This window comes from Mesocricetus auratus, unplaced genomic scaffold (assembly GCF_017639785.1).
Source record: "Mesocricetus auratus isolate SY011 unplaced genomic scaffold, BCM_Maur_2.0 Super-Scaffold_4256, whole genome shotgun sequence".
NCBI classification, from domain to species: Eukaryota; Metazoa; Chordata; class Mammalia; order Rodentia; family Cricetidae; genus Mesocricetus; species Mesocricetus auratus.
In genome coordinates, this window is record NW_024429182.1 from 89,097,404 (window position 1) to 89,241,582 (window position 144,179).

General features: G+C 42.2%; 3 protein-coding genes, 1 long non-coding RNA gene, 1 other non-coding gene and 1 pseudogene across 9 annotated transcripts in view; 2 read left to right on the plus strand and 4 right to left on the minus strand.

Annotated features, from left to right (window-relative positions):
• Window positions 1-12,579: 12,579 nt before the first annotated feature.
• On the minus strand, window positions 12,580-48,386 carry Znf143 (zinc finger protein 143). 3 transcript variants are annotated; one of them, XM_040756429.1, is made up of 16 exons: window positions 48,265-48,386; window positions 39,445-39,563; window positions 39,039-39,131; window positions 38,028-38,111; window positions 37,303-37,383; window positions 33,537-33,733; window positions 31,008-31,082; window positions 30,308-30,427; window positions 27,217-27,292; window positions 25,715-25,840; window positions 23,581-23,760; window positions 22,611-22,838; window positions 20,708-20,856; window positions 17,313-17,474; window positions 15,010-15,156; window positions 12,580-13,720 (listed from the first exon to the last, which is right to left on the minus strand). In XM_040756429.1, the coding sequence occupies exons 2-16, from the start codon at window positions 39,554-39,556 to the stop codon at window positions 13,637-13,639; spliced, it is 1,914 nt and encodes a 637-aa protein (XP_040612363.1). In that variant the 5' UTR covers window positions 39,557-39,563; window positions 48,265-48,386; the 3' UTR covers window positions 12,580-13,636. The 3 variants fall into 3 exon arrangements, with proteins under 3 accessions (XP_040612363.1, XP_040612349.1, XP_040612356.1); XM_040756415.1 differs by having other exon boundaries at window positions 37,303-37,386; window positions 48,265-48,385; XM_040756422.1 differs by lacking the exon at window positions 48,265-48,386 and adding an exon at window positions 47,137-48,225 and having other exon boundaries at window positions 37,303-37,386.
• Window positions 48,387-48,493: 107 nt separating this feature from the next.
• Window positions 48,494-49,182, plus strand: LOC121143909. Its single transcript, XR_005881211.1, has 2 exons — window positions 48,494-48,610; window positions 48,730-49,182. It is a non-coding gene; the product is annotated as an uncharacterized LOC121143909 (long non-coding RNA).
• A 3,619-nt stretch (window positions 49,183-52,801) lies between these two features.
• Window positions 52,802-95,313, minus strand: Ipo7 (importin 7). Its single transcript, XM_040756439.1, has 25 exons — window positions 95,077-95,313; window positions 84,646-84,727; window positions 81,773-81,926; window positions 79,755-79,913; window positions 75,189-75,345; window positions 71,969-72,058; window positions 71,741-71,835; window positions 71,547-71,631; window positions 70,199-70,333; window positions 69,124-69,223; window positions 68,038-68,114; window positions 67,780-67,896; window positions 66,972-67,061; window positions 66,399-66,564; window positions 66,078-66,238; window positions 64,733-64,861; window positions 63,721-63,787; window positions 63,513-63,638; window positions 62,876-62,973; window positions 61,917-62,012; window positions 60,874-61,094; window positions 60,575-60,780; window positions 58,725-58,931; window positions 55,568-55,684; window positions 52,802-54,868 (listed from the first exon to the last, which is right to left on the minus strand). The coding sequence occupies exons 1-25, from the start codon at window positions 95,158-95,160 to the stop codon at window positions 54,771-54,773; spliced, it is 3,117 nt and encodes a 1,038-aa protein (XP_040612373.1). The 5' UTR covers window positions 95,161-95,313; the 3' UTR covers window positions 52,802-54,770.
• Window positions 66,654-66,839, minus strand: LOC121135621. The gene has a single exon (XR_005872723.1). It is a non-coding gene; the product is annotated as a small nucleolar RNA SNORA23 (small nucleolar RNA).
• A 12,106-nt stretch (window positions 95,314-107,419) lies between the features above and the next one.
• On the minus strand, window positions 107,420-107,559 carry LOC121135686 (annotated as a pseudogene).
• An 18,859-nt stretch (window positions 107,560-126,418) lies between these two features.
• Window positions 126,419-144,179, plus strand: part of Tmem41b (transmembrane protein 41B) — a 23,714-nt gene continuing 5,953 nt past the window's right edge. The window contains exons 1-5 of one of the 3 annotated variants that reach the window (XR_005881213.1): window positions 126,419-126,795; window positions 133,036-133,153; window positions 133,768-133,896; window positions 140,022-140,122; window positions 141,070-141,087. Coding sequence is in view for 2 of the 3 variants with exons in the window: in XM_005075688.4 (XP_005075745.1) it covers window positions 126,675-126,795; window positions 133,036-133,153; window positions 133,768-133,896; window positions 140,029-140,122; window positions 141,070-141,174 (567 nt within the window). In the remaining variant the exon portion in view is untranslated. Of the gene's footprint in view, window positions 126,796-127,077; window positions 127,163-133,035; window positions 133,154-133,767; window positions 133,897-140,021; window positions 140,123-141,069; window positions 141,175-144,179 lie in introns of those variants that run through there. The other 2 variants (XM_005075688.4, XM_040756451.1) reach the window with 2 other exon arrangements.

The window sequence follows — 144,179 nt, forward strand, 5'->3', positions numbered from 1 at the left end:
GGTCTGAGACGCAGGTGCGAGGAGAAACCGAGCAGAAGCCCACTTGACTAGGGTGCAGCATGGGAGGGCACCAGGGGGCTGACTCGGGTGACTGCAGAGCCAGCGATGCCCGTGCAGATCACAACAGGAAAAGCCCTTAGTGTGGAAAGCTGGTGACCCTCAGTGGTGTGGAGTCATGAGGAGAGTCACGAGGGGAAGTGGCAGTTTTGCACCTATGTGATTTCGCCACATGTTGGGCAACAGATAATTGCAACTTCTTTTACCACTTTATTAAAAAAACAAAAAACAGACTCACAAAGAAAGACTCGAGAGTAAATATTAGGGAATAAACCTGAGAGATCCATGGATCGATGCAGAGACAATCACCCTCCTCACTCCACTTCCAGAATTAAAAGGGCCTTGTTACCCCCTCGGCTCCTCCTTTTCCTCCTCTGTGTGCCCTTCCAGCTCCCTCTGAGTCTGTGGTCCATTTCCAGCTGAATTAGAGGTTGACTCTATTGGTGCTCTAGTCAACACAAGCATATCTCCCCCAACACTAGGGCAAGACAGCAAAGGGGACATTTATTCTAAGTGTTCCTGTTCAAGAACATGGGAGAGAGCAGGGCATAGAGGCACTTCCCTTTGATCTCCACATTTAAGAAGGTGAGGCAGGAAGATTAGAGTTTGACATTGGCTTGGGCTATCTAGCAAGAGTTTGTCTTTTTTAAACAAAAAGATTTATTCATTTATTATGAATACAACATCCTGCCTCCATGTACACATCAGAAGAGGGCACCAGATCTCATTACAGATGTTTGTGAGCCACCACGTGGTTGCTGGGAATTGAACTCAGGATCTCTGGAAGAGCAGTCAGTGAGCCGTCTCTCCAGCCTGCAAGACCTTGTCTTATGAGCTCTCAAGATGATCCCCTAGGTAAATGATTCGGTCATCAGGCCTGATGACCTGAGTTTGATCCCCAGCAAATGGCACACACCTTTAATTTGAGCACTTGGGAGACAAGGTAGGCAGATTTCTGTGAGTTCAAGGTTCCAGGACTACACACAGGGACCCTGTCTCAAAACAAAAACAAAAATACAACTATCAACTACAGACTCAGTTATTGGATTCCCTTTCTTTCTTTCCTTCCTTCTTTCTTTCTTTCCTTCATTCCTTCCTTTCTTTTTGAGACAGGGTTTCTGTATAGCCCTGGCTGTCCTAGAACTCACTTTGTAGACCAGGCTAGCCTTGAACTCACAGAGCTCTGTCCCCCTCTGCCTCCCGAGTGCTGGGATTAAAGGTGTGTGCCACCAACATCAGCTGTTCAATTCCTTTTCTGTCTCTGCAAGAGAATAACACAGATTAGGACATTTATAGAGTCAGACTTGTAACACAAACCTGGAATCTCAGCTCTTGAAGGCAAGACAGGAGGGTCAAGGCAACCTTAGCTACCTTAGATTATTAAATATACATATATATATATGCATGTGTGTGTATGTGCGCACACTGTATATATACACACATTATATATACATGTATATGTGTGTGTATCAACGGGCAGTGCTTGGAAGGCAGAGGCAGGAGAATCTCTGATTTCAAGGTCAACCTGGTCTACAGAGCAAGATCAGGACAGCCAGGACTGCACAGAGAAATCCTTTCTTGAAAAGAAGACAGACAGACAGACAGACAGAAAGATTATTGAGCACAACTTAGTTTACATAATAAGTTACAGACCACCCAGGACTATATAGTGTGACCCTGGTTTTTTAAAAAATCTTGTAGTTCTAGAGACTGGGATGTCCAATTATATGCTAAAGGTCTCATCTCTTTTTAAAAACAATAACAAACAAAAACAAAAATGCCTTTTTACTCTTGTAGCTCAGGATGCTTTCAAATTCATGACCAACTTCCTGCCTAAGTTTCCTGAGTGCTGGGATTACAGGAATGAGCCCTCATGCCCATTTATCCCTTTGTTTCATCAGACTAAATTTTTCCAAAAGGATTTCTATTTATTATTTTTAATTGTGTATACTTGCCTGTGTCTACATCTGCTCTGAAGTGCAGGAGTCTTGGGAAGCCTGAGGCCTCAGATCCCCTGGAGCTGGAGTTACAGGCAGCTGTGAGCCCCTTGATGGGAGTGCTGGGAACTGAACTCAGATCCTCTGGAAGAGCAGTCCATGTTGTTAACTGCTGAACAGTATCTCCAGTCTCCAAACTCCGTGTCTGAACCTTCTGTCTCCAAAAATAGACTCTCTCCCTACCATAGTAAAGCCAGAAAAAAGCACCTCCGTCTCCTCACAGAGCCTCCTATACCCACAGCCTCCGTCTCCTCACAGAGCCTCCGTCTCCTCACAGAGCCTCCTATACCTCACAGAGCCTCCCGTTCCTCACAGAGCCTCACCTCACAGAGCCTCCGGCTCCTCACAGAGCTTCCTATACCTCACAGAGCCTCCCGCACCTCACAGAGCCTCCCGTTCCTCACAGAGCCTCACCTCACAGAGCCTCCGGCTCCTCACAGAGCCTCCCGCACCTCACAGAGCCTCCCCCTCCTCACAGAGCCTCCCCCTCCTCACAGAGCCTCCTGCACCTCACAGAGCCTCCCCCTCCTCACAGAGCTTCCTATACCTCACAGAGCCTCCCCCTCCTCACAGAGCCTGCCGCACCTCACAGAGCCTCCCCCTCCTCACAGAGCCTCCTGCACCTCACAGAGCCTCCCCCTCCTCACAGAGCCTCCTGCACCTCACAGAGCTTCCTATACCTCACAGAGCCTCCCCCTCCTCGCAGAGCCTCCCGCTCCTCACAGAGCCTCCCGCTCCTCACAGAGCCTCCTATACCTCACAGAGCCTCCTATACCCACAGAGCCTCCTATACCTCACAGAGCCTCCCCCTCCTCACAGAGCCTCCTATACCTCACAGAGCCTCCTATACCTCACAGAGCCTCCTATACCTCACAGAGCCTCCTATACCTCACAGAGCCTCCTATACCTCACAGAGCCTCCCGCTCCTCACAGAGCCTCCCGCTCCTCACAGAGCCTCCCGTTCCTCACAGAGCCTCCCGCTCCTCACAGAGCCTCCTATACCTCACAGAGCCTCCTGCTCCTCACAGAGCCTCCCGCTCCTCACAGAGCCTCCTATACCTCACAGAGCCTCCCGCACCTCACAGAGCCTCCCGCTCCTCACAGAGCCTCCTATACCTCACAGAGCCTCCTATACCTCACAGAGCCTCCCGCTCCTCACAGAGCCTCCCGCTCCTCACAGAGCCTCCCGCACCTCACAGAGCTTCCTATACCTCACAGAGCCTCCCCCTCCTCACAGAGCCTCCCGCTCCTCACAGAGCCTCCCGCACCTCACAGAGCCTCCCGCTCCTCACAGAGCCTCCTATACCTCACAGAGCCTCCCGCTCCTCAAAGAGCCTCCTATACCTCACAGAGCTCCCTATACCTCACAGAGCCTCCTATACCTCACAGAGCCTCCTATACCTCACAGAGCCTCCTATACTTCACAGAGCCTCCCGCTCCTCACAGAGCCTCCCGTTCCTCACAGAGCCTCACCTTACAGAGCCTCCTATACCTCACAGTGGTCTTGTACCTCACAGTGGTCTTGTACCTCACAGCACCTCTTGCTCATGACCTGGGGAAGCACCGGCCTGACCTTCCCACCTTTCTTTTTTGCTTTGAAGAGCAAGCACTAGCACCACAACAACAAAGTCCGTTTATGCAGGGGGAAATGTCGTGCCCCCCCCCCCGCTGCTTTATGGTTAAAAACAACACAGAAGCAGTTTTAGGACGTTAGAAAAGCCTGGAGGAAGGGGAAAACCTGTCTGAGCAGTTTAACTGGGTGAGCCTTTATCTCTGTCCTCCTAGGGTTCTAGGGCACAAAAGTTACTGGTGTGGAGCAAAGGTTTCCTATTTTAAATGACAGTTACACACCCCCAGGGCACCGGGACTTTAACTCGTTCCTTTTCCCTTAGAAACTGCAGGGTTTCTGTGGCAGATCCTGGGACTGAGTTTGCAACCCAGAGAGTAAAGCTGTTTCTTGCGGCCTTCTTTAGGGCCTTGGGGCTTTGGGGTAGAGTTCTGTGGGCCCGGGAGTTCTGGGTGAAAAGTTTCTACACACTGACAAGCCTCTCCGCCGATGCAGCAATCAAAATCAGACCATATCAAAGCAAATTAGAAAAAGCCCATGTTTAATGGCTACAACTCTCCCAGGTGGCTTTCCAGCCCTGGAAAAGAGAGACCAGTTTATTTTCTGGGGGACAGTTTAAATACTCTCTGGGGGGAGAGATCATCATTTGGCGGGCTTTCTGAGATGCAGTAGGGTTTGGAGGGAGATGGAGGGTCTTCGGTATAACTTCCACCATAACATGCCAGACTCTTTGGGTATATGGATGCCAGGGGCTGGGGTGAAGCTTCCACCATAACACTGGGATTCTCAGGGAACCTTACAAGAGGTGAGACCAAGCAGGACAAATGTGGGGATTGAAACTAGGGCAATGGTTCTCAACTTTCCTAATGCTGTGACCCTTAAATACATTTCCTCATGTTGTGGTCACCCCAACCACAAAATTATTTTCATTGCCACTTCATAACTGTAGATTTGCCACTTTTACGAATCATAACGTAAGCATTTTTGGAGATAGAAGTTTGCCAAGGGAGTTGCCACCCAGACCCACTGACTGAGGGCCTTGTGGGTGACAGATAAGTGCTGTGCCACTGAATTACACCTCCAGCTCTGAGATGACATTCAAGAGAGATCTTATGTCTGCTTTTGTTTTCTTCACTGGAATGCAGAAAAGAATTTTTTTTTGGTTTTTCGAGACAGGGTTTCTCTGTGGCTTTGGCGGCTGTCCTGGAACTCGCTTGGTAGTCCAGGCTGGTCTCGAACTCACAGAGATCCGCCTGCCTCTGCCTCCCGAGTGCTGGGATTAAAGGCGTGCGCCACCAACGCCCGGCGCAGGAAAGAATTTTTTAAAAAATGCTTTTGTTAGCCAGGCAGTGGTGGCACATGCCTCCCTATAATCCCAGCTCTCAAGAAGCAGAGGCAGATGGATCTCTATGAGTTCGAGAGCCAGCGTGGTCTACAGAGCGAGCTCCAGGACAGGCTCTAAAACAATATAGAGAAACCCTGTCTCAGAAAAAGAAGAAGAAGAAGAAAAAGAAGGAGAAGAAGAAGACCAACTTCCACATAAATGCATAGGGGCACAGGAGCTCGCGCGCGTGCGCGCACACACACACACACACACACACACACACACACACTGAATATGACAAAAAAAAAAACAACCCAAAGATAAATAGATATGTTAAATGAAACAAGAACACAAGGGATACATATTTCCAAAACACAAGTTGCACATTCTCAGCAGGAAGAGAAGGGCTGAGACAAGTGTGCTCCTAGAAAAGCAAGAGGAAAATAGGAGTCCTTTGTCAAAAAAAAGTGCAAGCAGACAAGTATGGTATGATTTGTCTACAGGAGCAGAATTCAGAGAAGCAGAAAATGTGGTTGCCAGCAGCAGCAGAGTCGAGGGAGAAACAGGAGGGAGTGAGGGTGCTGAGCTTTCAGTTTGGCATGATGGTAGTGAGAGAAGGATGAAGGTTGCATACCACATAGACATACGTCATCCTGGAGGGATGGCTCAGTGGTTCAGAGGGAATACTGCTTCTGCAGAGGACCCAAGCTGGATTCCCAGCACTCACATCAGGTGACTAACAACGGCCTGTAACTCCAGCTCCAAGAGATCTGACATTTTTATTATTTTATTATTTATTTTTGATTTTTCAAAATGATGTGTATGTGGCTATGTGAGTGTTGGTGTCCAAGGAGTCCAGAAGAGATCACTGGATCCTCTGGAGCTGGGTCCCAGGCCCTGAATTGGAGGCCTTCCTTTACCTGTTGAGCGCTCTCCCGAGCCTATCCCTCTCATTTCCTTTTCTCCATCTCATTCCTCTTTCCTGGTTGAGCATTCATTGCTGCTGGTCTCCAGGAAGGGAGCAGAATGTGGGTAGCCAACAGCGCCTGTGCCATCATCTCCCGCTTCTGGCCTGACTTCCTTGTCCAGGAGACCTCCAAGTAACCAGGTCCTCACTTTCTTCAAGACAAAAGTCCCGTCCCACCCTCAATCCCCACTGCCCCTCACAACTGATTTGTAACCAGTTTTACTTTGTCAGTCTCCCTTTGAGCTTGCTCTGGCCTGACCAATCCGGTTTGGCCCACGTCTTTTTTTTTTTTTTTTTTTTTTTTTTTTTTGGTTTTTCGAGACAGCTCTGTGGCTTTGGAGGCTGTCCTGGAACTCACTTGGTAGTCCAGGCTGGTCTCGAACTCACAGAGATCCACCTGCCTCTGCCTCCCGAGTGCTGGGATTAAAGGCGTGCGCCACCATCGCCCGGCCACAGCAATTCTTATAAGGAAAACATTTAATTGGGGCTGGCTTATAGTTTCAGAGATTCAGTTCATTATCATCATGACAGGGAGCATGGAGGCATGCAGGCAGACTTGGTGCTGGAGCTGAGAGTGACCAGAAGGCAGCAGGAAGTTGACTGGCTGTCACATTGAAGCTTGAGAAAAGATACCTCAAAGCCCACCCCCACAGTGACTCACTTCCTCCAACAGGGCTACATACATCTCCTAATCATGCCACTCCCTTTGGGGACCATTTTCTGTCAAACCACCACAACCCAAGAATGAAACTGGGCTTCAAGTCTGTGAGCCAGGAGGACCCCTAGTCTCAGGAATCACCCAGTTTAGAGCATGTCATCCATCAAAGTCAGTGTGATAAACCGGTCTTACCCCAGCAACAGCACGTTCTCTGTAGAGAAGTCACTGTGGTAGATGATGAATCTCCAGTAGGGCCTGGTCCTCTCCCTTCTGACTCCCAGGATATGAAACACTGGTCACAATTGAATCCTCAAAGAGAAGTTTCTTTTCTTTTTCTTTTTCTTTTTTTTTTTTGGTTTTTCGAGACAGGGTTTCTCTGTGGCTTTGGAGGCTGTCCTGGAACTCGCTCTGTAGACCAGGCTGGCCTTGAACTCACAGAGATCTGCCTGCCTCTGCCTCCCGAGTGCTGGGATTAAAGGCGTGTGCCACCAACGCCCGGCTAGAAGTTTATTTTCTTTTGAAACACAAATGCCTGGCTAGTGGCATGTGCTTTTGATCCCAACATTTGGAAAGCAGAGGCAGGAGGATCTCTGAGTTCAAGGCCAGTCCAGTCTACAAAATGAGTTCGACTCCCAGCACCCACATGGCAGCTCACAAATGAGTTCCAGGACAGCCAGGGCTACACAGAGAGACCCTGTCCAAAAAACAAAATAATCAAACAAACAAAATGAAGGAAGAAAAGTATGGAACTGGATGGCTCAGGGGTTAAGAGAGCGCTCTTCTGGCTGTTGTTTCGGTTCCGAGTAAAAGTATTGGTCTCTCATGACCCCTGTAACTCCAGCTCCAGGACATCCAATGTCTTCTCCTGGCAGCAGGCACACATGTGTTCTTACCCACTGAGCCATCTTTAGAGCTCCACTCTCAGGGTTCGCTGCTTGCAACCAAAAAGGGACCCAATCCATTTTGAGACATTTATTCTATACCTAATACTCCAGAGAGGCTTCTTCTTTTGAAATTTTGCATTTATTTATTTTACATGTATTGGTATTCTGTCTGCATACATATCTGTGTGAGTCTGAGCCCATGGAACTGTTACAGACAGTTGTGAGCTGCCATGTGGGTGCTGGGAGTCAAACCCAGGTCCTCAGGAAAAGCAGTTAGTGCTCCCAACTCCAGCCCCCAGAAAGGCTTCTGAAACTATCCCTAGACTGAGGCCCTTGAACCCCAGTTGGTATTATCTCAGGTTTATCTGCATTACTGCCGGCATCTATGCCAGCCTGCCACCACAGAAGACCTCCTGATGACACTCCCCGTCTTGTCCAAAGTGCCCCTGCGGCACTCTGCTCTATCACACAGCACAACACCACCACCAAGCAGACTTCCCTTCCTCCAATATTCCTGCTCAGCTCTGAACTAGCTCTAGAAGATGACCTTCGTCCTCTGGGGTGATTTGTCCCTGCTAATCTGTGTGGGGAGTTTAGATGCCATTTTATGGTGGTGCGACTAATCTAAGTGCTGAGCTAATACAACAAGACGGCTTTGGCCTCAGATCATGCTGGGCTCAAGAGTAAGGCTCTGCTGTCTCCACAGGATCAAAAGGAGTTACTCTTTAACAAGGCTGGCTGCAGTCTGTCTTAGGGTACCCTGACACTACTGCAGACTATGCCAGTCTTAAATGAGGAGTTTGACCCCTCAGGACCTTTGCTGCAATGCACAATAAGCCTGCCCCTAGGAGAAACAATTCATACTGTAAAACCCATTCACCAGCAAAACAATGAGGTACTGCCTAGTCATCCAGGCACCACACAGGTTCTCAAAGAACTAAACAACCCTGGACCCCATGACACGGAGACACTGCCGACTGACGACACAGACAGCACCCCTCCAAGCGCCCCCCCCCCAGGAAAAAGAATACTTTTGTGCCATTTCTCTCTGCCGTCTTACCTGCTGGGGCTGCTGGGCAGCAGTACATCTGCTAAAGTTAGTACTTTGTTTTCTTGTCTCGTTGAATTCTTTCACTGCCTGCACCTCACCACTCTGTACTGTATCCCCTGGCACAGCACCAAGTGCATGGAACTTTATAGATAAGTTTGTAAGAACTTCAACGGGCATGTTCTCGCTAGGCATTGGTGGTACACTCCTTTAATCCCAGCACTCAGGAGGCAGAGGCAGGCGGATCTCTGTGAGTTCGAGGCCAGTCTGGTCTACAGAGGGAGTTCCAGGACAGCCTCCAAAACAATACAGAGAAACCTTGTCTTGAAAAACCAAAGGGGGAAAAAAAGAGTAAGTTCCCAGCGCTTGGGGAGAAGAGGCAGGAGGATCTATCTCTGAGTTGGAGGACAGCCTGGTCTACAGAGCAAGTTCTAGAATAGCTAGGGCTACACAAAGAAACCCTAACTTGAAAAAACAAAACAACAAAGCAAAAACCCAAAACGATAGAAAGTGCCAGGATTAAAGGTGTGCACCACCACCTCCCCAAAGTATAAGTTTTTCCTTGGCAACAGCTTCCACTGTGCCCACTTCTGCTCTGATCCACTCCCGGATCACTGTTAAACAGTTGCTGACAGGCAACAATTTGGTGTTTCTGACTGTGTGACTGCACACCACATGCATGAAGAATCCTTAAAGTACACAAGGTGGTACCAGATACCCTGACGCTGGAGTAACAGGCCATTGTGGGTCACCTACATTGCTACTAGGAACTGAACTTTGGTTCTCTGCAAGTGCTTTTTTTTTGTTTGTTTGTTTTTTTGTTTTGTTTTTCGAGACAGGGTTTCTCTGTATCGCTTTGGAGGCTGTCCTGGACTTGCTCTCGTAGATCAGGCTGGTCTCAAACTCACAGAGATCCGCCTGCCTCTGCCTCCCAAGTGCTGGGATTAAAGTGTGCGCCCCCAAGGCCCAGCTTGAGCTTTTATTTTCTATTTTTTTATTTTAAAACAAGCTTTCCTCATTTTATATACCAAACCCAGTTCCCACTCCCACCCCTCCTCAAGTTCCCCCCACCCATCCCCCCACCACTCCTCAGAGAGGGTAAGGCTTCCATGGGGGAGCCAATAAGTCTGGCACATACTTTGAGGCAGGGCCAAGACCCACACCCCCTTTACCTAGGCTGAGCAAGGTGTCCCTCCAAAGAGAATGGGCTCCAAAAAGTCAATTTAAGCACAAGGGATAAATCCTGGTCCAACTGCCAGTGGCTCCACAGACTGCCCAGCCACACAACTGACATCCACATTTGTAGGGCCTACTTTGGTCCTATGCAGGTTCCCCCAGCTGCCAGCCGGAGTCACTGAGCTCCCACTATCTCAGGTCTTTGTTTCTGTGCTCTTAACCGCTGAGCCATCTTTCCAGGCCCTGCCCACAATCTTAACTGAAACCAGGGAGTACTGGATGGCGAGTTCCTCAGGCTGAAAAAGTGGAATCCAGTTTCAGCACTAACTGCAGTTTTCAGACTGCTTATGAGCTCCATTAGTTTGATCTTAAGGGATGGGAGATGGATGTGGAAGAAAAAGACTAAGCCCTCTAAGCTGCTTGTGGAGGCCAGAGGAAGTCATCTGGAGCACACACTGCGGGCAATGTGTTTCCTCTTTCTTTTTTCTTTTTTCTTTTTTCCGAGACAGGGTTTCTCTGTATTGTTTTGGAGGCTGTCCTGGAATGGATTTGTTAAGGGCTGGAGAGGTGGCTTAGCAGTTAAGAGAACTGACTGCTCTTCCAGAGAAGTTGGAAGAGCAAGCACCCACATGGCAGCTCACAATGGTCTGTCTGGAAATCCAGTTACAGAGGATCCATATGCCCTCTTCTGGCCTCTATGGGCACCAAGCACACATGCAGTACAGACATATGTAGGGAAAACACCCATGTACATAAAACAACAAAACAATCACAAATTGTGTGTGTGTGTGTGAGAGAGAGAGAGAGAGAGAGAGAGAGAGAGAGAGAGAGAGAGAGAGAGAGAGAGAGAGAGAGAGAGAGAGAGAGAAATTTGATTCGCATGGTCAGTTCTCTCTAGCCTCCAGTGTCTGTGAGATTGAGGTCAGGTTTCAAAGTAAGCACTTTTACCCTCAGGGCTGTTGTCTTCCTGGGCTTGCAACAGGTTTGGTTGGGGCCTCAAGTCACTTCGGGGTAGAGCTGGCTGTTTCCCCACCGGGATCTTATCACACAGACTGATATTCAACCTGCTGTTTGTTGGGCTTGTTTTCAAGTGCCTTTGGAGGATTTATTTTTGGGAGGACTCCTTTCCACTGCTTTTGCTGAGATCACAGCAGTTCTAGTATACTTTGAGGTAGCAAGCTACTTTGCTAGACACTAGATGCATTAGGGACAAAGAACAACACCCTATGTCCCATTTTCTCTGGGTGCCAGTGGGAAGGCTTTTCAGCTGTAAATAATAGGGCTTATTAGAACTGTTTAGCTAAGAAGTGCTGCTCAGTCCCCTGGCACGGGCCTGGGTTGGAGTGAAGCACTCGAGAGTCTGAGTGTAGTTGAGGTGTTCATGCTGAAAGAGTAAGCCCACCTGGGCCACTCTGAGACCTGCCATATTCTCAGGTCTGCCCACCCTGCTTCAGATGGGTGCTCTATGATGTGTACACATCATTATCATGAATGAAGGCAGGGCCTGGATGACTTGCACACTGGCACGTACCTAGGGTCTCACGAGCTAGGTAATCAATCAGCCCTGAAGGGCTTCTCTAAATGACTAGTCATGACCCTGGAGCTCCGACTCTGATCAAAGGAAACATTTGTGTCAACTGAAACAGAGCATTTCCCTTTGTGTTATACTGCTTGACACAAAAAAGAGGACATGGCAGGGCTCTGACACCCCAAGTTGGCGGCTGAAGAACACCCTTTGGCCTTCTCTTTTTGAAGCCCCAAAGGGTCCACTGCTAAACTCTGGACATTAGACAATGGTGTGGTGGATCTTGCCTGTAATTCCAGTTCCATGTTAGGCAGAGCTATAGATTAGACCCTGTCTCAAAATCACACACACACACACACACACACACACACACACACACACACACACACACACACACACACACACACCAGAACAAACAGTAAAACCAAGAGGCTGGAGAGATGGTTTCTCTGTTAAGAGCACCAGCCACTCTTGCAGAGGATCTGAGTTCAGCTCCCAGCACCCACATGTCAGTTCACAACTGTCTGTAACTCCAGTTCCCAAGGGACCTGATGCCCTCTTAGGATCTCCATGGGTACTGCACAATATGGCACATAAACAACCATGTAAACACAATACCCATACACATAAAATGAACACTCTTATTTTTATTTTTTCGAGACAGGGTTTCTCTGTGGCTTTGGAGGCTGTCCTGGAACTCACTCTGTAGACCAGGCTGGTCTCGAACTCACAGAGATCCACCTGCCTCGGCTTCCCGAGTGCTGAGATTAAGGGCGTGCACCACCAACGCCCAGCTAAAATAAACACTCTTTAAACATTTACTTATTGTTGTTTTGCCTATATATATGTCTGTGTGAGGGTGTCAAAAGTCCTGGAACTTATAGTTGTGAGCTGCCATGTGGGTGCTGGGAATTAAACCCAAGTCCTCTGGAAAAGCAGCCAGTGCTCTCAATTGCTGAGCAATCTTTTCAGCCCCTCAAAATAAATCTTTAAAAAATAGGGCTTTCAATTCTTGCTATTAAGCAAGCAGAAGGTATCAAACCAAAATCATCTTGATATTCCCTGCTATAGTGACTTAACATTCCAGACTACTGAGGTATAGTATAAAACCCATACTGGACACGGAGGTAGAAAGCCAGGGCTATCCAATCTTGGCCTGCCCTACCTTTTAGAATTGCCAGGCCTAGGTAAGTTGGAGACATAAATCATAAGTTTTCCCAAGACTGTTGAGTACACAGTAATATATAGAGAAGTGTATTTTCTTTACCTATCCAGGACATGCTCTTGGCCTGTCTATAGGGTTATGCTGTTACAGTGTAGATCCTTGTGCAACGCTCCCCAACACCAGACCAATTTAATGAAACAAACAAAAAATATTGTTTTAAAAACGGCTGTATTCAAAATTAATAATAAACTTTAAGGTAAATAAGCTTTAAAACAAAAGCTTAAGAGCAAAAATAAATAATTTACACAACTCACTAACCCAGATTTTAGAGTAAATCCATTTCCAACCATAGGACTATAAGCCTAAACTGGACCTCTGGGAAATTCTCATAGTTGATTATCATAAAAAAACAGTAGCAAAAAATCAGAAGGTTGAGTAGAATTTTTAACAACCCAAACACTGGATATTCTTTTGTTTTTTGAGGAAGTATTTACTCTGTAGTCAGGAATGACCTGGAATTCACTACACAGTGAAGGCCAGTCTCAGTTATGGTACTCCCTCTCCCTCAGCTTCCTCAACACAGGGATTACAGGCACAGGCTACCATGCCTCACCAGGCTGCAAACACTGAATTTAGTGTTTTACTTTAAAATAACCAAACTTTCAAATTTTATACACAATCCAATGTAATGCTAAAATAGTAGGCATTTTAGTTTGAAGACATGTTATATAACAGGGATGGGACACTACAAATGAGGTCTTCAATCCTTGAAATACAAATAACAATGGGTGTGTAGTGGGACAAAAACTCCAGACACTTAACTTGAGGGACACCTGAAGGCTTGCATCCTTTATTTTCTGTGATGGCTTTGAAGTTATGACTGTTTGACATGGAGAGCCGTCGGCACGTTAGAGACAGCCTTTACTTTGTTTTTCACAGTAAGTTAAAATCTCATCTTGACTCTGTATAGACTGGGATAGTCCTGTGGGTGGATTCCAGAAGTCGGCTGTGTGATAGAGTAGCATGAAGAATTGCTGTAGTGCCCTAATTTCATACTTCCTTGTACACAATGAATCACTTTGGGAATTTATTCCAGGGGCTATGCACACAAAAGTGTCAAGAAGAAAGTGTTCTCCACTCTTGCATAAAAACGTGTACAGTGCTTCAGGAATGGAACTTCTGCTCTGCAGGGCAGGGCCTCAGGGATTTCTGCAGTCAGAAGATGAAAGGCTCCTTCCTCCTGTTTTATTGCTCTGTGGTTCTGAGCATTAATCATCCAACCCTGGTGTTTCTCCTTGTTGGATCCTAGATGCTATCCTGATAGCTTCTTCCAGAGATGGCTGCTCTCCAAGCTGAAACCAGAGGACACACATTAAGAATCCAAAGCCCTAATCTGGGGTTTTGTTTAGTGGAAGAAGTACAATTTCTCTAATTCTGATGGTTGGGATTTCTAAAATATTTGTTAATTTGTCACAGTATAAAATCAAAACTTCTACATATGAGAACAATGGAGATAATTTTAAGTTCTTCAAATGCTAAGTTACCACAGCCAATGAGCATTTCCTCAGGAGTTAGCTTCTGCATCCATGAACTAAAGAAAACTAACCAATGGCTGGCATTTTCCTGTTTATCAAGTAAACAGAGGAGAAACCACTCCCCCATACAGAAGCTATCTGCACCTGCATGTAGGTTTATACTCTCTGCGGGAACAGGGACTTGTCCACGTCTTCTGACTGACACGCCTCACTCTGGGGCTACATGGGCACTCTTGGAGGAATCACTGAGGGTCCATTCACAGCAGGTTCACTTCCAAGGAGTAGCTCCCATGTGCTTTATAAAACCTGCCTCCTTAGACTGCATCTTGACAGTGAAGATGGCTGCTTGGGTACACACAAGGACACACACCTGACAATTTTTCTCTTGCTGTAAGTTCCCCAGGAATATGCAAAGCAAAGGCAGTAAAGAACACTGCTAGTTTATGTTTGATTAAGGCCTCATATAACTTAGGCCAATGACCTTCATTCAACTTCTGATCTTCCTGCCTCCACTTTTTGAGTGCTCAGATTATAGGCCTGAGCTACTAGGCCTGGTTATGTGGTCTTAGGGATAGACTCCAGGGTTTCAAGCATGCCAAACAAGGATTCTACCAACTGAGCCATACCCCCAGCCTTGGTCTGTTTTTGGGTGGGGAGGGGTTTTAAGAAAGGGCCTCTCTACATAGCTCTGGCTGTCCTGGAACTCACTGTATAAACCAGGCTGGTCTTGAGCTCACACAGATATGCTTGCCTGTGCCTCCTGGGTGCTGGGATTAAAGGCACATGCCACCATTGCCTGGCTTCTGGTCATTTTGAGATCACTTCCATTATATTAATTGTCTTCAAGTTAGACACCCAGATGTGCATGGCATAAACACAGAAGTTACACATAAGAATGCCAGGTTGAAGCCGGGCGGTGGTGGCGCACGCCTTTAATCCCAGCACTCGGGAGGCAGAGGCAGGCGGATTTCTGTGAGTTCGAGGCTGGGCTGGACTGATAGCCTCTAAAACAATACAGAGAAACCCTGTCTCGAAAAACCAAAAAAAAAAAAAAAAGAATGCCAGGTTGAGAACTATGTATTACTGTCTACTTAACCTGTACTCACCTGAACTGCAATCTGGGTGCCATTGGATGTTGCCACTAAGGTCAGAGGTCTGGTTTCTGTAGTTACTAAATGATGGCTATGTTGTTGGTGTCCCATTTCCGAAGAGGCTGTGTGGAATGCTGCCAGGTCTTGAGCCACAATTGCAACCTTAAGTGAAACAAAATGAATAAAACACACATGAAAAATTGTATCTATGACTCAAACAGGTTAAGGTCTACTTTGTGAGGGATCAGAGATGAGTAGGCACTTACTGCTGAAACAAACCTTATGTATTGTCTAGGCTGGACTCTTTTTTTTTTTTGTTTTTTTGGTTTTTTGAGTCAGGGTTTCTCTGTGGCTTTGGAGGCTGTCCTGGAAGTAGCTCTTGTGGACCAGGCTGGCCTCGAACTCACAGAGCTCCGGCTGCCTCTGCCTCCCGAGTGCTGGGATTAAAGGCGTGCGCCACCAACACCCGGCTCGGTTGGACTCTTTCATTTGAGGAAGTTAAGGCTTCTCCTCAGATGGGCTTTACCTATGATCATGAAGTAAGTTGATGGCAAAACAGGTAAAGGGTACTGGAGAAATGGATCTGCCATGTCTGACTTCACTAGCTTGGGAGATGAGGTTCTGCTACCCTAAATGGATGCTGAAGAAGTCATAAATGTTGACTAGCTCACACCGCAGAGTGGACTGGACTATTTTCTCCACTTAACTGGGAACCTGGAAGGTCTGGTGACAACTGACAAACAGCAATACCTCCTTAGATACATTCCCCACCTTAGACTTGTGGATCTTTGCCTCTTGCTACAGTTACAGATTAAAATTGATTTATATGCAATGGGTGTTTGGCTGGCATGTATATCTGTGTACTACTTGTGAGCCAGGTGCTGGAAGAGGCCACACGATCCCTGGGACTGGAGTTACAGAAGCTTAGGAGCTGCCATGTGGGTGCTGGGACTTGAAACAGGTCCTCGAAGAGCAGCTATGCTCTTAACCATTGAGCCATCTCTCTAGCTTTGTTCTGGTGGTGGTTTTGTTTGTTTATTTGCTTGCTTGTTAGTTTTTGAGACAAGATCTTACTAAGTATCCCTGGTTGGCCTGGAAATTGCTCTGTACACTAGGCTAGACTCAAACTCAAAAGATCTGCTTGCTTCTGGCTCCCAAGTACTAAGACTAAAGGCATGCACCTGTATGTATGCCTACTTGTATTTCTTTCCTTCCTGGTTTTTTTTTTTTTTTTTTTTTTTTTTGGTTTATCGAGATAGGGTTTTTCTGTGTAGCTTCAGAGCCTGTCCTAGAATTTGCTCTGTAGACCAGGCTGGCCTCAATCTCACAGAGCTCCATCTGCCTCTATCTCCCAAGTATTGGGATTAAAGGTGTGTACCACATAGTTGTGTTTCTAAAATTTAATTTTAATGTGTTTATGACTATGGAAGTATATGCTATGTGTGTGTGGGTACCCTTGGATGTCAGCTGTTACAGGCAGTTGTAAGATATGGCTGCGCATGGTGGACATGCCCTCAATCCCAGCATTCTGGAAGCAGAGACCAGCCTGGTTTACAAAGCTGGTTCTAGGACAGCCAGGGCTACACAGACAAAGCTTGTCTGAAAAAAAGAAAAAAAAGAAAAGAAAAGAAATAAAAGGAGCCTAACATGGGTGCTGGAAGAACAGCAAGAGTTCTTTCTTTTTTTTTTTTTTTAAAGATTTATTTATTATGTATACAGCATTCTCCTTGCATATATGCCTGCAGGTCAGACAGGGTACCAGATCTCATTATAGATGGTTGTGAGCCACCATGTGGTTGCTGGGAATTGAACTCAGGACCTCTGGAAGAGCAGTCAGTGCTCTTAACCTCTGAGCCATCTCTCCAGCCCGAGTTCTTTCTTTCTTAACCCTGAGGTGTCTCGCTAATCCCTCATTTCTTTCATCCTACCATGAACTTTATGGTGATGATGTAACTATCACTCCTATTTTACAGATAGAGAAAAAAATAGCACTGAGGACTAACTGGCTAAAGAAGTTATAAAACTGGGAGTCAGGCTGGCCATTCCTGGCACTCGCCTTTAATCCCAGCACTTGGGAAGTAAAGGTAGGAAGATCTCTATGAGTTGGAGGCCAGCCTGGTCTACAGAGCAAGTGCCAGGATAAACTCCAAAGACACAGAGAAACCCTATCTAGAAAAGTCAAAAAACAAACAAACAAACAAACAAAAAAACTAGGAGTCAGCCTGAAGTGCACACACCTACGTAGGAAAGTACAACACAGCTTCTATGGAAGTTGACAGTGATGTATGTATTGACTAAGAGTGAACAAAAGTAGTTACCTGCTGTCCTTCTGTGCCCTCAGCGGTGACCATAGCAACAGAGTGTGCTCCTGCTGAGGAGATGACTGCATCATGAGTGGGGACCGTGATGGGTGTGCCATCCTGTGTTACCATGGTGATGGTGTTGCCAATGGCCTGCATGTCAGCTTGAGATATGTTGACCTGCATACACAGTGCATTTTACAAATCAGTCAATATTTCTAGTTACATTTGCCAATCTTAACTAAGGACAGAGCCTAATCCTCGTATAAGTTTACTTTGTGGGCGCAAACAAACTTTTTACAGTGTAATATACTCTTTAACTCATCAAACAAGTCAACGTCTCCCCTCCCCCAAACAGGTCTTGTTCTAACCCACTATGGAAAGGAACACTGCAGTAATCCTCCTGCCTCAGCTTCCTGCTTACTGTGGTTACAGTTGTGAGCCACTATACCCAGCTTAGACCCTTACTTCTGCCATAATCTATTATCTATACAGGTATTGGGCCTAACTCTTTCCATCTCTACCTCAACACCTTGCATCCTTCTCCAACCTCTGTTCCCTACCATCTAGACTTCCTTTCAACTTCTTTTTGTTTGTTTGTTTGTTTATTATTTCATTTGCAGTATTTTGTCTGCATGTACATCTGTAAGAGAGTGCTGCAGGGCTGGAGAGATGACTCAGAGGTTATGCACACTGGCTGCTCTTTCAGAGATCCTGAGTTCAATTCCTAGCAACCACATGGTGGCTCATAGCCATCCGTAATGAGATCTGGTGCCCTCTTCTGGCCTGCAAGTATACATGCAGGCAGAACACTGTAAATAAAACAAATAAATCTTAAAAAAACAAAACAAAACAAAAAACCTGGAGTACAGACAGTTGTGAGCTGCCATGTGGGTGCTGGGAATTGAACCCTGGGTCCTCTGGAAGAGCATTCAGAGCTCTTAACCGCTGAGCCATCTCTCCATTTGCACCTTTCTTTCTTTCTTTCTTTTTTTTAAAGATTTATTTATTTATTATATATACAGTATTCTGTCTGCATGTATGTCCACAGGCCAGAAGAGGGCACTAGATCTCATTACAGATGGTTGTGAGCCACCATGTGGTTGCTAGGAATTGAACTCAGGACCTCTGGAAGAGCAGTCAGTGCTCTTAACCTCTGAACCATCTCTCCAGCCCCAGTTGCACCTTTCAACTTCTTTACAAACCTCCAAAACCCCACCTTTTATCACATCAAATCTGCATCTGACACCTCAGCCACTACTAACCATCTGCCGCCCCCAGAAGGGTCACACTTTGTCACCTTCTGATGGCTATGCCTGGCAAACTCATGAAAATCCTTAAATTCCCACTGAATGACCTTCTCATAGAAGGTCTCGGATTTCTGAGGACCAATCATTTATTCTGTCTCTCAGGCTGCCAAAGTAGTTCATATACCCTCCAAGTATATACCCCTGATCATGAGAAATTATCACGTGGCTATATTAGAAATGTTCCTCCTTCTAGACTGTGATACCACCCTTTTGCACTAGCCAAACTATCTTTAAAAAAAGTCTTCAAGGAATGGAAAGTCAAAAACTATCTAAATGGCTAAAAAAATGAAATAAAATTCATGAAAGAAGCCGGGCGTTGGTGGCGCACGCCTTTAATCCCAGCACTCGGGAGGCAGAGGCAGGCGGATCTCTGTGAGTTCGAGGCCAACCTGGTCTACAGAGCGAGTTCCAGGACAGCCTCCAAAGCCACAGAGAAACCCTGTCTCGAAAAACCAAAAAAAAAAAAAAAAAAAAAAAAAATTCATGAAAGAAATGGAGAGACTAAGTTTAGAGAGAACACAACATTGAGATGAGGATGAAAGTTTTGGGAGAATTAGCCTTACTCTGTAGGGTCTAAGAGAGCCATGAATGAATGGTACAGAGGTGGGTTCTCTATAAACTCTAGAGATACTCAACACTGCTACTGGCTGCTCCAAAGAGAAACTATTAGGTCATTAAATCTCATTAGAGGTTGTTTGGAGTTGCTGCAGAAGAAATTGCTCCAGAAAAGAGGAAAGCTAGATCAAACAACATCAGACAGATTCTGTATGCAATTAATTATCTGATTTAGAAAAAGTGTCTGGGGCTGGAGAGATGGCTCAGCAGTTAAGAGCACTAACTGGTTTTCCAGAGGTCCTGAGTTCAATTCCCAGCAACCACATGGTGGCTCACGGCTCACATCCACCTTGAATGAAATCTGGTGCCCTTTGCTGGCATGCAGGCAGAAGACTGTATACACAATAAATAAATAAAATATAAAAAAAAGTGTCTGGACAGAGGATGAACAAATACTAGGTTAAGCAAATACAGACTCTGCTGTGGAACCACATGACAAAGCTAGGGGCTATGGCATGAATGCTTTGGTATTTCTCAATCCTGAGTGCTCTGCCTCCTAGCCAGTATCAGCATGTTAACAGTTATAAGACCAGGACAGGAGTGGTGGAACATAACTGTAATCTCAGCACTTGAAAGATGGAAGCAGGAGGATTGGGAGATCAAAGTCAGCCTTAGCTACATAGACAATTCCAGGCCAACCTGAGCTAAATGAAACCCTGTTTTAAAAACAAAGGTTATCAAAACAAAGAAAGTGGGTATGGTGACACACAACTGTAACCTCAGACCTTAGGGGGTGAGGCAGGAGAATTTCTGTAAATTCAAGTCCTGGTCTACACAGAGTTCTAAGCCAGCCAGGGCTGCATTTGTGTACTTATATATTTGAGTTTTTGTCTGTACACCAGCAGATGGCATCAGACTCCATTACAGGCAGTTGTAAGCCACTGTGTCAGTTCTGGGAACTGAATTTAGGACCCCTGGAAGAAAAGCCAGTGCCCCTAACTGTTGAGCCAGTTCTCCAGCTCAGATGTATTGAAGCTCACAGTCTCCTTGTGGTTATGATCTTTGTTCCTTCACCTTTGAACCACAGCAGCCAACACTATTTGGATCCTATGGATACAAATATCCTCTACTATTATTACTTCATACTATCTTTCTCAGCAGACTATGGAAAACTCTGGGAGATCTATCACTGCCTAGAGCAATGTTTCCATTCTGTGGGTCACTAGTCCTGGGGCAGTTAAACAACCCTTTCACAGGGGTTGCCCAAGACCACTGGAAAACACAGATATTTGCTATGATTCAAAATAGTGGAAAGTTACAGATATGAAGTAACAATGAAAATAACTGTTGTGGTTGGGGGTAACTACAACATGAGGAGCTGTATTAAAGGTTGCAGCATTAAAAAGGTTGAAAACCACTGGTCTACATGCCAAAGCCCAAACTTCATGATTTGCTACTCAAGGGTTTCCTCCATGGGGGCTCAGCCCATCTTTCAATCCCAGGTGCAAAGAAATATTTAACTTCCTCGGCTTTTTAACAGATACTTACATGTTGAGTCCCATCCTGGGATATAAGTGTAACTTGCTGACTCAACCCAGACTGGGTCACTGTGGCTACTTGTGTAGATACAATGTCCTCTCCTTCTACACCTGTAACATATGTGATCTGGGACCCTTTAAGAACATCATCACCTTGACCTGTTTAAAACAAATGAGAACTTATTTGATCAACTAACCAATCTATTTGCGCAACATTAGAGATTTTAAATATGAAAAGAAAGCGGACTTGAGAGCTGGGCATGGTAGTGCATGCCTGTCATTCTAGCATTTAGGAAGTGGAGGTAGTTCAACCTTGGTTCAAGGCCAATCTGGATTGTACAAAACCTTGTCTCAAAAAACAAACAAAAAGAAAACAAAAGCAGATTTTTATATTCTAAATCATGGATATAGTTTTCAGGACCTCTTTTTTTTTTTTTCAGGACCTCTTATTAATTCTTCTAAATTCACTTATGCTAAGCCAAGTAAGTCCAATCGAACCCTATCCATCCACTTTGGGTGCCCTGATTTCATAAGAGCTCTCCTTTACTCTCAGATGGAATGATTATGTGCTACTGTGCACATACATACTGGGGACATGAAGGGAGGAATTACACACAAACACAGACATGCCCTACTGGGAGGGGCAAGTCTGTACCAAGTTCCTGAAGTCATTAAGATTCATGAAGGTAATAAAAGAGTCTCTATAAACATTAACCACAAAACCAGAATGGCTTGTACACACAATCTATTAATTTACTCAGTCTTTCCCACACGTGATTGACAGCAAGCTATTGGTACACAATGACATCACTGTGTAAATACTATGCAATGGCACGTTATCTGGGCTGAGGCAGTTGCCTGTCTCAGCAACTGTCCCCCCCCCCAAAACCCTCAAAAATAGGATCAGAAAGTGAATGATGAGTTCAACATCCAGCACTGCTAGACTGAGCAACCAGAAAGATTACTGATCTCTCTCTTCTCTCAACATTTAACAGCTTCCATGGAGCACAAAAAAAAGTCCTTCTTCAAAGAGAAACTCAATACTCTAAGTACTAATCTAAGAATACTAGCATATAAAGGATTTTAGTGTACAAATCTAGTGTTCAGATAGCAACAGTCACTGAGGTGTAATGCTCTTACATATCACTTTACGCCTTTTCTTTCCATTTGTTTATATACCATTATTCCAAGTGTTACAAACCCAGGGGATCCTGTGAGAACAGAGCATAATTCTGTTTTTTTAAGAAAAGCAATCATAGCTGGGTTGTTTGTTTGTTTTGAAACAGGGTTTCTCTGTGTAGCCCTGACTGTCCTGGAGCTCATTCTGTAGATCAGGCTGGCCTCGAACTCACAGACATCTATCTGCCTCTATCTCCAGTGTTAGGATTAAAGGCGTAGCCACCACTCGCCCAGATTTCAACAACATTTTTAATGTAAATGTTTCTGAACATTTCACTCAGGTGTTGAAGATGAGAAAAGAAGTCCCTGCTTTTCCCAGGCAGAACTGCCACATTGGCCAGGCTTCCTCCAAAGGCTCCAATTCGCTTTCCTCTTACCAAGCACTTAACCTTTTCCATTTGTCCAGCCCTCCATCTATCTGTAAATCCCCAAGCCTTTGATCTGATCTCTTCCTTCCCCCAAGCCTTACTGCTTCGCCTCCTTAATCCCTTTCCACCCTCATAATCTTTCCAAGAACATTTCTTCAGGAAGCTTTCTCAGCCCTCACAGATTCTAAGTCCCCTCTTCCACAACCCAGAGCATCTGTATCCTTCTACAGCACTTGCCAGCTGTAAATCAGGTTTGTGTGAGTATGCAAATGAAACGGAAGGATTTAAGAAAAGAGCATGGACCATATGTTCATGATCATAACTGATTCTCAAACTCAAAGCAGACATAATTGTCAAAGCTCTCACCTGGGGGAGGCTCGAAGAAGGCTTCCTGCTCCTCCTCAATGGGCTCTGTGTCGTTATGAGCCGTCCGCTTGTGCATAGCCAGTGTGGAGATCTGTTTGTATGTCTTCCCACAGTGGTTACAGTTGTATGGTTTAGAGTGAGTATGAACCACATGGTGTTTATACAAACTGGAATATTCTGTAAACCTTTTGTCACAACCAGGAACTGTACAGACATATGGCTTTTCTCCTAAGGAAAGAAGATGACACACATAGATAGACATAATTAATCTACAACTGGAAAGTGGAACTTCTAAAAATAAACAGCAGAGCCAGAACCAAATCCCAGACTTGGGAGGCAGAGGCAGCCAAATCTCTGTGAGTTTGAAGCCAGTCTGGTCTACAGAGTGAGTTCCAGGACAGCCTCCAAAGCCACACAGAGAAACCCTGTCTCAAGTACCCCCCACCAAGAAAATGGGAACAGACTTGACTGCAAACTATTTTTTGGGGGGATCCTTTATAAGTGTCCATGTATCTTAGGCTAGCATCATGCTCATTGTATAGCCAAAGATGACCCTGAACTTCTGATCCTGTTCACTCCACCTGTCAAGTGCTGGGATTATGGGTGAGCACCAGCATTCCTCCTCCCTCACAAAATTTTGAGCTCCTATTGTTGGCTATGCTAACTCACCTGATCAGCTTCACATAAATGCACTGAGTTTTACATTCTGAATCTTTCCCTCATCTGTCTGTCTACTTTCTTCCTTTATTTGTGTAGGGCCAGGATCAAGGACAGACCCTTACACCTGTAAGCAAGCATTCAAGCGTTGAGGCACTGCCTTCCCAGTGCTGGGATAAAAGGCATGCTCCACCACATATGTTGGCTCATCAAAGAAAATTTGAAGCTGCTTAACCTCTTCTCACCACGTGAACTGGGAGGAAGACTAGTTGGAAGCCTTGAAAGACAGGGCCAAGACATTAGCAATCATTACCTGTGTGTATCCTCACATGGTTTTTATAATTAGTTGCGCTGGCAAATGCCCTCCCACATCCTGGTTCTGTGCAGTAGTAAGGTCTTTCTCCTGTGTGTGTCCTAATGTGCACTTTTCTGATATTCGATGTTGTAAAGGACCGACCACAGCCTTCAATAGGACACTTAAAGGGCCTTTCTCCTGAAGATACAAAAGGGAATAAATTAAACGGCGTAAGAAATAAAATACACAGAGAACGGGACTGTCTCATCACTTGGCTCTGCCAGGGGCTTACCCTAGTCTGCAGCCTGCCTGCCATGAACTTCCCTTCTAAGCACTGTGTCTTTGGAGAATGCATCTTTCACTCCAAATTTGGATCAATAAAGAAACCTGAACAGCATTCAACACTCATAAATGACTGTTACTTTCCAAGTTAGAATCAAGTGGGCATACTAAAAACTGAGCTTAGGCCGGGCGGTGATGGTGCACGCCTTTAATCCCAGCACTCAGGAGGCAGAGGCAGGCAGATCTCTATGAGTTCGAGGCCGGGCTGGACCGATAGCCTCCAAAACAATACAGAGATACCCTGACTCGTAAAACCAAAAAAAAAAAAAAAAAAAAAAAAAAAACTGAGTTGAGAAAAGCATAGACCAAAAGTCAGAGAAAAGATAAAAGAAAAATAGGTTCAGGAATAAAGTTTAAGATTTAGCAAGATGGCTCTGTGTGTATAAATGCTTGCTGCCAAAACAAACTGCCTGAGTTGCATCCCTGGAACCTAAAGGATAAAAGAAGAATCAACTGAAAACTGTTCTCAGCTCCCATCATGTGGGCACACATATGCATACACATACAAAATAAGTGTAATAAATTTTCATTTTTTTAAAAAAAGGGATTAAGTTTGAACTATAGAATTTCTTAGGGTTTATTTTTTTATTTTATTCTATAATACCACAAAGAAAAATAATTTCTGGGGTCAGTGAGATGGCTCATTAGGTGGCAGGTTAAAGCACTTGTTACCAACTCTATTAACAGCTTGAGTTCTACCTGTGGGAACTACATGGTAGGTGGTAAGAACCCACTTCTGTAAGCTGTCCTCATGCCTCCATTCACATAGCGTAGTGTATGCATCCATAATAATTAATAAATGCAATAAAAAGAAAACAACCTGCTATTTCTTTTTTTGGAGCGGGATTTTTTTTTTTTTTTTTTTTTTTTGGTTTAACGAGTCAGGGTATCTCTGTATTGTTTTGGAGGCTGTCGGTCCAGCCCAGCCTCGATCTCACAGAGACCCGCCTGCCTCTGCCTCCCGAGTGCTGGGATTAAAGGCATGTGCCACCAGCGCCTGACCTCAATTTGCTATTTCTTTAATGTAGTACTTCCCACAGAACACATCAAAATATCTGCTGAACATATACATATATATGTGTATATATATATTTATTTATAATATTTATTGGAGACAGAATCTTTTTTTTTTTAAACAGGGTTTCTCTGAGTAGCCCTGGCTGTCCCAGAACTAGCTCTGTAGAACAGACTGTTCTGTAACTCAGAGATCTGCCTGCCTTTGCCTCCAAGCGCTGGGACTACCTACCATACTTGACCTCAGATAATTCCTTTAGCAGCAGGAGAGGAATCCTGTACCTTAGGGTCTGTTCTCAATTTGGCTACTTATTAAATGTGTAATCCTAGGAAAATAAGCTTGTTGTTCAGGTAATTTTTGAAAACTGAGATGATTGGTGATCTAGGACTACTGTCCATGTTTCTGGGGCTTCTCCTTGGAAAGAAGTGCACATGGGCCGGGCGTTGGTGGCGCACGCCTTTAATCCCAGCACTTGGGAGGCAGAGGCAGGTGGATCCCTGTGAGTTTGAGGCCAACCTGGTCTACAGAGTAAGCTCCAGGACAGGCTCCAAAACAATACAGAGAAACACGGTCTCAAAAAACAAAACAAAAAAGATAAAGCCCTGGTAATGATTCCCTTCAGTGTTTTCAGAGCCTCCACCTCCACCCCGCAGGCTAAGAATCCCTGACAGCAATAGTTTGCAGTCCCAGAACTGGAGAAGCTGATGCAGAAGCATTGCAAATCCAACCTCAGCCTGTGCTACAGTCAAAACAGTGATTCCTGGTCTAGATGTGCTACTCTGCTTGTACTGGTACCTGTATGGGTTCTGATGTGCTTCTGTAGATCTCCTGAAGTTTTGAAAGATTTTGTACAATTATCTTCTGAACACCGATATGGCTTTTCTCCAGTATGAGTTCTGAAATGACTTTTTAGTCCATAACCTTTAAGAAAATCATAAAAGAAATTTAACACCAGGCACTAGTGGTGCACACCTTTAACCCCAGCACCTGAAAGGCAAAGGCAGCCAGATCTCTCTTGAGTTTGACTCCAGCCTGGTCTACAGATCAAGTTCTAGAACACCCAGCGTTACACAGAGAAACTCTGTCTCAAAAAAACAAACAAACAAAAAAACAAACAAACAACAACAAAAACAACAACAACAACAACAAAGAAATTTAGCAATACAATACTCCTCTAAACAAGTATTTGGAGATTAACATAGGAAATACACAGCAAATAACCAGGATAAAATACTAGGCATATATAATAGGATTACCATTCAAAAAAACGTATGAGGCAAACTAGGTGTGGTGGCTCATGCCTGTAATCCAAGTATATGGCATCTGAAGTAAGAGCACTGTCATCAATTTGAGGACAGCCTGGAATACAGCGTGAGACAATGCCTCAAAAAACAAAAAAACTAAACAGAAAAAGCCAAATGTTAAAATAGGGTGGGGCTTGAAAGGTGGCTCAGCGATTCTGGGTACTTGTTGCTCTTGTAGAGGATCTATGTTGAATTCCTAGTACCCCCATGACAGATGACTCAATTCTCTGTGGCTCTCTAGGCCTTTATTAATTATATTTTAAGTCAACATGGGGGCAGGGCAGTTTTGGCTGCCTCAAACTCATAGAGGTCTACCTGCCTCTGACTCCTCTGCTGGGATTAAAACTGTTCACTGCCATGCCTGGTTTTTAATTTTCTTGGTAGAAGAAAATAGAGGATGGAATAAAGAAGAGCAAATATGTAGGCAGAGCTAGATCTCTGGAGAAAAATGGTACCACAGAGGGAGGTCCAGAGCAAGCAGGACAAGAGGCAGTTAGGAAAGAGACTGAAGGAGTTGGCTTAGATGGCTTAGCAGTTCAGACTATACATTGCTGTAGCAGAGGACATAGGTTTGGGTTCCCAGCACCCACATCACGTGGCTCATAACTGCCTCTAACTCCAGTTCCAGGGGCTCTAATCACCTCTTTTGGGCTATAGGGGCACCTGCATATACATGGTATACATAAATTCATGAAGGCACAATATTAAAAAAAAAAGCACAAGACTAAAAAACTGATCGGTGCTTCTATGGTCTCAGAAAACAGAAGGGATCCTGCTTCTGGCTTGCCCTGGGCAATCCCCCACTGAACTACGAAGCACAGAAAATTTATTTTTTGGCTGGAGAGATGGCTCAGCAGTTAAGAGCACGGAGTTCAATTCCCAGCACCCACATGGCAGCTCACAATTGTCTGCCAACACACATGGCAAAACACCAATGCACATAAAATAAAAATAAATAAATTTTAAAAAATGAAAGAAAATTTCTTTTCTTACCTGTGGCAAATGCTTTCCCACACCCTGAATGTTCACACTGATAAGGCCGGTCTCCTGTGTGCGAGCGCTCATGGACCTGTATGTAATTAAAATACAAGCAGGATTCTGTTTCCTTTACATGTTTTGTGAGTAAGATGTTCTCAAGGTAAAACTAAATTTTCCTCTACTAGTAAATGGCTGTTTTATGTCCGTCCCCCTTTTCTTTTACAGTACTGGGAATTGAACTTTTACAGTACTGGGCCTCAGATATGAGATGCAATAGCTATCACTGAGTTATATCACTGTCCTGTAGATCCTCCTGAGTACTGGGATCACAGGTGTGCACCACCACACCCACTTTATGGGATGCTAGAAATAGATTATTCATGCTGGTCAAGCACTCTTCTGTTGCAGAATATTTGTTTTACTATGCAAAAATGTGTTACAATTGTTATGTTGCAGAATATTTGTTTAATTATGTAAAGATGTATTACATTTGTTTATAGTGTGGAATATTTGCTTAACTATGTAAAGATGTGTTGCATTTGTTTAATTATATAAAGATGTGTTGCTGTTTCACCTTGCCTGCCTAAGGCAAGATTGGTCTACTAATAAAAAACTGAATGGCCAATAGCAAGGGAGGAAATACAGACAGAACTATTTAATTATGTAAAGATGTGTTGTTATTTTACCTTGCCTGCCAAAAGCATCTGACTGGGCTAATTAAAAGCTGAATGGCCGGGCGGTGGTGGCGCACGCCTTTAATCCCAGCACTCGGGAGGCAAAGGCAGGTGGATGGATCTCTGTGAGTTCGAGGCCAGGCTAGACCGACAGCCTCCAAAACAATACAGAGAAACCCTGTCTGGTAAAAACCAAAAAAAAAAAAAAAAAAAAAGCTGAATGGCCGGCTGGGCGTTGGTGGCGCACACCTTTAATCCCAGCACTCAGGAGGCAGAGGCAGGCGGATCTCTGTGAGTTCGAGGCCAGCCTGGTCTACAGAGCGAGTTCCAGGACAGTCTCCAAAAACAATACAGAGAAACCCTGTCTCGAAAAACCAAAAAAACTTCCCTGCATGGAAGTTCTATCTATATCTCCTCCCTCACTATTGGCCATTCAGTTTTTTTGTTTTTTGTTTTTGTTGTTGTGAATTGAGGCTTGAGGAAGAAAGGAAGCAGGGAGATGCCAGGGGCCACCAAACCAGATACAGAGGAAGCAGGAAAGCAGGACGTACAGAATGAAAGAAAGGTAAAAAGTCCTGAGGCAAAACAAAGATGAATAGAAACCGGTTAAGTTGAAAGAACTAATGGGACAAGCCTAAGCTAAGGCCAAGCATTCATAATTAATAAGTCTCTGTGTCTTTATTTGGGAGCTGGTTGGCAGCCCAAAGAAAATTCCAACTACACTCTGCAGAGCTACATCTCCACTCAGTCTGCCTTTCTAAGCCTTAAGGTCCTCTCTATAAAGTGAGGTAAAATAGCAGCCACTGTTGAAGGCTGCTATGACATACGAGTACTCATGTCAATGTCCAACATTCACTCACTGAACCTTTCATGGGTTCATTCCTTTTAGTAATTGATTTGTTTATTTATTTTTTTCTTTTTTTGGTTTTTCGAGACAGGGTTTCTCTGTAACTTTGGAGGCTGTCCTGGAACTCACCCTGCAGACCAAGCTGGCCTTGAACTCAGAGTTCCACCTGCTTCTACATCCCAAGTGCTGGGATTAAAGTCTTGCACCACCACTGCTCAGCTCTTTCTAGTAATTTATATAAACAGTATTATCTTATTTAATTTTCACACCCTCTCTGCAAGGGAGTCTCATGTATCCTGGCCTGGCTTCTGCCTCCACCCCTTGATCATGTGCCACCATGACAAGTTTATGTGGGGGTGGAGAATGAACCCAGGACCAGCCATGTACTTTACGTACTCTACCGAGTGAGTGACATTCCAACCTGAGATAACCAGTTTTTGTTTTGTTTGCTCAAGACAGGATTCTGGCTGTTGTGGAACTCTATAGACCAGGCAGGCTTGAACTCATAGAAATCTGCCTGGCTCTGTCTTCTGAGTGCTGGGATTAAAGCAAATTTACATAATTTTATGAGAGTTGTGTTTCACCACTACAGTACTGAATTGAGTAAGTATCTACCAGAGAATATGCAGGATTAAGGGATATAGATGAAGGGACCAGACCCTCACTCAGCACCCTGCTTTAGCAGCCATGACAGGCTACAGAAAAGACACATAGGCCTCTGACTCAGCACATGACATAAAGAAACTCCAGATTGCCAAGTCTCCTAGATACTTGGTTCCTGGGAACTGTTTGGCCACAAAAGAAACTCCAGAGGAGACCAAAAACCTCCCCTGTAGTCTCCAGGATATAGTTCTAAAAACTATTGGTATCTATGTACAACAGGCCACCTACAAGCAACAAGACAAAGCCATAGAAACCACAGAATGTTCCCTCTCAGCACTGACCAATGAGAATAATTGGTACACAGGTTTCATGCCAAAATAAGACTGAGAAATTCTTCTAATTGTTCCCAAATGTCAACCAATCAGAAACCAACCTGTACCTACTGATGTAATCCTGTAACTTTGGTCTTTAAAAGCTAGCAGTAAACCAGGCGTTGATGGTGCACGCTTTTAATCCCAGCACTCAGGAGGCAGAGGCAGGTGGCTCTCTGAGTTCGAGGCCAGCCTGGTCTACAAAGGACAGCCTCCAAAACAATACAGAGAAACCCTGTCTCAGAAAACCAAAAAAAACAAAAACCTAGCAGTAGACAGGGAATTTCACTCCTTCTGTAGGCTGACAGCTAGCCAGATGGGGTCCCTGTCATGGTTGGATGAACAATAAAACCTTGCTTTTGCAGTTTGGCAGGTCTGTCTCCCTGGTGGTCTCTGGGGATCTTCGAAACTTGGGCACAACACAGAGATAAATCATCTATGCTCTTAGAGAGCAGACAGTTGCTGAGTCTGTCCAGGTTCTTGTGTGTCTTGGTGTGAATATGTGTCAGTATCTTTTGAATGTGAGTGAACAGGGATGTCAAGGCGTGACCATGCTAGCAGTCAGTGCCTGCCATAGTATATTTGTGACTAGCTACCTCTCTCTTATGTACCTTAAGATGATGAGCTGTTGTATAGAGTTTTCCACATCCGTCATATTTACACCGAAATGCCTTCTCTCCACTCTGCTGAGACTTAGGAGTTACTCTTGTAGCATGTCCTTGTAAGACAATCTAGAAAAAATAAAATAAAACTTGAGGTACTTCTACAGAAATAAAATAGATGAAATTACTGTTTTTACAATAAATACAGAGAAACTTGGAGGAAGAATCTAGATGCATGGATTTGCCAGGGAGACACGGATATGAAACAGGAGATTTGAGATGGAAGAAAGGTTAACATCACATGCTAGAGTGTAGATTAATATAAACATATGTATATGTAAATTATATTAAATAATATAATTTAAGTTATAAGAGCTAGTTGAGAAGAAGCCGAAGCTAAGGATAAGCTTTCATAATTAATCAGTCTCCATGTCCTTATTTGTGAGCTGGCAGCCTAAAGAAAAATCCAACTACAAAACACATAAAACCGATGGGCAGTGGTGCACACACCTTTCATCCCAAAACTCGGGAGGCAGAGGCAAGCAGCTCTCAGTGAGTTCAAGGCCAGCCTGGTCTACCGAGTGAGTGCCAGGACAGGCTCCAAAGCTACAGAGAAACCCTGTCTTGAAAACACACACACACACACACACACACACACACACACACACACACACACACACACACACACACATCACTCAGGTTTACCTACCTGCATCTTTTTCTCTTGCTCATTTTCTCCAATCAATCCTGTACTTGTTACACTTTCACTCCCATCAATGGACACCTAAAAAAATAAAAGAAAGCTTTAAAAGGTTTAACTAATTTATTTGCAGTGCTGGGGACTAAGCCTAAGACCTCACACACATTATACAAGCATTTTACAAAGGAGCTATACCTCTAGCCCCAGGTCTCATATTTTGATAATGGTTTAGGCTAGGTGCAGATTTATTATTGGCTATCATTGTATATTTTTAAAAATCTCCCAGGCAGGCAATGGTGGTGCATACCTTTAATCCTAGCACTTGGGAAGCAGATGTAGATGAACCTCTGAGTTTGAGGCCAGCATGGTCTACAGAGCAAGTTCTAGGACAGCCAGGGCTACATAGAGAAAGCCTGTCTCGACTCCCTCCCCCCAAAAAACAAACAAACAAAAACCCCACAAAAACCAAAAACAACAACAACAAAATCCCTCTCAAATTAAAAAGTAAGCAACTACTATTTGCCTGCTATCAGGGTGCTGGGGATTGAACCCAAGGCCCCATGTACCTTGTACTCTACCATTGAATATACCATTAGCTCCTCCAAATTGGGGTAAGTAGGTGAGATAGTTTCAAGTGGTCCACTCTGGTTTTGAACTCATTATACAGTCAAGGCTGAACCTGAATTCCTGATCTTTCTGCCTCTACATCCCTGATGCTGGGATTATAGCCATATCTCCACGCCTCCCTCCCACAATGTCCAAAAATTTTTAATTATTTGAGAAAAACTTTAAGAACCTTCCCTCACCCCCCTCTTTCTCCCTCCCTCCCTCCCTCCCTCCCTCCCTCCCTCCCTCCCTCCCTCCCTCCCTCCCTCCCTCCCTCCCTCTCAAGACACATTTTTTTGTCGTTGTTTTTTTGTTTTTTCAGGACAGGGTTTCTGTGTAGCTCTGGCTGTCCTGGATCTTATTCTGTAGATCAGTCTGGTGTTGAACTCACTGAGATCAACTTGCCGCCTAATGTTGGGGTTAAAGGTGTGTTCCACCACCGCCCAGCTCTTTCTTTCTCCTTTATTAGAGGTTTTATTATATTGTATCAGTGTGTCATGATGTCCTAGACTTGAGAGATCCTCATTCAACCTAAGCATGCACTCTCGTGACTGGCTCAAAAACTAGTCTTTTTATATAAAATTCAAAGCTTTCCTCAACCTTTCCTTCTCTTTCCTTTAAACTTTATTTATTTTTATTTTATGTGCATTGGTGTTTTGCCATGGGTGTCAGGTCTTCTGGAACTGGAATTACAGATGGCTGTGAGCTACCATGTGTGCGCTGAGAATAGAACGTGGGTCCTCTAAAGAGCAGTCAGTGATCTTAGCTGTTGAGCCATCTCTCCAGGCCCTCCTTCATTTTTTTCTAATCTCTAACTTCATTTCTGATTTCTACTCTATTATATCCTTTATGGAACTCATCCTTGACTTCCTTTCTGTAAATTATCAACTATTTATTTTTTAAAGTGTTTTTCATTCTGTTATTCTTCCCCAATTATTTCTTTTTAAATTTCTTTTTAAATTTTATCTTATGGGTATGTTGCCTTTATGTATGTCAGTATACAAACTGAATTGCAGTGCATGGTACTTATGGAGGTCAGAAGAGGGTTTTTGGGTCCCCTGGAACTGGAGTTTTAGGTGGATTCTAGGAGTCAGCCCTGAGTCCTATGCAAGAGCAACAAGTGTTCTTTGTTGTTTTGAAACAAAGTTTCTCTGTGTAACCCTGGCTGTCCTGGAACCAACTCTGGCCTTGAACTCACCTGTCTCTTGCTCTCAATTGCTGGGATTAAAGAGGAGCGCACACGACCACTGCCCAGCAAGAATGTTCTTAACCGAGCCATCTCTCCTGCCCTCTTTCTGCATTTCTCTAACTGTTGTTGAGACAGGATCTCACTATGTAACACAAGTTTGTCTTTAAACCTATGATCATCTATAAGCATGCACTACATTCCCAGCATTCAATTATTTGAAAATAAATGCTAAATTCTTTAGTAATGACTCATATTTTTTTATTTTAAATTGCTAGCTGCTGCTTGTCACTTCTCTTTAAAAATGATTTATTTTTATTTTATGTGCCTGCATGAATGTCTGTGTGAGGGTGTCAGATCTTGGAGTTAAAAGTTAGCTGACATGTGGGTGATAGGAATTGAACCTGGGTCATCTAGAACAGCAGTCTGTGCTCTTAACTGCTGAGCCATCTCCCCCAGCCCTACTGCTGCTTCTTTTTGGTGGTTTTTTTTGTTTGCTTCGTCTTTGAGTCAGGATCTCATGTGTCCCAGGCTGGCTGTCAACTTATTAGGTAGTTAAGGATGAAAATCAACTCCTGACCCTCCTGCTCTCTCCAAAGTGCTGGAACTACAGGTATGTGCTACCACGTTTGGTTTATGTGGTGCTACTACTGACTCTAGAGCTTCGTGCATGTCACAATAAACACTCCAACAACTGAACTATACACCCTGGTCCAAAGACAGTATTGAAGTGCAAAGTGCCATACCTTTGCTGCATACTGCTCCAAAGCACTAATGGTATCTGGATCAATTGTGGCATCCCCAGTGTGCAGTCCTGCCACTGTCCCATCAGCCTGAATTGCCAAGATGGTATCAGACTGAGGGACTTGCACTGCATGGTGAATGTAAGCTGTTGTGCCATCTTCCAATTGTACTGCCTGAAGTGAGCTCTGGTCATAACTATCTGAGAGAATGGAAAAGAAAGGCATTACATTAAAAGTATCACATTAGTCCAACAACCATCTCAGCTTTTCCTTATAGCTCATCTCCATTCCTTTGTGTCAGTCACTAATCCAGACAAATACTTTCTACCATGGACACACAGTGGCCAACACTGGGTTGAGATGCAGGTAGGTGATTTTACTGTCCTTCCTGTCCCCCTTTCTTATCTCACCAGACTTACTCTTCCTCCTACTGCAGAACAACTACAGGAGTCCCTCCTCCCTACCCATCTCCCCTTTCTGGAGGCTCTGCCTCTTAGTGCAGATCCAGGGTCTCCCTGGCTCTTTCATTCCTCTGTCTTAAGACTTACCCTTTTTCCTACCTGTAGGAGCCCTTCCTCCCACCCAACCTTTACACCCTAGGGACTCTGCCTCTTGATGCAGGCCCTAGGCCCCTAGCTCTTCCCATGACCTATATCAGCTTTTCCTCCTAACCCATCTCCATTCCTTTGGGTCACTGGTCCACCCACAGAAGCACTCTCTACCAAGGACCCCAAAGCTACCATACTTGCCTAGGACCCAGAGAGGGCAACATCTACCAAAGAATGAACACACACCCAACAAAGACAAGAATAAAAACACCTCAAATATCATAACTCCAGATGCCTGGATCCAGCACAAAAATACAAACATGAACAGTCAAGACAGTGTACCTCTTCCAGAATCCAGTAATACCTACTGCAACAGACCCCGAGAAATGCAATTTAGCTGAAGCACAAAACAAAGACTTTAAGATAGCAATTATGGAGCCGGGAGTTGGTGGTGCACGCCTTTAATCCCAGCATTTGGGAGGCAGAGGCAGGCGAATCTCTGTGAATTCGAGGCCAGGCTAGACCGACAGCCTCCAAAACAGAGAAACCCTGTCTCGTAAAAAACCAAAAAAAAAAAAAAAAAAAAAAAAAGATAGCAATTATGAATATACTCAAGGGCCTTAAAGAGGATATGAATAAATGCCTTAATGAAGACTGTGAACACACAGTTGAATGAAATAATGAAAACAGTTCAAGACATGAAAATACAAATAAAATTTATTTTTAATAAAATCATGGAATAGGGCTGGAGAGATGGCTCAGAGGTTAAGAGCACTGCATGTTCTTCCAGAGGTCCTGAGTTCAAGACCCAGAAACCACATGGTGGCTCACAACCACCTGTAATGAGACTGGTCTTGAACTCAGAGATTCACCTGCTTCTGCCTCCCAAGTGCTGAGATTAAAGGTGTTAGCCACCACTGCTCAGCTCTATGATTTTTTAAATTATTTATTTATTATGCATACAGTTTTTTATCTGTGCACATGCATGTACCCCAGGAGAAGGCATCAGCCAAACAGACTTAACAGAACATTCTACCCAAACACTTAAGAATATACTTTCTCAGCCGGGCGTTGGTGGCGCACGCCTTTAATCCCAGCACTCCGGAGGCAGAGGCAGGCGGATCTCTGTGAGTTCGAGGCCAGCCTGGTCTACAAGAGTTAGTTCCAGGACAGCCTCTAAAGCCACAGAGAAACCCTGTCTCGAAAAACCAAAAAAAAAATATATATATATGTATACTTTCTCAGGAACCATGGGACTTTCTCCAAAATTGATCACATACTTGGACACAAAGCAAGTCTCAAAAGATATAAGAAAACTGAAATAAAACTTTGCATTCTGACAATCATGGATCAAAGTTGATATCAACAATAGAAGCAGCAGAAACTACACAAATTCATGAAAACTGAACAACTCACTACTGAATGAAAACTGGTTCAAGACATATCAAGAAGAAAATGAGAGCCGGGCGTTGGTGGCGCACGCCTTTAATCCCAGCACTTGGGAGGCAGAGGCAGGCGGATCTCTGTGAGTTCCAGGCCAGCCTGGTCTACAGAGTGAGTTCCAGGACAGCCTCCAAAGCCACAGAGAAACCCTGTCTCGAAAAACCAAAAAAAAAAAAAAAAAAAAAAAGAAGAAGAAAATGAGAAACTCTTCAGAATTGAATGAGAGGCCGGGTGTTGGTGGCACATACCTTTAATCCCAGCACTTGGGAGACAGAGACAGGTGGATCTTTTTGAGTTTGAGGCCAGCCAGCCTGGTCTACAGAGCGAGTTCCAGGACAGCCTCCAAAACAATCCAGAGAAACCCTGTCTCGAAACCACCCCCCCAAAAATTGAATGAGAATGAAAACACAACATATTCAAATTTATGGGACACAATGAAGGCAATTCTAAGAAGCATGTCCGCAACACTAAGAGCCTATTAGAATTAGAAGAACTGGAGAACTCAATTCTTCAGAAGGAAATGTGGTTTACAAAGGGGCAATGGAGGAAAGCTGAAGTAAGAGTATTAAAACCAAGGGACTAGTCTGTGACACACACACAGACACAAAAGCATCATCTTATGTTTAAAGGGAAAGAGAAATGGACTTTTTTCTTGAGTAGTTACTATGAGCATTTTATTATGCAATTTTCTTTTTGTTTTGCCTGTAGTCATACTGTCCTGGTATCCACTATGGAAGCAAGGCTATCTTTAAAGCTGTAGTGATCTTGTTACTGCCCTCCCATGTGCTAGGATTACAGGCATAGGCCCACAATTCTAGCACTGGCTATATGTTTTCTATTCATTTAATATGTACAAAAATACTCTAGGGCTGGAGAGATGGCTCAGGGGTTAAGAACACTGCCTGTTCTTCCAGAGGTCCTGAGTTCAATTCCCAGCAACCACATGGTGGCTCAAAACCATCTGTTTTGAGATCTGGTGCCCTCTTCTGGCATGCAGACATACATGGAGGCAGAACGCTGTATACGTAATAAATAAAATCCTTAAAAAATACCCTGAGGCAGAATTCACCACCTCTATAGGAACATAATAAAAAGGCTCAATATTCAATGTAACTTTTTTTTTTGGTTTTACGAGACAGGGTTTCTCTGTATTGTTTTGGAGGCTGTCGGTCCAGCCTGGCCTCGAACTCACAGAGATCTGCCTGCCTCTGCTGGGATTAAAGGCGTGCGCCACCACCGCCCGGCCTCAATGTAACATTTAACCTAAAAGATTAACATACTCCTTTTTTTTTTTGTGGGTTGTGGGGTGTGGGGGGACAGGGTGGAGGGGTGGGGGATTGAGGGAGGAGTTGTTGAGACATGGTTTATCTGTGCAGCTTTGGAGTCTGACCTGGAACTAGCTCTGTAGACCAGGTTGGCCTGGAACTCAGAGATCTGCCTGTGTCTGCTTCCTGCGATCTGGGGTTAAAGGCGTGCATCACACCACCCACCTAACATACTCATTTTTGAGTACAAGTAGAGAAACCATAATTTGCACTTGTGTCAGTTCCTGGTATTCAAATGCCTGGCTCAAAAGTCTGTGCTGTTTGTTGTGATAAACTGTTCCTAGACAGCTCAAGCTATCAGTTTTTCCTTAAATAATGTCCCAACCTGCTGCTTTGTACTTCAAGGAATAAGCAACTGTTATTCCATGACAACATTCCAGCAGCCAAAGACAGTTCTTTTCCCCACACTCCCACCTTTCTCTTGTGTTACTCATATTCACAGAATTATTGTACCTTTAGAAGCGTGGTGAATAAACGCAGTGGTTCCATCTTCTAGCTGCACTGCTTGCCCATCCTCCAACCGCAAACTGTCCCCTGCTCAAGAGCAATGCTTACATTTAGATACCCTGTCTCTAGCATGTTCCAGCTAACTCACATAGCAACAGAGTCAGATTACACACACCTGCTTTAGGAGCCACTGGACATCTAAATAATCTCAGGGACATTGCTTTGAGAAACTCTTTCAAGGAAAAGGGAAGCCTGAGACTTGTTTTAAGAATATATTCCAAGGATGAGGAGAACTGAATGAAGAAAAGAGAGTGAGTGACGTGGGATTTGGCTCCAAAACAGCCACATTTCCTTAGGATGGCTGTGTACTAATCTCATGGGCTCAGCCCAGCAATGTCTTTTCTATTATCTGTTAGAGGAGTCTTGGTTAAGTTTGATCCTCTGTCTGGTGTCTCTTGACCCTTCTTCAGAGAAAGACTAGAAATCAGACTAAATTAGGTAGCAGGGACAAGCTGGAGGTAGCAAATTATAAGGTCTGAAAATCAGGGGAGTTTCTTGCATACTGTCTTTTTTTGTTTATTATGATTAACGAAATGGTCTCATTGTGTAATCCTGGCTACCCTGCACTATATAGACCAAGATGGCCTCAATTACACAGAGATCTGCCTTCTCTGAGTGCTGGGATTAAAAGCATGTGCTACCATGATGGCTGTTGCGTCTTAAATACTTACTACTTTTAGGTATGGGGACATGTTGAACATAGGCAGCAGAACCATCTTCCAACTGAATGACTTGGCCATCAATGAGTCTGCCATCTGGAACAAAATATCCAAGCCAATAAATTAGCAGCAAAAATTTTAAAACTTTATATACAATTTCAAAATGATATCAACTATAAAAACATACACTACTTAAGCTCATGTTCATCTTGGTTCTTCCCTCAATGTTCTGAGGCAATTCAATATCATATCCAGTGATCCTATAGAAAGCAGAAAATCCTCCCTCAGCCATCCTTCCTCCCTCCAGTTTTCAATCAGATAAATTCAAGAGGAAGAGTGGCTCATCACAGTAAGCTACATGCATTGAACCTCTGTGTACTGCTCAGAACTACTTAGTACCAATGACCCTGAGAACAGGGAAGCTGAACAGTCATGTATGTGTATGTGAATCCAGTTCATACTCTCACCTCTGGGAACTATGTCCACATACACATGGCAGTTTTCCATACTAAAAAGGAGTTTTAGAACTGGGTTATTTCTTTCTTTTTTTTTTTTTGAGACAGAGTTTCTCTGTGGCTTTGGAGGCTGTCCTGGAACTAGCTCTTGTAGACCAGGCTGGTCTCAAACTCCGCAGAAATCCTCCTGCCTCTGCCTCCAGAATGCTGGGATTAAAGGCATGCGCTACCAACGCCCGGCAAACTAGGCTATTTCTTGAAGCAAACTAAACATCAATTCAGAGATGATGTCATTTTAAGAAAACCAAACATGTTCTTTACATATTTGTAAACACCTTCAATCACAATCTGGAGCTAAAAAGCAATGTCTTACTTTCTCCCCCCTTTAACTACCCCAGAATATCTTTCAGCAATCTCAAAGGGTAGCCCAAAATTATCAAGGCAAAACTTAAGTTAACTAAACCAACTTCAAGTATCATATGCCATCTTTAGGAGGTTGGGATGGAGGTGTCTAGTTATGGCTCTGAGTTATTGGCATTAACTAGCTGGCCACACATGATGCACATACCTTTAGAATTGTGCTGTATGTAAGCAGTAGAACCATCTGCAAGGGTTACAGCTTGCAAACTTACACCTTCCATATTTTCTAAATTGTCACCATCTATGATAAAACAAATTTATTTTTTAGATAGCAATATATGTGCCTGCTAATAACATTAAATTATTTTTATAAAATGAAAACTAGGCAAAACGCAAGTTGCTTAACTCTTTAAGAGACTAAAATAGAATCTTTTTTTTTTTTAGAATTTACTAAAATATTATGTAGCCAAATTGAAAATGAAAGAGTGGGAGGGTTCTAGATATCATCAAGACACACTGAATACATGTATGGGATTCTTTTAAAAAGTTTTTTTTTAAAGTTCTTTAATTGCGACTTCTATACTTCCATGATCCTTTGGAGCACAACGGCTTACCTGCCACGGTTACTGCCTCTGTCAGGCATAGAGTAACATGCTGAGCCTCCATTCCTCCTCCAGGAAATTCTGTCATTCCCTGAGAATCCCGATTTATTTGGGCTAACAACATTTTCTACCTTGAAGAAAAATATGAGCACTTGAGAACAAGGAATGATACACATGAAATAAAAGCTAAGATGGTTCACAGGTAAAGACACTTACTTTCAAGTTTGATGACCTACCTGAGTATTGTCCCCAGAATTCCCTTAGAGGAAAAAAAGAACTGGCTTCTACAAATCATCTACACACGCACACCAGTGAGCACACTAAATACACAAATGTAAAATCTTGGCCGGGCATGGTGACACATGTCCTTAATCCCAGCACTCAGGAGGCAGAGCAGCCTGGTCTACATCGTGAATTCTAGAACAGTTAGAGCTACATAGTGAGACCCTATCTCAAACAAAACAAAACAAACAAACAAAAAGCTGCAAATAACACATGTGAATCACAAAAAAAAATAGTTAAAGATGTGAATGATGCTTAACAGAAGATGAAATTTCACTTAATATGCAGGGTAGGGTTACTAAACCAACAAACATCTTTTAAAACTCCAGCAAGACATACTACTGACATAGCTAAAGGGCACATCTACACAGCACAGTTTGACAAATATGCCCAGGTTTGCTTTCTGTACGACTAAGAAACTTATTGCTAGAGTGTCTAGTACACGCCTTTTACCCCAGCACTCCAGAGGTAGGATCTCTGTGAATCTGAGGCTAGTCTAACCTATACAGTTCTTGGCCACCCAGGGCTACACTGTGAGACCCTATCTCAAAACAATGACAACATAGACCACACCACCTCAAAATTACAGGGCCAGATTGCACTTAATTTCTCCCATTTTCTACATTTGTTAAGTTCTCTTCCTTAGGATAGCTCAGGGGCCTTGTGTAAATGATACAACTACCCCAGTTCCTCAGTATCAGCATGCATCCATTTATCTATCCATGAAAAAGCATAAAGCAAGCAAAATACCACATATCTCAGCTATTACTCTTTCCTTGTCACAACTATTTTTTGTTTTCAAGCTGCTGCTAAGAATATTTCCTGAGGACTGAGGGTGTAATTCGCTGTTCAAGACCCAACACACACACACACACACACACACCGGGGGGGTGGGTGGAATTAAATTTAATGACTTCTCACTGTTAGTATGTAATTTTTTGTAAATCCTCTATAGATACACTGATCTTTAAGAGGAAACTCTAGAACTTAACCCCAAAGAAATAAAAGCTATCTACCGACTCTCCCCACCCCCCAGATAGGATTTCTCTGTGGCTTTGGAGGCTGTTCTGGAACTAGCTCTTGTAGACCAGGCTGGCCTCGAACTCAGAGATTTGCCTGCCTCTGCCTCCTGTGTGCCACCAACACCCAACATGACTTTTTTTTTTAAAGGATTTATTTACTTACTTATTTCATGTGCATCGGTGTTTTGCCTGCATGTATGTGAGGGTATTGAACTGGAGTTTTAGACAGTTGTGAGCTACTATGTGGGTGCTGAGAATTGAACCTGTGTTCTCTGGAAGAGCAGTCAGAGTTCTTAACTGCTGAGCCAACTCCCCAGTCCCCCCAAAAGACTTCTATAAGAATATTTATATGTGGTTGGGATTTAGCTTAGTGGTAGAGCGCTTGCCTCCACTACTCGTCACCTTTAGGAAGGAAAACAAAAGAATATTTATGAGGTTTGCTGGTAACTCTGAACTACAATGAATTTAAATGTCCATCCATAAAAGGGAGGGTAAACAAGAGGTAACGAATCCATAATAGAATATTACCTACATAGCAACAGAGGAAGACCTACTATATATGCAAAGTCATTGATGAATCTGTGGTGGACCATGCCTGCAATCAAGGGAAGGGAGGCAGATCACTGAAAGCTAAAGAACAGCCTGGACTACATAATGAGACTCTGCCTCTAGAGGTGGCTGCTATCTCTTACTCCATATTTTGGATTAATTCTGATGAAGCCCAAGATGAAATTTATCCAGCACCAGTCAGATCCATAGGCCAAAATTAAGCACAGCTGTCAAAAACCCAGAGGCTACTGACAGAAGCATGCGGTGAAGATTCAAGGCCCGGACCCTGATGCTCCTCAATGGTTTGGGGAGCCTGGAGCACACAAATGCATGCTGGTTCCTGACACACAATGGACTTTACTGTGCTGAGATCTCTTACACTGTCTCCTCCTTGAAGCCATCCTAGAAAGAGTGGCCTGGCAGGCCATTAGGGTCACCAGTTTCAACAGGCTGAACAGCAAAAGAAATGAATAGACAGTTCACATGCATGCTTTCTTCACGCTTACTTACAACCACAAAAAGGGGGGGATCAAACAAATTAGGAATATCCCGTATCTTTTTTTTTTTTTTCTCTCCAGAAAGGGTTTCTCTATTGTTTTGGAGGCTGTAGTTTCTTTCTTTTTTTTGGAAACAGTTTCTCTATATAGCCCTGGAACTCAGTATGTTCATAAGGCAAGCCCTGAACTCACAGAATTCTGCCTACCTCTACTCCCAAATGCTGGCATTAAAGGAGTATGCCACCATGCCCAACATTACTTTGTTTTCTACACTATTACATTTTTCTTGTAATCTCTGAGTTTGAGGTCAGCTTGGTTACAGAGCGAGTTCTAGGATGGCAAGAGCTACAGAGAAACCCTGTCTCAAAGAAAGAAATAAAGAAAAATGATTCTCAATAGCTTAACAAATCTAACCTCTTTTATTCTCTACTGCTTGCTATCTATTTCCGTACTTACATTTTCGTGGTATAATTAGAGATAACACTGTATCCACTTGTTTTCTTTCCTAATAAACTATATCAGGGTATCTTTGGTGTGTATGTGAAGATTTTCCATGGTCTTTGGCATGTTAAGACAACTACTCTTCCATTGAGCTATACTCCCTAGCCTAATTTTTTTCTTTCTTTTTGGTTTTTTGAGACAGGGAGAATTTATCTGTGTAGCCCTGGCTGTCCTAGAACTCACTTTATAGACTATCCTGACCTTGAACTCAGATATCCACCTTCCTCTGTTGCCTGAGTACTGTTATTAAAGGTGTGGGCCACCAATACCCGGCACCTGGTCCAATTTCTAATAAACTACAGAAAAGATCTCTAAATTATATTCTACAGCACTTTTCACTTTTGTAAATTTTTATTAGGCCAACATTTATTCATAATGATCATTCTTCATTCACATAAAAATTTTGAGGGGTGGGTTTTTACTGTTTTAGCACATTAAGAGCCGAGAATCCGAAGTTCACATGCCTAAATGCATAATATGCATTCATCCTGTGAAGATGGAGGTTTTTGTCCTGCCAGGTCCCGCTGCCCTTCAGTCCCAAATAACACATGGACACTATATTAATTATAAAACTGTTGGCTGATGGCTTAGGCTTCTCATTGGCTAGCTCTGGAAGTAATTATTAACCCATTTCTATGAACCTATGTATTGCCACGAAGCTGTGGCTTACCCATAATACAGCATGTTACTCCAGCAGCATGGCGACTCTTTTCTGCCTCAATTCCTAAGCTCCAAACAAGACATCTTTCCCTTACAAGCTGTTTATCATTTTTCTTTTTATGCAGTAGGCACACATTTTCATTTAGGCTAGTTAGCAGTGGTGGCACATGCTTTTTTTTTTTTTAATTTTCAAGACAAGGTTTCTCTGTGGTTTTGGAGGCTGACCTGGAACTAGGTCTTGTAGACCAGGCTGGTCTAGAACTCACAGAGATCTGCCTCTGCCTCCTGAATGCTGGGATTAAAGGTGTGTACCACTACCGCCTGGTGGCACATGCCTTTAATTCCTTCACTCAGGAGGCAGAGGCAGGTGGATCTCTATAAGTTCAAGGCCAGCCTAGTCTACAGAGTACCAGGACAGCCACAGCTGTTACACAGAGAAACTTGTCCCAAAACACAAAAACAAAACAAACAAAATCATTAGGTACCATTTTGATGGCTTACTGGGTACCTCCCATCAAACAGCTTTAGTTTAATTCCTGATACCCATATTATAGAAGGAGAGAACCAATTCCACTGACCTTCGCATAAGTGCTATTGCACCTCTCTCTCTCTCTCTCTCTCTCTCTCTCTCTCTCTCTCTCTCTCTCTCTCTCTCTCTCTCTCTCTCTCTCACACACACACACACACACACACTCACTCTGCCTCAGAAAAATTAATTAATTAAAAGCTGCCAGGATTAAAACTGTTGGACAAAAAAGTACAACTTTTTATAGCTATGCGATGCTGTCAGAATTAATCCCAATTGAGCAGAAATTCAATCTGTCTCCTACATAACTTTATAATTTCATTGGTACATTCTCCTTAAGATCTTTACCATTGGCAAGCTACTTAAAAATGTGTATACAATGTCTATAAACATAAATACACACCTAACTGCTAAGTGCATACTATCATAGAAATAGAGAATTAAGCTGGGTGTGGTGGTGCACTGCCTTTAATTCCAGTGCTCGGAGGCAGAGGCAGGCAGATCTTTGTGAGTTGGAGGCCAACTTAGCCTACAGAGCTAGTTCTAGGTCAGCCAAGGCTACACAAGGAAACCCTGTCTCAAAAAGAAACAAAAGAAAACACAGTGTGGAGGTTTTAAAAAAAAATTCACACTGTAACTGAATAACTTGGTACCAATGATTAAAAAGACAACTGAGGGCCAGAGAGAAGGCTCAGTCATTAAGTGTACCAACTGTTCTTGCAAAGGATGTAAGCTCAATTGCCAGCTCACAACTGCTGTAATTACAGCTCCAGAGGATCTGATACCTCAGGCTTCCATAGGCATTCATGAATAACACTCATATATAGAACCATCAACACACATAATTAAAAAAATAAATCTTTTTGTTTCAGTTTTTTGAGACACAGTCTCACTATGCAAACCTAGCTGGCCTAAACTCAAATATCTGCCTCCCTCTGTCTCTCAAGTGCTGGAATTAAAGGCAGGTACTATCATGTTCGTCCATAAAATAAACACAAAGATGTCCAACCACATGGTTGTTAGTATTTTTAAACACTCCTGAGGGTCTAAGAGGTGGCTTAGCAGATGTCCCTAATGACTTGACTCTGATCCCCAGGAGCCACAGAGGGGAAGGAGAGAGACTCCCTCCCTCAAGTTGTCCTCTGACCTCCACACAGGTACTGCAGAAAGTGTATGCCCTCCCTCAAATAAATTTTAAAAAACACTTGTATAAGTGTATACAGGTTAATGAAATGTTATTTGCAATAGCAGTAAGTCATCAACAACATAAAAGTCCATCAAAAAGACATGTTAAATATGCTACCAATAAAAGAAGCATGCGACAGCAAAAAGAAATCACCTCTCTAGGCACAGCTCTACTCTAGAGCTACCATCTGCAAGACTGTGGGTTTGATCTCTAGGCAGCAGTAAAAAGAGATAGCTATATAAAATGGTGAGAAATGTGTCCAAAGATATATAGTAAGGGGAAAAAAAGTAAGCAGCAGAAGAGTATGCCATAGAGAGAAGAGACTTTCAATATTCCATCCTACTACAGAAGATTCAATCCAGATAAGTGCTCTCTACCTCTGAGCTATAGCCAAGCCTAGCAACCTGAGTTCAATTCCAGATCTCACCAGGTGGAAAGAGAAACCTGATTTTCACAACTTGTCCTTTGACATACATGAGTACCCAAGCTCACAGTGTCATCTACTCTTCACCACCACCCCCCACACAAATAGGTAAGTATAATTATAAAAAAAGTACATAGCCCAGCTTTATAACTCACCACCTCACCACATAATCTAACTTTTTGGTTGTGAGCCTTAGCCTTTAAATGCCAAGTCATTTCTCCAGCTCTAATCCAACTTTCAAATAGGTGAAGGATACAGACATTTCTCCAAAGATAGACAAAAGGTCAATAAACAAATGAATAACAAATGTTCAACTTCACTAGCAATGAAAGAAATGCAAACCAAACCCACAAAAGATAGCACTGCTTCACACTAAATAGGAAGGCTATAATAAAATAAAAAGAGCCACTGTGTGTGTGTGGTGGCACAGCTGGTCAGGCAGGATGCTAAATTTAATTCAAGTCTGGATTACATAGCATGAACCTGTCTCAAACAGAATGGAACAAAACAAACCAAAAGACTGATAGTAACAAGAATTGGCAAAGAAGGCTGGCTATAATTCCAGCACTTGGGAGGCCAAAGCAGGATCCCTGTGAATTCAAGCTCTGCCTGATCTACAAAGCAGGAGAGCTAGGACTAAATGGAGATATCCTGTCTCAAAAACAAACAAGGAAACAAAAAAAAAGCTGCAAAGGTGGATAAATTAGAATCCCTATACTTGCTGTTAACAGGGTAATTGTGCAAATGGTACATGCAATCTCATTCCTATTCTCTTTCTTTTTTTTTTCTTTTCTGGAGGCAGGGTCTTTCTCTGTAGCCCTGCTAGCTAGCCTGAAACTCATTATGAAGCCCAGGCTGGCCTTGAACCTGCAGCAATCATCCTTCTGCTGTCCACTTGCTAGGATTACAGACTGGTGGCACCCGGCTATGAATACAGTTCCATTACTAGGCTATTACACCTGAGACATAAAACCGTGTCTACAGGGCCATACAATGACTTATGAGGAAGGTGCCTGCTGCCAAGCATGACAAGAGTAACTCCCTGGTACCCACATGATGGAGGGGGAGAATAGACTCCATCAAGATGTCTTCTCACCTCCACATGTACACTGTGGCACACAGACATACACAGAGAAAACAAACAAAGATGTGAATTTAGGGAGCTGGAAGATAGACCTGTGGCTAAGAGGCTAAGATCACTGGCTGTTACTCCAGAAGACCTGGGTTTGGTTCCCAGCATTCACATAAAGGCTCACGATCATTATAACTACAGTTTCAGGGGATCTGGCACCTTCTGGCCTCTTTGGGCACCAGGCCAGTCAAGTATTTATACTAATTTTTTTTTTTTTTTTTTTTTTTTTGCTTTTCGAGACAGGGTTTCTCTGTGGCTTTGAAGGCTGTCCTGGAACTAGCTCTTGTAGACCAGGCTGGTCTCGAACTCACAGAGATCCTCCTGCCTCTGCCTTCCAAGACTGGGATTAAAGGCGTGCACCACCAACTCACGGCTTTTTTTTTTTTTTTAATATTTTTCTTTTTAAGACAGGGTCTCGCTGTGTAGCCCTGACTATGAACAAGAGATCTATCTGCCTCCTGAGTGCTGCTGGGAATAAAGGTGTGCACTTTTTTGTTTTTGTTTCCTGAGACAAGCTGCTCCTGGCTAGACTTGAACTCAATATATAGCCAAGAATGACCTCAAACTCCTGACCCTCCTATTTCTACTCCCACATATTAGGATCATAAGTATGCATCGGCAAGGTGAGTTCATTTGTCTTAGGGACCACATTTAAGGCGAGGCAGGTAAACACTCTGCCATCATGCGGCTTCCCAACCTATTTCTTATTTTTTTGAAATAGGGTCTCACTTCCAGGTTGGTCTTACACTAAATCTGTAGTCAAGTCAAGGCCTTGAATTTGTAGCTTCTCCTATCACAGTATTGGAAGTTCAACTACTAGGCCTAGTTTTGATTGTTTTAGAAAGTGAATTTGAAGGTATATGAATTTTGTTAAAAACCTTGCTAATCATTTACTTATTCTGAGATAATAGCTCACAGTATGTACCTGGCTATAACTATGCGATAAAGTGTAGTCTTGAACTCAGGGTACTCCTCCAGCCTCAGACTTTCTGAATGTTAGAATTATAGAGAGCCACCAAGCCCAGATAAAAACTATTCAAAATAAAAGGGAAGAGAATATTTGCAGAGTTGGTTAAATCTCCAAAAAGTCAAAATGTCAAGATTAAATTTATGCTTCTTACTGATGTTTCATAATCTCAACACTTCACAACGAATTTAACATATACTTAGAATGAAGAAATTGTCAGTTTTTCGCCAACTACAGCAGAACATGTCTTTCCTAGAAAAATTAAGAACTAAACTAAAACGCAATTTGAAATTTGTTATTTCTAACTATTTCAACCGACTATGCCAGCTGATTTGGATATTTCAAAAGTGAAGGCAAAGCTTGATTCTAAACAAATAGGTGGGCAGTGGTAATCTTTTCCACGTATTAAAACCGTGTAAGGGAAGGGGAAAAGTTAAGAGTGGACCAAAGTCCCACTATAAAACATTTGTTCTTTGGCCAAAAGGAAAGCAAACGGAAATCACAAATAGCTATTTTCAATACTCGATGTTAGCCCAGAGACCTTTAAAGAAAAAAATTTGAAAAAGAACAAATATGCCCACGATGACACTAGGAAGGAACCCGGGTGCGATGTGCCGGCAGTGTCCCCGGCCGCAGGGCCCGCGCCCCTGCTGGGGCTGGCTCTGAACTGAGGCCCGGAGGCCCAGCCCGATGAGCTGCGCCACGGAGCGCCTGGGGATGCGCTCCGCGCGGAAGGTCAGGCCGAGCAAAGGCGCCCGGCTCCCGAGAGCTCCACCCTCCCCTTTCTCTCCCTCCCCTCCATGGCCCCCTGCGGGAACAGGCGGGGCGCGGCGTGGGGTGGGGGAGGTGGCGTCCTCTGCGAGGAACGCTCCGCCGCCCCAGAGTGGCGGCCTTGGGTTATTAATAAACTCCGCGTTTGCCCGGGCTCCGCTACGAAGGCGGCCGTAGGAGCGGCCCGGCCTAGGCCCGGCATGGGGGAGAGCTGGAGGTAGAGCCGGGGCCCAACTGGGCCCGTGCCGTCGCGCTGAGGGCGGCGGTCGGGCGGAGAATAATGCACACTGGGTAAAAACACATTTATATACGAACCTCCGAGAAAATTTTCCAACAATTCCTTCGTCCGACCACCATGCACCAGGACAGGAAACAGCCGCCCGGCCCCCAGGCCCCGCAACCCGCATAGCAATTCTGAAGCCCGCCCCTAGCCTCCATTGGGCTGTGATTACGTCACTCACGGGAAGACTCTTGCTCTCTATTGGTCCAAATTGAGTGACGGACAGGAAAACGCCTGTAGCCACGCCTATCTGTCGTACGTCATCACAGCTTGTCCTTCCTGCCCGCGTCTGAGTGGCTGGCGTCGAGGGCGGAATTAAAGCTTCTGCGTCTGACTGGTTGGAAAAGCCGCTCATCCCGTACCACTCCACCCTACCGACAAGTGAATTATGCCGATTCTGGGGCCCCAGCGGGAGGCGCCATTTTGTAGCGAGGGAGGGAGGTTGGTCCTTTTGATTGCCCGGGAGGGAAATAGGGTGATGGGCGCCATTTTCCCTACAGGACCGAGGTGGAGGGTTTGGAGCGCCCGGTGAGCTTGCCGGAGCGCGTGTCGGAGGCCGCATGGGCCTTGCCTCGCTACGGACCGATGTAATTCCACTGAGAGGAAGGATAACGGGGGTAGTAGGGCTGCACGGGGACCACGCGCTCCCTGGGGACTCTAGCCGGCCGAGGGAGGCCTTCACTCTGGGGCTCTGGTGTCCCTGTAGCTGATGGCGGCAACCGGGGCCAAACCTGCCTGCCCTTTCCCGTTACCGGGCACGGCTGTGCGGTGGGAATTTGAGTTTGCTGCTGTTGCAATTCCGGCAGAGCCGAGCTTCCACTGAGAAGAGTACGAACGGTCTAGTGTGTCCGAGAACTTGTGGCTCTAAAGTTTGAAGTCGATCGACTTGGCGTCGCTGCGTTCCTTTGTATGTTCTTTCCCCGTTGTGTCCAAACTAAAGGATGGAGCGAGCATTTGTCGTGCTCTTTAAGCTTATTGAGACTTTAGTTGTGGCGTGTGTGGTATGTTGCTTGTACTCTCGACCCAACCCTTTTTAAAGCCATTTCAGGCGGTACTGAGCTGCAGTGTGCTCAGTGAGGACGAGTTGCCAGGTTTATATCCCAATATGATAGGGAGGCTGACCACCAGTAGCATATTTTATTCTCTTGGTTGCATTTCATATAATGATGGAATAAAGCGAGTAAAAAATGTTTAAAGATAACAATCTAGTCGGGATTTACAAAGTGTTGCATTCTCTCGGTTTGAGATTGCTCCCACTCGGTCGGGGATCTTCGTCTTTCAGCCACCAGAGATTGGAGTACAAGTTTATGCCATACCCAGCATCATTCCAGTTTTTTGGTTGCTATTTTTAACCAAGGCATTAATTAAACGTAATTGGTAAGCAAATGCCATCTGAAAGGGAACACACCTTGGTACCTGGAACTTGAGGGTTTGTGGTCCACAGGTTGAGAACCACTGCTTTAACTACCAGGAATGCAAAATGAAGTGATTACTCTTTAGATCCTGAGAAAAATGGGACATGACATTTCGTTAGGTTGCTTGATACTGGCTAGCTTTACTTACAGGACTGGAAATAAATATACTTTTCCAAGCCGGGCGGTGGTGGCTCACTTTAATCCCAACACTCGGGAGGCAGAGGTATTTCTGGACTTCGAGACCAGCCTGGTCTACAAGACAGCCTCCAATGCCAGAGAAACCTTGCCCCGAAAAACCAAAACAAAAAAAAAAACCTTTTTCCATAATTTTATTATCAAAACCTCCTTAAAATCTTTTGTGAAGTTAGTAAATTCTATACCTCAGGCTACACACTAAAACTAGGTGTGCTGATTCCATAGTAACCAGAAATGTCATCTCTGTCATGTATTGCTAGAGGTCAAATCTGGCCACTCATACACTAGGAAAATGTTTGGGTGGTGTTGGACTAAATCTAGAGACTTGCACTAGAGAGTTCCTGTCTTTTGGGTACCAGGCCATGACACTTGTTTGCTTTAAAAGCTCAATTAAAAAAAAAAAAACATATGGTATACACCTTTCATCCCACTGCTTGGGAGGCGATGGAGGTGGGTCTCTGGTGCCAAGCTGGTGCACAAAATAACATGCTAGGCAGGTGAGGCTAGCTAATCCCAGCCACAGATATTTTTGAGAGGCATTGTGATAGAGTAAGTCCTAGCCCTTTATGGCTGTGTAGCTCTTTCTTGTTGTTTGGTATATTTGGGGCATGGTCTCATTATGTAGCCCAGACTGGCTTTTAACTCACTATGTCGTGAGGAATGAAGCTGCCTTTGAACTCCTGATCATCCTGCCTCATCTTTCCAAGTACTGTTTAACTATTCTATTATTATTTTAAGATAGGGTCTTACAGTGTAGCCCAAGCTAGCTCAGGATCATTCTGCCTCAGTCTCCTAAGTGCTAGAATTCCAAGTACGCCCCTATGCCCAGATCCATCTGTAACAATAAAATAACAATTGCCTATTTATGTATCTGCCTGTGGGACCCTCAAAATACACCTTTTCAACACCCAGTTTATTCAGTGTGAGCTTGCTCACATCATACTGCACTCGAATATAGAGCCAATAGTGTCACTGACTTATTTTAGCTAGTTAGTTACAACCTACCTCTACTAAGCTCTGGAGAAACACTATTGGTTATTCCATTTAAGAACCTCTATTCTAGGCCTGAAAAGATGGGTGAAGTTAAAAACTAGCTCCACTTCTAGAGAACCCAGGTTCAATTCTCAGCACCAATATTGTATTTTTACAACCGCTTATAAACCACCCTGACCTCGACCTAGTCCAAAGACTAACCGCCTCTTCTGCCACGCCCAGATCAGTTTTTGGTGTCAGAGCAGAACCAGCCAGGGTAGAGGAGAGAGCAGAAGCTTTTCTGGAGGGAGCCTTTCTTAGGAAGTTTTCTTGAACCTTTTTGGTGCCTGCTTAAAGTTTTCTTTACATTGTTGAACAAGTCTCTGTGTTGTCAATCCCCGACACCCTCTGCACGTTCTTGGACACAGGCGTGCAGCAGACGCGACACCATTACACTGTGTGAAAGATGTGTCACTGTGATTAGTTTAATAAAGAACAGAACTGCCAAAGCTAGTCAGGAAGAGATAAGACAGAACTTCTGGAGACAGAGAAGAAAGGTGGGTAGCCAGCAAATATGGAAAAAGCAGCATGAGCAGTAGAGAGAGATGTGGTTACAAGCCACACCAACAAAACACAGATTAAAAGAAGTTATAAGAGGGCTGGAGGGAGCCAGGCGGTGGTGGCGCACGCCTTTAATCCCAGCACTCGGGAGGCAGAGGCAGGCGGATGTCTGAGTTCGAGGCCGGGCTGGACGGATAGCCTCCAAAACAATATAGAGAAACCCTGTATTGTGTTAAAAAAAAAAAAAAAAGAGGGCTGGAGGGATGGCTCAGAGGTCAAGAGCACTGGCTGCTTTTCCAGAGGTCCTGAGTTCAATTCCCGGCAACCACATGGTGGCTCACAACCATCTGTAATGAGGTCTGGAACCCTCTTCTGGCATTCAGGCAGAATACGGTATACATAATAAATCTTTAAAAGTGTCCCTGTCCTTATTTGGGGGCTGGTGATAAAAACTAGTATTACACAGAGGCAGAAGGGTCAAGTTAAAAAGACCAGTGAGTGCATCCTATCTCAGAAAGTTCCAAACCCCAGGGCGGCTCATGGCCATCCCAGATTCCACTACTAGGGTAATGCCAACGCTATCTTCTGGCCTACCACAGGCACAAGGTAGTGTTGGTCCCCCTTGCTATACTCTCTGGTCTCTAACAGCAATATGTTGGGAGAACAAAAAGGAAAACCAGCATCTAAATAAGTGAAAAAATTAAGTCTATGCACAAATTGCAAGAACTGGGTCAAGTTAAGCTGCTTTTCAAGAGGATCCAGGTTCAATTCTCAGGAGCCACATGGTGGGTGGCTTCACAACCATGTTAACTCCAATTCCAGGTCTCTTTGGGAAATGCACGCACTTAGAGGCAAAACACCCATACACATACACATAAAATAGTAACACAGATTTTTTTTTTTTTTTGGTTTTTACGAGACAGGGTTTCTTTGTATTGTTTTGGAAGCTATCAGTCCAGCCCGACCTCCAACTCAGATCTGCCTGGGATTAAAGGCGTGCACCACCACCGCCCGGCCAGACCTTTAATATGATATCCTACTAGGGAGGCATAGAGTTCAAGGCCAGTCTGGTCTACATAAGTTACATCAAACAATGGTTACAGAGACCCTGTCTCCAAAACAAAAACACCCAAAAATAAATACAATGATGGGGGGGTTTATTGATATCTTCCAGAAACTTGAAATGTGAGGTTAAGTGTGATGAAAGTGAAAATTTAGGTATGTCTGATAAACTACTTGAATACAAAATTACAAATTTTGAGGTTTCTCTCTGGTAGCCTTGACTGTCCTATAACTCTGTGAACCAGGCTATCCTTGAACTTTGCCTCTGTCTTCATAGTGCTGGAATGAGACCAAATGTTTATGTAAAGACATGCCAGTACAGTTACTTGAAACAAAAACCTCACCAAATGAGAAATTTCATTCTGTGTATGGGACTAACCAAAACCTTTATTAGATAGGTTTTCCAGTGACAATGTAAAACTGGATCAATTCAGAGATCAGTGAAGTCTGAGATTTTAAAAAGTAAAGTAGATACTAGGGTACAAAAACAAAAAAAAAAAACCATACAGGAAGACGATGTTAATAATATTCAGTATTTCCCCTCTAGATACAATGTTGCAGATATATAACTACTCCATTTTTATTTTATTGATTTCATAAATTAGTGACATTCCATTAAGCAACCTAGGATATACACTTGGTGCCCCAACTATCAGATGGTAATAGAAGCACACTTGATTATCAGTTTGCACCCACACATTTAGACATCTTTTCCTTTTGGCCAAGAGTTTAGTATTAAATTAAGAAATACATTCACCCCTTCCGAGTTAAAATAGAAGACCAAACAGTGCCAACATTAGTGGCTTAAGTATTGGCATACAAGAAAAACACAACACCAAAGGGTTTTCTTAATTATGCATTTTAAATATCAATATGTGCATTTCATTTGTACAGTTTATAAATTTTGTTTTAGACAACAGTATGTAGTAGTTTTGAATCCACTGAGATGTTGCTTTCAATTTGAAATATTGTGTATACATGTATATAAAAAATAATCCAATGTATGACTCATCTGACAGATGTTTAAGATCAATAAAGGCTTATCTTTGAACATGCATTTAGGAAGAGAGGGGAGAAGCCCACCTCACTACCCTGTTGTTGCTGGCTTGATTCTGCAGTGGTATCAATAGTGGTTTTTAGAGGGAACCATGTGCCTTCAGTCTACAGAGTTAGGATAAAGACACCATTTCAAGACGGGTAGAAGAGATGAGGAAAGGGGAATGGGAAAGTATTAGTCTTTCTTAAGTACATTTTGTACTTTCTGATACAGGATAAAAACAGGTCAATGGGAATAGGGAATAATTAGGAATAAACTGCAATCAGATCAAGACATAATTGCCGAATTAAGTTGTTTTAATAGATTGCATATATAGATGTTTAGCCATATTCTAGATCAACTCTTTAAGAGTAGAATTTTATGTCCAATTTACATGCTTCAGATATCACCTTTGTTTGTTACATAAGGTCTTGTATCCAAATGTCCACTTGTACACTGAGAGCTTTAAGGAACAAAAAAGGACACAGAGGGAGTTGCCATTTTTAGCAGCAATGAAACATCACTAACCCCTTTTTACATACCGAATTCAAGTCACTACCAGAGGTGAGTGCACCACAAAGTCACCAGATACAAAATTGCTAGTTCATTTTTAAATTAATAATTAACCTGAAATTACCCCTTTGCCCCCCACCCCATTATATCCCTTTTTATAAACAGCAAACAGTTTTGCTTTTATACATAGGCTAGCAGGCTTGTTTCAATATGAAAGTGCTAATTCATTTACAGATTTTAAAATCAGTTATGTAGTGCTACAATAATGTCCAATCTACATAGGAACAATCTGATGAATGAAAATGATAAGACTGAATAAGGCTATCTGATTACCTTATCTTATTTACATAAGGATACCCAATGGTTAGGAAGAGACAGAAATTGGACAAATACTTAAAGGTGTAAGAATTACATCTACCTTTGAACTTTATACTGTAAATGAGACATTTTAAATAGTCCTGTAGCCCATGCCTATTTTTTTCCTCAGAAAAAGAAAAGCTGCCTTCATGACATCCCCTCGTTTCAGATTTCCACAGTGTCTCTTGAAGCTTCAGAGTCAGGATCTTACTTTCTTCAAAAAATAAAGAAAATAGCCCCCCAAGTTAACCCCTCCCCAGATCCCTCTAGTTTCTCGTCCAGTGCCAGGTTACATGATCAGCTCCCACCTCCTGGGGTTTCTGTCCATCTATTGATCAGTTAGTAGATAACATGAACCGGTTCTGGAACCACTACTAGGAGGAACACAAGCTCTTCACTACACTCACACAGCAGGAAAGAAAGTGGAAACTCAATTCATCCCTGGTGCCGGGCCTCCAAAATTGAAAGAACTTGGCACAACTGGAGCGTTGAATTTGTATCCTCCATGTTTCTCAATCATTTTAGATTCTAGAAAACAAGGAGGTGAAGCATTAATGCCCATCTGATCTTAAAAAACCATTTATAAGTTATATAAGCTGTATCTAGAGTTGTCAATTTTATTGTTTTTTAAAAATTATTTTCCATAATGCAAATAAATCCTTAAGTATACATCTTTAAAAGGAACAAATAATCGGTGAAATGCAACTAAATCCCCAATATAAAATACACCAGAATGGTCAGGCAGTGGCAGTGAGTGCCTTTTATACCAGCACTCAGTGGATCTCTGCGTTCGAGACCAGCATGTTCCAAAACACCAAAAACCACCAGAATGCTATCCTCAACTAATACAGAGGATCTTTGATTGTTAACTGGATATTAACACTTAGAGAAAATGTGAGGCTGTGTTATCATACATATATGGATTTTTAAAATGCATACTGAAATGCTTAAAGATGAATTTGTATACACTTCCAGCCCAAATACATTTTACAGAATGTTGAATTCCTTCACATAAGCCAGGCGGCGGTGGCACACGCCTTTAATCCCAGCACTCAGGAGGCAGAGGCAGGCGGATCTCTGTGAGTTCCAGGCTAGGTTGGACCGACAGCCTCCAAAACAATACAGAGAAACCCTGTCTCGTAAAACCAAAAAAAAAAAATTCTTCACATAATTATAAAGCTGTATGAAATCATTAATTGAAGAGGGAGTTAAGGTTTACTAACATACCATGGGCTGCTCTTCTTTGATCAGCAAGAGTTGCTATATCCTGCAACTGTTTTCTTTGTTCTTCATTAAGACCATGAGTCAAAGCCTGATACCATACAGGATTACGATTTTGAATAGCTATATAGGGAGGAAAAAAGGGTGAGGGGATATTAGATATGATAACCAATTTTACTTCTCTATCTCAAACAATATAGCTCTGATACGCTTACCTAAGAAGTAAGGTTTCCCCAGGCATTGTGGCACATATCTTTAAATCCCAGAACTCAGAAGGCCAGACTGATCTACAAACCGGACCGCCAGAGTTACAGAGAACCCCTGTTTTTTGTTTGATTGTTTTGGTTTCTTGAGACAGGGTTTCTCTGTGGCTATGGAAGCTGGCCTGTAACTAGCTCTTATAGACCAGGCTGATCTTGAACTCACAGAGATCCACCTGCCTCTGCCTCCTGAGTGCTGGGATTAAAGGTAAGCCACACCACTGGTCAGGATCAAAAAGTTTTTAATAAGTAACAAACTTGACAGAATTCAGAAATAAATCTAACCTACTTCCCACAAAAGATTAAAAAACAAAACAAACAAATAAACAGAAAACCCAGAAGCCTTACAAATACATTCTGTACTTTAATGCTTTCCTAACTCAAATCCTGGGATGGAGGATTAACTTGGTAGTAAACATTGCCTAACTGGCATGGGAGATACTCTGGATCCAATCCCTAGGCATCATATAAACAAACCACACAAGTGGATGTATGTAAGAAGAGTGACTTTTTCTGACACACATAATTAAATTACATGACCACAGCGTTTTACTTTACAGACTAAACCATTGACCATTTTAATGTATAAAAAAAGCCAGGTGTCGGTGGTGCACGCCTTTAATCTCAGCACTCGGGATCCAGAGGCAGGCAGATCTCTGAATTCGAGACCATCCTGATCTACAGAGTGAGTTCCAGAACAGACTCCAAAACAATATAGAGAAACCCTGTCTTGAAAAACCAAAAAAAAAAAAAAAAAAAGCTCCACAATGGTTATCTTAGGGATCACAGCACCTGTAATTCCAGTTACAAGGGATCTGATGCCTCTAGCCTCCATTAGCAGAAGAATTCACATGTACATACCCCTAGACAGACACAACACATCTACAAATAATTCACAATGAAATGAAACAAAACTATACAAACAAGAATGTTCCTTAATTTTGAACAAAAATACTCTATTAGGACAGTTTGAAAACAAAAAACTGCACTTAAAATTGACATATGGGCCAGGAATGCCCACATACCTTTTTTTAAAAAAATAATTACATATACAGTGTTCTGCCTACACGACAGAAGAGACTACCAGATAGAAATATAGATGGTTATGAGCCACTACATGATTACTGGAAATTGAACTCAGAACCATTGGAAAAGCAGTAAGTGCTCTTAACCTGAGTCATCTCTCCAGCCCACCCACATATCTATTTTTAAAATATTGGTTGTCGGGGGCTGGAGAGATGGCTCAATGGTTAAAAAGCACTGACTGAAGCCGGGCAGTGGTGGCACACACCTTTAATCCCAGCACTGTGAGTCCAAGGTCAGCCTGGTCTACAGAGCGAGTTCCAGGACAGCCTCCAAATACAGAGAAACCCTGTCTCGAAAAACAGAGCACTGACTCTTCTTCCAAAGGTCATGAGTTCAATTCCCGGCAACCACATGGTGGCTCACAACCACCTTGAATGAGTTCTGATGCCCTCTGCTGGCATGCAGGCAGAAGACTGTATTGGTTGTCTAGCATGAAGCCTTGGGGTACCATCACCTAGGCTACAGTGTAAACCATCTGTAATCCCAGAATTTATGAGGGAGAGGCAAGTGAATCAGAAGTTAAGGGTCACACTCAGCAAGATAGCAAGCTAGGCAAGGCTTTTTACCTACACGAGACAATGCTTATGTGATAAAACAGACTAAAGTTTAACAAAACAAAAAAAAAATACACCTGTTGATAAATGGATCAAAAACACACACACATACACAAAACCCTATAAACTGACTTCATGTATTAGAATTCATTCATTCATTTAGGGGGGGAAGGACTAACATGATTTTCACTGTAACTGACATGTTTCTCTCTGTGAAAAAAAAAAAGGCATGAACACTGAAAGTAAATAGTAATAACATCAATTTATTCTTAATGCTAGTTCAAAAACCACCCATGCTTTTGCCTTCGTGTGGGAGGTGGAAGCAGGAGACCAATAAGTTTAAGGCCAGCCTGCCCTGCACTAGAGAAAGACCTGTTTTTGTTTGTTAGTGTGTGTAATAACCCTTCCTGTCCTGTAACTTGCTTTGAATCTAGCCTTGAAGTAAGAAATTGCCTCTCTATCTCCCAAGTGCTAGGATTAAAGGCATAAGTCACTAGGCCAGTTTTATTTAGACCTGCTTTTTAAAGAGGTTTGGAAACTGGAAAGATGGCTCAGCAGTTAAGAGCCATCTTTGAACTGCTCTTCCAATGTCGATGGTTCTCAGCACTCATGTCAGGTAGATCACAAACACTTCAGTTCCAAGGGATCCAATGGCCACTTCTGGACTCTGAAGGTACCTGAATTCATAATATTCATTCCCAAATGTATATATAACTGAAGAAAACAAAACTAAGTCTTTAAGGAGAATGATAAGAAAACCCAAATAAATTAACAGAAAATGCTGGGAATAAAATTAAGTGGGGCCGGGTGGTGGTGGTGGCTCACGCCTTTAATCCCAGCTCTCAGGAGGCAGAGACAGGAGGATCTCTGGGAGTTCGAGGCTAGGCTGGACCGACAGCCTCCAAAATAGAGAAACCCTTGTCTCGTAAAACAAACAAACAAAGTGGGATCTGAGGTAGGTGGTAGTGACGTACACCTTTAATCATAGCACCTGAGAGACAGAGGCAATGAGTTCTTGGTTAGCCTGTTCTATAGAGCAAGTTCTAGGATGGCAAGGGCTACAAAGAAAAACCCTGTCTCAAAAAAACAAAGAGCAAAAACAAGTGAACTCTAAGATTTTTAAACTGTTTTTTGAATGACACGATTTTCTGATATTGTACATCTTTCAAATTAAAAATGAAATGTAATAGAATAAAGGAAGAAGCCGGATATGGTAGTACATGTCACGGCCAATAAAATGGTTCATTTAGGAAGTTAACTTACTTTGAAATATAGCTTTAAAAATCTGATACTCATCAACAGGGTTATCTTCATCATCAATGATTGTAGAATAGCCTTCAAGAGCAGTCTCCTCAGCATCATCTTCTTCCCAATCTTCATCATCTCCATCTTCACCTGCTTGCTTAGCCAGAATCTCCAAATATTCCTGCCCATCTTCATCAATATCATCTTCATCACTCCCCAGTTCCTCTGTCAAGTTATTTGTTAACAAGAAACGTTCTGTTACTCAGCAAATTGACAATTACTTCAACATAGGTGTCCATGAAACCCAACTAAGATTCAACTGATAATAAAGCAATAAATTTTTCTCTTTGTTTTGTTTTGGACTTTCCAGGCAGGGTTTCTCTGTATTGTTTTGGAGGCTGTCCTGGAACTTGTTCGGTAGACCAGGTTGGTCTTGAACTCACAGATCATAGAGATCCACCTGCCTCTGCCTCCCTAGTGCTGGGATTAAAGGCGTGTGTCACCACTGCCCGGCTTCAGTCAGTGCTTAGGAGGCAGAGGCAGGTGGAGCTATATGAGGTGCAAGCTAGCCTGGTCTACAGAGCTAATACCAAGACGGCTAGGGCTGTTACACAGTAAAACCTTGTCTGAAACCCCAAAACACACATTAAAAAAAGGTCAACAGAGACTAATGACTAGTGATCCAATAGTAAATTTCTATGGTTCTTTTATTCCACAGTAGTAAAACACTAGTCACCCTGCAAAGCTTCAGGCAAATAAATCCCACCCTTTCTCCTCCCAAAAAATCTTTCATCTTTTACTCTTCAGGAACCCTGAACTTTGCTTTGTCTTATAAAAACTGGTTGTGAGGGGCTAGAGAGATGGTTTCAGTGGCTAAATGCACTGGCTTCTCTTCCATAGAACACAACTTCAATTTCCAACACTCACAAGGGCACCTCACACACTTGCTGAAACTCCAGGGAATTTAACAACCTCACAGACAAACATACGTATAAGATACATCATAAAAACTGTTCTGAGCCAGGCATGGTGGTACTAGTCTTTAACCTCAGTACTTAAGGAGCAGAGATAAGTGGATTCCTTACAGTGCAACCAAGTCTGGTCTACATAGCAAGTTTCATAACAGGACTATATAGAGAACCTGTCTCAAAAACTCAGAGAGGGAGACAGCAGAAAAACTTGTGAGGTGTTTCTTTGGTGAGAATGTGATTCTTACAGATATAGCCACCACTTCTGGTCAGTATGCTGAGATTACACGTACCAAATTCAATTTATACCAAAAATATGCAGTTAAATGTTTGAGTCAATATCTAATTATATTAACTTTTTTCATTTTAAAAACTTCTTTGTTTGTGACAGAGTTTCTCTATATTGTTTTGGAGGTTGTCCTGGCCTTGCTCTGTAGATCAGGCGGGTCTCAAACTCACAGAGATCCGCCTACCTCTGCTTCCAGTATGCTGGGTTTAAAGGCATGTGCCACCAATACCTGGCTTCATTTTTAAAACTTTTATAGTCTACAAGAGCTATGTCCAGGAAAGCCTCCAAAGCCACAGAGAAACCCTGCCTGGAAAAATATATATATATTTTGGCTAAATACTTAATGCTTTTCTGCCACAAAGACAGAAATTTTCCAAGTTTAACTTTTTAAAAAAATATACTCTATTTAGAGCTGCCTGTCCTTAAATGTGAGAACATAAGAACTCTTATTGCCTAGTAGGCATCTGGGATCAGGAGTATTCGCCAGAAAGGCTGGCTTCCCGATCATCCAATCTGAAAAAGCATTTGGCTACAAGTCTATCTATGATAAAGAATTATATGATGGTTTTGAGCAGACATGCTTCTGCTTTTAACCACCATGAATCCCTTACCAGTTTCATCTTCATCTTCAGCTTCATCATCATCATCACTGTCATTCTCATGTTCTGCATGGCAGGCATATGCTCTTTTTAATCCATTAAATAAAAGGATAAATGCTGGCAAAATCTGTCCAGAAACCTGATTTAAAACCTGTGGTATTTGTTCCATATCAATAAGGGCACACAAGCCGAGAACACACATCTTCCTGTCGTGAAGCCTAAAACCATAAAGAAAAGTGATAATTAAAACTTTAGTCTGTTTTATTACATGAGCAGAGTCTCTCATAAAGTCACAATTTACTACCACTTACCCCAGGAAACAGTCTACGTCATTAAGCCATTGAGTGATAAAATGATTTGTAACAGGTTCAACGTTATTAGGGAATCGAAGATTTTCTAATGTATTAAGTAGTAGGTGTGGATTATAATATAATGCTGCAATTGCAACTTGCAGGCACATTGTTCGAAGTTCACTTGTCTTAACCTCTCTCGTCAGCCTCTCTAAAGCCGCTTCCACGAATAATGGAATACACTGTAAAGAGAGATTATAAGATCTTCAAAGACTGTAATAGCATCCAACCTAGCTTACTATATATAAACTAATTACTTACACTGAAGCTTCCTTTTGTCCCTATAGGGGACTTCCAAAGATGACTAGTATTTAACTGTTCAAGCATTTCATGGAAAATCTAATTTTAAATGAAAGCAAGTCTTTCCTTTAAAATTAGACCAGTGACAATCTCATTAATTATCAATCCTAGTTCAGCCTTCCTAGTTAAAGTGACTTGTAATGCACTTATTTAACCAAAGCTGATTGATTGGATGATTGTTTCTAGAGACAGGATTTCTCTGTATTGTTTAGGAGCCTGTCCTGGAACTAGCTCTTGTAGACCAGGCTGATCTCGGACTCAGAGATTCACCTGCCTCTGGCTCCTGAGTGCTGGGATTAAAGGAGTGTGCCACCACACACGGCATCCAAAGCTAATTTATGACAACAAATACACATTAAACAACGATTATTATATATAACGTAAAACAAACATTTAGCATTGTTGGCTATCCATGTTGCAATAACATACAGAAATATAATGAGGGCCGGGCGTTGGTGGCGCACGCCTTTAATCCCAGCACTCTGGAGGCAGAGGCAGGCGGATCTCTGTGAGTTCGAGACCAGCCTGGACTTACCAAGCGAGTTCCAGGACAGCCTCCAAAGCCACAGAGAAACCCTGTCTCGAAAAACCAAAAAAAAAAAAAAAAAAAAAAAAAAAAAAGAAATATAATGATCCCAAAGAAAATTTAAATGTATCAAAGACCAACACTCTAAATCCAATAACAGAAAATCAGCCTCACTGACCTGATCGATGCCACGCCCTTTGCACTGTAGAATGATGACCTCTAACAATTTTGCTGCATGACATTCTGCATCTTCTCCTGCAACTCCAGTAAGAACCTGATTACACAATACAAATAGCAAGAATGCTTTGTGAAATGTTTAAAGCAGAGAAATAATTTCCCTCTATGTATTTACATAAACAATTGCTATTTTGATCATAAAAGGGATAAGGTGGTATTTGTTTGGCACCCTAGTTTGAATTCTTATTCCGGACTCTAGCATGTTAACAACATTAAGTTCTCTCAGAGGTATAAGCTAGAACATTATTAACCTTTCTCAAAGATATCTGGCTCTTTTGTAAAGAACATCAACAAAAACCTATCACCTAAAGCATGGTAGCACATGCTAGTAAATCAAAGTCCTAGATAGGCAGAGGCAGGAGGATGAATGGTTTTAGATTGGTCACATACACACAAGCAAATGGTAGAGTAGCTTTGGCTATTTTTCTTATTTTTTGCTTGTCAGCAGACAAGGTCTCACCATGCAACTCTGGCTAGCCTGGAATTTGATGTATAGGGCAGGGTGCCTTCTTAACCGACAGTGCTGGAATTAAAAGGGTATGCCAACATACTCAGCCAAAAACCTACACTCTCCAAGCATTCTTTTTAGAACTCCCAAGTTCAAAATACTTTATGTATCCAGAATCTTCTACATGCAAGGCAAGTGCTTTATCACTGAACTGTTATTTCCCCAAACCCAAAAAATTTCATTCCAATATTCTGGTCAGAGTCTCAAACCTGCTATGAACCACATAATAACCTTGAACTCCCAATCTTCTTGCTTCAAACAACTGTTATACCAAAGAAGACATTAATAGTCTGATCAACGTGTTCTGTGTTCCGCACAATCCAGGAACATGTGTATCTTTATCATTTTACTGCAACAACCTTCTGATATCTGGTATTGTAAAAGGGGCCTACCTTTTTACACATACTGTATATCATTTCAAGATACTTGGTATCAGACAGGAGTGTGTCTGTATCAACTGTTACATAGTTATGCAGAAGAGGCATCATGTCTATAGTTTAAAAAAAATAAGATAAAGTCAATTTGTACGTCCTTTACCATTGTTCATTCCCCTCAGCCTACAAGGCAAAGTTTCCTATAGTTCTAGATAACGAAAAAAGAGCTGGTAACCAAGGATGACTTTGGATTCCTAACTCTGCCTCCATGTGATGGTAATTACAGGTAGGTACCACCATACCTGGCTTATACATATACATATGTATACATGACACTTCATTTTTCCTCTAAATGAAGTTTACACACCAAACGGCAAATCTCACACTATCAATAACTTTACATAGAAATTCTTTGCATTAAAAAATATATATGCATATTTACTTATAGAGAATTATGATATGTGTTTTTAAAAGCAAACTAACAATAATGACACAACAGCAACTAATGTCAACTAATACAAATGTCCTCCTAGGGCATTAAATATAAAGAATGCAGCAGTTAAAGCAGGAAAATGTTGTGTTTAAATAATAAGCTATGTGGTAATCCTTATGGTTGTAGAGGAACAATAACCATTTTCATGCTGATAGACTTTACCTGTAAAGTAATCAAAGCCATCTTGCTGAAATACCTCAAATACAAGTGGCAATAACTGCCACATCTGTGGAGACACTTGTTGACATGTCAGACTATGTGCCAAAGAGAAGATCTCTTCATAGAATTCTAGAAGAGAACATCAAGCTGTCAAAAACAAACTACTTACTCATCCCACATGATATAAAAACATAAAAAGCAGGTATAATACCTAAGACATGCTGTTGTAAAACGGTCCCAATGACTTGTAAGCAGATTCCCTCAAGCTGCTGGGTTATCTAAGAGAGAACAAAAAATTGCTAATAATTGTCACATTTTTATTAAAAGCACACCTTTAATCCCAGGGAGGCAGAGGCAGGCGGATCTCCGCGAGTTCGAGGCCAGCCTGGTCTCTATAGCAAGTTCCAGGAGAGCCTCCGAAGCCACGGGAACCCCTGTCTTGTAAAAAAATAAAAAAAAAAGGCAGTTTGAATCAACAGACAGTTGTGAAACAACACACAAAATTATGAACAAATTACACATCAACATTTAGTGGAAAATCATTACAATGAAAAAAATAAGGAACTACTTGCTCATTCGCAAAAACAGAGAAAAATAATATCACAGCAATGACATAAACTCAGTCCAGACAAAACTAATAAGTCACTAGCTGATTTATAATGAAATTGACTAGAAGGGGGCAGTGTTCCTACCAATGACAAAAAAACTAGATTTGGTAACTTCCAAGATTGGGTAGCCTTTCCTTTGCTACAACTCACTACATAGTCTAGACAAACTTGTAGTCTAGACAAACTTCAAACTCAGCGATCCACCTACTTTTGCCAGGATTAAATGGGTATATTAGCATGCCCTATTTCATTTTTAGAAAATTAAAATATGATGCACACCTTTAATCCCAGCACTCGGGAGGCAGAGGCAGGCGGATCTCTGTGAGTTCCAGGCTAGGTTGGACCGACAGCCTCCAAAACAATACAGAGAAACCCTGTCTCGTAAAACCAGGGGTGGGGAGGGGGGAGAGCCTGGCATTGGTGGCCCATGGCTTTAATCCCAGCACTCAGGATAAATAAATGATAAAAAAATGAATGGATGCATGGGTGTGTGGGTGAGTAAGTAGAGCAAATAGGAGCTGTATCTTGAAACCAGAATAAAGTGATCAAATAGAAGCAGATAAAATGGCTTTATAACACTCCATAAAAATTGCGCAGCATGAGACTATTTTTTACCTCTTTGTGATCTTCAACCACACTCAGAAGTGTGTCAATTGTATTTAGAATTCCCATAGCAGTGACTGCTTTGTCATCACTTCCTTCCTCATCTGGCCCAGTCTGAATTACTTGGTTAAATGTCATTGCCTAGAATCAACATAATGAAATGAATTAACACTGGGCAAAGAGTGAAGACACAGAGAGAATAGCAGGCAGTCTGTGTATCTCAGGCAGGCCTCAAATTTCCTGCCACAGCTTCCATACTACTGAAATTACAAGTTTTCTAACAATACCTAGGGGATTGAATACTGACACTGTGAGAGTAATGAGGCAAGGTACAGAATGTGTTTATCATGAACATTAATCGTGCCAAAAGGACTGAATGACTCGAGTTCAGTGATGGGGGAAGTCCTTCTGTATGTTTCTCTTATTGGTTGATGACTAAAACACTGGTTGGTCAGTAACCAGACAGAAAGTATAGGCAGAGTTACCAGATGAAGAGAAGGCTGGGGATAGGAAGGTAGAGAGAAGCCACCAGAGACGTCATGTTACAGAAAGACTAAAGTGCCAGATTATGAGTAAGCCATAGGCTTGTGGCAATACATGGTTCAATTAGAAATGGGTTAATAATTAAGAGAAAGCTAGTCAGTAAGAAGCCTAAGTCATTGGCCAAACAGTTTATAATTAACATGTCTGGATGTGCTTATTTAGGGCCAGTTGGAACAGACACAGTGTCTACAGTTAAGTGATAGCACCAGCAACATACTGAGATCCTTTCCTGGACTACTCCCAAATACAGGCATATTAAATCACCAATTGCTGATCTCTCTTTCTATGAGTGTTTTGCTTTAAAGTATGTTTGTGGGATACTTGCGTGCTAGGTACAAGTCTCTGATGTTCACAAACCAGAAAAGGGCATCAGATGCTGTGGAACTGGGGGTTACACACAGTTCTGAGCCAATAAGGAGGTGATGGGAGTTGAACCCATGTTCTCTCTGGGAGAACAAAAATTGCTCTTAGCCTGATATGCCATTTGTAACTTTATCAACTGTTCTATTCAGGAAACTTCACAGATGTTGACCCTGACATGCCTAAGAGCGTGTGCTGTACAACACAAGGATGAGTCCCTGACATACTACATTTAGCTCTAGCAAGTTTTCCAGTTTTTTTCTACTTCACAATCTTTCTCTATAAAATAGTAGTCATTTCAACTAGGACCATGTGAGAAATAAAGGAGTTAAATATTTATGAAGGGTTTTATACTACTTTTTAACACAGTACGTTCCATTTAACATTGGTTTTAGGGAGAACAAGACACTTCTGACAAACTACATGGATAATACAGAGAGCTAAATTAACATACCAGATGCTGTGTCATTTCTACAGCAATGGGAGTAACCTCTTCACTATACTCGCAGATCATTTTCTGAATTACATTTGTAAGATCATCATTTTCTGTTTCTCTTATAATATGAAGAAGAGCCTGCATTACAGGTCTGATAAATGGAGTGATGTATTCTTTAGCTGTAATAGAGGAAGAGGAGGGGGCAGAGACTTAGTAGGTAAATAATAAGCTGGATACAAAAAAAAGCAAATACCAATTGCATTCACAATATACATTAAGCTAGTTCATAGAATTTTGCCTCACAGTTATGAGGGTATTTGTGACATACAAACCACTTGCCTTTTTCTTGATTGCTGATCAACACTTGCAGTGCAATGGCAGCTTCCACTTTCACTGGCATTTCTCGATCATCAATCAGACATCTTCTCGTCAGTTCTAACGCTGTTTGGAGGTTCTGATCACTCTTGAACTTCACTTCACAAAAATAGTGAAGTACCCAGCAAGCCTGTAAATATAGGGGGAAGGGTCAGGTGTGTGTGTTTGACTATAAACAGCTTATAATAGATTTCCCGAAGTAAAACTATACCCAAAGTTTTATGTCTGGGGAATTGGAGGCTGGCCAGTGGAAAAGATGTGTTCAAACACACAACACAAGACCAGTACTATGATCCCATGTTACTCTTTGGCTGCATACTCTTTGTGTGGATAGCAAGACCTGAATGCAAAACACAGACAGATATTGCTACCAAACATAGATGACAACTATGCACACAGTATTGCAGCAGCCAGATAAACATTCACAAAAAAGTAAGACTTAGCTGAGATAACACATGTCCAAGTCAAAGTAATTCTGAGTCATACCTTATAAGACATATAAATAAATACATCGAAAAATACAACTTTAAAACTTACTCTTGCTCTCATGTAGCCAAGCTCACTGCTGAAGAGAGGAAATACATGATTCTGCAACATGTACTCCATCTGATCTTTGTAGATCTTTTTCTGTGAATATAAAGGAGTCTAGTGAGTTATCTAAACACAACTGTCTCAAGTTGCAAATGTTAAAAGACACTAATAAAGACACATTTATTCACAACTCATTTGTTTCTATATTACGAATATTTTTTGACACTAACCCTTGGTATATATCGAAGTCTGTCATGGAACTCATGATCTCACTATTTTCACATGATGAATCCCTTTTTCCATGCCCAAGCGGTCTCAGCAATTATACATTTTAAAATTCCCTAGTTATGCCCGGCATTTGGTGGAGTACGCCTTTAATCCTCGCAATCCCATAGCAGGCAAAGGCAGATCTCCGTGAGTTCGAGGCCAGCCTGGTCAACACAGTGAGTTCCAGGACAGACTCCAAAGCTATACAGGGAAACCCTGTATCACCCCCCTCCCCTGGAAAAAAACAAACAAAAAACAAAAAAACAAAGAAGTCCCCAATTAGAAAGCAATCAACGCCAAGTTTCAACAGAAATGTGTTTGATTAGAAACTCAGGAGGCAGGAGAGCTTAGTTGGCAAAATGCATTCAGTCAACAATATTACTCCAGTTTCAAGTTTTCCAACAATGTCTTCTAGCTTCTGGAGGTAGGTACTGCATACATGGCAGGCAATATATATTAAAATATATCTGTTAAGTAAACTCTCTCTCTGTGCATAGATATATGTTAACTCTCTCTCTCTCAAACACACACACACACAGAGGAATACCTTCAGAAGTATTTCAGCTAAAGAGCCAATCATATGTAAAGCTCCATCCTTTTTACGGGGATCAGCATTTGGTTCAGTAAGAATCTGGTAACAGAATCCCATAGTCTTTTGCAGTACCTGAATAAAGGACAATCAACACTTTTTTTAACCCACCGTTCCTGAACATACTGATAATCATAACACATGAATAACATTTAAAAAACTATATTTGAAGAAATTTAAAATAATAATGCAAATGTTATCAACATGATTACTCACCTCTTTCCTTTTACTGCAGGCTGTAAACAAAAGGGTCTGGGCAGCAGTAGTAGGAGAAATAAAATCTTCAAACACATCTAGAGGACAAATGTAAAATGAAAATTTAGAGAACATATAGTTTTTGCTTGGTCTTTTAACAATGTCAGAATTATCCCAGGTTGGCCTAGTCTCCTTTTCCTCCTGCCGCAAACACCCAAGTTTGAGGACTACAGACATTGAAAATGGTACCTGGTTTACTAATTTTTTTGGGAAAAGTATTTCCTATTCCCAAATCTAAATACTATGTTCTATAGGAGTCTTTGAGTCAGATGCGGTGGTGCAAACCTGTAATTCCAGCACTGAAGCAGGAGAATTTTGAGTTTAAGGTTAGCAACAGTGATGGCACACACCTTTAAAATCTCAGCAGGCTGGAGGCAGAACCAGGTGAATCTGAGTTGGAAGCCAGATTGGTCTACAGTTCCAGAATGGTGAGCATTACAGAGAAACCCTGCCTCATAAAACCAAACCATTTATAAGGTGCTGTAATGAATGAATAGGCTGAGAAGGACATACAAACAGAAATTATATACTTTATGAAGCTTAGGCTGGCTGAACATAACCTCTGTAATCTAACTAAAATATTTTGTTCTTTAAATATGAAAATTTTTATTTGAAAAACATGTTCATTGCCGGCTGTCGTGGCGCACACTTTTAATCCCAGCACTGAGGAGACAGAGGCAGGCCGATCTCTGTGAGTTCAAGACCAGCCTGTTCCATAAGAGCTAGTTCCAGGACAGCCTCCAAAGCCAGAGAAACTCTTTCTTGAAATCAGCCCCCCCACCAAAAAAAAATGTTTATTATATTCACTTATGTACAAGTGAGCAGCAGGTGTATGGTAGACATAAGGTCAACCTCTCATTTGAGTCCTCAGGTCATCAGGCTTGAGCCATTCTTGTTTACCCTGTTTTGTTTTTGAGTTATTGTCTTACAAAGTTCAAGCTGGCCTCGGACTTGTCATGCAGATGACCATAACCTTCCATTTCCTTCCTAGTCTTGGTATTATACTTCTGTACCACCATACCCAGACAGCAAGGCAAACGTTCTTACCAAACTTCATGCGTATATATTCATAAGGGTCTTCTTGCCAGAGTTCCTCATCAGCATCTGTATAGCACATCAATGGAAAAATAACATCTTGGATAATGCCCTGCAATTTAAAAGTTAAGAAAGTAACAGTCTTCAGCTTTCAAATTTAACCTGTCCAATCTCCTTTAAGTAGCAAAACAACATAATTAAACATATAAAATTTGATAACAAACTCCAGTAACTTACTAATTTTCAGCCCAACATACAAGCCATATATCAACTTGTAACAATTACACAATAAGACAAACGTTCTCATATATAGCAGTTATATACATAGCACAGCTGTGCAAAGCTTGATATGTATTGGAGTGTTTGGGGAAGTCCTGTGCATTTGTCAATAAAGCACTGTCTGGCCAATAGGGAATCAAGATAGGTGGGACTAGGAGTCTAGGAGAACTCTGGGAAGGAGAAACACAGGGAGTCAAAATGTTACGCCATGGGGTAGGAAGCCCGGAAACTTCTCCGGTAAGAGACATACTTAGATTAACAATTATGGGGTAATACTTAAGTCAGAGCTAGCCAGTAAGAAACATGCAAGGCCAACAGCTTCATAATTAATATAGCCTCCTGTGTGTTTATTTGGGACTGATGCGGCACTAGAACCAGGCTGGCAGGAAGGCTTCTCTCAAGGAAAAAGCTTCTCATTACATTGGAGGGCCTAGGTTTAACCTCCAGCACCCAAAAAGAGCAAAGACAAGCAAATTCTAGAACTCTAAGATAATAAATTATGAAAATAACAATATGATAAAAAGTTCTTAGCTCAGTCCAAATCACACGACTAAAGTATAACTATATTCCAATGGTCAGAGATTAAATATTAGCTTAAATTCTATACAAAAATATAGCTAGACAGTGATAAAATATCTCGTTACACTCAAAGTGTTCTTTTTCTGCTGCACTATCTAAACACTCACTGCACTAGACTACAAAACTCAATTATTCAACCTTTACAGTAATTAATATATTGCTATTACAACGCTAAAAAACAAGCCACCAATCAACAAAACAAAAAATTCATTACAGAAAAAATTATTACTTGTATATGAGGCTTCAGGTTCTTCCAGGTGAGAGCATGGGAAACTCCTTGATTAATATAATTTAATGTCTGCTGTAAAACTCGAGGAGCCATATATTGTTTCTCCTTGTACTGATATAACACTTTCAATAAAACCTTTGAAAAAAGAAAAGATTCAATCAAAAAAATATTCAGATAAAATTTAACCACTATAATCTAGTATGAACACATTCCTAGACATTGCCACAAAATAAAAAAACATAGTCCTTTTAAAACTTGTGTGGAGAACTATTTATTTTCAAGGCATTTAAAATAAGAAATGGCACAGTGAGATGGCTCGGGGGCAAAGACACTTGTGACCAAACTTGACGACCTAACCCTGGAACTCACACACAGGGATCTGGCAAGTTTTCTAGAAAAGCACACTCATAAACACATGTACATGCAAAATAAACAAAGATATGACTGTGTCAAAGGCCTTGCTCCTAGTTAAGTCAAACAAGGAACAAAAACCTGTAAATTCCAGCACTACAGCCAGAGGGCAAGATTATCATTTTATAAGCATTTTGAAAAGTAGGACTGAAGTCAGGCTCAGTCCCAGTACAGAAACCAGCCTGGGCTACATAGTGAGACTGTCTTTTAAAAAAAGTATAAGGAACCTGGGTGTGGTGGTACACACTTTTACTCCCAGCACTCAGGAGGCCAGTCTGGTCTACAAAAGGAGTTCAGGACAGTTAGGGCTACACAGAGAAAGCCTGTCTTGAAAAAGAACAATAAAAACAAAATCAAGCAAACAAAACACCACACCAACCACTAGCAAACAAATATGGGAATGGAATATAACAGTGAAGAGCACCAGCCGACCAAGCACTCACATGTTGGCACACCACCAACTGCATCACTGTTTCCAGGGTATCTAAGGAAGTGGTTATCAACTTACCTAAAGCTTTGACACTACAGTTCCTCATGCTGTGGCGACACCCAGCCACAAAACCATTTCCACTGCAATGTGAAATTTTAATTTTGCTACTGTTATGGATCATAATGCAAATATATGATACTCAAATCCTGTGAAAGGTCGTTATAAAGGTCAAAACCACAGGTTAAGAACCAGGTATGCGCTAGGCGTTGGTGGCGCACGCCTTTAATCCCAGCACTAGGGAGGCAGAGGCAGGCAGATCTCTGTGACTTCGAGGCCAGCCTGGTCTACAGAGCAAGTTCCGGGACAGCCTCCAAAGCCACAGAGAAACCCTGTCTCGAAAAACCAAAAAAAAAAGAACCAGGTACATAAGTGGGGCACAGAGCATGCCAAACATCCCATAAACAAAAAATGAGTCAAGTCTCTACTTAAATGAATTTTAAGACTTACCTGCTGGACACCAACAGCAAATGCCTTCAGAAAGACTTCAGCAAATTCATTATACTCCTTAGAAACATTCCCAGGGCTTCCATATCTACATGAACATAAACGTGCCCGTTATTTCTTTATAATGCTTACCACTATATTCATAATAGCAAAGTCTTAAAAAAAATTTAAATTACTACACATGGACCAGAGCATACCTTTCAAAAAGTCTTGCTAAAATATGTAAGGCCCACTTCTTACATTTCCACCAGGGTAACTCTGGTCTATCATCTTCTTCAACTTGAAGTGTTTCCTTTAAATAGAAAGACAAGAATACACTCAATTATAAAAAACAAAGAACCTAAGCATTCAAAATTGATGATTAATAACATATTTATTAAAAGAATAAGCTGGACCTAAGACATTAATCTTTACAAAGAACTTACATTAGGTACATCCCTATTCACAACAGTCTTCAAAATTTCCACCCATTCTGTCAGGTTCTGCTGGTTTATCAGCTCCAGGGGTAGCGTATACTAAAGAAAAACAAAAAAACTTAGTATTTTTAAAGTCACAAGGGAATTCCTCATCTATGGTGCTAACATTTATTTCCCCTTTTCTCTATTTTATGTTTGTATTCGTTCATTCTTGCAGTGGATCAAACCTAGGGACTTGTGTACACTGGGCAAATACTCTATTTCCCCAGTCTTGTTCTCTTTTCATAAAGGAGGAATTGCTTAATAAATTTTATTGGATGCTTTACTGGGCATCTGGAAATATAAATCATGTAATTTAGTATTTCTGTTAATTATGAGACAGGATCTCATGATATACTGCTGGTGACCTGTATACCAAGAAAGCCTCAAACTCTGACAAATGCCTCTGCCACTCACAGTGCTGGGATTACAGGCATGCACTACCATGCCGGATCATCCAATTCAGGATACAACACCCACTTACGTTAAGTTAGATGTACTATACTTTGTTATCAGGACAAGACAGTCTGTGTGTATGTGTCTGTATGCATGCACTGTGAGTGCAAATACCCTCAGAAGTCAGAGGACATCAGAATTGGAGTCACAGGGTTGTGGGCAGACCAACACCATGTCACTGAAACTATCTTCTGGAAAAGCAGCCAAGTATTCTCTCTAATCTTCTGAGTTTTCTGTAGCCCAAATGTGCTGGCCTTAAAAAATCTGAAGCTGCTGGTGGTACACACCCTTTAGTCCCAGAATGCCTAAGGGAGAGGCAGGCTGATCTCTTGTCTATAGAGCTACTTCCTGTCGAGAGAGAGAGGAGAGAGAGGAGAGAGAGGAGAGGGGAGAGGGGAGAGGGGAGAGGGGAGAGGGGAGAGGGGGAGAGAGAGAGAGAGAGAGAGAGAGAGAGAGAGAGAGAGAGAGAGAGAGAGAGAGGGAGGGAGGGAGGGAGGGAGGGAGGGAGGGAGGGAGGGAGGGAGGGAGGGAGGGAGGGAGGGAGGGAGCCTGTTGCGGCGATAAGTACTTGTTTTTGTTGTTTTGGGTTTTTTTCAAGAAGTTTCTCTGTATTGTTTTGGAGGTTGTCCTGGAACTCATTCGGTAGACCAGGCTTGGTCTCGAACTAGATCCGCTTGCCTCTGCCTCCCAAGTGCTGGGACTAAAGGCGTGCACCATCAAAGACCGGATTAAATTTTATTCTTATCTATATGGTTAGTTGCCTGCCCATATCCATATACCATCTATGTGCCTGGTGTTCCTAGAGGCCTGAAACTGGAGTTATAAACAGTTAGTTGCAGGTCTAGATGAAGTACTGGGAGTAGTAGAACCTGGGTCCTCTAAAAAAAGTAGTCAATACTGCTGAGCTGGCATTCAAATCCAGGAAATGATTTTTTTTTACCTGAAGTTGTTAATAAAGTTATAAAATTAAGTTTCTGAAGTTTTACCAAGAATTCAAAACCCTGAATTCAATCTGCAGCAGCATATAAACTGGGCATAGTTATGCATGGTATGTTGGCCACGATGATCTCAAAATTCCCAAGCTCAACAATTCACCACCAACTGAATCATGAATACTTAAAGACTCTAAGAAAAGTTCACTAATTTTAGCATGGAGTGGTGATCCATACAGTTCCATTTACTCAAGAGGGCAGCAGATCACTTGAAACTGTAAGTTCAAGACTATGCTGGGCTCCATGACAAACCACCCTCTATTGGATAGCTATGAGAATTCTAACTACTTATTTACAATGTCAGATCTATGAGAATTGCTAGTCTGTGGGAAACATGCTTGTTTTCTCGTTGGCAACTGCAATACTTACCTTTCCCTAAGAGACAGCTCCTCACTACATAACATAGGCTGGCATCAAATGTGCTTCTCCTAACTACTACCTGAATGGTGGTATCAAGGTACACTCAAGTTCTTTTTATCTAAGACAAGGTGTTCTAATGTGCTATCCAAATAAGAGTATTATATACCATATAGCCTAGGACGGTCTCAAACTCATGCTTTTCCTGTCTCAGCCCACAGGAACAGGATTAGAGGCATACACCAATCTATCCAGATTAGACTGGCAAATATAATTATTAACATGAATGATGTTATTCATGTTAATGAATGATATTAACTTTTCTTTACTGTGGTAAATGACAATCAGTATTTACATATGTATGTATGCAAGCTCCTTACAGGTAGACACAATGGTATATGCCTATAATTTCAGCATTCGGGAATCAGAGGCAGGAGGACTAAAGCATTTAAGATCAGCCTGGGCTACAGGAGAACCTGTTTCAGAATATACACAATTAAGGTAGAGCAAAGACCCTTTCTTAAAGAGACCTGGAAAAAGCCCACACACCACTCATTGGCATTGTATATTAGCAGCACTAATTAGACTCTGTGTATCTTTGTTTGTTTGTTTTGTTTTATGAGACAGGGTTTCTCTGTATTGTTTTGGAGGCTGTCAGTCCAGCCCAGCCTCGAACTCACGGAGATCTGCCTGCCTCTGCCTCCCGTAAAGGCATGCGCCATCACCACCCAGCTTCTGTGTATCTTTTTGTTTGATTTGTTTTTTGTTTTGAGACAGGGTTTCCTTGTGGCTGTTGTAGATCAGGATGGTCTCAAACTCTGAGTGTTGGGATTAAAGGAGTGTGCCGCCCCCGCCACCACCATCGCTACCACGCCCACCCCTACCCCCACCCAGCCTGTGTATCATTTTTTTATTTTTATTTATTTATTTATTTTTGGTTTTTCGAGACAGGGTTTCTCTGTATTGTTTTGGAGGCTGCCCTGGAACTCACTCTGTAGATGTGTATCATTTTTTAAAGAAAAGGACATGAAGGTAGGAGAGAATTTTGTTGAGGGGAAATCAGGGGTAGTGGGAGTAGTTACAATCAAGATACATTGTATGCATGTCTCTATATAATTATAAAAAATCTTTTTAATTTAAAATAAAGAACAAAATCCACACTATTAAAAAAAAAAGTATCCCCATTCTGGTGAGATGCCTCAGTAGGTAAAGGTGCCTGCTGTCAAGCCTAACAACCTAAGATCAAACCCATGGCCAGAATGGTGGAAGGAGAGTCAACTCCCAAGTTGTCCTCTGACTTCTACCAGTGTCGGGGCACACATTAAGCCCCTCCCTCCCATATACAAATAAATGTAATAAACATTAAAAAAAAAAAAAGACAGTACCTGAACAAGGGCATAAAAGATCTTGAATATCTGCTTTTGGATGAGGACAGACTGGTCAGACTGATCAGAGAGCAGCTGGATAAAGCGGTCTTTCAGAACAGGCAGGAAGTGCTGCATTGCTGCCACTAATGGACTTCGCTCTTCTGGTTTCTTATACCTAAGGGTAGGAATAGAAACTAATTCTGTAAGAATGTACTTCCATAACTGATACAAAATCTGTCCTTTTCACAAATGTTAACAACAGTTTCTTACCAAACTGAGGACAATAAGGACAAAAGCCTGCTGAGGAAAACAAAAGCCAGCATCAGAGAGGTATTTTAAAAGATTAAGGCAAGTGCTCACTTCCAGAGCATGCATCCTGAAACTGAAACATGGTAGGGCTCATGTTTCAGGACTGTAGATTTGTGAAGCATTCCACATTTAAGGGAAGGAGATAGGGCAAGTTTTTTTTAAAAAGTTGGATTCCTGAGCTCAATGTGTCGTTTCAGAACTTTTAATCCCAGCAGTGGTAAGCAGATATCAGAGTTCTAGGACAGTGGTGGCTACAAAATTAGACCCTGGTTTTGTTTTATGGATTTTGCAAAGAAAAAAAAAAAGGACAAAGGATTTCCAAAAAGGCACAGTGGTACACTTCTGTAATGCCAGCATAAAGAGGCAAGGCAGACAGACGGTACAGCTAATCTGGGCCACATGCAGAGGAAACCTTGTCTGAAGCCAAAAACCTAATTTCAATTATCTCACAGAGTTTAATGATAACCAAACTGTCATACACACACACACTGAAGAGTTGGCTCAAGCCATAAAAATGTTTGCAACGCAAGCAAAAGGACCTGACTTCTTCATATTAAAAAGTCCAGGCGTAAATCTATAGAGATAGATGGCTCAGCAGTTAAGAGCACTTACTGCTTTTACAGAGGACCAGGGTATAATTCTTAATACCCACACGGTGACTTAACTGTCTGTAACTCCAGTTCCAAGGGATTTGATGCCTTCTTCTAACCTCTGTGGGCTCTCACACATATGGTGTACACACACCCATAAAATAAAATAAAATAAAATAAAATAAAATAAAATAAAGAATTTCTAAGTAGCCGGGCGTTGGTGGCGCACGCCTTTAATCCCAGCACTCGGGAGGCAGAGGCAGGCGGATCTCTGTGAGTTCGAGACCAGCCTGGACTATCAAGCGAGTTCCAGGACAGCCTCCAAAGCCACAGAGAAACCCTGTCTCGAAAAAAAAAAAAAAAACCAAAAAAAAAATTTCTAAGTGTAGAATATGCACACAATCTACTTACTGGGGAAGTGTAGATAGGAAGAGCACTGCATCTTTGCCAGCCAGCCAGTCTAGTTGAATTAGCAAGCTCCTGTCTTTATTAAGGGTGTTGTAATGAACCCACATGGTGGAAAGAAAACTAACTTCTACAAGATGTCCTATGACCTACACATGCATAATGGTTTTCACGTGCTTAAAAAAAAAACAAAAGCAGGCCATGGTGGCACACACCTTTAACCCAGTGCTCATGAGGCAGAGGCAGGTGGATCTGTGTTATCCAGGAAAGCCAGGGCTAAACAGAGAAAAGAACAGACTACTGAAAGTTGTCCTCTGATATCTTCAGGTGTCCTGTAATTCCCACGTGCTCTTCTCTAACATACACATATATACCATACACACTTAAATATTTTAAAAGATTATAATACTTCTTATTCAATAAAACAGTAATATATGAAAGAAATTCCTATGATGAGGGCTGGCAACATGGCTCAGCATATGGTAAGAGACGATGCTGCACAAGAGTATCTAAATTTGAAACCAAGCATCCACAAAGAAAAAAAAGAAAAAAAAAAAAAAAAACAAGAAAAAGCCAGCCATGGCCATATAAATGTAACCAAAGTGCTATGGGGCATGAAGGAGGAGTCCTGGAGGTAAGCTCCAGGTTGAGTTTTTCATGGAATAAGGCAATAGTGAAATAGTGATAGAGTAAGATGCCAGACTTCTTCTGGCCTATTTACTCCCACTGGCAATGTGCGTGGGCCAAATACCTCATACTGAGGTACTAAATATATCATATACTCAAATACACCAGTGACACTCATATGCATACAGAAAGAAAACCATGTGCATTCTCTAGTTATACTACATAACTACAGACAAAATTTCCTAATAATAAAGGTAAAAACTCTTTCATCTTTCCAACTCAGTTGGTCATCCACAATAACTGAAAACTTACTAATCACACGGGATATTAGACTGGGAATTGGTTAGCAGTAGTTAACCTAGCTAGTGGCAACTCAAGTAATTTATGGTATGAAATACATCATTACACTGTGAGACCCAAAAACGTCTGAAAGTATGACATAAGGCAGAGGCAGGTAGATCTATAATACTATAAGTCTCCATTCACATACCAAACCAATGAACCACAGTCAGGAATCAACTGAGTACAATTCTTTTCTCTTAAATTTTTTTTCTTGAGACAGGGTTTTTCTGTACAGTGTTCGATGTCCTTGAACTCAAGAGATCACCACTACACCGGGCTGAATATTTTGTTTTTAAATAAAAAGTCAGTGATTCTTTAATATCCAAAATTCTTACCAAGAAAAACAATGTAGCTGATAAAGTACTTCTCTAACAAATCCAACTCTGGATGCTCCACAGCATACAAACCAATTGTGGCAATGCCCAGAATTTGAGAAGTTGAAGGCAGGGGGATCAGAAACTCAAAGTCATCCTCTAGTATGTAGGAAATGCAAGGCCAGTTCTGTCCCAATTACCAGATCAAAACTATTACCCTAACATTTCACCAGGAGTTGCCTGAACTCCTAACATTTCATAACAGGTTAGCTGTACACCAAAAATCTCCCAAGGGGCTACTGTATACCCTTATTACGAGTTCATGCTTCTGGCTCTCTATCCCCTTTCTCATTTGCTGCTATTATTCAGTAAGGTCCAATATAATTTCCTCATCAATGTTCCCTTTTATCTTCTCCTATAAACAAGCAAATACTGCTTGAAAATAAACTGAAATTCCAATATTATAGTAGCCTCCTCTATATCTCATTTAAAAATCCCTCACATTCTTTCCTGCTAAGGTTATGAGACACTCTCAAACCCTCTTTCTCTGGCTTTAGTCACTCACTTACCAGAACTACAAAACTGGCACTCTGATAGAAGTTGGAGCGACAGCTGGAACATTCCTTAGCAGGAAGATGGGTAGCTGGTGGGGATACAAGAAAACACCAGTACCAAGGATGTAAATGGTGTGTTTCATACCTGCTCAGAACAGCAAAGTTCTTTGAAATGGAATCCCAAAAGGGTGTCAGAGACTGCCTACAAGTCCCAAAACAAGAGGGCTCACAGTGGCATGTATTTAGCGCGGAGGATCACCACTACCATACTAAATTCTTCCTTATAATTTTTCCACCTCACACTTTGATGTGCCTACCAATTTCACTGCTTTGACCACAAGCTTTAATGAAAATCCTTCATCGTTTGACTTATTACCTTTTTTTTTAGGCACCTATTTTAAAAATATTTTTTATTTATTGTGTATACAGCGTTCTGCCTGCAGGCCAGCAAGCAGAGGGTACCAGATCTCACTAAAGGTGGTTGTGAGCCACCATGTGGTTGTCAGGAATTGAACTCAGGACCTCTGGAAGAACAGTCAGTGCTCTTAACCGCTGAGCCATCTCTCCAGCAACTTTTTAAAAATTTATGTATATAAGCATTTTACCAGCATGATGTATGTTCTGTACACCATTTGCATACCTGTAAACTGCCATGGGAAAGACTTCAGATTTCCTGGTTTTGGAGTTACAAATGGTTGTAAGCCACCATGTGGATGCTGGGAATCAAACTCAGAGCTAAGACAATTTTTTGGTCTAAAAATCTAACTTATGAGATTTATATGAGCTATGATTCATCCAAATATTCAGGAAATTAAGTAGGTCAATGAGAATTTCTCAGACTATACTGACTTAAAAGATCAAAGAGCTGAGCATTGTAGCACAAATAATACCAGCTCTTGGCAAGGCAAATGCACAAGGATCAGGGACTCACAGAATAAAGTACTCCACTGCTCAATGCACCCCAATCACCTTCAGACAAACACACACTCACAAATCTCCTATCAGTACCTCCCGAGGAACACGAATTTTAGAGACAATTTCTGAGTAAGAGTCAATGATTTTAACAAACATTGAGGACAGTGAGTGGGACAGACTTTCAGTGGCAGTCACAGAAAAGTTATCATTAGAGTAAGTACCCAAGCCTGCAGGAGAGCTCAGCAGGGTGCTGTCCTTGCATTAAGCCAGTCATCTAAGCTTTTGGCACCTGCATGGTAGAGATTGAAGCCCCAGCTTGTCTTGTGGCCTCTAGTTGAGAACTGGGCCACTTAAACACACATAAGCGCACACAGAAAAATTCAGAATTAAGATGATTACTTCAATAGGAAAATACTAAAGATATAATTCACTAATTTTCTTATAGTGAAAGAAATTTCAAATTGGTTTAAACTTACACAATTACTCCCATTCCTCAAAAACACAACTGGAATTAGGAGAAACACTTACTCATAATTTTTCACAAGCTGATAAAGACAAAGAAGAATTCCCAGCCAACAAGCACTGTTATCAGACTGAAGATAAAATCCAATCTTGTCCACAATGGCAGTCCAGCGGCTTGGGTAGTCATGTTTGATAATATGATGAATGCATGTAGTAAGCTGTACCCTGAAAGTCAAAACGCAGCAGTAAAAAAACCTAATTAGCACTTTGGTAACTCAAAAAAACAGGCTGTTTCAACAAAGCCTCATTTCAAATCCATCAGGTATTCAGATGCACATAACTGCAGATAATTCAATATAGATCATTCAGCAACAACGTAAATGATACCCCAGCCGGGCAGTGGTAGTGCAATCCTCTAATCACAATACTCAGGAGGAAGAGAGAGGGAAGCAGATCTCTGTGAATTCAAAGAAGTGTGTACTACAGAGCTAGTTCCAGGGCAACCAAAATACACAAAGAAACATTTTTTTGAAAAATAAAACAAATAACTAAATCTGTGAGTTTTAGGACAGCCTGGTCTTCAGAAGACTTCCAGGACAGGCATCAAAGCTATACAGAGAAACCCTGTCTCGCCGGGCATTGGTGGTGCACGCCTTTAACCCAGCAATACAGAGAAACCCTGTCTTGAAAAACCAAAGGGGGGAAAAAAAAAAGTAACCCAGTAGCCATCCAAGCAAGGCTGACTGCACACATATATGATCCCAGCAAGTAGGAAATAGACGCAGGAGGATCATGTACTTGAGGTCAGTTTGAGGTACATAAGACCTAGTTTCAAAAAGCCTTTTCATTGCAGAAAATATCAAGTATACAAACATTTGCAAAGTTAAACATACTGGCTCATCCTCATTTCTCAGGAAAAGTTTAGAGTTCAAGACTAGCCTGGACTACTAGGTTAATAAGACTCTTCAAACAACCCAAAAGTTCAGAGTCAATGACTTGATCCTGCAAAAACCTATAAAGCCAGGTGCAGCACTACACAACTGTATAATCTTATGCTAGGAAGACAGAAAGAAAGGAGGATTCCTGCATCTTGCTGGCGTGCCAGTCTAGACAAATCAACAAGCTCTGAGTTCAGTGAGAAACCCTATCTCAAAAATCTCAAAAAGTAGGCAGAAAACAATTAGACAGCCAAATCAATTTGCACTCCTATAAAAAAAGAGTGCTTGCAAGCCAAGAACACTGTAAATCCACTTGAGAGGCAGGTGGATCTCTTTGAGCTCAATCAAGGCCAGTCTGATATACAATGTTCCAGGCCAGAGAAAGTAGTGATAAGGGCACTTGACTCTCATGAGCAGGCCTTATTCAAGCCTACTCTGAAGAGAAGGTGGGAAACTTCCAAAATCAATCTACAGACTTTGAGACAGCATTCTGCAATTTTTCTTTCCCTCTATCTTTTTTGTTTGTTCTTTTGTTTTTGTTTTTTGAGACGGGGTTTCTCTGTATAGTTTTGGAGGTTGTCCTGGAACTAACTCTTCTGTAGACCAGGCTGGCCTCAAACTCACAGAGATCTGCCTGCCTCTGCCTCCCAAGTGTTGGGATTAAAGGTGTGTGTCACCACCAGCTATTTCTTTTTCTTTCTCAGTGCAGGAATAAAAGTTGTGACAATATGCTTGTTAGACAAGTATTCTACTACTCAGAACCTACCTGTCTCAAAAGAGATAGGACTTACTGTTGGTGGAAACTAACCATCATCCCACCCCAGCCTCCGAAATGCTGACTGCCCCCATATACTATATGCTAGGCTCTTTTGTCTAATTGCACTGTTCCACAGGTTTTCGATAAAAGATGTGGCTTTATAAACATAAAATTCAATTGCATTCTATGACATCATGTGCAGTAATTTTGTTATAAAAATGGCAGTTGAGTGTTTTTAATTCTAGCACTCAGCAGGCAGAAGTAGGTGACTCTCTGTGAGTTCCAGACTAGCCTGGTGTACAAAGTTAGACCCATCTCAAAAAAGAAAAAAATAAGTTTTGAAAAAGAAAATTTAAATTGTAACAATGGGTGAATTTTAATAAACATACCTGATGAGCTCTGGTGAGTGGATAATGGCTTCTACAATATTTTCTCGAATGCAATGTCGGTCTTCTTCTGGAATTGTGTATGGGGAGATGTCCCCTGGTGTGGCTTCCCGATCAGGCCAATACTGTGTTATCATATTTTTCAAATAAATAACACCTAAAATACAGACCATTCATAAGGTAATGTTTATTGTAAAAACAGTGAGAATACCTCTTGGGAATATCAATATTAGAAAGGGATCCTTTTGTAAGCAAAGTAATACCCAATTATTTCAAGTTAATAATCAAAACACTCATTTAACATACAGTTGCAGGCATTAACCACAAAATGATTAAAAATACGCCAAGAGAACCCAGTAAATAAATATACTATATCAAAATCATTTTCTTTTTTTTGTTTTGTTTTGTTTTGTCTTACGAGACAAGGTTTCTCTGTATTGTTTTGGAGGCTGTCAGTCCAGCCTGGCCTCAAACTCAGAGATCCTCTGCCTCCCGAGTGCTGGGATTAAAGGCATGCGCCACCACCGCCCAGCTCCAAAATCATTTTCTAATTAAACCCTAATCATAAAACCATACAAATGCAGTTCCAAAGGCAGGGCATGGAGAAACAGGCCTTTAATTCCAACACTTGGAAGGTATAGGCAGGCAATCTCTATGAGTTTGATTTGAATCCAGCCTGGTCTACAAAGCATATTCCAGGACAGCTAGGGTTTACACAAAGAAACCCTATCACCAAAAACCAAAAATACAGTTCCTACATCTGACTACGTGAACGTGATAAAATGTTTTGTAGGAAAACATTTTATAGGGCACTTGAGTACATAAAAGTTCTCAAATGTCTAAATCGAGTATTTCTATCACACAGCACTTCAAATTCATAATATTTTATGAGAAAATTTGCTGTGCTCAAAAAAAAGTCAGATTACGATCTGCTTGACGCCAGCCACCATACTGCTGCCTTCGCACTTTGCTATCTGACAGTTAACAAGCCGATGATGCAGCATGATGTAGATCACTAACAAGACTTTTTACTCAGCTGTCTGGAAAATATGGATAACAAATGTGACACATGAAACTGATCCCTAAAATGTAGGACACTAGCTTTCTGATTAGCAAATTCCACTGAAGTCCTACACCCATTTAAATAAAGGTGATTGAATCTTAAGTATTTAATTAATACTTAATTTTTCTTTTTTTTACTTTTCCAGTCAGGGTTTCTCTGTGTAGCTTTGTAGATCTCAAACTCACAGAGATCTGCTCGTCTCTACTTCCCAGAGTGTTGAGATTAAAGGCTTGCACCACCATCGCCTGGCAAATACTTAATCTTAAGGTATTAAAAAAAAACCTAAACTATACCTACAATAAAAGACATGGAGCTGGCATATTCCATATTAAAACTACTATATAATTAGGTTTATCCCCCACAACACATCAAGAACAAAACTTAGGACCTGACAGTCCTCACTGTATCTGAGTATTTCTTTCCAATATAACAAACACAGGAATTGAATGTGTACTTATTTTACTTGGTATACAAACTGAAAATTTACAGTGCAAGTATAACAGGATTCAGTCTACCCTAAATGAACTACTATAACACCAAAATGAACCCAAGCCTAGCAGATGAAAGTACCATAATGCCATGCATTAGAATTTCAATTAGAGCTGGGCGTTGGTGGCGCACGCCTTTAATCCCAGCACTCGGGAGGCAGAGGCAGGCGGATCTCTGTGAGTTTGAGGCCAGCCTGGTCTACAAATTGAGTTCCAGGACAGCCTCCAAAACCACAGAGAAACCCTGTCTCGAAAAACCCAAATAAATAAATAAATAAATAAATAAATAAATAAATAAATAAATAAATTTCAATTAGACCAGGAATGTCACCTTAAAATTAGTGATTAGATTTTTAAATTTATAGAAAGTTCGTGGGTGTTTATTGTAGTACCTGTCTATTGTAGTACCGGGGGATAAAATACAGGGTCTTAACTATGTTAACACATGCTCTACCACTAACTGCATAAGAGCTGATTCTACAGTTTAACTGCTTCCATTTTAACCATACTTAAATAAATTAAGTATAATTTAACCTTCCAATATGCAAACTATAGACTGCAATAGTTTGGGGGGGGTGTTTTGAGACAGGGTTTCTCTCTGTATTATTTTAGAGGTTGTCCTGGAACTTGCACTATAGATCAGGCTGGCCTTGAACTCACAGAGATCGGCCTGCCTCAGCCTCCGAGTGTTGGGACTAAAGGGGTGTGTCACCAACGCCCAGCAAGAACTAATCTTTTTACATTTGAATACTTCTAGTAAAACTTTGGGGATTAGAGGCCATGTAACCTTTGAGTTGGAGTTACAGGCAATTATGATAATAATAAAATTAAAATCGTTAAAAGAACATAGGAAGACTCCAAGGTTAAGAACATTGGCTAATCTTCCAGGACCCAGTTCAATTACCAGCACTCACATGGTCTTAACTCCTGTTCTAGGGGTAGTGATGCTCTTTACTGGCCTCCACAGACACACACAGGCAAAAACATCCACACACATAAAATAAATAAATTACAAGCTCTAGGTGTTCTTCCAGAGAACCCAGGTTGACTATCAGAACCCACAAAGGCAACTCACAACTGACTGTAACTCCACGTCCAGATGTGACACCCTCTGCTGACTGAGGGCAATGAATGCGCACAATGCACACACACTTACATGTACGAAACACTAATACACAATATGAAAACAAATCTCAAATGTCCCTTTAAATCCTCTCAAATATCAAGAAACTTGTTGTTAGACACACCAAAAGTAATGGATTCTCGGGGAAGGAAATTACAGTACTTTTATTTGTGCATTGAAGAAAACAATTTAAGAAACTTGCCTGCCTGTCTCACAGGTACGTCCAGTTGTTCTGACATAGTAATCTGGAGCAGTGTTGAAACAAAATTCAGAGACTTGTGTACCTACAAACAAGCAAACAAAATAAAGACTTTAATTTTTGTAGTTGAACATATTTTATTTAGAAACGGTCTCTCTATATAGCCCAGGTAAATCTTGAACTCACCATCCTCCATCAGTCTTTGCTGGGATTAATAGTGTATGTCAAAGGCTTATGTTTACTTTCTGCTATTTTATATAAGTATATTGTTTATCAAAACTGACTCCCTGGAATGGTTGCATTCCACATCTTTAGTCTCAGCTCTCAGAAGGTGGAGGCATGAATGAGCCTCACAACCATTCCCTAACCAATTCCAGGGGATCACACATCCTCTTCTGGTCTCCAAGGACACACATGTTAGGCACTATATACACAAAATAAAAACAATTAAAAATAATAGTAATAATTGGAGCCAGGCATGGTTGCCCACATCTTTAACCCAAGCACTTCGGGGCAAGGCAGGCAGATTTCTGTGAATTTGAGGTCAGACTAGTCTACAGAGAGAATTCCAGGACAGCCAGAGCTATTACAGAAAAACTCTGTATCAAAACAAAACAAAACATATGAAAATATGAACTACAATGTAACTAAGTATTTTAAGTCACCACAGTACTAGGCCCAAAACCAGACAGCCTTTTCATTAAAAAATGAATGTGTGTATACACACACACACACACACACATATGTATATCTCCACCTACTACATTCCACAGACATTTTTTGTTTCGTTTTGTTTTTCGAGACACGGTTTCTCTGTATTGTTTTGGAGGCTGTCCTGGAATTGGCTCTGTAGACCAGGCTGGCCTCGAACTTAGGAGAGCCTCCTGCCTCTGCCTCCTGAGTGCTGGGATTAAAGGCGTGCGCCACTAACAACCGGCTTAACAATTTTCTTTTTAAATTGTTTTATGCATATGGTGGTTTTGCCTGCAGGTATGTCCTGTGCCCCCAGAGGCCAAAGAAGGTCATGTGATTCCCTTAGAGAACAGCTAGTGCTCTTAATCCCTAAGCCATCTCTCTAGACTGTTTTTATATTTTTTTCTTTATAATTTTTAACTGATGATTTTATAGCATTGGTTTAGGTCTTTTCAAAGCTGCCAATTCTTGTCTCATAGCCAAAGTATTCATAGGTTTTTTTCTCTCCCAAATTCTGAATAGTATTCTTGGTAATAAATGTTATGAGGGCTGGAGCAATGGCTCAGCAGTTAAAAGCACACTGGCTTCCTTCCAGGACCCAGATTCAATTCCTAGCATCCATATGGCAGCTCACACCTATATGTAACTCCTGTTCTAGGGTATGTGACTCCCTCACATAAACATCCATGCAGGCAGAATATCAATGTACATTAAAAAAAAAGGAAATGTTATGAGCTGGAAGGAGGTGATACACATTTTTAATCCAGCATTGGGGAGGAAAAGACAGGTGGATCTGTGAGTTTGAGGCCAGCCAGGTCTACAGAGCAAGTTCCAGTACAGCCAGAGCTACACAGAGAAACTCTGTCTGCAAAAGCAAAAGAAATTATATGAATTTTCTAGGTGTGGTAGAGCATAAGCCAGAGAGTGGACCAGTAGTTCAAGGTCATTCTCAGCCACGTAGTCACTCAAAACTAGTTTAGAATACTGTCTCAAAACAACAAAAAAACAAGTTTGAGGGAACACACCTGTTATTCTAGCACTTGCATACTAACATACGAAGATCACTTCAAACTCAAGGGCAGCCCAGTATTCATGCACTAGACCCTGTTACAAACATGCTGTTTTCAAAACATAGGCAATTCTGCTCTCTCAAAAACATGGATCCTGATTAATTTCTAGACTCAAATTATGCAACAAATGGGTCATTACATTGTCCCTTTTAAAATCAAAGTCTGTCTGTCTGTCTCTCTCTCACACACACACACACACTCACACACACACACACACACCATACCACGGTTTACCATATAGCCCTAGCTGGCCTGAACTCACAAGTACTGACTTCAATAAACACTTTAAATCCTTCACAATTCTTTTCTTGGGCAAAAGGAATACTGGAATTGAATGTAGAGCCTCAAATATTCCAGCCCCTTTCAAATACTTTAATAATTAAAAAAAAAAAAACAGGTATCCTTCTCCAGGTTCTAGCCCAGTAAATGGTCAGAACTAGAAAAACATTGTTGGTTATCTTTCGTGAGGCTCCTAGCTCCAAATCTGCAGATTTGAGTACATATCCTGGGGTTGCTGCAGAAACCAAGAAGGTAAAAGGGGGCCATTATTGGGGGAAGGAAGGAATAACAGAGTCTCTAAGTGACCTGATCTGAAATGAGAAAAGTGGTGAGGGAAATACATACAGAAGGAGGTGAGGAGGGTAAACACAACAGTAGAGATTTCTAAAAAAGACATAAAGGGGGTTAGAGAGACGTCTCAGAGGTTAAGAGCACTGGCTACTTTTCCTGAGGTCCTGAGTTCAAGTCCCAGCAACCACATGGTGGCTAACAACCATCTGTAATGGGATCTGATGCCTTCTTCTGGTGTGTGTGTGTGTGTGTGTGTGTGTGTATATATAATAAAGAAATCTGCCAGGCATTGGTGGCACAAGCCTTTAATCCCAGCACTCGGGAGGCAGAGGCAGGAGGATCTCTGTGAGTTCAAGGCCAGCCTGGTCTAGAGAATGAGTTCCAGGACAGCCTCCAAAACAATACAAATACAGAGAAACCCTGTCTCAAAAAACAAACAAACAAAAAGAAATCTTAAGAAAAATAATAAGGACGGAGGGTGCACGCCTTTAGTCCCAACACTCAGATGCCCAACCTGATCTACAGTTCCAGGACAGGCTCCAAAACTACAGAGAAACCCTGTCTCAAAAAAACAAAATAAACAAACAAACAAAAAAAAGGACATGAGGAATCATACTATTCACTACCTTAAAAAAAAAGAAACTGCAATACGTAATATAAATATACATATATAATTTAAATCAAACTCTTACCTGGGCTCCCTCCAAGAGCCAAAGACCATCTGACAAAAACCCCAACACCCAGCATGAAAAAACGCCCCCCACCCCACCCCTGACTAGGTTTCTCTTTGTAGCCCTGGCTGTTCTGAAAGGAACTCTGTAAACCAGGCTAACACTGACTAAGAGATCTGCCTTCCTTTGCCTCCCCAGTGCTGGGATTAAGTGTGGCCACCACACCAACCCAGACTCCCAGAACATTATACAAACTATTGCTGTTGTCCTTTGTTGCCCAGTCCCCAGAGGTGGTGATTAAGTCCCTGTTGCTGAAGAGGCAGGGACCCATAAGACCCTGAGCTGGAACAGAACTGAAAGCCTCCTCCCAGAGGCTAAGTTTTCAGGATAACAAAACAAACCATACAAACTTCCAAAGGACCAACAGTCCTACCCAACTATGATGCCTATGAACTATGACTACTAGGACTACTAAGGGTACAATGGCACACATCTTGGCAGTAACCAACAGCTCTCTAATTGGATTTAAGATCTTCTCCATAAGAAGGAATCATGCTTGGTACTGTAAAACTAGCTGACTACCTAGGGCTAGTAAGGTCATGGACCTTGGAGGAGCCTCTACAATCACCACTTTACTAAACCAGCTATACTCTTAAGTATTTGTCTTACCCTTCAAAGAAGCTTCTCTTTGATGGAAAGCCTGATCTACAAAGTGAGTTCCAGGAGAGCCAGAGCTATCACCCATGAAAACCCTGACCCAAGAAAACAATAAACAAACAAACAAGTCTTCTCTTTACAACAGATGGAGACCATTACAGAAAATGACAACCAATCAAAAAGCAGAGTCCAGGCCCAGAGGATACATCTACAAAACTCCCATATCTAAGATTCAGGGATCAGTGTAGAAAAGAGTATAGAAAGAGTGTAAAAGCCAGAAGATCGAGTTTTGTAACTATGAATGTGTCAGAAGCTACACCCACAAAATCTTTTTTTTTTTTTTTTTTTTTTGGTTTTTACGAGACAGGGTTTCTCTGTATTGTTTCGGAGGCTATCGGTCCAGCCCGGCCTCGAACTCACAGAGTTCTGCCTCTGCCTCCCGAGTGCTGGGATTAAAGGTGTGCACCACCACTGCCCGGCTACACCCATAAAATCTTACCAACACAACTGCCGAAATAAAACTGAACAAGGACAGCAGCAAAAACCAGGAGATTTCAGCCAGGCATTGGTGGCACATGCTTTTAATCCCAGCTCTTCGGGAGGCAGAGGCAGGTGGATCTCTGTGAGTTCGAGGCCAGCCTGGTCTAGAAAGCGAGTTCCAGGACAGCTTCCAAGACAATACAGAGAAACCCTGTCTCGAAAAACCAAAAAACAGGAGATTTCAACCCTACACAAAGAACTAAGTCTTTCCCAGGGAAGAGCACACCAACTGGTTATCCAGTGCCAAATGAAGGGGAAAATGATATACTAGAAAAAAAGTAATTAACTACCTAGCAACTTTGAGGTCAGCCTGTGCTACGTGAGACCCTGTCTCTCAAAAAAAGTATAAATAAGCATCATAGTAATGAAAGTATCCTGAGGCAATCATCCCAGCAATCATAGTTTGAAACACAAAATAAAGATATTTATCGATACTAAATCCATTTACTTTCTCATATAAAGCAGCCTGAATTACAGACTAAAATCCACCACTGCAATTCAAATGTTATTTGCCACATGATAATAAATACTCAAGATTCCCACCTAAACACTTGTTAAATATTGTCTACTGGCCAAGTGGTGGCGCACGCCTTTAGTTCCAGCACTAGAGAGGCAGAGGCAGGCAGATCTCTCTGTGAGTTCAAGACCTGTCTGAACTATATCCAGGTCAGCTAGGGCTGTTACAAAGAAAAACCCTGGCTCCAAAAAAGAAGTCTACTATAAGCCAAAACTCTCATGTCAATTCCCATAAATTGTCTTCTATATCTCTATTTTCTATATACCAAGAACATATATACAGATACATAACACATACACACACTACTTAAAAAAAAGGACCTGAGCTGTACAGAGAAACCCTGTCTCTAAAAAAAAAACCAAAACTATAATTCTAGATAAATAACATCAAGTAATCTCCAAAATATGATATTCAAGTGAAGTTATATATAACAATTTTATATTTTTTCAAATATTTCAAAGATTTGGTGTTATGCCTGCATGTATGTCTGTGTGAGGGTGTCAAATCCCCTGGAACAGACAGGTAACAGAGGTCTGAGTGGCCATGTGGGTACTGGGAATTAATTGAACCAGGGTCCTCTGGAAAAACATGACAGTGTTCTTAGCCACTAAGACATCTCTCTAGACCCCACGTTTATTATCTGTCTGTCTGTCTGCCTGCCTATCTATCTATATCTGTTGACTGACAGAATTTTACTTTTTAGCTCAGACTGACCAACACTGCAACTTGCTACAATCTTCCTTTCTCAGTCTTCCAGGTGCCTAGTTTCAATGCCTGCCCAGAAAGCTATTTTAAAGACTTTAAAATGAGTGTTCTTAAAAAAAAAAGAGAGAGAGCCGGGCGGTGGTGGACCACAGCCTCCAAAACAATACAGAGAAATCCTGTCTCGTAAAAAACAAAAACAAAAACAACAAAGTATTTTAAACTGGAGTGATGACTCAGTGGTTAAGAACACTGGCTGCTCTTCCAGAGGATTCCAGGGTTCAAACCTCAACACCTACACTGTAGCTCAGACATTCATAGTTCTAGTTCTAAAGGATATAATGCCCTCTTCTGGTCTCCAAAGATACCAGGAACACACACGTTACAGACATACATACTGTCAAAACAACTATATATTTAAAATATACCCCTCTTCCCTCCCTCCCTCCCTCCTTCCTCCCTGTCTCTGTTTTTCAAGACAAGGTTTCTCTTTGTAGCCCTAGCTGTGCTAGAATTCACTCTGTAGACCACGCTGGTAAAGCATGCACTACCCCTGCCCCCACTGCCCTGTAAAATAAACTTTTTTAAAAGTATTCTTTACAGAAATCCTTTATTTTATATGTGTATGAGTGTTCTCACTGCATATAAGTATACTATATGCTCCCAAGTGTCTGAGGTCAGGAGAGGGCGTCAGATTCCCTGGGAATCAAACCTGGATGCTCCGGAAGATCAACATGGGTTCTTAACTACTGGGCCATATCTCCTCTCCAGCCCAAATGAATGTTCTTACCATTATTTAGGGTCTTCTGTCTTGAACTCAACAAATATTTCCTGTTTCTATTATGTGCTATCAATAATGCTACCTCATAGTGATCTCAATGTCCAAAGAATCATTTCAACGTGTACACCAGGTGGCACATTCAGTTCAAACAACTTGGGGTACTTACTGATTCACTTCCCTAGATCTTTACATACACCACTTACTTAAACCATAAACACAATGGCAGACACTATTTCATTATACACACAAGGAAACCAGCACTCAGAAGATTCCACAGCCTGGAACTCAACCTAATGTATGTAGAAGAAAACATTTAGGGAGAAAAATGCACCTGTACTGTATACAGACTTTGTCTTTTTGGAGACAGAGTTCCCCTGTATACCCCTGGCAGTCCTGGAACTTGCTCTGTAGACCAGGCTGGCCTCAGAGATCCTCCTGCCTCTTCTTCTCAAGTTCTGGGATTAGAGGCCTAAACACCACTTCCCTGCTTTTTCCTTAAATACTGTTCAACAGCTGTTTACAGAACATTTACAATACACTGCACATTATATGTAATTAAATATTTAAAGTACAAGGGTATAATGATTTAAACTCAGTAGTACTTAGGCTAATATATAAATAGTATTCCATTTTACATAAGACTTGACCACTGGAGGATACATTGTTGCCTATATGGGAAGACTATACAGAATTTTGAACTTTTCAATTACATGTACATATATGTGTGTATATATTTGCCACAGCACACACATGGACATGAGCACATATGAGGATGATCTGCCAGATTTGGTTCTTTATCACTTGGGCAATTTGAAAATACTACCGGGGGCTGGAGAGATGGCTCGGAGGTTAAGAACACTGACTGCTCTTCCAGAGGTCCTGAGTTCAATTCCTGGCAACCACATGGTGGCTCACAAACACCTTGAATGAGATCTGGTGCCCTCTGCTGGCATGTAGGCAGAAAACTCTATACACAGTAAATAAATAATTTTTTTAAAAAAAAAGAAAACACAGCAGGGCGCGCCTTTAATCCCAGCACTCGGGAGGCAGAGGCAGGCGGATCTGAGTTCGAGGCTGGGCTGGACTGACAGCCTCCAAAACAATACAGAGAAACCCTGTCTCATAAAAACCAAAAAAAAAAAAAGAAAAGAAAACACTACCTAGGTTGGGCACAGTGGTGCCATGCCTGTAATCCCAGCTCTCAGGAATCTGAGGTTAGCCTAGACTACAAAGAGACCATGTTTCAAAAAGAAAAAAAGTAAAAATTACACGACCTAAACAGTCATTAGTTTCCTAATCTAATGCTATTTATAATTTTAGTCATATGTGATATAAAGATAACTCAAATATCCTTTAAGTATGATATTCATGAGACCTAAGCTTTATAATGCACAAGTAGGAAGGTAAGAATGTAGTTAGAAAATGGGGAGTCCCCCATGATAAAGAGACATTTAAATAGAGACAAAGGGTCCACAGCTAAGCACACAAGCTCAGTAGCAAGAGTGCTGTCATGTTTTCAAACTGAAAACTTTGAAATGCTGGATGTGGTGGGTGTATGCCTTTACTCCTAGGCAAAGGTAGGGGGATTTCTTGCATTCAAGGCCAGTCAGGTTGACAGCCCAAATTCCAGACCTGCCAGGAACTTACTGAGGCTTCAAGCACCCACCTCAAAAAATTAAATAAATGAAACAAAAAATAAAAATGCTGAAGACATTTACAGTTTTTACCAATGATTGCCTCACTTGGTGAGAGGACTCATTCATATATCTAAAATCTTTTAACATGATGGGCAATTTTTAAGGAGCAAAAAGGGCTTTAATGAGTCGACAATAAATTGTGCACCTTACCATACTGAAAGCAAAAGCCTCTCAAAAGCAAGATGTTATGTTCTCATTCTCCAAGACTTATCCAGAATGTTTCCTAAATCAGAGTAAATATTCTAAAACTTACCTTAGCAAAATTACTTAAACATCTAAATGTAGTAACTGAAAGACAAAAGAAATAAAGAGCAATAGAGAAACCCTGTCTGGGAAAAAAAAGCGCTTAAAAAAAAATCACAGAAATACAGGCCAGATAATACATTGTCTTTGGCAGAGTAGATTATCAGTTCCAAGGCATTGCAGAATAGCAGATCAATGGCTGAGTAAAAAAGGCTCTGATTATTATTTTGATTATTATTTCTTTTAAAAACCTAACTTGTGAAATGCTTTCTCCAAGTTTTTATCATTTGAGTGCATGTAAGTTAGACATGCAAAACTGGATGTGCTGGTACGTGGACTAGGAAGACTGAGGCAGAAAGCTTACCCAGGAATGTGAGACAAGCTTGGGCTAAAGGGTGAAACCCTGTCTGAAAACAAACAAACAAAAAAAACTAGAATACAGTAACTGTTCACAGATTGAAGAAAGCATTATTATCCAATCTTTATGAAAGAGAAATCAAACCTTTTAAGAAACAATTTTGAGACACATGTATTCATGATAGAAATAGTTAAGACAAAACTTTCAGATTTTCTAGGTTTATTTTAGAGATAGATAGGGTCTTACTCTGTAGCCCAGCAAGGATTCAAACTCCTGCCTTAAGCCTCCCAAGTGCTAGGATCTTACGTGTGAGCCACCACAATGTTTGGTTTTCCAGACTATTACCTATACTAATAATTCATAAGCAAAGCCGGGCAGTGGTGGCGCACGCCTTTAATCCCCCCACTCGGGAGGCAGAGACAGGCGGATCTCTGTGAGTTCGAGGCCGGGCTGGACCGACAGCCTCCAAAACAATACAGAGAAACCCTGTCTCGTAAAAACCAAAAAAAAAAAAATCATAAGCAAAATAATAACTATTATAGGAAGGTCCATCTAAAGCAGAACAAGTGACCCCCTAACTCTTTGTATGATTTAATAACATTTTAAAAGGACAATTTGTTTCACCTTATCATTTTAAATCCCAATGTAAGCACTTGCCAAGGTGACTTTGGGTCTAAAGATTTGAAAATACTATGATCTTTTAGAATGATGGCCTCATTACATATAAAAGACTTACCTTTTCATTCTGAAATAATTCAGTTAATTTATCTGAACTATGAACTGTAAATTCCTTGAGGGCAGGAATATCTAGCACAGCACTGTAAACTATAGATGCTCAATTAGTAGTTTCCCTGTAAGTCAATGCTTTAAATGTCTTTAAACAGAGGTTTCTTTTTACATCAATACACTCACACATACACCATCAGAGACTCAGTGGTATTCCAAGAGACAGTTGCTCTAAAGAGTTCTTATGAACCTCCTGAATTCTTATTATTACATAAAACTGCAAAGTTCAGAAGCAAAGAATAAGGATGAAATAAATCAGAACACCCATGTAACACTCTTTTCCTAGGGGAACTTCCCAAAACACGTGGGAGAGAAACGAACTCTCCGCAAATTCTGAACGATCCACAGGCGGACTTCCATTATCTCACTTGACCATCACAGCAACCCTGCGGCCTAATTCCAAGAATGAGTAAAACTCAGGATCTGGAGAGCTTAAGGGACTTGCCCCAAGGTCACTCCAGAAATCAGTAAAGGAACTATACCTAGAAGGTCGCACTTCTTCCGATCCTTCCACTACATCATTCCGCCTCCCAACTGTGGCACTATGACAGACAGTACGAAAGCGGGGAATGCACAGTGTAACCCGCACTACCCCAGCCCTACCAAGGAGGCGCATGCTTACATCTGAAATCTGTCCCTAGCAGCTCGCCGGCAAGAACTAAGTTGTACCCGACAGGCAGATCACTGATCCGCCTAAAGCTGAGACAAGGCTGACAGCGCAGCACCCAATGGACTAGCTACCCTTCCCAGGACCCTCGGCATCCCCGGCGCCGGAGAGACTGGTCTGGGACATGTCTGTACCCTCCCAGGGAGTTTCGCCCCCTCCCTGGAGCAAGGAACCAGCTGGGAGTGAGCCAGAGGGCGGCGGGCCACCAAAGCCGGCCATGTGTCCAGCCCGTCACGCCCGCCTAGCCCGGCCGGCTCCTCAAGCCCAGACCGCAGCCAAAGGCCCACTCTGAAGCAGACTGAGAGGCGGCCTGGGCGCCGGAGCCCCACAGCGAGGCACCCGAGCCTGGCACGGAGAGCAGATCTCCGCCCCACCCCTCCAAAAGGACCTGTCGGCGACTCGGTCCGAGGCTCCCGGCCAGGCCGGAAGACTCGGCCTGCCGGTCCACCAGCCCGCAGCAGCCGCTAGCCGGCCGGCCTTACTTCACTGAGCTGGCGCTCCGCGGCCTCGCGCAGGGCTGGGTCAATGGTGCCCCGTAGGGCCTCGATGATGGTGTTGGGATCCATCGCCGCACGATCGGCCAAGCCCGGGACACCGGTGCTACTGAGCCAGAAATAGCGCCACTCACTGCGCACATGGACCGGCCGCGCTCCGCAGCGGCAACCGGCGCGAAAGGAAAGAGAAGCGCCAAGGCCCCGGATAGAACCTTCTCGCCTCGGCGTGGAGGCGGGAGATGCTCCGGCCACTTCCTGTCAGCGTACCCGCGGAGCATCTTGGGAGATGTAGTCCGCAATCGTAGGCACGGCCCACGTGGCTGGCTCCCGCAGAATAGGCTAGCTTTTGAGAGAGAAAACGTTCAAATTACACAGAAAGAAAAGTAAAGCACTTACAAAGATTTATATGATATTCCTAGAGGACATCAAGTAATGTGTGATGCAATACGTTGCTACTGTGTAGTATTAAAAGAAACTTCTGTTTTGGTTTTCGAGACCAGGCTTGCTTTGTAGCCCAAGCTGACCTGAACTTGCCACTGCCTCAGCCTCCCAAATGAAACTTTCTGAAAAATGATTTGAGCTGTATTTCTTTTTTTTTTTCGTTTGTTTGTTTTGTTTTTTGTTTTCCAGACAAGGTTCTTCTGTAGCTTTTGAGCCTGTCCTAGAACTTGCTTTGTAGACCAGGCTGGCCTCGAAATCACAGTGGTCAGCTTTCCTCTGCCTCCCAAGTGCTGGACTTGAAGGCATATGCCACCACCCCCTGGCTTGAGATGTATTTTAAATGCCATAAAAACTGTTTCCCTCTGATTCACTAATCTCATTTGTGAGACTTTATCCTAAGAAAACAGTATAATACAAAGGATCAAATGTACAGGGTGGTGGTGGCTGCGGCAGCAAATGCCCTTAGCACCAGCACTCATGAGGCAAAGGCAGGTGAATCTGAGTTCAAAACCAGTGTGGAGGGAATACGCGCGTGCGCGAATTTATGTGCTTTGTCTATGAAAGATAGCAATTTAAATATCTGTAACTACAATATACTGAAGTTATGTCTTATTAACAACTGTGCAAATCTCAGCTAGGTCATTATATAAATCATTTCTAAATACAAAGTAAATGCATAATGTCTATGAAAACTAGTGGTCTTCCTAGGTATGGGTACACAAATCTGATTCACTAGTTCTCAGTCTGTGGGTTTCGACACTTTGGGGTCAAATAACCCTTTCACAGTGGTCACATATCACATCACTTATCCTATATGTCAGATATTTACATTATGATTCATAACCCAACTAGACACATACATAAACATATAATTAAAAAAGAAAAACTAAGGGTCTGGAGAGATGGCTCAATAATTAAGAACACTAGCCACTCTTCCAGAGGACCCAGGTTTGATTCCTAGCATCCACATGGCAGCTCACAATCACATGTAACTCCAGCCTCAAGGGACCCATCAGACCTCTTCTGGCCTTGCAGACACCAGGCATGCAGGTAGTACACAGACAAACATGCAGGCACAACACTCATACACATAAAATAATAAAATGCTTTTTTTTTTTTGGAGGGGTTTTGAAACAGGGTTTCTCTGTATTGTTTTGGAGGCTGTCCTGGAACTTGCTCTGTAGTCCAGGCTGGCCTTGAACTCACGAAGATCCACCTGTCTCTGCCTCCCGAGTGCTGGGATTAAAGGTGTTCGTCACCAGTGCCCCGCTTTGTGGGGTTTTTTTTTTCTTAATAAAATGCTTTTAAAAATAACTTTGAAAAAAGAATGCAGTACAGCCATTATTTTCATAGCATTCATATCATGTTGGGTATTAAAAGTGGCCTAGAAAAGATGACTATTATATTACTTGGCTATTGGGCTGAAAATTAATTGACCAAATATGAATAGATCTATTCCTGAACTCTAACTAGTTCCATTGATCTATTTACCTTTTCCTATGCAATACTATGATACCTTTATTAAAGTGGTTTTTTTTTTGAAACTCTTGAAATCAGTATGTGTAAGTCCTCCAAATTTGTTACCAATTTTTCAAATGTTTAGATTGCTCAGAGTTATTTCCAAGTATGGAAAACAAGTTAGTCTGTAAATAACATCTGCTGGGAGTTTCATAATTATGAAATATAATTCATTAATCAATTTGGATAAAATTAACCTCTTAACAATATTAAATATTATGATCCACAAATGTGATATGTCTCTCTATTTAATTAGAAATTTAAAATATTGGTTCATTTTTACTTTATGAATATGTGTGTTTTTGCCTACTTGTGTGTCTGAGTGCCTGTGGAGGCTGGAAGAGGGTATCCAATCTCTTGAAACTACAGGTACAGGTAGTAGTTAGCTATCATGTAGTCCTTGGAACGCAACTTGGATCTTCTCCAAAGTCTGGCCTTCACGGAAAATTTTAACAGAATTTTACAAGGGATTAAGTCACTGGCTCCAGCTAATTTCAATGACCAGATAATGAATATCATTATTTTTTAATCAAATGAACATCACTGGTTTTTTGTTTTGTTTTTCGAGACATGGTTTCTCTGTATTGTTTTGGAGGCTGGCCTGGAACTCCCTCAGTAGACCCGGCTGGCCTGGAACTCACAGAGATCCGCCAGCCTCTGCCTCCTGAGTGCTGGGATTAGAGGCATGAGCCACCAACACCTGGCTAGGAACATCACTGTTTTTTAAAGTAATACCCATCAATAGTTGCTTTCAACCCTTATGTTAGATTTTACAGTTTCTTTCAATTTCTGTATTGCTGCTTTCAGCAAATAGTACACATGTACTAACTAGGTCAGGGGCATGATAGAGTAAATAACTGAAGATTGAGGCTACTTATTAGCTTAGGTTGTAAAAGTTGATTACATGAGAATTCCAAGACAAGTAAGATTGGTTGTTACATTGTTCTCTTAAAGGCAGGTTAAACAAACAGTTTGAGTACAAGGTAGGTATATTAGTCAGGGTTTTCTTTTTCTTTTTCTTTTTTTTTTTTCTTTTTCTTTTTCTTTTTTTTTTCTTTTTTTTTTTTTTTTTTTTTTTTTCGAGACAGGGTTTCTCTATATTGTTTCAGAGGCTGTCCTGGAATTCGCTCTGTAGACCAGGCTGGCCTTGAACTCATAGAGATATGCCTGCCTCTGCCTCCCGAGTGCTGGGATTAAAGAAGTGCACCACCAATTCCTGGCAAGGTTTTCTGGTTTTCTAGAGGAACAGAACTTAAAGAATGATTTCTCTCTCTCCTCTCTCCTCTCTCCTCTCTCCTCTCTCCTCTCTCCTCTCTCCTCTCTCCCCTCTCCTCTCCTCTCCTCTCCTCTCCTCTCTCTCTCTCTCTCTCTCTCTCTCTCTCTCTCTCTCTCTCTCTCTCTCTCTCTCTCTCTCTCTCTCTCTCAAGTGGGGAAGTATTTATCAGGATGGCTTATGGTCTGACTATTCCAACAATGGCTGTCTACCAACGGAAGGTCCAAGAATTCAGTAGTTGTTTAGTCCATTATGCTGGATGTCTCAGTTGATCTTCAGTGTATTCCGGAATCCCAAAGTAGGCTCTAATTCCAGTGAAGGAATGAACTAACCAACAAGAGCAAGCAGGCAAAGAGGGAGCAGGGGCTAGCCTCCTTCTTCCATGTCCTTTACAAACATTTCCAGCAGAGGGTGTGGTCCTGATTAAAGGTGGGTCTTTCTACCTCAAAAGATCTGGATTAAAGGTGGATCTTCTGATAAGAAAATATGAAATCACATGGAAGTAACGGCACATGCCTTCAAATCCAGCATTTGGGAGACAGAGGCTGGCAGATCTCTGTGAGTCTGAGGCCAGCCTGGTCTACAGAGTGAGTTCTAGGATGGGCTCAAAAGCTACACAGAAAAACTGTGTCTGGGGGGAGAGGGGGAACAAGGTGGGTGTGACAGCCTCCTGAACTTGCTCTCCAAGGATAAACAAAAGTAGAGAAAAGTTAAGGAGGACACTCAACATCAGCTTCAGGCCTCCACATGCAGCACACATAAGTGCATGCAGAGGCCCACATACACAAGAACACACACACACACACACACACACACACACACACACACACACACACCATGACTTTACCTCCTGAAATACCACCTCTGGCAACACCTGTGTGCTTATAGCTCCCCTGTGCTACAAAGTCCTTTCATCTAGTTTATCTACAAGTCCATCAATTCCTTCCAAGTCAACCCTTGCATTATCACTGGGGTCACTGCTCCAAAATAGCAGGTAATAATCTAGTTAAAATAACAGGGATTATGGTGATAGGAAGGAATAATAATAAGGGCCGGTGAGATGGCTTAGTTAGTAAAGGTGCTTGTCGCCAAACTGATAGCCTGAGTTCAGTCTCCAGGTTCCACAGAGTAGAAAGAGAAACCATCCTTAGATTTAATGAATGCACATGCACATACGCGCATGCGTGCACTCACACACACACACACACACACACACACACAATGAATAAGTGAAATGTAATACGATTTAAATAACAACATTAATTTAGGGGGAAGTAAACATTCAAACCACAGTATTACCCTTAAGTCTTTTTGGTAATTATTTATTCAGATCCCACCAGGGTCTCGTGTAACCCAGGTGTGGTGCTTTGAATAAGAATGGCCCCCATAGGCTCCTATATTTGAATGCTAGTCATCAAGGAGTGGCACTATCTGAAAGCATTAGGATAAGGAGGTATAGCCTTGTTGGAAGAAGTGAGTCACTGGGGGTGGGCTTTGAGGTTCCAAAAAACCCAAGCCAGTGTTTCTTTCTTTCTGCTGCCCGATGATCTGAATGTAGAACTCTCAGCTGCTTCTCCAGCACCATATGTTGGAACCCGGTATTATGCTGACCCCGCCCCTGACAATGGGTGGGACACCCATATCAGCATTCAGGCAGACTCAGGCAGCTCAAAGGACCCTGTGCAAATTTCCCCTTTTAAGTGAGCTCCTCCACATGTTTGCTTTCTCTCTCTCTCTCTCCCTCTACCTCCCTCTCTCCCTCTCCCCCCTCTCCCTTCACCCCCTGTCCCTTTGCCCCCTCACCCCTTCCTCCAACACACTCCACATGGGTTTCTTGAGTCTAGTGGTTCCTGTTTTTATGTGCTTGTAACTGGTTTCCTGTTCCATCTACCTGCGAGTATAACTGCAGCAAAAGAACAACACCATATGTGCCCTCCAGCACCATGTTTGCCTGCATGCTGCCAAGCTGCCTGCCATGATGATAATGAACTAAATCTCTGAAACTTTAAGGCAGCCCCAATTAAATGTTTTCTCTTGTAAGAATGGCCTTAGGTGGTGGTGGTGGTGGTAGTGGTGGTGGTGGTGGTGGTGGTGCATGCCTTTAATCCCAGCACTCCTGAGGCAGAGGCAGGTGTATCTATCTCTGTGAGTTGGAGGCTAACCTGGTATACAAACTGACTTCTAGGACAGCCAGAGCTGTCACAAAGAGAAATCTCATCTCAAAAAAATCAAACAGCAAACAAACAAATAAACAAACTCTGATATATAATAAATTTCAAGCTTGGTGTCTAAGTCAATGTTCTAATTCTGTAAAAAAAAATACCTTGACCAAGGGCATTGTTTTTGTTTGTATGTTTGTTTGTTTTACAAGACAGGGTTTCTCTGTGTGGTCCTTGCTGTCCTGGAACTCATTCTGTAGACCAGGCTGGCCTCTGCCTCCCAAGTGATGGGATTAAAGGTGTGCAACACCACAGCCCTGCTCTTGAGACAGGTTCTTACTGTGAGGAATTCTGCATAGACCAGGCTGACTTCAAATTCATAGACATCCGCCTGCCTCTACCTCCCGAGCACTAGGATAAAAAGCATGTGCTGCTACATCAGAAGTATTAAACTTAGAAATTGACCTTGTATTTAATAGAGTTGCTGATATATCTTACTTTTTCTAATGATGTCTACTGATGATTTCCAAGGAGATGATCATACAAAGATGATCATTCTTTGCGAATAGTGACAACTTTGTCTCTTTTCTACAAATCATTTTCTTACTCTTTCTCTTCCTCCTTTTTCTTTCTCTTCCTTCAAATTTTCCTTTTTAAATCTACCTTTATTTATTTGTGTACAGGAAAACACACATGCCGAAGAACATGTTGGAGGTCAGAGAACAGAGAAAATAAATTATAAAATGAAAGACTTGTAGGACCTGGTTAATATGTCCCCACAGACACAGAAGGAATGTAGGTTGAGGGCATTAAAGCTGAGTTGGAACACAAAGCTATAGGAGTGGGAATTTATTGACATGGAATGATTCACCTGTGACTTGGATTCAACCTCTTGGCAAGAGCACATCTAAAGCCATTTTTGACACTCTGCTTCAGTGGATGTTTTGAAATCTGAACACAGGCAGCATGTGAACACAGCTTCCAGCAATTGTACAACTATGTAGGAAGTAAGAATCCTTTAATCCCAGCACTTAGGAGGCAGAGGCAGGTGGATCTCTGTGAGTCTGAGGCCAGTCTGGTATACAGAGCAAGTTCCAGGACAGTCTCCAAAACAATGCAGAGAAACCCTGTCTCAAAAAAACAAAAAAAAAAGTAAGAATCAAAGGCAACTTGTCAGTTGTGTGTGGTAGCATGAACCTACAATCTCAAGACTCAGTAGGCTGAAGAATAAGCATCATTGGAAGTTCAAAGATAACTTGAGCTACCTGTAGAGACACTGGCTTTGAAACCAAAACTAAAACCAAACCAAACTAACATAGCATTATTTTGTACTGTCTACTGTCCATTGCTATCTTTCCCCAAATATATTTTGTTTGTTTAAATGCAGTACTGAGATTTAAATGTGCATGCTAGACAAGTGATCTATGATTGTGCTATACCCCAGCCCCAAGGCTGTTTTAACTTTCTTGCCCATGGTCATTAAATGGTCTTCAGTAACTTTGATCTCTTAACAGTGTACAGGACATCATACTAACTGGACCTGGAGCAGGAGCCATAAACACCCAAGTCTTCTATCGTTTATGTAGGTAGTGAGAAATAGGGCTGGGGCTATAATTCAAAGGCAGAGTGCCTGCCTATCATGCCTGGGTGCTCTAGTTGCTTTGCCACTGGTGTCCTAAGCTGATGTACACAGCTCTGCTGGGTTCAAGTTATACTGCAGAATATTTTCTTAAAGAGTTACTGAAGTGAGGCCTGGTGGTGGTGGCATTTTATGCCTTTAATCCCAGCACTCAGGAGGCAGAGGAAGGCAAATTTCTGTGAGTTCAAAGCCAGCCACATCTACATAGAGAGTTCCAGGAAAGCCAGGGCTACACAGGAAAATCCTATCTCAGAAAACAAGCAAATAAAAATTATCAGCTGGGTGTGCTGATTTATACCCGTAATCCCAGCACTCAGAGAGGAAGATCCAGGGTTCAAGTCAAGGTGATTTTCAGCTATACAGCAAGTTCTCTCTTTCACCCCCTCTCTCCCTCTCCCTCTCCCTTTCCCTCTCTCCCTCTCTCCCTCTTCCTCCCCCTCCTCTCTCTCTCTCTCTCTCTCTCTCTCTCTCTCTCTCTCTCTCTCTCTCTCTCTCTCTCACACACACACACTTTTTGATTTTCTTGAGTTTTCTTTAAAAAAAATCATTCAATGGCTCTGAAGTGGTGGTGTACACCTTAATTCTCAGCACTCAAAGGAAGAGACAGGTGGATCTCTGTGAGTTCAAGGCCAGCCTGGTCTGCAGAGTGAGTGCCAGGACAGGCTCCAAAGCGACACAGAGAAACCCTGTCTCGAAAAAAAAAATCCCAACAATTTCTGAAATTACCCTAGACATGTTACTGCCATTTTTGTACTGTGCATTAATCAAAGAAGTATTCCAGTATTTGTAATTATAAAATCAAAATATTGATCCATGTCGGGCAGTGGTGACCAACACCTTTAATCCCAGCACTCAGGAGGCAGAGGCAGGAGGATCTCTGTGAGTTCGAGACCAGCCTGGTCTACAGAGTGAGTACCAAGATGAGCTCCAAAGCTACACAAAGAAACCTATCCCCCCCAAAAAAAATATTGATCAGCTTTGAAAAATATTGAAGATGCTGTTTGTCCTACAATGTCAAATAATCAAGCCAAAATTAATTTTCATGTACAAATAAACAAGCATATCCGTATCATTACTATTCAAAATTGATTTTATCTTTAACAAATGAAAAAATGTTATGCATGTCAAATAATTTTTTTTGGTTTTGTCTTTTTTTTTTTTTTTTGGTTTTTCGAGACAGGGTTTCTCTGTATTGTTTTGGAGCCTGACCTGGAACTCATAGAGATCCGCCTGCCTCTGACTGTTGAGTGCTGGGATTAAAGGCGTGCGCCACCAACGCCTGGCTGGCTCCAGGTTTCTAAGACCAAGATATGCAGGGTATGGAGCTTTGTCTTAAAGAGAGATAGCACAGTTTGATTCCCTATAAAACTAGGCATGGTGCTTAACTCCAGTAATTCAAACACTTGTGAGGTTGAGGCAAAAAGATCAGAAGTTCAAGGTCATAGTTAGCTAGGGTAGCTATGGTAAATTGCAGGAGTTGGAGGCAAGGATACTGGAAACCCAGTCTGATGGAGAGAGAGAACCAGAGTATTTATGCTGGGTGTAATGGTACATGCTTTTAATGATTGTACCCTAGAGACTGAAGCAGGAGGATTATGAATTGGAATGAGTCCCGGTCTCAGAAACAAGAAAGAGGAGAACAAGGAATGTGATGGGGAGGAGAAGAGGAAGAGAGGGAAAAGAAGGGGCTCTAACAAGGGAGTCATTTCTTGTCGCTAACATATCAGGGATGGCAGGGTGGAGGAGGCATCTGTGCTGGGCTCTGGGCTCTGAAACATGACAGTACCCAGAGTACTTCACGGGCTGAACAGCCCAAGTGGAGGAGATAATAAATGCACAGGAAGGGGAAAGCCTGATTTGGAGAATACAATAGCTAGCATCTTTGGTTACAAAGATTACATGACTTAAGATGACAGTGATTTATTTCAAGGCTATGTGGGAAAAGAATAAGAATTTCAGTCATGCAGATTAAGGCTTTGAAGGGTATTAAATTCAGTCTGGGACCTAAGAGGCTGTATAAAGTCCCAGGTAGCCTAGATAATCAGATGTGTTGGTCCGGATGCTTTTCTGGGCTGTGTCTGTATCGAATGGTCCTGTTTAACTTCCCTCTATGCTTCTGAATACTAAAGACTGCAGTCTGCTTCTGGCTTCTGCTGTGTCATAGCTTCTAGTCAGAGCATTTCCTGTGTACCCTCCAGCTTCTGACTCTGTTATTAACTACTTACTATCTGGGTCTCAAATTCAATATTTGAAAGAGAAAATTTGATTCTTCTAGTTAATTATTATTGTTACTATTGAACAAGCCTCTGGGACAGATTTTGAAGCGGCTTGATAAGGTCATCCGGTATGTCAAAGGTAACAGAGTTCTGTGCTGTAGATCGAAGATGTAGTTTAGTAGGTTGATTGGTTGCAAAGCGTGTTCAAAGCCTGGGGTTCTCTCACCAGAACTACAGAAAGCTGGGCATGGAGATGCATGCCTGTAATCCTAGCATTTAGGGGGTGAAGAGAATTGAACTTTGAGCCTCAGGAATGCTTGGAGAGAGCTCTACCCTGGAGCTATATTCCTGTCTGAGAAATGATTTCTTGATGGTCTTTTTCCTCCATGTATAGTCTTACTGCCATGACAGGTCTAAGTTTCTAAATATAAAAAGAAAAGAACGCAATATACATTTTTTCAGCTTTATCCATTCCCTCTTTATGGGATCACTGATTTCGTTGAGAAGGACTGAACTTAGAGTTGATTTTTACAAGTGGGGAAAGTTTGCGATGAAACATTTGTATTGTTTTATCCAGGACAGCCATGCCAGACTCAACCATCATTTTTCCTCAAAAGCTGGACGAGGTGTGGTTCAAGGCCTGTGATCCCAGCACTCAGGAGGTAGAGTTAGGAGGATCAAGAGGTCAGGGTTGGGGCTGGAGGGATGGTCCTGTGTTTTTTTTTTTGTTTGTTTGTTTTTTTGTTTTGGTTTGTTTTGGTTTTTCGAGACAGGGTTTCTCTGTATTATTTTGGATGCTGTCCTGGAACTTGCTCCTGTAGACCAGGCTGGCCTCGAACTCACAGAGATCTGCCTGCCTCTGCCTCCCGAGTGCTGGGATTAAAGGCATGTGCCACCACTGCCCGGCTACAGCTATTACTCTTACAGAAGACCTGAGTTAGGTTCCGAGCACCCAAACAGTGGCTCACAACCAGCTGTAATTCCAGTTCCAAGGTTCTAATGCCCTGTTCTGATCTCCAAGGGCTCCCACATGTATGCGGTATGCATACTTACACTCAGGTACACACACACATGATAAAAAAATATATTTTTTAAAGAGTTCAAGGTTATCCTTGATACCTACATAGCAAATTCAAGGCCAGTCTGGGCGTTGATCCTGCCTCATGAAACCAAACTAAACCAAGACAAAAAGCAAATTGATAAGCAAATAAAAACTGATTCACTGCACAGTCATATTCTCTTCAACAGCAAAAAGACAGTATTTCCTTATAAGTAGAACTTTTTTGTTGTTTTGTTTGTTTGTTTTTGTTTTCTGAGACAGGGTTTCTCTGTGTAATAGTCCTGGCTGTCCTGGAACTCACTTTATAGACCATGCTGGAATTAAACTCACTGAAATCCACCTGCCTCTGCCTCCCAAATGCTGGCATTAAAGGTGTGCACCACTACTGCCTGGCTATAAGTAAAACTTTGTAATGCATTACCTGCATCATTCTAAGCACTCACAAATTTAGCATTCACAACAACTTTATGAATTCAGGTGGTGGTGGCAGTGGTGGTGGTGGCACCGGCAGCAGCACAGGCACACGCCTTTAATCCCCCCACTGGCAGGCAGGTGGTTCTCTGTGAGGCCAGTCCTGCCAGTCTACAAAGTGAGTTCCAGGACAGCCAGAGCTGTTACACAGAGAAACCCTGTGTGTGTGTGTGAGGGTTGTGATGGATTATGTAGTGTTATTATCTCCATTTTTTTCAAATGGAAAAACTGAGACTAAGATGTTAAAACACCTGTTCATAGTCACATAGTTAAGCTGGGTATGGGGTTCATTCCTTTGGTATCAGCACTAGAAAGAGGCAAGAAGATCTCTGCAAGTTCCTGGCCAGCCTGATCTAAGTAGTCAGTATCATGCTAGCAAGAGCTACATAGAGAGACCCAGTCACCACCACCACCTCCAACAAAAAAGAAAGAAAGAAAAAGGGAGGGTAGGGTCTATGCTATCCTAGCCTATTTGAATTTCATCTTGGACCTTGGAGATCAATATTTTTATTTTTATTTTTCTTGTAATTCTTAAAGTCTCCTGTTTTTTTATTTTTAAAATTTTATTTATTTGGGCTGGAGAGATGGCTCAGAGGTTATGAGCACTGACTGTTCTTCCACAGGTCCTGAGTTCAATTCCCAGCAACCACATGGTGGCTCACAACCATCTGTAATGAGATTCGGTGTCCTCTTCTGACTAGCATGAAGGCAGAATACTGTATTCACAATAATAAAAAAAATCTTTAAAAATTTTTTTATTTATTTTTAGTTGGTATCTCAATAATGTAACACTATGGTCTTCCTGCTTCTGCCTCTTGGGTGGTGATGGGAATATACACCCTGATACTTTTCTTTTTGTTTTTTGAGACAGGGTCTCATCTGCAGCTTCGACTAGCTTCGATCTTGTGGCAAGTCTCCTGCCTAGGCCTTCTAGATGCTAAGATTGCAGGGATTCTTTTTTTTTTTTTTTGGCTTTTATTTATTTATTTTTTTAATTTTATTTTCCAGTTTAAATTTAGATAAGAAACAAGGTTGCTTCACAAGTCAGTTCCAGGTCCCTCTCCCTTTCCCTCCCCTCCTCCCGTGCCTTCCCCCCAACCCCCCCATCCCCTCATTCCCCCAGGGAGGGTGAGGCCCTCCATGGGGGTGTCCATAGTCTGTCATTTCATATAGGGCAGGGCCTAGACCCTTCCCCAAGAGTTCAGGGTGAGAGTGCACCTCACATTGTTCTATGGGAGTCCAAACTCCGTGTGTATACTTGGGATGGGTACTGATCTGCTGCCCAAGGCTCAATAGATTACCTAGGCCTCCTCACTGACACCCAGATTCAGGGGGTCTTGATCAGTCCCATGCTGGATTCCCAGGCTGATGCCTGGGAGATTGCAGGGATTCTTAAAAATTAAACAAGCTTGCGTTTGTGTGCGTGCTTTAATTATTATTATTATTATTATTATTATTATTATTATTATTATTATTATTCACTGCATTTTGGAGCAATTGAAATTAATCACTTTGTTTGGCCATAAGCAAGTGGCTTTTTGTTTTTGTTTTCTTCAGGGGGCAGTCCCCATTATCACAAATTATGCAGTCGAGTTTCCCCGCCTTTGGGACCAACACATCCGGAGTGCAATGAATAAACCTCGCTCTGGTAAAAACATCTTCATGATCATGGTATCTCGCCATGAGGTAAAGGTAAGTAAGTGCCTTTGATCCTCATCTAACCAGTCTTGGAAGCTTTCAGTTTTTTTAGTCTCCCTCTGGACGCTGGGATTTCAAGGGTTCCGCGCCTAGCCCAGTAGCTGGACTGGATTGCCTTTCTTTTGCCGCAAGACACTGAGGCAGCAGTGTTTGCAGCTTGCACCACTTCATGACTCATATTCGGGTCTCAGCTTCAGTGGTGAGTCACCGGGACAGCGGAGGTCCAGACACCAGGTGCGCCAGCAGTGCTTGGCGCTGGGGTCTCCAGGCGCGTCGCAGCTCTGACTCAATCCTGGTCAGCCAGCAGCGTCACCTGGAGTCCTCCCGGAAGGGAGGTGTGGACGCCAGAGTCACTGCTGAGCTTGGCCGATGACTCAGCCACTTCCCGAGCATCCGGCCATCCCAGCGTGGCCCCCTCCAGCACCAGGCTATCTTCTAGACCCACCGCCCGACTTACTCGTCTCTCGTGCAGGAATGGTGTTCCACAGCCTGGCAAGGCTCTCCGCAGTGCACCGGGGTTGTAGCTCAGGAACTCAAGAGTGCAGACCCTCGCTCCTATCCTTTGTGGCAGGAGTTTTGTACCCTGGCTACCTTCATTAGCCAGGCTAAGCACCTATTTATTTGTTGATTGATTGTTTTTAAGTCAGGGTTTCTCTGTGAAACAGCCCTGGCTGTCCTGGAACTCACACTGTAGACCAGGCTGGCCTCAGACTCAGAGATCCACCTGCCTCTGCCTCTGCCTCCCAAGTGCTGGGATTAAAGACATGCACCATCACTGCCTGGCTGCTACTTTTTTTTTTTTTTTTTTTTTTGTGGTTTTTCGAGACAGGGTTTCTCTGTAGCTTTGGAGGTTGTCCTGGAACTCACTTTGTAGACCAGGCTGGCCTCGAACTCACAGAGATCCGCCTGCCTCTACCTCCCGAGTGCTGGGATTAAAGGCGTGTGCCACCAACGCCCGGCTTGCTACATGTTCTTAATAACTAATTAAAAGAGTAAATTAGCCGGGCGTTGGTGGCGCACGCCTTTAATCCCAGCACTCGGGAGGCAGAGGCAGGCGGATCTCTGTGAGTTCGAGACCAGCCTGGACTACCAAGCAAGTTCCAGGACAGCCTCCAAAGCCACAGAGAAACCCTGTCTCGTAAAAACAAAAAAAAAAAAAAAAAAAAAGAGTAAATTAGTATTGGAAAGCAGAAAAATATTCATCCCATGTAACTACATTAGGAGGAAGGGGGACAGAGTTGAAAGTGAGAGATACCACCTCTAACCCCTTCCCAAGTTCATCTTCCTGAGTGGGATTTAGGTTGAAGTAGAGGGTCAGTGTTAACACAGCTAAGTAGTTATGGGCAAGGTGTGGCTCCACCCATCAGTGACCACTGTTTCTCCTGTTCCACTCGTTTCTGCAAAGTGAGCTGACAAATTGCCAGTCTCTTCCCAAGATTCAATCCCTCCTTCTGGGTGGCCCAGGCCTCAGCCTTTCTCTTCTAGCATGGTATTACTGGAGGAAGGGAGGGAAAATTCCAGTTTCTTGGGGTCCATTGTTTTAATAATCTGATAGTCAAAGTGAGGGGCTCAAATGTCCTTTAAAATGCCCTCCTTTCTGTTAGGACTGTCACACCTTGAGTCATTTAATCTGGCTAAATTTTACCTATCACATGGACACAATAGGAGTAATTGTATGCTCATCTCGGCGTTCCTGGCATAGCATAAACAAATTTGGTAGACCCTAGTTTTGTTATCATTATTTGAGTAACATTTTTTCATTATAGTTATTTGTGTATATGCGCACAAGTGTGTGTGTTGGACATGTACGCTATGGTTGTCAGAGTACAACTTGGAGAATTGGTTGTCTTCAGGGATCAAGCTCGAGTTGTCAGTCTTGGTTGCAAGGGCCTTTCTGGCTGAACCATCTCCCAGCCCTTCAAGGGATTTTTTTTTTTTTTTTTTTTTTTTTTGGTTTTACAAGGCAGGGTTTCTCTGTATTGTTTTGGAGGCTGTCGGTCCAGCCCGGCCTAGAACTCACAGTGATCCGCCTGCCTCTGCCTCCCAAGTGCTGGGATTAAAGGCGTGCGCCACCACTGCCCGGCCCCTTCAAGGGACTTTTAGATTTACTGTTCACTCTCTTTGGCCCTAACAACCTTCTTAGTCCTAAACATCTCACTATGAGGTGACCTCGGTGGCTTCTTAAGTGGTTTTGCCACTTCCCTACCCAACATAAGCACAGTAGCCACATTCATTTTTGTGGCATACTCTATTTTCAAGCCATTTCTCTGCATCAAAAAATTCAATATTCCTTTGTTTTTTAATAGAAAGCTATTTTCCTGCATTATTGCAGCATGGACTCCTCATTCCCAAACCCATCCCTTCCATCATGGTGCACAGATTGCTGCTCTCTGGGAGCTCTAGTGGAGTGCACACATTCACATAATTGGAGTGCTGGGGATAAATGTCACAGTACCAGAGTGGAGATCAGAGGATAACTATGCACAGTCATTTCTTTCCTTCTACCATGTGGGTCCTGGTGATTGCATTCTGGTGGTCAGGCTTGATGTTAGTGCCTTACTGACTGAGCCATCTCACTAGTACTGAGGAGATCTTAGAGACAACGGTTTTACCAGAATCTCTAGGTTGCTAGAAACCCTAGAAGCTATCTGAGATCATGCTATTCTTGGTGTTCTAGAATGCATGAAATATCTAGTCTTATTCCAGTGATATTCGTAATCTTCCTTTTTAGGTCTCAGTTATGTAACTCATTTATATAACCAATGGTGATCTTGAACTTCTGTTCCTCCTGCCTCTACCTCCTTAGTGCTAGAATTACAGGCCTGAACTGCCATCTCCCATCTGTGCAAACTTAGTGCTTCATCCATGCTTGGTAAGGACTCTAACACCTGAGCTATATCCCCAAATTACCATATACTAAAGGATTCCCTCCATTGACTTCAATCAGCCACAGAGCCCGAGTGGTATTGAAGATAGTTTGAGGACCTTCAGATCCCAACTCAACCATCCCAGGTATCCCCTAAGTCCTGAGGAAGACTTAATCATCCTTTTCTGAGTGGACCTGAGTTTGGTTCCTAGCACCACCATCAGCACCATCAGGTGGCTTAAACTGCCTATGAATCTAGCTCACAGGAGCCCAACACCATTTTCTAGCCTCCTGCATACATGTGGCATACAATCACATAAGTATACACACACACACACACACACACACACACACACACACACACACACACACACAAATACACAGCCACTGAATAGACACACACAGAGAAGGGAAATAATAAAAATAATTTTTTTTCTTTTTCTTTTTCTTTTTTTTTGGTTTTTTGAGACAGGGTTTCTCTGTATTGTTTTGGAGACTGTCCTGAAACGGCCTAAAAAATAAATCTTAAGGAAAAAAAAGAACAACCCAGTTCATATTGCTATGGGAGACACACACACACACACACACACACACACACACACACACACACACACCCCTACCTGCCTATCTCTCTACATTTTTTGAGACCGAATCTCATTGTGTAGCCCAGGCTGCTCTAGAACTTTTTTTTTTTTTTTTTTGGTTTTTCAAGACAAGGTTTCTCTGTATTGTTTTGGAGGCTGTCCTGGAACTGGCTTGGTAGACCAGGTTGGCCTCAAACTCACAGAGATCCTCCTGCCTCTGCCTCCCGAGTGCTGGGACTAAAGGCATGTGTCACCAATGCCGGCTTCATTTGAGAAATTTTTACATGACTCTGTGAATATAGGTATATAAAAATCTTTATACAAAGCAAACATTTGCTGGTAAAAAAATCATATAGAAGCCGGGCGTTGGTGGCACACGCCTTTAATCCCAGCACTTGGGAGGCAGAGGCAGGCAGATCTCTGTGAGTTCAAGGCTAGGTTGGACCGACAGCCTCCAAAATAATACAGAGAAACCCTGTCTAGTAAAAACCAAAAAAAAATCATGTAGAAATACATTTAAAATAATTTTTAGTTCCAGCACTTGGAAGATACATAGCAAGTACCAGGACAGCTGGGAACATAGAAAGACCCTGTATCAAAGAATATATATAATTCAGCTGGACACACACCTTTAATCCCAGTAATCACAAGGCAGAGGCAGAGGCAGGCCAATCTCTGAGTTTGAGGTCAGCCTGGTCTACGGAGATTTCCAGGCTAGCCAAGGCTACACAGAGAGACCCTGTCTTGAAAAGAATATATATATCTTTGGTATATATACAAGTTTAGCATTAATTAAAGGCTAAAGCAGACTTATATACTAATAAGATAGATTTTTTTGTTTTGTTTTTGTTTTTCTTTTTTGAGACAGGGTTTCTCTGTGGCTTTGGAGGCTGTCCTGGAACTAGCTCTTGTAGACCAGGTTGGCCTCGAACTCACAGAGATCCGCCTGCCTCTGCCTCCCAAGTCTGGGATTAAAGGCGTGGGCCACCAACGCCTGGCTTCCTTTTTTTTTTCTGAGACAGGTTTTCTCTGTGGCTTAGGAGGCTGTCTTGGAACTAGCTCTTGTAAACCAGGCTGTCCTGGAACTCACTTTGTAGACCAGGCTGGCCTCGAACTCACAGAGATCCGCCTGCCTCTGCCTCCCGAGTGCTGGGATTAAAGGTGTGCCCGTCACCAATGTGCGGCTCTCCTTGTGCCTTGCAGTGTGTTTTATGTATTTAACTCAAATGGTCAGGTTTGTGCAGCAAATGCTTCTACCTACTGAGCCATCTAACTGGTCCAACATAAAACTTTCAAGAGAAAGCTATCTGCAATACCACTACCTAACATTACACATTAGCAATTGTATTTCGAGTATTTCTTTCTATATATTGACTACCTCTCATGGATTTTCCCCAGCTGCAATTGTTAGCACACACTGTTTTTGTGTCCTTACAGGACCTTTGTATAGTAAACTGTGCAAAACCTCTACATTGAAGGTTTGGGGTGTTTCTACTCATGGTATAGTAAAAGTGGGCAAAAAGTACACTGCTTTTAATGGTACAGAACTTTGCTGTAGCCTCACTTCCTCCCCAGTGTAATATTGTTACCTAGACAGCATCTAGAATCACCTAGGATACAAGCCTGTGGGCATGCCTGTAAGAGTTGTCTACACTAGGTAAACTGAGCTGTATGACCCACCTTAACTATGGGTGGCACCTTTCCAAGATCTGGGGCCTTGAAATGAATAAAATAGAGAAAATGAGCTAAGCACCAGCAGTCATTATTCTGCTTCCCGATTGAGAAAGCAATATGACTGGCTGCTTCATACCCTGCCGCATGCCTTGACCTGGTGGGCCTTAAATTGCTTCTTCTCAGGTGTCTTGGCACGTCAGTGAGAACATACAGAAAAGTGGTTCAGGAAGTGGGGTCATTGCTGTGATAGGCCTGACCATGTCGTTCATAGACCTTCAGAACTTTTGTGGAATGAATGTGAAGAGTTTGGAACACTGGACTAGAAAAGTCCACGGATATTGTACACAGAGCTTAATGGATCCTTTCAGTATGAACTTGGAAGAAAAGAATGTGCATTTAATCCCAACATTGAGGAGGCAGAGTCAGGTGAATCTTCATGAGTTTAAATCTAGCCTGGTCTACAACTGAATTCCAGGCAAGCCAGGGCCACACAGTAATACCCTATCTTGAAAAAAATCAAAATAAATAAAATACTGTTTTTAACTTAAAGGAGCAAGATGTGGAATACAAGGCGAATGGTACCAGAGAAGCAGGGGGTGAGGGACTGGATCTGTTTCAGGAAGATGACCTTATAAGCAGCGAGAAGAATGATTTAGCTAGAGCAAGACTTCCACAGAGCCCAGAGATCACTATTTTCTAGAATAGGACTGCCTCACTGAAACAGAAAAGGGGTTGGGGAGGTAGTGCAGCGGGTAAAGTGTCTGCCCTACAAGATGAGGACCTGAGTTCAATCTCCAACATTCCTGTAAAACGTTGGGAGTGGTGGTGTGCACCTGTAATCCCAGAGTTGGGGAGGCAGACAGGTGGATCTCCAGGGCCAGCCTGGTTTAGAGTGAGTGCCAGGACAGCCAGGGGTACACAGAGAAACCCTGCTTCAACAAATGAACAAACAAACAACAAAACGATTTGTTTATTTAATTCTGTGTATGTGTGTGGGTCTGTACATGGGTGTGTAAGTGTGCAGGTATCTATGGAAACCAGAGGCATTGGATCTTCTTAGAGGTATGTAACACTAGTTCTAATAGGTCTAGCTAATAAAAGCCCAGGCTCAGATACAGGGGAAAATGCTGAGAAATCAGAGAAACGAAGGATAAAAATCATAGCCACCTTACCTGCTTCACTTCCCAGCCAAAATGACAATGAGCTCCTGTCTCCTCCCACCTTTTCACTTCCTGTCTGTCTGTACAGACTTCCAAACCTCTATGGTGGTTAACTAGTGACTAGCTCCACCCTCTTATCTTCAGGTAAGCTTTATTTGTGGTGGAGTTACATGTAGTTGTAAGTCACTTGATATGGGTGCTGAAAACTGAACTCAAGTCTTCTGCAAGAGCGGTATGCATTCTTAACTACTGAGCAAGTCTCCCAGTGTTGCACCCTTCCCTCATGGGGGTCTGCTGACTAGCTTGTGAGTAGGAGCTTCTAGCAAAATACCTTTTGTCCCCTCCTTCCAGTGAAGCCTGAATACAAGTTCCTATTTTCTGTCCATCCTTATTGTCTAGGTGCTAATTCCTGTTATCCACCCATCCTTTGCAGGAGGGCCCTGGGAACGTAGGCTTCTGACCTTGGTGGTTTTCCACCATGCCTACTATTGGTATATAATGCTCCACTCTTGTTAAAATAAATGCCGTTCTCCTTGCAAGAATGGGCTGCTGTCTGGGGCTGTAGAGAAGGCTCAGAGATTAAGAGCATTGGCTGTTCTTTCAGAGGACCTGAGTTCAATTCCCAGCAACCACATGGTGGCTCACAACCATCTATAATAAGATCTGGCACCCTCTTCTGGCCTGCGGGCATACAGACAGATGCTGTATACTAAATAAATAAACAGTTAAAAAAAAAAGAATGAGCCGCTGTCTTGTCTTCATTTACATCCTTAGCCCTTCGCCCGGATCTTTGTGACGTGTTATAGCCCCGTAACCATCAACTGTTAGCTACATCCCAGCATACATACATACATGTATACATATTTTTCCTAGATTTTATTTTATCATTTTGAGTATGAGTGTTGTGCTTGCATATATATATGTATGTGCACTGCATATGTGCCTGACAAAGTGGCAAGCCTTCATGTGGGTACTGGGAATTGAATTTGGGTCCTTTGAAAGACCAAGTGATCTTAGTCACTGAGCCAACTCTCATATATATATATATATATACATACATACATACCTCGGGGGTTTTTTTGTTGTTGTTTTGTTTCTCAAGACAGGGTTTCTCTGTGTAGCTTTGTAGACCAGGCTAACCTCAAACTCACAGAGATCCACCTGCCTCTGCCTCCCGAGTGCTGGGAGTAAAGACATGCACCACCACTGGCTGACTGGCTATATATCTGTTTCTTGAGATAGTATCTCACTATGTAGCCTTGGATGGCCTAGAATTCTATGTATACCAGATTGGCCTCGAACTCATAAAAGTTTGCCTGCCTTTGCTTCCCAAGTTCTGGGATTAAAAATGAACACACGTCACATTTCATCAAGCTAAATGCTTTCTTTGAAAAATAGTTTTACAGCCGGGCGTTGGTGGCGCACGCCTTTAATCCCAGCACTCGGGAGGCAGAGACAGGCGGATCTCTGTGGTTCGAGACCAGCCTGGTCTACAAGAGCTAGTTCCAGGACAGCCTCCAAAGCCACAGAGAAACCCTGTCTCGAAAAACCAAAAAAAAAAAAAAAAAAAAAGAAAAAGAAAAATAGTTTTACACCGGGCGTTGGTGGCGCACGCCTTTAATCCCAGACTCGGGAGGGAGAGGCAGGAGGATCTCTGTGAGTTCGAGGCCAGCCTGGTCTACAGAGCGAGTTCCAGGACAGCCTCCAAAACAATACAGAGAAACCCTGTCTCGAAAAATCAAAAAAAAAAAAGAAAAGAAAAATAGTTTTACAAAACATGGTACATAGCTGTAATCCAGAGTCTTGGAGGTTGAGGAAGAAAGATCTTAAGTTCAAGGTTAGCCTGGGCTATATGGAAAGACCCTGTTTCACTATAAAAAAAATGAACAGAGCTTTGAAAAACTAATAGTTTACACATCTAGAGAATTGATTCAATAAAGAGTATGTTCTCTGTGAGCACCTGACAGTGCTTAGTAAGCAAACGTTTTCTTTGCTGTTGTTTGTTTTCAGACAGGTCCATATATAAGCTCAGCTGGCCTTGAACTTGTGACCATCTTCCCAAGTTCTACACTGACTCTGACAACTCAATGTTTTCTTTGTGTTTTTTTATAAGTTTTTTTTTGAAATGGTTTCTCTGTGTAGCCCTGGCTGTCCTTGAACTTATTTTACAGATCAGGCTGGCCTTGAACTCAGAGATCTACCTACCTCTGCCTCCCAAGTGCTGCAACTAAAGGCGTGTGCCACCACCATGTGAACTCAATGTTTTCTAATGCAAAGTAGGAAACAAACACTTAGCTTTCTATATACACACATTTGTGTCAAAGATTATACAGTAAACTTCTTTACTTGTGGCAAACTGCTTTTACCCATGATTCAAGGCAATAAAAATAGTTTTTATATGATTATACTTTTGGATATCTGGCACAAATTTTGATTTCACTTAAATAGTTTGGTGTGACAGCTGTAAATGTTTGGATTTCAGCTTTATGTTTCAATAGCATATTTTCAGTATTGCTGAATTATTCATTTCTTGTGACCTTGACAGCCTTTTCCAAGTTCTGGTACTCAGATAAATCCCAAGAAACCCTTCACAATGACACATGTTGACAGGACATTTCTCTCAGAGATCCTAACTGAATAGCATTCTGTCCAGATGTACTGGTAAACGTATCAGTATGTGTGTGTTTTCAGAAGCCAAGAAGCACAGAATGCCCAGAGGAATGGGCTTCTACAGCTGGCCAGCAAGCTTTGGACATGCTTCTTTTTTTATTTTTTATTTTATTTTTATTTTTTTATTTTTGGAGACAGGTTTCTCTGTGTTGCCCTGGGTGTCTTGGAACTCAATCTGTAAGCCAGGCTGGCTTTGAACTCACAGAGATCTGCCAGCCTCTGCCTCCCAAGTGCTGGGATTAAGGGTGTGTGGCATCTCTACCTGACTAGGCATGCTTTCTTAAGATGGCACTGGGAAGTTGGTTCATTTATTTAGACAGGATCTCGCTTTGTAGTTCTGACTGGCCTAGAACTCACTATGTAAACTAAGCTGGTATCAAATTCACACAGGTCCCCCTACCTGTCTCCTGAATACTGAGATTAAAGGACTGAACCACCAGGCCTGGCTACTGGGCAGTTTAATAGGGCAAGTTTTTAGTCACAGAAGTTAAGGGTAGGGCAACTAACCAGAGAATGAAGTTTTCCTTATAGTTATAGTGGATCTGTGACCTAAAGTTCCCAGAATGTTAAAGATTCTACATAGCAGGGCTGTAGAGATGGTCCAGCGATTAAAAGCACTGGCTGCTCTTCCAGAGGTCCAGGCTTCAATTTCTAGCACTCACATGAAAATCACACTTGTCTGTAAGTTCCGTTCCAGGGGATCTGGTACCCTCATACAGACATATATGCAGGTGAAACACCAATGAACATAAAGTAAAAATAAATAAATCTTTCAAAAAAGATTTCACAAGCTGACTATTGTATAACAGTTTCCTCCAATATTGAACATTCCATCCTGCAGAAATCTCCTTAAACCGAAAAACACTCAAAATAGCTTCATGAAGCCGGGCGTTGGTGGCGCATGCCTTTAATCCCAGACTCGGGAGGCAGAGGCAGGTGGATCTCTGTGAGTTTGAGGCCAGCCTGGTCTACAGAGTGAGTTCCAGGACAGCCTTCAAAACAATACAGAGAAACCCTGTCTCGAAAAACAAAAGCTTCAGGAAGTCCCCGAAACTGACCAGATTCACTGGGCTCTGCCCTGCCACAGTAAGCAATAAATGCTCAGAGTCCCTCTCAGACTACAGAAGCCAAACCACAAGCTGCCTGGAATAAACAGAAACTAGCTGAGGAGCTTAGAAGGTTTATACCAACTAAGTCTCCTGAAAAGGACACTGCAACCTGTTATGCTGTAGGCAGGCTGTGCGGTGTATTCCAGGTTCCCAGCTTTTGTGAGCTGTCACCCACACTGGGGTGGTGATACAGCTGTCTTTGAGTCATTTCTGTTCCTGTAAGTAACCACTCATTCACAATCTCATAAGTAACCCAACACAACTCATTAGGTCATCATTTGGACTGTTGGTACCCATACTTTGGTCTGTCCTTGGATACATATCTGGGGTGAATAGACAGACATGTTTTACATCTCTCCAGAAAAAAAATTTGTCACAGAACTCTGACCAACTATAGATTTATGTTACTATAGACAACTGAAATGTTGTAGGTGTGGAGCCAAATTAACACGGTCTGAGTTCAGACCCTTAATAGCCATTTATTTCCTACTTCAATGTTTGACTTAACATCTTTTTTTTTAAAGATTTTATTTATTATGAATACAACATCCTGCCTCCATGTATGTCCGCACACCAGAAGAGGGCACCAGATCTTGTTATGGATGGTTGTGAGCCACCATGTGGTTGCTGGGAATTGAACTCAGGACCTCTGGAAGAGCAGTTGGTGCTCTTAACCTCTGAGCCATCTCTCCAGCCCTTGACTTAACATCTTTATAACTATCAGGTAAAATCCTTTTTAGAATGCACAAACATAGCCGGGTGGTGGTGGTGGTGTCGTACACCTTTAATCCCAGCACTGGGGAGGCAGATGCAGTCGGATCTCTGTAAGTTCAAGACCAGCCTCATCTACCGAGGGAGTTCCAAGACAGGCTCCAAAACAATACAGAGAAACCCTGTCTTGAAAAACCAAAAAAAAAAAAAAAGAGTTGCTATGGGGTCTGGGCATTGGTGGCACACACCTTTAATCCCAGCACTTGGGAGGCAGAGGCAGATGGATTTCTGTGAGTTCGAGGCCAGTCTGGTCTACAGAGTGAGTGCCAGGATAGGTTCCAAAGCTATACAGAGAAACTCCTGTCTTGAAAAACAAAACAAAAAAACAAAAGAAAAAAAGAGTTGCTATGGTCATGGTGTCTCTTTATAGCAATGGAAACACTAAGACATGCAGAAAGGACCTTACTGATTGAAATATCTCCCCAGCATCCCTAACCTATTTATTTATTTATTTATTTATTTATTTATTTATTTTGATTTTTCAAGACAGGGTTTCTTTGTGTCCTGGAACTTGCTCTGTAGAACTTGCTGACCTTGAATTCACAGAGATCTGCCTGCATCTGCCTCCCAAGTGCTGCTGGGATTAAAAGTGTGCACCACCAATGCCCAGCTCCTAACCTTTTTTATTAAAAATTGTTGGAAGTAATTTTTTGTATAATTCAACAAAATTTTTTGACCAGTTGTTCATGTCAGACACTCTTCTGACCTTTGAAGAAACAGCAATGAATGAAGCATAGCAATTGCCTTCTCCTGGACTTTGAATTCCAATCAGAGATGCATGACAAAACAAATGCATATATGCTTTATTAGATAATGGGGAATGAAAATATGTCTGACAGAAAAACCAATATAAAATAAGGTTTTTCTTATTAAAATAAAATGTTAATATAGGCCAGGTGAAACTTGGAAGGTGAAGGTAGGAGGATCAGAAATTCAAGACTGTCCTTAGCTTCATAGTGAGTTTGAGACCAGATGGAATACATGAAATGGTGACTCAAACATAAACAAATAAAAGCAGGACATCACAGTCTGATTTGCTCAGGTAAGGTGGTCTCTTTAGAAATCTCTTTGGTGGGGGATGTGGAGGACAAGGTTCCCTACATAGTCTTGGCTATCTGGAACTCCCTATGTCCACCAAGCTGTCCTTGAGCTTGGGACGGTCCTCCCTCATCTGCTTCTGGAGTACTAGGAGTATGGGCATAAGGCACTACACGGAGGAGATAGACTCCTTCTGGCTTGAGCAAATCATAATACAGAAATGGTCCAGAAGTAATAAGAATCAAAGTTTTAATAGCTCTTGTTAGTCCTTTTGTTTGATTTTTTTAAAAGATAGATTCTCACTCTGTAGCCCATGTTGGCCTTGTACTCATGACAATCTTCCAGCTTTACCCTCCCAATTTCAGGAATTACAAGCATGAGCCACCACCATACTTGGCTCAAAGCCTGAACAGTTTAGACTCTTGTCCAGTACTCTCTCTACCCACATAAATGAAAAGGCAGCTGGAGCTGCCTGTGTTCTTTTCACACACAAGTGATGTCGAGCCAAAGAATTTGGCTTGGCTTGTTACCCATAACTGGAACTGTCATTCTCTCCATTTCAGTGCTGTGACCATATTTGAAGGTGCCAACCCTGTCTGCCTTGTATCCATAGTGTAACTTCATTCCCAGCTTCACCATCTGCTTTCCAGGCACCTGGTCCCACTGACTTCTGGTCTGCCTTGCCCGATGCTGCCTGGATATTGGCACTTAAAAATGAGTTCTGAAGTCAGGCTTGGTGGCATATGCCTGTAATCCCAGTACTCTGGATGTAGAGCAGAACCCTGTTGGGGGGTAGCAGACGCTGACTCTCTAAATGCCTGGCTTGAGCCACCACATTCTTGTCTATTTTTAGGACAACATCCTCTCTTTGGCTCCCTGAGAAATTGTTCTTCTTTTTCTGTTCCTAAACTGTTTCCACTCCTACTTTAGACTGAGGCATCTGTACATGAGAAGCATGAAGCCGAGAGTTCCAATTTTTTTTTTCCACCCAGCTAAGGAAACAGTGCTGGTATACTAAATTGCTCTCACCAAAGAGGTAAAACTGGATATCAATAACACAACAAAACTTGTATGCACTGTATTACTACAAAATCAAAAAACGTTTAGTCAATGTAGTCAAGGCCGGCCTTGAACTCTTTATGCAATAGAGGATGATGTTGAAATATCAATATTCAATATCAATAACATAACAAAACTTGTATATACTGTAGTGTTACAAAATTACAAAAAAAGTTTAGCCAAGTACTCAAGGTTGGTCTTGAACTCTCAATATTATTTTTATTATTTTTTAAAAATATGGTGCTAGAGCTGAGCAGTGGTGGCACATGCCTTTAATCCCAGCACTCGGGAGGCAGAGACAGGAGGATCTCTGTGAGCTCCAGACCAGGCTGGTCTACAAGAGCTAGTTCCAGGACAGCCTCCAAAGCCACAGAGAAACCCTGTCTCAAAAGACCAAAATTTTTTTTTAAATGTGGTGCTAGGATTTTAACCCAGGGCTTTGTACATGGTAGACAAACACTGTGTCACTGAGCTACATTCCTACCCCTTGGCTTTGAACTTTCTGTGCAATAGAGGATTATCTTGAAAAATTAGAGCTTTCTTGTGTGTGTGTGTGTGTGTATGTGTGTGTGTGTGTGTGTGTGTGTGTGTGAGACTTTGAGTCTTGCTATAAAGCTAGGTTTGGACTAGGACACACTATGTAAGCTAGGCTAGCCTCAAACTCTAGACAATCCCTCTACCTGTGCTTCCCATATTCAACCCTTCTCTTCTTTTTCATGTTTCTAATTCTGTGACTGCAAGAAAATAACTGGTTCCTTGACAGTAGATCTTTCTACATCTAGCAGTCTTAGACCTGCCATCATAATTCTCTTTACATACTTGGTGATAAAGGTATTCTTGGAGAGGGTCAGTTCAAAGCAGGCTTCAAAGCCAAATGAAGAGGTTGTGTTTGATGATACATGCTGAATAATCCTAACACTTCTGAGGCTGAGTCATGAGAAGGAAAAGTTCAAGGTCAGCTTGGGTTACCTGGTTAGACCCTGAAAAGAATGTCAACAGAGGACAGTGATAACTTAGACTGATAAAAGTCAAAACTAGGTGAAAGCAGGGGCTGGTGATGTAAGTCAGTTGGTAGACAGCTTGCCCAGCATCCATAAAGCCCTGGATTTGATTCCTAGCACCATACAAACATGGTATGATGGCATAAACCTGTGATCTCATCACTCAGGATGTGGAGGAAGGACTGTTGTAACACAAAATATAAAAGACCTAGAGACTGATAGTGGGGTTCAAGCTTCAATCTGAAGACCAGAAAAGCAAAGCAGCCGGCTGCTAGCTGTTACCTCTACCTCAGCTCAGACCAAAGGGGTGATCCTCAGACTGCTTGCCCCAGATTTACTCAGACTGCTATGCTCTCCTCAATGAGGCTAGACACTCATTCTCAGATTGAATGCTTCTACCTTTTACACTTCTCAAATTGTGGGACTAAATGGGTGAGCTTTGATTTATTCTCTAGTAGCTCAGGGTGGTCTTGGACTCAGAGATCCCTCTACCTCTTAATCCCTAGCCCTGGTATTAAAGGTGTGTGCCAGGCTTCTATGGCTAACTAGTATGGCTGCTTTGCTATTTTGATCTCCAGTGGCTTTAATAAGTCATAAACAATGTATCGTCCGAGTACTAGAAGTTTTCAATCATCCTCAGCTACATAGCAGTTTTAACCCTGCTGCATATGACCCTGCTTCAAAACAAAAAAAAATCTAGGTGAAAAATAAGTTCACTCAGGGACCCTGGTGCAGAAGAAAGAAGAGTGAATAAGAAAGAACTGACCATCACTCCCAGCTGGGTGGTGGTGGTGGCGGTTTCAAGAAAAGGTTTGCTTGCTTGCTTGTTTGGTTAGCTTTGGCTGTCCTGGAACTCAATCTGTAGATCAAGCTGCCCTTGAACTCAGAGATCCATTTGTCTCTGCTGCCCTAGTGCTGGGATTGAAGGTGTGCACCACTATAGCCTGATGGGAAACCTTTCTTTTAATTCATCCATGTACCACTTTGGGTTCTTCTCCGTTCTGCCATGGAGCTTCATTTTCTTCTGCTACCATCTTTCAACAGTTCCTACATTCCAAGTCTGCTGATGACAAAGCCTTAATTTTGTTGGTCAGTAATGTTCTTTTTTTTTTCCCGAGACAGGGTTTCTCTGTAGCTTTCGAGCCTGTCCTGGTACTCACTCTGTAGACTGGGCTGGCCTTGAACTCACAGAGATCTGTCTGCCTCTGCCTCTGGAGTGCTGGGATTAAAGGCGTGCGCCACCACCGCCCGGCTGCAGAAATATCTTTATAAGTGAAGGTGAAATAAGAACATTACTGACCCCCCTTTTTTCCTTCAATGCTGGAACCAACTCTAGGGCCTGTGCTTACTAGACAAGTGGTCTTCCATTGACTAAATACTTCTTCCTCCTTTATTGTTGTTTCATAGTACTAAGGATTAAACCTTGGGCCAGACACTTTAGTACAGCACACTACCAAATTCTTAGCCTGACTTTTCTTCTTATATTTACTTACTGTACATGTGCACACTCAGGACACTGCATTAGTGTGGAGGCTAGAGGACAACTTGTGTAAATTGGTTCTCTCCTTCTACCTTATGGGTTCTGGGGCTCCAACCCAGGTTGTCAGGCTTGGCATAAGAACCTCACACACTGAACCACTTCACTGTCCTTTTCTCTTAATTACAGCAAATGTTTGCACCCACAGACAGCCCTTATGATTGGTGATTCCAGCATCAGCACTACACAGGTTTTTTTCAAACTCTTCTCTTTCTCCCCACCTGCCTGCTCCCCTCCAGGACCATGTAGTCCTTAGCCCTGGCTGGCCCCACACTTACTATGTAGATGAAAATGGCCTCTAACTCCTGAGCTGTGATGAGAAGGTGGGGTATCACAAGTAGCTCTTTGTTTTATTTTGAGATATTCTCATGTAGTTCAGGCTAGCCCATAACTCACTATGTAGAAGAAGATGACCTTGAATTTCTCATCATTTTACCTCCACCTTCCAAATGTTTACAAATTTAAACCACATGCCTGACTTTATGGCTTTAATGAAGTCTTCAAAGGAAAATGAAGAGCCACCTCTTAAGAGTGATCATTAATGGGAGGCCTTAATATAAGTAGGTAAATCGTCCTGGTTGGAGCTGGGATATAGCTCCCTGGTGAGTATATGCTTACTATACAGAATACATTGGGTTCAGTGCCCAACACTGAAAATATTTCCCCTGAATGGGTAGTACAGAATTTAATCATTGTGTGTGTGTGTGTGTGTGTGTGTGTGTGTGTGTGTGTGTGTGTGTGTTGGGATACAAATTGTTTCCATGTTTCTGTGAACTGAAGCTCCCAGAAAAAAGTCAAACCAATAGTAAAGAATCAGTTGACTGACTGATTAGAACATAATGATTATGAACAATTAGCAGGCTGTAGATCCAGAGCAAATTATCTTGGGCTATCTTCAGTCTCCCTAAGAGCCATTCACTGAAGCTAGGTCTGATTCACACAACTTTAATCCCAGCACTGAGGAGGTAGAGGTAGGAGGATCTCTGAGTTTGAGGCCAGCCTGATCTACAGAGTGAGTTCCAGGACAGCCAGGATTACACAGAAAAACCATGTCTCCAAAAATCAGGAAAAGAAAAAAAAGAGCACTTAACCTCTGTTTTTGACCTAACATCTTTGTGATTATCAGGTAAAACTTTTGGAATGAATTAACTTAATATACAAGCTTCTACCAATCAAAAGCTAAGAATATCACTAGATAGTGTTTGAAACTTCTCCCACTCTGCTGTAACCAATATGTATACATAGGTGGAAACATTACACACACACACACACACACAATTTTAAGATTTATTTATTTGTTTATGTATAATGCTCTCTCTACACACCTGAAAAGGGCACCAGATTTCATTATGGATGGTTGTGAGCCACCATGTGGTTGCTGGGAACTGAACTCAGGACCTCTGGAAGAGCAGCCAGTGCTCTTAACTGCTGAGCCACCTTTCTAGCTCCTATATTATACTAGCCCCTATATTATATATTTTTTTCTATTAATTTGGCTGGGCAATGGTGGTGCATACCTTTAATCCCAGCAGTTGGGAGGCAGACACAAGCAGATCTCTATGAGTTCAAGGGCAGCCTGGTCTACAGAGCCAGTTCTAGGACAACCAGGGCTAGAGAAACCTTCTCAAAAAAAAAAGATTTTATTTATTTACGTTATGCTTGTGTGTAAGTGCCTGAATATATGTCTCTGCCCCATGTGTGCACAGGCGACTAAGTCTAGAAGAGGGTGTTGGCTCACCTAGAGCTAGAGTTACAAGCAGTTGTGCAATTCTCTTGTGGGTGCCGAGAACTGAATCCAGATCCTCTGGAGGAGCAGGCACTTTTCTTAACCACTAAGCCAGCATTTCACTCCCTGTTTCCTTTGGCTTTTTTTTTTTTTTTTTTAATAGGATCTCACTACGTAGCCCTGGCTGTGCTGGAACTTGCTATGTAGACCAGGCTGGTCTTGAACTCACAGAGATCTACTTCCCCAGTGCTGAGATTGAAGGGCTAAAGCACCTTGCCCCGCCCTACCAAAGTATTTAAAGACTGAGTTTACCAGTTTTACCCTGTAACTATAAAAACTCTTTCTTTTCTTTTCTGAGACTGGGTTCCTTTGTGAAGCCCTGGCTGTCCTGGGACTGGCTTCATTGGCTAGGCGGGCCTGAAACTCAGAGATCTGCCCCTGTCTGCCTCCTGAGTGCTGGGATTAAAGGTGTGTGCTGCTGCCACCACCAGATAGAATAGATTCTTATTCCCTTTCAGGCAAGATCTGTTTTGTGTTGACAACTACTATACTAACATTATTAAAAATGACTGTTTACTTTTCATGGAATTTGTTGTAAAATTTTTTATTAATACTATACTTAATGTGTGTGAACGAATGTCATGTCGAAATCAGAGGACTACTTGCAAGAATTGGTTCTCACCTACCAATGTGAGTTCCCAAGACTGAAGACTGTTTGGAGACAAACACCTTTACCCTCTGGATGTCAGATAGTTTCTTATAAATGTAATTACTGGATAGGAACAATCCAATTTCCCCCTTTTGTCCAATTGTTTTTTTTTTTTTTTTTTTTTTTGGTTTCTCTGTATTGTTTTGGAGGCTGTCCTGGAACTAGCTCTGTAGACCAGGCTGGTCTCGAACTCACAGAGATCCGCCTGCCTCTGCCTCCCGAGAGCTGGGATTAAAGGCATGCGTCACCAACGCGGGGCTTCGACACCTGCTTTTAAAGAAGCTACCAGGTGGGAGTGGGAAAGGAGTTAACGGACAGCGGGAAGCTCCGTAGCAGAGTGTGTGCTTTGCGTGTCCAAGGTCTCGGTTTAAATCTGAAGCAAAACCAAAAGCAAAATAACCCTAAAACGTAAAAGCGGGGACTCTATTATACTTACCAGTGAGAAGCTGGAGGGGAGTAGAAAAACTGACAAGAAGGTATGTCTGGGTTCAGAAAACGCCAAATACCAGTGAGCTAGGGTGACTTGTGACAGGTGGGTTAACGGCAGGAAAGCATTTGTTTTGAACCAGAAAAACCCGGATTCTAAAGTCATTCCTGTCACTCTGTGACCTTCATAGGTTTCCCCCTTGTATTTCGGCCTTAGTTTTTTGTCTCAGGCTCTAAGTTTCCCACGATTTTCAGACGAGGATTCCAGCCTGCACTGCGCTGGCGCCCCATTTATAGAGGAACCTACGGAACCGGCTTCAGTCCGGAAGCGCCCCCTAAACCTGCGCAGGCACTTCCGGTCTGCGGGAACAAAGAATCTGAAGTACTCAAGGCCTCACTTCCGCGTGACGAAAGCTGCGCTGAGACGTCGATCCGCAGGCTGCAGACCCGTGACTTGGCATCGGGACTGCTCATGCGCCTCGCACGCGTGAGGCAGGTGGGCGGGGCCCTGGAGGAGGCGGGGCCCACCCTGACTTGTCTCGCGGTTACTGGGCCTGCGGGAGCGCGCGAGGCTCGTGGGCGGTGCTAGGCGGGTCCCACCCCGGGATCACTGGGAGGTTGTGCCCGGAGTGTAGAGCGGCCGTGGTTGTCTCGGGCCAGGGGTCGCGCCGGAAGCGGCTGTGCCGGGCGTCCGGGTGTTGGTAGGAAGCTGCGAGAGGAGTTCAGTCATTCAAGGGGGCGCGGCACCACTGGGCGTTCTTCTCTGCCCCCTGCGGCAGCCATGGCGAAAGGCCGAGTCGCCGAGCGAACCCAGACGGGGGCGTTGCACTCGACCCCGGCGGGGCACCGGTCATCGGGGACGCGCGGTTCCGACACTCCAGCCAGCAGAGACCTCCTGAAGGGTGAGTGGACCTGCGGGCCGGTGCTGAGGCTACACTAAAGGTCGGAGGGGCAAGTACCCCAGCAGGTCGCAGGGGAAGACGACCTTCCAGCTCCCAAGGACCGCAGCAGGAGACAGGTGTACTTGGCGGTGGGGGGCACCGCACGATAGAAGGTCAGACTCCTAGTAGATACTTTCTCAATAGACTCCAGTTAAAAGAAGCGATGACGCTGACTTGTTGAAGCGCAGAGAGACAATGAGGTTGGTTACCCAGGCTACCTACCAGGCAGGTGTTCAAGAGTCTTGAGGCTTCATTGCATTCTTTTACAGATGAACAAACTGAGGACCAGGCAGGCACATGACTTGTGCAGAGTCACAACCAAACTAAGGTAGTGATTAAGTCCTTTCAGGTGCCACTTGAAAGTGTCAGATCCTGTGCTTCCATTTCTCCTGGTCTGTAACTTTGATTTTTGTTTGTGTTTTTGATTTTTCGAGACCGTTTCTCTGTATAGCACTGGCTGTACTGGAACTTGCTCTGTAGACCAGACTGGCCTCGAACACAGGGATCCACCTGCCTCCGTCTCCCTATTGTGGGGATTAAAGCAGTGTGCCACCACCACCCAGCCCTGACCCTGTCTTTAAACTAACTAACTAACTAAATAAATAAATACATAAATAAACAAATCAAATCGAATTCAAGTCGAGGGTACACCGTTTTGAAGACTGAAGTGTGGAGAGAGACTAATCCAAGCTCTAGGTTTCTTGCAGGGGTGCTATCCAGGTAGGGCAAGCCTAATGATTGTCATTTGGCTTGAGATAGTTTTCAGTTGTGTGGGTTTGTTTGTTTTTGTTGTTGTTGTTCCTTTTAGAGTTGCTAAATAATAATAATATCTCAGAACTTTCCAAGTTCCTTTATGGTGGTTTCTTTTACCAAGTGACTTGCTAACTACACATACATAAGCCGAAGGATAGAGATTCGAAGATGTTCTCTCTTGGAAAAGTGTTTAGATACGTATCTAGGATAAGGGAAGACGACTCTGAGCTGGGGGAAAGAGTGGGCTTGAAGGTTAGTGTGACACCCGCCCTTTATGTGTGTCAAAGAAGTCTGTCACCAATGGAGGTTTTTGTTGGGTGCTAGGAGCTTAAGTGAGTCTATTTGGCATGTAGTTAGATTGTTAGGCAAAAAAGATTTAAAAAAAAATCTTGTTTATTAGTAATTCATCCTCTCCCTTTTTTCTTCCTTTCTTATTTATTTATTTTGGCCTTTCGAGACAGGGTTTCTCTATGTAGCTTTGGAGCCTAACCTGGCCACTCGCTCTGTAGCCCAGGCTGGCCTTGAACTCACAGAGATCCACCTGCCTCTGCCTCCCGAGTGCTGGGATTAAACGCGTACGCCACCAATGCTGGGCTCTTTTTTTTTCTTAATGTTAGGAATTCTCTCTCTGGAGCAAAAGATTTTCATTCCCCCCCCCCTTTTTTTTTTGTTTTTGTTTGGTTTTTCAAGACAGGGTTTCTTTCTGTGGGCTTTGGAGACCAAGCTGGCCTTGAACTCACAAGAGAGCCACCTACCTCTGCCTCCCAAGTGCTGGGATTAAAGGAGTGTGCCACCACAGCCTGGCTTTGTGGCCCTCTTAGGTGATAGGATTTAGTTTACTTAGCATTTTGCTGTAGTGGTGCCATTTAATAACTAGTTAGCAACTGATTTTCTAGGATTGGAAAAGCAATTTTTATTCATAGTAGGTAGCAACTTGCCATTCCGCCCCCCCCCCCCAAAAAAGTAAAGATTCTAATAACCTTTGATTGAAAACTACTAAGTGATAGATTCTTCTTACAAATTTTGTAACACTTTAGTGTATGGCTTTTGTTTGTTTTTAAGATAAAGTCTCAGGGGCTGGAGAGATGACTCAGCAGTTGAGAACTGGCTGCTCTTTCTGAGGACCTGAGTGCAGTTCCCATAACCACATGGTGACTCACAACCTCTAGAATGAGATTTGGTGCCCTCTACTGGAGTGAGGAATATATTATGCAGGTAGTCTCACCATGTATCCCAAGCTGACCTGGAGATCTTTCTTCCTCAGCTTCTGTGTACTGTGATTCCCAAGAATGGACCACTATATGCCAGGTCTTGACGGTTTTTTGTTGTATGAGAGATGGTCTTACTAAATAGACCAGGCTGGTTTCCATTTTTTTGGCAGTCCTGTCTCTATCTTCCCAGTACTGGGATTGAAGACAGGTGCCACCATCAGTGATCTTTTATGTGTGAGGTTTTGTGTTTTGTGTGTGTGTGTGTTTTGCACGAATGTGTGCAAGTGCTTACATTTGGGAGACAGATACAGGAAGCTCGGGAGTTTAAGATCGCCTTTGATAACTTTTTTGAGTTGGAGGCCAGTCTGGTCTACATGAAACCATCTCAAAAAAAAACAAAAAAACAAAACAAAAAAAACCCCAGAAAACATAGAGGTATGATAGGGTTAATTTTTATTTTTTGAAGCAAGTATGTAACCTTGACTGAACTGGAACTCACTATGTAGACCAAGGTGGCCTCAAACTTAATTCATCTGCTTCTGCCTCCTGAGTGCTCAGGCTGTTTTGAAGATGTTAATGAGACAGTTCATAGAGCAGGATCTAGAAGGAGGGAAGTCTGTTAACATTTAACAAAAAGAAAGGATAAGACAAGGGAAAATGAGGCTGGTCATTGGTGGCTTTAATCCCAGGACTCGGGAGGCATGTTTGAGACCAGCCTGGTCTACAAGAGCTAGTTCCAGGACAGGCTCCAAAACAATATAGAGAAATCCTGTCTTGAAAAACCAAGGAGAACAAAACAAAAGACAAGGGAAAATGGTTTTGTGAACAGAAGGGATAGACTGGAGGAGTTCACTAAACTAAGAGGCAGGGTACAAGGAGAGTGATGTGTCAGGATTCCCAGATTGAAGCAGGGAAACTATATGGACTTGTAGGTTGACAAAGCACGACTCTTTCTCAAGCAGTACCTTTGACCTGGGAGAAAGTTGGAAAGCTTGATAGTTGGATAAGAGTATAATACTAGATAATAACATTAATGGAGCATAGTTGTAGTATTGGAAGATTTAGAAGCCAATGCATTTCTTTTTTTTTTTTTTATATTGATGTTTCTTTCTTTTAATATAGGTTAGAAACAATCTGGTTTCACATGTCAATCCCAGCTCCCTAGCTAATGCATTTCAAGTGCAGGCATGGTGACTGCCAGAGCTAAGCACACCCATCTGTCATAGCTGTACAAAGATATATTAGGTGGGGCAGTGGTGCCACATGCCTTTAATCCCAGCACTCGGGAGGCAGAGGCAGGTGGATCTCTGAGTTCGAGGCCAGCCTGGTCTACAGAGCGAGTTCCAGGACAGCCTCCAAAACAATACAGAGAAACCCTGTCTCGAAAAACCAAAAAAAAAAAAAAAAAAAAAAAAAGACAGGCACCAAAGCTATAACAGAGAAACCCTGTCTTGAAAAAAAAAAAAGTACTATACATGGTATAGATTCAGATGGAAATTATGTGTAAAACAACATTTATAATTTTATGCTCAGAACTATAAATAGATTGCATGCTACCCTTTAGATTTGCTGGAATTATGCAGAAGCATATTAGATCATAGTTATTAGCACTGTTTAGCATGTGTGAAAGTAGTAACACCTTTTCTGTGTTTTTTTTACTTTGTTGATGAGTATAATAATGGCTGATACAGATGGAGGTAGCTTAGTTTTAGTGAAGAGAATAGGTGTCAAGTTAATTAAACCTTAGAAGCTATCAGTCACTAAACAAGTAGCAAGTAGATGTGTACTCAAAACTCTGGTTAGTTAGTGCTCTGTAGTCTAGTTAACCATTTCTGAAACTTGTCCCAGTTGACCCCTAACTTAGGACTGGTGAATCCTTAGTGCAGGGAAAACAAATTAATTTTCAGATAACATAACAAATGCCTTATTTAAATTTTAACTTCAAAGCTGATACACATGCCTTTAATCCCAGGGCAACCAGTCTCAGAAAAAAAATGTTTTAACTTCAAAAGACTGTTTAAATCCTTAAAATGTATTTACATATATACAGTACTGGTTAGAAAGCTCTTTCCCCATCCTTTTTGTTTTGTTTTGTTTTTTTGTTTTTTTGGAGACAGGGTTTCTCTATTGTTTTGGAGCCTGTCCTGGAACTCGCTTGGTAGACCAGGCTGGCCTGGAACTCACAGAGATCCACCTGCCTCTGCCTCCCCAGTGCTGGGATTAAAGGCATGCACCACCAATGCCTGGCATATTATTCCCATTTAAGAGACTTTAATTCCAGCACTTAGGACACAGAGGCAAGCAGATTTCTGTAGGTTAAAGCACAGCTTAGTTTACAGAGGAAGTTCCAGGATAGCCAGGACATACAGAGAAACCCTGTCTCCAAAAGCCAATATATATATATGTTAAATACTCTGAGTTCATGGACTTTGTTCTGATAAAATAAGCTAAAACTTTGGGCTGGAACAAGTTAATTCTAGGTGGTAGGTTAAATTTTTTTCACATTTACTTATTTATTGGTGGGTAGATAGGGCATTTGTGTATGTGCCAAAACGCACATATGTGGAGGTCAGAGGACAATTTGCAGGAGTCTGATTAGTCTTTCCTGATTGTGGGCGTCAGGGATGAAATTGAGGTCGTCTGTCAGGTTTGGTGGCAAGTGCCTTTATCTGTTGAGCCATCTTCTCAGCCCTGCAGATTTTAAAATAGTGTGTCTTTGAGAGACAATAGGCATAGTAAACAAAAACAAAAAATAAAACTACATGTATAACAGTACTTACATGTATAACATGTCTTTGTTTTGATGATAGCCCATTGAAAACTGTTTTTGTTTGTTGAGACAGGGTTTCAGTGTTTCTCTGTCTAGTCCTGCCTGCCCTGGTACTGGCTTTGTAGACCAGGCTGCCTCTGCCTCCCGAAATTCTAGGATTAAAGGTGTGGGCTACTGAGCCTGAACTTCTTATTCACTTCTAAGACTACTTTTTATTTGATGAGAAAACCAATTAGCCTTATGGAAACAAGGTGTGAAGGTGTGTGTGTGTGTGTGTGTGTGTGTGTGTGTGTGTGTGTGTGTGACACAGAGAGACAGTTTTTGAGGCAGGGTCTCCTTATGTAGCCTAGGTTTGTTTGTCTTCAACTCTCAATTCTGCCTCAGCTTCCTAATAACTGTGATTCTTAGGTGTGTGCTACCATACCTTGCCTAGTCTTCTGTCCTAGGAACAAAAGCTACATTTTTTGATTCAATTGGTATTAATACGTACTGATGTTTTTATAACTTGTTTTGTGTGTTGCCTGTGTGGTGCATGCATGTGAGTGGGTAGGTATGAGCACTTACAATCATACACACAGAGCCCAGAACAGAAAGATGTCCTCCTTTATTGCTGTCTGCCTACTGCCTTCGGACAGAATCTTACTGAGTGTGAAGCTCCCCTTTGGGCTAGGCTGGCTGGATGTGAATCTGGGGAATCTTTGGAACTCACTGCTCATGTTACTCGCTTAGCCATTTTCTCAGCTCCATAAAAACTTTTGTTTTCAAAGGTTTCTTTTTATGTTGTTTGTCTGCATTCATGTACATGCCCCCCTTACTCTGGTGTATGTGGAAGCTGGAAGAGGGCATCAGATTCCCTGGAGCTGGAATTTTGAATGGTTGTGAGCCATCATGTAAGTGCTAAGAACAGAACTTTGAAGAACATTGAGCTTCTTTACCAACCTCTGCAGCCCCACAGCTGTTGATTCTTGAGGCAGAGGTCTTGTTTATCCCAGGCTAGCCATAATTGCACTGTCTATCCCAGGCTGACCTTTGACCTTGAACAATTCTTCTTTCTGAGAGTTGGGTTTACATATTTGACTTGCCTGTAATGTATTATGTGTGTGTTGTATATATGTACATGTTTGGGTGGTGGTTGCATGTGGAGGCCAGAGGTCAATTCAGGTTATCTTCCTCAATTTTTCCTTTTTTTTTTTTTTTTTTGAGATGGGTCCTTGCTCTGTAGCCCTGGCTGTCCTAGAACTGTATATATGAAATTGGCCTTCAATTGAAAGACACTTATACAAGTTTCTGCCTCCTGAATGCTGGGAGATGGCCAATGAGTGGTTCTTACCACAAGTCAAGTAACTGGTTTAATGTCATAATTTTTGACAAAAGTATGAACAGTTTTTGGGAGGAAAGGTTTTGAGGATGTTATTAGTTAGCTTGAAATATGATTTATTTTAATTGTACTTTTTTTTCTTCTTTCAGACAAACCTTGTGCAGAAGCTGGGTCAGCAAGAATGTCACTCCTTATACTGGTGTCCATTTTCTTATGTGCAGCTTTTGTTATGTTTTTGGTATATAAAAATTTTCCTCAGCTCAGTGAGTAAGTATAAACCAGAGAAACTAAAATTGTCTATATATTAGAGATGAAGTGAATTAAAAGCTAAATTTCCTTTAGCAGCACTGCTATTACAGAACTTGAATACCATCTCTCATAGATTATAGAAGTCTGTGAGCACTGTTATATCATATTTTCCACTTTCCTGCCATTTTGTTTTTTAGACAGGTTCTCTTATCTCCTCTTCAGTTTAAACTCCTGTTTTCAAGACAGGGTTTCCCTGTCCTAGAACTCTTCTTAGATCAGGCTAGTCTAGAACTCTCAGTGATTTGCCTGCCCCTGCCTCCCGAGTGCATATACCACCACTACCCTGCAAGTATGTTTTTAGTATGTTAATACCTGTGACTCATTTATTAATGTTTAAATTAATATTAAAGCGAATATTACAATGTTTTTAATCTTTTGTTTGTATCATTTTGAACTTTAATGTGTGTGTTTATAGACTGTTATATGTAAAAAAATAAGAATTTGTCCATATTAAATATCAATTGCATTGCCTCATTTTGGTTTAAAACTCCCATGTTTTGAATTTGACTTTGATTTTTATCATAGAATTCTGGTTTCCAAAAATTTTTACGTTATCAATTTTATTTGTTTAGAGACGAAAGAGTGAATATGAAGGTTCCAAGAGATATGGATGATGCCAAAGCTCTAGGAAAAGTTCTCTCCAAATATAAGGACACCTTTTATGTACAAGTATTGGTTGCTTATTTTGCTACATATATTTTGTATCCTTTTATCTGAAAAATGTTTTCTAATTTCTTCAAGATGAGGTTCTAAAGGTCTATTGTACTGTTTAAGTAATGACTGTTTTCCTTTTAAAATGTTAGTACTGAGGCCAGTGAGATGGGTTAGCAGGTAAAGGAGATTGCTGCCAACCAAGCCTGTCCTGTATTTGATTCTTAGGACCACATGGTAGAAGGGGAAAACCTGCTCCTGAAAGTTGCTCTCTGACCTCCACACATTCCACTTAGTGTCAGCACACACAAATTAATTTAATATTTAAAAATAAATTTGAGGCAGGATGTCAATGTGTAGCCCTCGCTTGCCTGGAACTCAAGTTCAGACTGGTCTTGAACTCACAGAAATCTATGTGCTGCACCCTCCCAGCATGCCTGGATTAAAGGGGTGAGGCACTAACATTAAGAAATGAGCTCTTAGCCGGTCGTTGGTGGCGCACGCCTTTAATCCCAGCACTCGGGAGGCAGAGGCAGGTGGATCTCTGTGAGTTCGAGACCAGCCTGGACTACCAAGCTAGTTCCAGGACGGCCTCCAAAGCCACAGAGAAACCCTGTCTCGAAAAACCAAAAAAAAAAAAAAAAAAAAAAAAAAAGAAAGAAAGAAAGAAATGAGCTCTCAAACTTTAAAACTCTGTTGGGGTCAGCTGGTTGTAGTGCAAGCCTTTAATCTCAGCATTCCAGAGGCAGAGGCAGGCAGATCTCTGAGAGTTTGTGGCCAGCCTGGTCTACAGAGTGACTTCTAGGACAGCCAAGGCTACACGGAGAAAAACCCTGTTTCGAAAAACAAACAAACAAAACACTCAAAGAAACAAAAAACCTCTGTTGGACATTGGTGGCTCACGTCTTTTATCCCAGCACTCTGGAGCCAGAGGCTGGCAGATCTCTGAGTCCTTTCAGCTTCAGTCTGGTCTACACACTGACATCTGGGGTGTTTCTCAACCTTTGGGGGTTGAATGACCCTTTCGTAGAAAACAGATATTTACATTACAATTTATAACAATAGCAGAATTCCAGTTATGAAGTAGGACAGCCTCCAAAGCCACAGAAACCCTGTCTCCTCCCCCCCAATAATTTTGTGGTTGGGGGTCATCACAACATGAGTAACTGTATTAGAGGATCAAAACATTAGGAAAGTTGAGAACCACTGATTTAGAGAGCCTGTCTCAAAAACCAAAACAGCAACAAACATATTTTTTTGAAAAGATAATGGGAAGATTCTTACTACAGTGCTGTTTTAACTGGGCGTGGGTGGCACATTCCTTTATTTATTTATTTATTTATTTATTTATTTATTTATTTATTTATTTAGGCTTTTTGAGACAGGGTTTCTCTGTAGCTTTGGAGGCTGTCCTGGAACTCACTCTGTAGACCAGGCTAGTCTCGAACTCACAGAGATCCGCCTGGCTCTGCCTCCTGAGTGCTGGGATCAAAGGCGGGGACCACCAATGCCCCACTGGTACATGCCTTTAATCCTTGAACATGAGACAGAGGCAGGCAGATGGATCTGTCATTTCAAGTCCTGGTCTACAAAGCAAGTTCCAGGACAGGCAGGGTTGTTACACAGAGAAACCCTAGTCTTGGAAAACAAGCAAAAAATTCTACTTATTTGGAATATTTATTTATTTTAAGATACGTGTTGGTGTTTTGCCATGGGTTCCCTGAAACTGGAGTTACAGACAGGTGTGTGCTGACATGTGGGAATTGAACCCTGGTCCTATTGAAGAGCGGGCAGTGCTGTTAACTGCTGAGCCATCTCTCCAGCCCCTGGAATACTTTTTTAAAATCATTTTTATAGGTTATGAATCTTTAAATTTTAAGTAATCATCTTCAAATATGAGTTATTCTATCATTCAAGCTTTTTCTGTGTATGGATAGTTTGCCTATGGGATGTCTTAGGTGTGGTACCCTCAGAGAGAGCACTGGATTCCTGGAACTGGAGTGAGAGACTGTTGTAAGCCTCCACAGGGATGCTGGGGGTCTGGAAGAACACCAGTGTTTTTTTGACTGTCGAGTGGTGTCTCTAGCCCCATATCATTGTTTTTCAAACTAGTCTCTTGGCTTGGGTAATTATTTAATTCTACAAAACAGTGTTAAGAAATTTATCAGTGCTGCTCAATATGGCATACACTTGTATCCTATAGTTTATTATTGCAAAATGCATTTAGTTTAAAATTTTAAGCAGTCCAGCAAGCTTTATTACACACAAGTACTATTTATTTGATAAATAGTAGTCATTTCACCTGTTGGAATTTTTATTTTGTGTATTTTAAAGGCTTATTTATTTTATGTAATGGATGTTTGTTCTGCACACTAGAAGAGGTCATCTGATCCTGTGAGACTACAGTTACAGATGCTTGTAAGCCATCATGTGTGTGCTGGAATTGAACTTGGGACTTCTGAAAGAGCAGCTAGTGCTCCTGACTGATGAGCCATCTCTCCAGCTGTTTATTTTTATTTTATTATGGTGTGCGCACACACTTGTATGTAGAGCCAGTTCTTCCCTCACCGTTACATGGGTCCTAGGGAGTACACTCAGACTGTGGGATCAGATTCAGGTTGTCAGGATTGCATGGCAAACACTTCCCAGTGAGCCATTTGGCAGCCTGTTGTAGGTTTTTGTTTGTTTGTAATTTGTTAACCCCTTTTTGTTAAAATACTCCGTTTTGTTTTGTTTTTGTTTATTACTGTGTATGCTTATGTGCTCATGTTATGTGGAGGCCAGTGGACAATTTTGTGGAGTTGGTTTTCTCTCTTTTTTTTTTTTGGTTTTGGTTTTTTGAGACAGTGTTTCTCTGTTAACAGTCCCGGCTGTCCTGTAACTGTGAGCCAGGCTGGCCTCGAACTTAATGAGATCTACCTGCCTCTGCCTCCCAAGTGCTGGGATTAAAGGAGTGCCCCTCCACCATCTAGCTTTTGTTTTTTTTGTTTTTTTTTGTTTTTTTCATTTTTTTGTTTTTAAGACTGGAAGCGCTACATATCCATGACTGTCTTGGAACTTGCTATGTAGACAAGGCTGGCCTCAAAATCACAGAGATCCTTCTGCCTCTGATCCCAAGTGAGGTTAAAGGTGTGCACCACTATACACCCAGCCTGGTTTTCTCTTTCTACTTCTTAGTTCCAGGCATGAAACTTAAGTCACTCGGCTCCAAAGCAAGTGCTTCTATCTATCCACTGAGCCACCTCTCTAGCCCTTCTCATACTGTGGAATACTAAACTCTCAATATGAAAAGGTGGTCGTGGGAGGGCTCTAAAGCTACACAAACTCTGTCTCGAAAGATGCGCTTTTTAAATTGAGTAAACAATAGGGAGAGATGTGATCTTGGTGCATATAACAAAGATTTCATTTTACTAGCACAAGACTATTAGAACTAGGTGAGCTATCTAGACATAGAGAAAAAGTAATATCTGAAATTTAACATCTGTGTTGTACTGTAGTCTCTGTGTCAGATAATTTTGTCATTTCAAATGTAATCCATGATCAAGGGCCTCCAGTTCACTGAGTACCTGCTTCATACTGATCTTTAGCCCAGTTCCTAAATATTATTGATGGGATTTTAATTCCTTTTTTTTTTTTGTTGAGTTTTTTGTTTTGTTTTTTGAGACAAGGATTCTCTGTGTAGCTTTGGAGCCTGTCCTGGCACTCACTTTGTAGACCAGGCTGGCCTTGAACTCACAGAAATCCGCCTGCCTCTGCCTCCCAAGTGCTGGGACTAAAGGAGTAGGCCACCAATGCCTGGCTTGTTAGTTTTGTTTTGTTTTGTTTTGTTTGAGACAGGGTCTCATTATATGGCCATGACTGACCTGGAACTTGCTATGTAGACCAGACTGAGCTCCAACTCAAAAAGATCCGCCTGCTTTTCCCTTCCCAGGGCTGAGATTAAAGGTGTGTGCCACCCCTTCCTCTTTTTGTACTATTTCTCTGAAATATACTCTGTAGTTTATACTCATAACATATCTCTACTCAGACTTGCCACCTATCAGTGTCTTAACAGTAGTCATATATCCTATAGTGTCTCAGACTTCTATATAAAAAAAATTGGTGTGTGTGTTTTAAGGCAGGTTCACATGCAACCTATGCTGCTATTCAAGTTTGCTATGTAGCCAGTAATAACAGTGAACCCTTAATCCTTCTGAATCTACCTCCTAGATGTTTGTTTGTTTTTTGGCGTTTGCTACTATGGTTGGCTATTACTTTTATTCTATTTTTGGCTATGCTTTTAAAAGTTCCTTATTTTAATCCTAGTGTTCATTCATTTAACCAGTTTTTTGGTTTTTGAGACAGGGTTTCTCTGCATTGTTTTGGAGGTTGTCCTGGAACTCATTCAGACCAGGCTCTCCTCAAGCTCACAGAATCCACCTGACTCTGCCTTCTGAGTGCTGGGTTTAAAGGTGTGAGTTACCAATGCCCGGCCAACCAGTTTTTTTGAAAGTAGTAAGTATATACTAAGTACATATATTATGTTTGAGTAATGAGTATTAAAAACAAAGTTACGTCCCAGTGGTGGCCCATGCCTTTAATCCTAGCACTCGGGAGGCAGAGGCAAGTGGATCTCTGTGAGTTCAAGGCCAGCCTGGTCTACAGCGAAAGTTCCAGGACAGCCTCCAAAACAATACAGAGAAACCCTGTCTCGAAAAACAAAACAAAACAAAAAAACAAAGTTACTAAGTGGCTGGAATAATGGGAGAATGATACATAGAGACACAGCATAGTTAGTATAGTCTACATTAGCGCGTGTTAGGCTAGGGAACAGATGCATGTGGTTCTCTTGAGTTTGAATCTAACCTGGTCTACAAAGAAAGTTCCAAGCCAGCCAGGGACTACAAAATGGGACTCTCAAAACCAACAAAACAAAAACCCCAAAACAAAAAAGACATTACTGAAGACTTTTTTTTGGCCGAGCTGCCGTATTTGTCTTTGCTCAGTGTATTTTGGGTGTTTGTCCTTGATATCCTTTTAGCATAATATTATTAACAGTTTATTTGCTTGCTTAAATTTTGTATTAGTCAGTGTGTAGCTCTCTTAGTGCTAGAGGCATTCATTATCCTTTACTACTAGTTGAGTATTCCTAGTCCCCAAGCTAATATCCAGAATCTCCAAAGTGTGCAACTTGTTTTAGTGCAGATAAGATACCACAAGTAGAAAAATCCACCTGAGTTCCTGGGGCAAGTTTCAGTCCAACATGAAGTAGTAACACTATAGAAAATTACTTTGGGGGCTGGAAGAGATGGCTCAGAGGTTAAGAACACTGACTGCTCTTCCAGAGGTCCTCAGTTCAGTTCCCAGCAACCACATGGTGACTCACAACCATCTGTAATGAGATCTGGTGCCCTCTTTTGGTCTGCCGGGATAGATGCAGCCAGAACACTGGGTACATAATAAATAAATATAACTTAAAAAAAAAAAAAAGAAAGAAAATTGCTTTGGTGGGGCTGGAGAGATGCTCAGCGGTTAAGAGCACTGGTTGTTCTTCCAGAGGACCCAGGTTCAATTCCCAGCACCTACATGCCAGCTCACAACTGTGTAGCTCCCAACTCTAGGGGGATCTGACACCTTTACATCAATGCACATAGAAGAAATTAAAAAAAAAAAAAAACAACTTCTGGGCTGGAGAGAATGCTCAGAGGTTAAGAGCACTGACTGCTCTTCCAGAGATCCTGAGTTCAATTCCCAGCAACCACATGGTGGCTCACAACCATCCATGAGATCTGGTGACCTCTTCTGGCCTGCAGGGATACATGGAGGCAGGATGTTGTATTCATAATAAATAAATAAATCTTTAAAAAAAAAAACAACTTTTTGGGGGGGGAGGGTTTCTCTGTGACCTTGGAGGCTGTCTGGCCTACTTTGGGGGTTATTAGCATAATTTTTTTTTTTTGGTTTTTCGAGACAGGGTTTCTCTGTGTTGTTTTGGAGGCTCTCCTGGAACTTACTCTGTAGACCAGGCTGGCCTCTAACTCACAGAGCTCCACCTGCCTCTGCTTCCTGAGTGTTGGGATTAAAGGCATGCGCCACCAATGCCCAGCTAGCATAATTTCTGAATTGTAGTTTTCCTCAGATGTTGAGTTTTTCTTGTGAAAACCATTTCATTATGTTTTAATCCTTAACTTAGAAGTTAACAGTTTGCAAACATTTGCTATTCCAGGTTCCATATTTCTCAGTATTCTCTCCGGGTTTCTTTATCCTTTTCCACTAGCCTTATTCCTCGTTTGTTTGGTAAGTATATGAAATCAATTGGGAGACTGGGAAAATAAATAGAACATTGAGGGTGATTAACAGACTTGTGATTCCTGTTAAATCTGTCATAAGGAACTGTTGAGAGTTTGGTTTTCTTTGAGTGATGGTGGCACACTCCTTTAATCTCAACACTTTGAGGCAGAGGCAGGTGATCTCTGTGAGTTCAGGGCCATCCAGTCCTACATGGCGTGCTCCAGGATAGAGAATGCTGTTGCACAGAAACCAAACTGTCTTGAAAAACAAACAAACGAAAAAAAATAATAAGGTTTGGTACTACAGACTAATTTGGGATTATATAACCTTTCTTTCCTGTTGTTTTTTGCAGTTCAGATGGCTTAAGAGTGTGGGTCGACACAGTGAGTCTCTGGCCTGGAAGTACTATCTTTATGCATAGCTATAGGGGAGCTTTTTGTTTGTTTGAGGTAGGGTTTCTCTTTGTAACAGCCCTGGCTATTCCGGGACTTTCTGCCTGCCTCTGCCCATTGACAGTGGAATGCTTATGCTACCATATCCGGCTAAGGCTCCTTATACTTAAACTAAAGGACAGCGGTAATTACTGGATATGGTCAGAAAGTTTAATTTCAAGTACCAATTTTTTTTTTCTTGGTTTTTCAAGACAGGGTTTCTCTGTGGCTTTGGAGGCTGTCCTGGAACTCGCTCTGTAGACCAGGCTGGCCTCGAACTCACAGAGATCCACCTGCCTCTGCCTCCCGAGTGCTGGGATTAAAGCCGTGCGCCACCAACGCCCGGCCCAATTTTTTTTTTAACTGATCTTGTTTTGAGTTACAGTTTGAGAAAGGACTAGATCAAATAGGTTCTTATTCTCTAGATTGTTCTGCCTGGCCCTGAATGAGGTCAACTAAGTAAATTCATCTACAGGAATGAGATGGGAAGGTACAAAGTACACGTGTCTTTATGTTTTCCAGTGTTCTGGACTTGGTGCCTCATTCTGCTACATGCTCTCCTATTTAGTTGGAAGACCTGTTGTATACAAATACCTAACTGAGAAAGCAGTAAAATGGTCACAGCAGGTAAGGCATATGCTTTGGTTTTTTTTTTTTATCATTTTTTAAAAAATAATGTGGTAAGAAAAATTTTAAAAATAATAATTTTGTTCTTTGAGAATTTCATGCAGTTTATTTTGATTATATTCACACATACCCTGTTTTCTTCCTATGTATCCCTGGTGGGCCTCAGTTTGTAGACCAGACTAGCCTCAGATTCACCTCTATTACCTCCCTACCTCTGCCTCTAGAGGCAGGGATTAAATAAAGTCTTGGGCCACTACTCCTATAAGAACTTTATTTTAAAACATGTGATGGTTAGTTTAAATTGTTAACTTGACACCAAGTAAAATATCCTGAGAAGAGAGACTCAGTGAGGAATTGTCTAGATTGGATTGGCCTGTAGGATTTTCTTGGGTGTGTTATTTGAGATGGGGAAAACCTATCCTGAAAGTGGTCAGCACCATTTCAGGGGCTGAATCCTGAACTGAATGAAAAGGAGAGCAAACTAAGCACTAGGCATTGCTGTCTTCAACATTGTATCTTGATTTTGTTCAACCCAAGTCTGACTTTTCTCTCTGCTATTCCTTCAATACTTATCCTTCCTATATTCTCTATCCTTAGTATATTCTTCATCCCTCACCTAACATACTAAGTCTAATTAGTGTTGCCTGCATGTTCGTGGGTGTAGGTCATCCACTGGAGCACAGGTAACCTACCACCTCAGAAAAATGACCCCCTCTCTCCTAGCAGCTCCTAACTACCAAAAGCTCCTTAGCTAGGGGTAGAACCTAATAGATCCCTGTCCATGCATGCTGGAGTGTTACGGTGCAATTAAACATTGCTTAATCTTGTGCAAAATACCGTAGCTGCTGTAATCATGAGTGCAGTGGCCATGTTACTCCTGACATCATTTCACAGTATTCCTTCCCATCCTCTATCTCTTAAATTCTTTGCGCTACCTTCTTCTGTGATGTTCCTTCAGACCCATTTAGGTCTGAGCACTCAACAGTCACTTATTGTCAGTACTTTTGCAGTTAAGACTCTGCATTGCTGCCTACTGCAAAAAAGCCCTTTGGCAACATACACTTTTAGTAAGACAAGAGTAGTTAGTTCTCTTCTAGTACCTATGACCTCTCGAGCCGTACAGTGCCATAGTTTGAGTTTTTTGGGATATGACCTTGTTATATGGCATTTCATACATGTATGCAATGTATTTTGATCATCTACACGCTCTAATTCTACCCCTTAATCTCTTCTAGACTAACTTCCCAAAACACCCCCTCCCAGTAATGTCAGTATCCTTTTTCTTCTTTCTGTGTAACAGCCCTGGCTGTCCTGGAACTCACTTTATAGACCAGACTGGCCTTGTACTCACAGATACCCACCTCCCTCTGCTTCCCAAGTCCTGGGACTAACGGTGTGTATGAGCACCACCCAGCTAAGTGTTTTCCGCTGAGTCTAGTTGGTGCTTGCTGTTCATGTGCTGATAGGTGTGGAGTACCCTGGTTTATTTTTAAATTGTGGATTATAACTTGGGTTATAAGTAGGTAGATAATCCCCTTGAAAACAATTTGCATTTGTATAGACTATAAGTTTTGTATTTGATTTTTTTTTTTTTTTTTTTTTTTTTTTGGTTTTTTCGAGACAGGGTTTCCCTGTGGCTTTGGAGGCTGTCCTGGAACTAACTCTTGTAGACCAGGCTAGTCTCGAACTCACAGAGATCTGCCTTCCTCTGCCTCCCAAGTGCTGGGATTAAAGGCGTATTTGATAATTTTATGTATGAAATTAATTTATAAAAATTATCTTTTGACAGGAATAATATTAGTGGAATGCAAATAATTATGCTTGTCATGATTATGTTTTCTCTCTTTCTCTTTTGTTGGTGCTCTGCTGAGGATGCAGACACACTCTCATACAAAACCTAGCACTCTGCCACTGAACTGCATACTGTTTTGAGAAGGGGTCTCACTGTGTATACCTGGCTGGCCAGGAACTCACAGAGATTCACCTGCCTCTGCCTCCCTAGTTCTGGGATTAAAGGCTGAGCTACCACCACCTGGCCAGATTTTTTATTTATGTGTATATGTGTGTTTTGTGTGTATATCCATGTCTGTGGAGGCCAGAGTAGTGTCAGATCCCCTGGAGTTGGAGATACAGGTTGTGAGCCACCTGATGTGGGTACTGTGGTCTGAACTCAGGTCCTCTGGAAGAGCAGCAGGTGCTCTTGACTATTGAGTTGTTTTTCTAGCCACAATAATGTACTTTTTTGAGGCAGGTCGTCATGTAACCTATGCTGGCCTTGAATTCCTGATCCTTCTGTTTCCAACTCTTGCCATTAGTTTATCTTTTTTTTTCTAGATTTATTTATTATGTATACATTGTTCTGCCTACAAGTATGGCTGCAGGCCAGAAAAGGGCATCTCATTACAGATGACTGAGAGCCACTGTGTGGTTGCTGGGAATTGAACTTAGGACCTCTGAAAGAGCTGCCAGTGCTCTTAACCTCTAGCTATCTCTCCAGCCCCTTGTTTTGTTTTCAAATTAGTTAGCAGAAGTCATTGCCAATATGAAAGCATCCAAAGTTAGTCACTTCATGTTTTGTGTGGATGTAGCATATTGTCAGTGGGTAACTGAAAAAGCCTTCAGTCTACTGCTCTTAAGCATTTCAGTAGGAAAACTGCTGTTTTCAGTTAGGATCTCTAAAAAGACTAGCAGTGTGATTAATATACTGTACATAGGAAAACGCTACCATAATCTCTTTGGTATATTAGACTCTTTGTGACAAATGCTGGAGAAAAACACAGGCATGATTTTGTTCATTCTAGGCCAGTGGTGGACAGAGCACTAAGCAGAGGATGTTTGTTTCAGTGTCTTTTCACCTCGTGTCAGAGAGGAACCCAAAAGGGATCCTGTGTGGAACCAGGATACAATTCTAAGCATACCCTTCAGCTAGGGCATGGTGGCATGTTCCTTTAATCCCAGACGCTCTGGAGGCGTTGGACAGATCTCTAAGTTCGAGGCCAGCCTGG

Bases quoted from the DNA above. Each gene is read 5' to 3' on its own strand.
- Znf143 (XM_040756415.1), bottom strand. From the start codon at position 39,556: ATGTTGTTAGCCCAAATAAATCGGGATTCTCAGGGAATGACAGAATTT. The intron at 30,428-31,007 runs GTAGGTAAACCT...TATTTTTTCTAG, and splicing joins AGCAAGAGAAAAAGATGCAG to ATTGTCTTACAAGGACATGC. The intron at 13,721-15,009 runs GTGAGTACAGGT...CTCTGGTTTCAG, and splicing joins GCACCCAGATTGCAGTTCAG to CTTGGAGAGCAGCCATCTCT.
- Ipo7 (XM_040756439.1), bottom strand. From the start codon at position 95,160: ATGGATCCCAACACCATCATCGAGGCCCTACGGGGCACCATTGACCCA. The intron at 81,927-84,645 runs GCAAGTTTCTTA...TCTGTATTTTAG, and splicing joins CGTACCTGTGAGACAGGCAG to GTGTTATTTATTTGAAAAAT. The intron at 66,239-66,398 runs GCAAGTGGTTTG...CCTCTATTACAG, and splicing joins GATCAGCAATCAAGAAAAAG to CTAAAGAATACATCACTCCA.